Source organism: Polistes fuscatus, unplaced genomic scaffold, assembly GCF_010416935.1.
Source record: "Polistes fuscatus isolate 324 unplaced genomic scaffold, CU_Pfus_HIC Scaffold21, whole genome shotgun sequence".
NCBI classification, from domain to species: domain Eukaryota; kingdom Metazoa; phylum Arthropoda; class Insecta; order Hymenoptera; family Vespidae; genus Polistes; species Polistes fuscatus.
The window spans coordinates 3,236,774-3,356,644 of NW_025113098.1; the positions used below are offsets into that span (position 1 = coordinate 3,236,774).

General features: G+C 27.8%; 16 protein-coding genes and 1 pseudogene across 34 annotated transcripts in view; 11 read left to right on the forward strand and 6 right to left on the reverse strand.

The window, feature by feature from the left end:
- Positions 1-19,750, forward strand: part of LOC122517691 (octopamine receptor beta-1R-like) — a 28,305-nt gene extending 8,555 nt beyond the window's left edge. Inside the window, exons 2-3 of the mRNA XM_043636212.1 lie at positions 13,206-13,427; positions 19,413-19,750. Of these exons, the coding sequence (XP_043492147.1) occupies positions 13,206-13,427; positions 19,413-19,719 (529 nt within the window). The 3' untranslated portion in view covers positions 19,720-19,750. The remainder of the gene's footprint in view (positions 1-13,205; positions 13,428-19,412) is intronic.
- Positions 19,751-42,906: 23,156 nt separating this feature from the next.
- On the forward strand, positions 42,907-49,061 carry LOC122517700 (protein transport protein Sec31A). The gene is made up of 14 exons (XM_043636221.1): positions 42,907-43,039; positions 43,626-43,837; positions 43,919-44,241; positions 44,338-44,435; positions 44,518-44,763; positions 44,839-45,132; positions 45,224-45,592; positions 45,678-45,798; positions 45,925-46,224; positions 46,297-47,450; positions 48,062-48,136; positions 48,211-48,453; positions 48,559-48,630; positions 48,704-49,061. Exons 2-14 carry the CDS (start codon positions 43,635-43,637, stop codon positions 48,890-48,892), a joined length of 3,687 nt encoding a protein of 1,228 aa, XP_043492156.1. The 5' UTR covers positions 42,907-43,039; positions 43,626-43,634; the 3' UTR covers positions 48,893-49,061.
- A 427-nt stretch (positions 49,062-49,488) lies between these two features.
- Positions 49,489-52,855, reverse strand: LOC122517564 (integrator complex subunit 10). Of its 3 annotated transcripts, none has more exons than XM_043636017.1 (9): positions 52,665-52,855; positions 52,374-52,550; positions 52,161-52,228; positions 51,813-52,056; positions 51,068-51,575; positions 50,658-50,974; positions 50,372-50,536; positions 49,975-50,233; positions 49,489-49,919 (listed from the first exon to the last, which is right to left on the reverse strand). In XM_043636017.1, the coding sequence occupies exons 1-9, from the start codon at positions 52,749-52,751 to the stop codon at positions 49,753-49,755; spliced, it is 1,992 nt and encodes a 663-aa protein (XP_043491952.1). In that variant the 5' UTR covers positions 52,752-52,855; the 3' UTR covers positions 49,489-49,752. The 3 variants fall into 3 exon arrangements, with proteins under 3 accessions (XP_043491952.1, XP_043491953.1, XP_043491954.1); XM_043636018.1 differs by having other exon boundaries at positions 52,756-52,852; XM_043636019.1 differs by having other exon boundaries at positions 52,807-52,832.
- Positions 52,856-53,176: 321 nt separating this feature from the next.
- LOC122517568 (ubiquitin-like protein 5) lies at positions 53,177-54,814 on the reverse strand. 4 transcript variants are annotated; one of them, XM_043636027.1, is made up of 4 exons: positions 54,723-54,814; positions 54,531-54,554; positions 53,652-53,864; positions 53,177-53,318 (listed from the first exon to the last, which is right to left on the reverse strand). In XM_043636027.1, exons 3-4 carry the CDS (start codon positions 53,827-53,829, stop codon positions 53,275-53,277), a joined length of 222 nt encoding a protein of 73 aa, XP_043491962.1. In that variant the 5' UTR covers positions 53,830-53,864; positions 54,531-54,554; positions 54,723-54,814; the 3' UTR covers positions 53,177-53,274. The 4 variants fall into 4 exon arrangements, with proteins under 4 accessions (XP_043491962.1, XP_043491963.1, XP_043491961.1 ...); XM_043636028.1 differs by lacking the exon at positions 54,531-54,554 and having other exon boundaries at positions 54,723-54,810; XM_043636026.1 differs by lacking the exons at positions 54,531-54,554; positions 54,723-54,814 and adding an exon at positions 54,064-54,098.
- LOC122517567 (surfeit locus protein 4 homolog) lies at positions 54,813-57,402 on the forward strand. Its single transcript, XM_043636025.1, has 3 exons — positions 54,813-55,027; positions 55,900-56,574; positions 56,667-57,402. Exons 1-3 carry the CDS (start codon positions 54,977-54,979, stop codon positions 56,751-56,753), a joined length of 813 nt encoding a protein of 270 aa, XP_043491960.1. The 5' UTR covers positions 54,813-54,976; the 3' UTR covers positions 56,754-57,402.
- A 44-nt stretch (positions 57,403-57,446) lies between these two features.
- On the forward strand, positions 57,447-60,147 carry LOC122517565 (histone-lysine N-methyltransferase SMYD3). Of its 3 annotated transcripts, XM_043636023.1 has the most exons (7): positions 57,917-58,313; positions 58,475-58,716; positions 58,832-59,136; positions 59,248-59,527; positions 59,605-59,612; positions 59,686-59,767; positions 59,844-59,952. In XM_043636023.1, the coding sequence occupies exons 1-7, from the start codon at positions 58,186-58,188 to the stop codon at positions 59,870-59,872; spliced, it is 1,074 nt and encodes a 357-aa protein (XP_043491958.1). In that variant the 5' UTR covers positions 57,917-58,185; the 3' UTR covers positions 59,873-59,952. The 3 variants fall into 3 exon arrangements, with proteins under 3 accessions (XP_043491955.1, XP_043491958.1, XP_043491956.1); XM_043636020.1 differs by lacking the exon at positions 57,917-58,313 and adding an exon at positions 57,447-57,792 and having other exon boundaries at positions 59,605-59,767; positions 59,844-60,147; XM_043636021.1 differs by having other exon boundaries at positions 57,919-58,313; positions 59,605-59,767; positions 59,844-60,147.
- A 484-nt stretch (positions 60,148-60,631) lies between these two features.
- Positions 60,632-63,877, forward strand: LOC122517563 (rab-like protein 6). Of its 4 annotated transcripts, none has more exons than XM_043636014.1 (6): positions 60,632-60,818; positions 61,002-61,199; positions 61,290-61,774; positions 61,885-62,675; positions 62,757-63,261; positions 63,342-63,877. In XM_043636014.1, exons 2-6 carry the CDS (start codon positions 61,073-61,075, stop codon positions 63,540-63,542), a joined length of 2,109 nt encoding a protein of 702 aa, XP_043491949.1. In that variant the 5' UTR covers positions 60,632-60,818; positions 61,002-61,072; the 3' UTR covers positions 63,543-63,877. The 4 variants fall into 4 exon arrangements, with proteins under 4 accessions (XP_043491949.1, XP_043491948.1, XP_043491950.1 ...); XM_043636013.1 differs by having other exon boundaries at positions 60,632-60,810; XM_043636015.1 differs by having other exon boundaries at positions 60,632-60,785.
- A 625-nt stretch (positions 63,878-64,502) lies between these two features.
- LOC122517566 lies at positions 64,503-67,527 on the forward strand. 4 transcript variants are annotated; one of them, XR_006303891.1, is made up of 6 exons: positions 64,503-64,770; positions 65,342-65,833; positions 65,929-66,017; positions 66,079-66,300; positions 66,381-66,618; positions 66,892-67,527. XR_006303891.1 is itself a non-coding variant. In XM_043636024.1 (5 exons), exons 1-5 carry the CDS (start codon positions 64,648-64,650, stop codon positions 66,553-66,555), a joined length of 1,101 nt encoding a protein of 366 aa, XP_043491959.1. In that variant the 5' UTR covers positions 64,504-64,647; the 3' UTR covers positions 66,556-67,527. The 4 variants fall into 4 exon arrangements, 1 of the variants encoding a protein (XP_043491959.1); XR_006303890.1 differs by having other exon boundaries at positions 64,504-64,770; positions 66,381-67,121; positions 67,234-67,527; XR_006303892.1 differs by having other exon boundaries at positions 64,504-64,770; positions 66,381-67,121; positions 67,237-67,527.
- Positions 67,528-67,876: 349 nt separating this feature from the next.
- Positions 67,877-69,638, reverse strand: LOC122517569 (DNA-directed RNA polymerase II subunit RPB7). The gene is made up of 8 exons (XM_043636031.1): positions 69,516-69,638; positions 69,262-69,371; positions 69,047-69,206; positions 68,911-68,961; positions 68,768-68,833; positions 68,579-68,650; positions 68,458-68,491; positions 67,877-68,043 (listed from the first exon to the last, which is right to left on the reverse strand). Exons 1-8 carry the CDS (start codon positions 69,525-69,527, stop codon positions 68,027-68,029), a joined length of 522 nt encoding a protein of 173 aa, XP_043491966.1. The 5' UTR covers positions 69,528-69,638; the 3' UTR covers positions 67,877-68,026.
- Positions 69,639-69,959: 321 nt separating this feature from the next.
- Positions 69,960-74,105, forward strand: LOC122517655 (thioredoxin domain-containing protein 11). Its single transcript, XM_043636166.1, has 10 exons — positions 69,960-70,642; positions 70,864-71,074; positions 71,164-71,394; positions 71,484-71,690; positions 71,783-71,980; positions 72,098-72,537; positions 72,619-72,925; positions 73,003-73,233; positions 73,320-73,513; positions 73,597-74,105. The coding sequence occupies exons 1-10, from the start codon at positions 70,428-70,430 to the stop codon at positions 74,099-74,101; spliced, it is 2,739 nt and encodes a 912-aa protein (XP_043492101.1). The 5' UTR covers positions 69,960-70,427; the 3' UTR covers positions 74,102-74,105.
- Positions 74,106-74,657: 552 nt separating this feature from the next.
- On the reverse strand, positions 74,658-80,552 carry LOC122517656 (E3 ubiquitin-protein ligase TRIM37-like). Its single transcript, XM_043636167.1, has 16 exons — positions 80,222-80,552; positions 79,660-79,925; positions 79,363-79,573; positions 78,965-79,281; positions 78,673-78,882; positions 78,409-78,588; positions 78,153-78,267; positions 77,854-78,047; positions 77,383-77,725; positions 77,167-77,281; positions 76,426-76,528; positions 75,789-76,303; positions 75,472-75,643; positions 75,109-75,281; positions 74,947-75,019; positions 74,658-74,845 (listed from the first exon to the last, which is right to left on the reverse strand). Exons 1-16 carry the CDS (start codon positions 80,276-80,278, stop codon positions 74,830-74,832), a joined length of 3,060 nt encoding a protein of 1,019 aa, XP_043492102.1. The 5' UTR covers positions 80,279-80,552; the 3' UTR covers positions 74,658-74,829.
- Positions 80,553-80,925: 373 nt separating this feature from the next.
- Positions 80,926-83,368, forward strand: LOC122517872. Its single transcript, XM_043636469.1, has 4 exons — positions 80,926-81,289; positions 81,444-82,064; positions 82,142-82,984; positions 83,355-83,368. The coding sequence occupies exons 2-4, from the start codon at positions 81,479-81,481 to the stop codon at positions 83,366-83,368; spliced, it is 1,443 nt and encodes a 480-aa protein (XP_043492404.1). The 5' UTR covers positions 80,926-81,289; positions 81,444-81,478.
- Positions 83,190-95,140, forward strand: LOC122517880. Of its 2 annotated transcripts, XM_043636486.1 has the most exons (10): positions 83,190-89,680; positions 89,768-90,163; positions 90,256-90,468; positions 91,181-91,510; positions 91,689-92,199; positions 92,331-92,512; positions 92,585-92,732; positions 92,890-93,096; positions 93,907-94,022; positions 94,778-95,140. In XM_043636486.1, the coding sequence occupies exons 1-10, from the start codon at positions 83,440-83,442 to the stop codon at positions 94,891-94,893; spliced, it is 8,460 nt and encodes a 2,819-aa protein (XP_043492421.1). In that variant the 5' UTR covers positions 83,190-83,439; the 3' UTR covers positions 94,894-95,140. The 2 variants fall into 2 exon arrangements, with proteins under 2 accessions (XP_043492421.1, XP_043492422.1); XM_043636487.1 differs by lacking the exon at positions 93,907-94,022 and having other exon boundaries at positions 94,778-94,881.
- A 632-nt stretch (positions 95,141-95,772) lies between these two features.
- LOC122517881 (diphthine--ammonia ligase) lies at positions 95,773-101,684 on the reverse strand. 4 transcript variants are annotated; one of them, XM_043636489.1, is made up of 14 exons: positions 101,606-101,684; positions 101,123-101,284; positions 100,681-100,883; positions 100,331-100,515; positions 100,169-100,242; positions 99,765-99,945; positions 99,463-99,554; positions 99,011-99,101; positions 98,756-98,930; positions 98,488-98,655; positions 98,079-98,380; positions 97,669-97,996; positions 97,497-97,598; positions 95,773-97,389 (listed from the first exon to the last, which is right to left on the reverse strand). In XM_043636489.1, the coding sequence occupies exons 3-14, from the start codon at positions 100,793-100,795 to the stop codon at positions 97,085-97,087; spliced, it is 2,118 nt and encodes a 705-aa protein (XP_043492424.1). In that variant the 5' UTR covers positions 100,796-100,883; positions 101,123-101,284; positions 101,606-101,684; the 3' UTR covers positions 95,773-97,084. The 4 variants fall into 4 exon arrangements, with proteins under 4 accessions (XP_043492424.1, XP_043492423.1, XP_043492425.1 ...); XM_043636488.1 differs by having other exon boundaries at positions 101,123-101,682; XM_043636490.1 differs by lacking the exons at positions 100,681-100,883; positions 101,123-101,284 and having other exon boundaries at positions 100,331-100,485; positions 101,606-101,666.
- A 1,043-nt stretch (positions 101,685-102,727) lies between these two features.
- On the forward strand, positions 102,728-108,658 carry LOC122517699 (REST corepressor 3). Of its 2 annotated transcripts, XM_043636218.1 has the most exons (10): positions 102,728-102,984; positions 103,462-103,530; positions 103,684-103,758; positions 103,834-104,048; positions 104,166-104,348; positions 105,380-105,490; positions 106,132-106,220; positions 106,510-106,684; positions 106,847-107,161; positions 107,251-108,658. In XM_043636218.1, exons 1-10 carry the CDS (start codon positions 102,882-102,884, stop codon positions 107,332-107,334), a joined length of 1,419 nt encoding a protein of 472 aa, XP_043492153.1. In that variant the 5' UTR covers positions 102,728-102,881; the 3' UTR covers positions 107,335-108,658. The 2 variants fall into 2 exon arrangements, with proteins under 2 accessions (XP_043492153.1, XP_043492154.1); XM_043636219.1 differs by lacking the exon at positions 105,380-105,490.
- A 1,144-nt stretch (positions 108,659-109,802) lies between these two features.
- LOC122517603 (immediate early response 3-interacting protein 1) lies at positions 109,803-111,245 on the forward strand. Its single transcript, XM_043636091.1, has 3 exons — positions 109,803-110,046; positions 110,450-110,551; positions 110,649-111,245. Exons 1-3 carry the CDS (start codon positions 109,956-109,958, stop codon positions 110,702-110,704), a joined length of 249 nt encoding a protein of 82 aa, XP_043492026.1. The 5' UTR covers positions 109,803-109,955; the 3' UTR covers positions 110,705-111,245.
- Positions 111,246-116,538: 5,293 nt separating this feature from the next.
- Positions 116,539-118,354, reverse strand: LOC122517873 (annotated as a pseudogene).
- Positions 118,355-119,871: the final 1,517 nt, after the last annotated feature.

Consider the following 119,871-nt stretch of genomic DNA (forward strand, 5'->3'; position numbering starts at 1 on the left):
TATTTCATTATATTATATTATTTATTAATTCTATTATTATATTTTATTATTATTATTTGTATTATTTTGTTCATAAATTCATTTTAGTTATCCTAAATTTGAATAGAAATAATTGATTATTCTTTTCATAATAGGATTCAATCGTTCCTTTAATTTTTTCTTTTTATTTCACACACACATTAGTTTAATTATTATTATATATTAATTCTATAAATATTGTTATATTTTATTATTATTATTTGTATTATTTTTTTCATAAATTCATTTTAATTATCCCAAATTTGAATAGAAATAATTGATTATTCTTTTTATAATAAGATTCAATCGTCTTTTTCAATTTTTCCAAAATTTGTAAGCCCATTTTCTCGTTAAATTTGAACAAATATATTTCGAAACAAAGAACACAACTGTTCGTGTTTCTAACATTTTTTTTCTCTGTCCATTACATTTGCCTACGACAGGGGGAAGCTCTTTAAACTGGCATCGATTAAATTCGATTATGCGAAGGGTTAATGTTATGCGATTCTTTGATCTGTAAATAACGAGATGAGGTTTCCTTTCTCGTTGGGGGTGATTCAAAAATCCAAATATCCAACAAATAATTTTGATTTCAAAGATTTCGTTACATTTTCAAATTCGTAATTTATTTATTAACATAAATCAATGGATTTAAACTTTCGAAAAAAGTTTCATCCATTCATTTGTCAAAGGGAATTTGTATTATTGAATATTTTTTTACAAAAATATCATATTTCCCCTTTATTTTCGGTATTCAATTGAAACTTTTATAATTTATGTATTACTTTACTTTTTGCTGATACAAATCTTACCCTATCCGCGTGTTTTTCGGGATGTTATTTTTAGCATAATGCTCATTATTTGGATTTTCTGTTAAAACTTACTTAAAGGGTTTCCCTAGATACGTACAGATATAACACATATTATAAGAGTATATAACGTTCGATTTCCAATGTAAACGTACTGGACCATTAAATTCGTTCGAAACTTTGCCAGGATGTAATTCCAGTAACTGTAATCTCATAAAGTTTCCTTTTTTTTTAATAGCGTCGAATATATGACCATTTTTGGCTTCAACATAAAATTAACTTAACCAAATTATGTTTCCCTATCGATGAAATATATAGATGTGAACATGTTTATCAAAAAAAAGAAATGTAGTTTCCTTTTCAGATATGTTCATAGTCATATATTTCTGTGTTTTCGAAATATTTCAAGGATTACATTTGAACATTCAATGGAATTCTTATAATATTCAAAAAACAAACACTATCTAACGCTTCATTTTTCACAATATCGTCAAAATTACATTGAATTCATTTAATTTAAAATAATATTGTGTAAAATAAACTTATTTTTTTTTAATTTTAATTTAATAATTATGGACACATATATTTATTCTCGTTTAAATCATTTTCTTTGATTATTTTCCCTCTATTACGTTTCATCGTTACGTTTTATATTTTTTTAATATCGTCGAATATACTACCATTTTTGGCTTCCACATAAAATTAACTTAACCAAATTATTTTTTCCTATCGATGAAATATATAGATGTGAACATTTTATCAAAAAAAAAAACGTAGTTTCCTTTTTTCATATACTTCATAATCATATATTTCTTGTTTCGAAATATTTCAAGGATTACATTTGAATATTCAATGAATTCTATATAATATTGAAATAACAAACACTATCTAACGCTTCATTTTTCACAATATCGTCAAAATTACATTGAATTCATTTAATTTAAAATAATATCGTGTGAAATAATTAATAAACTTCTTTTTTTTTAGGTTATTTTTTTGAAGTTATTTTTGAAGTTATTGAGGTTATATTCATTTTCGTACGGCAAAGAAGTATAACTTCATACGTACGTACATAAGTACACACACTAGTTTTTTTTTTTATTCTTTCTTATATATATATATATATAATAATAATTATTTTTTTTTTAAATTATTTTTTTGAAGTTATTTTTGAGGTTATTGAGGTTATATTCGTTTTGGTAGAACAAAGAAGTATAACTTCTTCTTATTATTATTATTTATTATTGATAATATTTTATATATTATATATTTATATTAATAATAATTTTTATATTATTTTATTAATAATAATAATTATTTAATATTATTTTTTTGAAGTTATTTTTGAGGTTATTGAGGTTATATTCATTTTCGTACTGCAAAGAAGTATAACTTCTTACGTGCGTACATAAGTACACAGACCAGTTTTTTTTGTTTTGTAATTTTGACTTAGACCACTTTCATAATTATGGACACATATATTTATTCTCATTGAAATCATTTTCCCGTCTATTACGTTTAATTCGTTACGTTTTATATTCACTTTCGATTAAAACGTTAATTTAATGAAACAGATTAATTGCTATTGAAATTGTGATCATTTTATAATTGAAAAGGGTGGCAACGATGGTGGTGGTGGTGGTGGTGGCAACCAACCAAGGGAGGTCAAAATGGGTATATATGAAAAAGCATTTGTCGAATGCAATTAGTCGAGGATATCATCTCGTAGGTTTCACTCGACGAATCGTTTTCGTAAAATCCCTAACCTTCTGAGTTCGTTACTCAGAGAGAAGCTTCTTTTAGAGGGAAAAATTGAGCTTGGGTTATCCATCCCGAGCCTTAATCTAAAGGATTATTACTTACTTCGTTTTCCCCTTACCGCTTTCCTCTTTAACCTGCCGCTGACACTCATTACTCCTCTTTTCTACGACATCATACTTTCTAACTAAAATGAAACATGGAATAATATGCCCCAAAAGATTATTTCGTTGATACTAAAATCGATGAAAATCGTGTCAATACGTTATAAGTATTTAAAGAAAGATCATTATATTTTCCATCAAAAAAAAAAAAATTGTTTTTTTAAATGTTAAATTAAAAACAATTAATATTCACGAAATTATTTACAATTTTGTTCACATCATATATCATATTATATCATTTCTTATTAAATTCAAACGTTATTGATAAAATTGTCTATTTGTTTTTTCTTTAATTTCAATTATACAATTATTTTCTATGCCCCAAAAGATTATTTCGTTGATACTAAAATCGATGAAAATCGTGTCAATACGTTATAAGTATTTAAAGAAAGATCATTATATTTTCCATCCAAAAAAAATTAAAAAAATTGTCTTTTTAAATGTTAAATTAAAATCAATTAATATTCGCTGTTAAAAATTATTTACAATTTTGTTCACATCATATATCATATTATATCATTTCTTATTAAATTCAAACGTTATTGATAAAATTGTCTATTTGTTTTTTCTTTAATTTCAATTATACAATTATTTTCTATGCCCCAAAAGATTATTTCGTTGATACTAAAATCGATGAAAATCGTGTCAATACGTTATAAGTATTTAAAGAAAGATCATTATATTTTCCATCCAAAAAAAAAATTAAAAAAAATTGTCTTTTTAAATGTTAAATTAAAATCAATTAATATTCGCTGTTAAAAATTATTTACAATATTGTTCACATCATATATCATATTATATCATTTCTTATTAAATTCAAACGTTATTGAAAATTGTCTATTTGTTTTTTCTTTAATTTCAATTATACAATTATTTTCTATGCCCCAAAAGATTATTTCGTTGATACTAAAATCGATGAAAATCGTGTCAATACGTTATAAGTATTTAAAGAAAGATCATTATATTTTCCATACAAAAAAAAAAGAAATTGTCTTTTTAAATATTAAATTAAAATCAATTAATATTCGCTGTTAAAAATTATTTACAATATTGTTCACATCATATATCATATTAAATCATTTCTTATTAAATTCAAACGTTATTGATAAAATTGTCTATTTGTTTGTTCTTTAATTTTAATTATACAATTATTTTCATGAATAATTTATTTAATTTTACTTTGGATCGTATTCACTAAATAATCTTCAATTAAATATTTGATTGACAAGATAATTACTTTAACGTAATACAATGTTACATTACAATAGATTAATGTAAGTAATTTAATCAACATCGTGTTATTTCATTTGATCATTTTCTACTTCATTTCATTTCATTTCGTCGAATCCGATAGTTGCACGATGAACAAAAGCGATACTTAGAAAGTTAAAATATTTCTTAGAGAAGGGTATAACGAAACGACACTTTCTCTTACCTCGTAGCAACTTTGCTCTTAGGATAATGTTGCTCGCTTGACAAGCAAGCATTAGCCTCCTGGCGAGTCTGAAAGCACGGAAAACAAGTACACTTTGTAATACTAGAGATGAAAATATAACGATCTGTATATATTTTACCGTAAGGTATATTTCTTAAACACTTTAATAACACTTTTGATTTGATTTCCTTACAATTATTATCTTAAACTAATATTTAACTTTATAATCTTGTAATACGTTTATCGTATTTTTATTTAACACGATATAATTAATTAATATATATATATAAATATAATATTAAATTAAATATAAAATTTAAATAATAAATTTAATAAAAATTAAATAAATCATAAATTAAAATATAAATTTATTTTAATTAAATAATTAAATTTAATAAATATTTAATAAATTTAATAAAAATTAAATAAATAATAAATTAAAATATAAATTTATTTTAATTAAATAATTAAATTTAATAAATATTTAATACAAATTTAAATTAAAATTAAATATAAAATTAAATATAATATAATTATATATAAATATATATATATTTAAGATAAATATAAAGATCGATTTTATTTGTCATTTAATTATCTAACAATTATATATTACACATTATTCGTGAAAATAATTAAAGTATGATATTTTAATTATTATGTATTATAAAATATTAATATTCTCAATTTTTTATTTTTTGTTTTTTGAATTTAATCGTATTGGCTTCTGAAAGAACTTATATTACTATTGTTACGTATGTCGAAGTCACAGTCAAGGATAAGTTATAAGAAGGTAGTAAGTTATCTATTTATAGAATGTAATGGCAAATCCTTAAGTAAAAAAGTATCGTTAGTTTATAGACAGTATAATCGATATGCACCTACGAGCTACCTGTTAGACTCGATCGAAACTAGTGGATAGATGTATATAATATATGTGTCCATATAATTATAAAAGTGGTTTTATGTAAATCACGTATATTATATTTCAAAATATCTTCAATGATCACATTTGAACATTAAATAAATTCAATATAATATTGATTAAATAACGAGCACACTATTAAACGATTCATATTTCACTAAATTATTATTAAAATAACATTGAATGAATTCAATTTAAAATGAATTTATTTTTCGTTTGAATTTTGTCTTACAATTAAACCACTTTCATGATTATGGGGATATATGTGACTTTTTATGACTGAAGGGGGTCATGAGTAATAAAAATAAAATAGTAATCATATAACCAACCATCAATCGAATCATCATAATTCGTTTCATATTATTAATTATCAACTATAAATGTAACAAACAACTTTAGTATACTTGTTACGTTTTAACATCAAATTTCGATTAAATTCTGACTTTTGTTCGAGGAAAATAAATGCCGAAGCAAATGGTTTTCTTGTTTCTATAGCTTTCACGTCAAGTGAACTCTTCATATCGATCTTGTTAGTTTCAATGATAAAGAAACAGAGAGATAGAGAGAGAGAAAGAGAGGAATCGATGGTTTCTATTGTTAATCACTTGTATGTAGAGTGACGGTCATTTTGAGGAAAGAGGAGAAACGTCCTAGATAACTTGATCGTCAACAACTATTATAATATATATATTTGTGTAAATATATGTTATATAATATTTGATTGTCATACTCTTGAAGCAAAAGGAAACTGTAATAAATTCTTATCTTGAATTATACAGCTTGATATCATGATTGAACTGACTATATTATACTGTATAATTCAATATTGATCATCAATTACATACTTTCTTTTGCCAGGAAATTCAGAAACTATAAAAATGAAATAAGAATTCATTTATACATTTATATAATATGTATTATAAATCATTCAATAGTAATGGTCTTTAAGAAAAAGGAAATTGCAATAAGTTCTCATCTTGAATTATACAGTTTGATATGATTGAACTAACTATATTATTCAGAAACAATAATTCAGAAACTTTAAAAATGAAATAAGAATTCATCTACATCTATATAATATGTATTATAAATCATTTAATAGTAATACTCTTTAAGCAAAAAGAAATTGTAATAAATTCTCATCTTGAATTATACAGTTTGATATGATTGAACTGACTATATTATACTATATAATTCAATATTGATTATCAATTACATACTTTTTTGCCAGGAAATTCAGAAACTTTAAAAATGGAATAAGAATTCATTTATACATTTATATAATATGTATTATAAATCATTGAATAGTAATACATTTTAAGTAAAAAGAAATTGCAATAAATTCTTATCTTGAATTATACAGTTTGATATGATTGAACTGATTATTTTATACTATATAATTCAATATTGATCATCAATTACATACTTTTTTTTACCAGGAAATTCAGAATCTTTAAAAATGAAATAAGAATTCATTTATATAATATGTATTATAAATCATTCAATATTAATACTCTTTAAGAAAAAGGAAATTGAAATAAATTCTCATCTTGAATTATACAGTTTTACAAAATTCCCTATTATACCTATTTTAATAATAAAATTTTTGGATAAGATAAAAAAATTAATTGTATTATAAATCATACAATAGTAATACTCCTTAAACAAAAAGAAATTGCAATAAATTCTCATCTTTAATTATACAGTTTTACAAAATTCCCTATTATACCTATTTTAATATTAAAATTTCTGTATAAGATAAAAAAATTAATTGTATTATAAATCATTCAATAGTAATACTCTTAAAGCAAAAAGAAAATTGCAATAAATTCTCATCTTGAATTATACAGTTTGATATCAGGATAGAACCGATTATTAAATTATGCCGTTAAAATTCAATATTGAAGTTTAAGTGCCTACTCTACGGCCAGGAGAAACGTCAAAGACTTTTAATAAAATGAAATAAGAATCATCGAGAGAAACTCGTAAACGAATAGTAAATGCAAACGTAAAATCAGAATTGCTAAAGCTCTTTTTCACAAATCCTTTCTCTTCTTTTATTATTTATTTAATCTCTTTCCTCTACTTTCTTTTTTCCTCTCTTCCATTCATTTTGACTCTTTAGCCACTCAACCATCTCTCGCGAGACCAATTGCAAATGATCCCTGTTGAGATTCCCACAGGCATACTTCTCAATCCCATTTTCCATCATATCATTCACAATCCTGGATTATGCTTGCCAGCTTGCGTTTCTTTCCCCATGGAAGTGGTCACTTTTGATTACTCGAGATCTGTGATACATTTATTTCCTTTTTTTTTTATCAATAATTACACCCTGATACGAAATACTTTTTTCCTTTATTCCTTTGAAATCAATCTTTGAAAAAAAAAATGACAATAATCACAAAACACTCAAAAATATACCGAAGTTACAAAAAAAAGATCTTAAAAAATTCAACACAATAATTAAAAAGAAAATAATCAAATGATAACATGAAAATAAGTATCAAACGACAAAATAATCAGAAAATATCGAATAAACTTTCAATTGTTTCCGAATATAATCGTATTATTGCAATAATTTTCATTAATTCATAAACATTTCGATATAGTACGAAATTTTTCATTGAAAACTTCATAAACATTAGAGAACGTTTTGCTTTTAATCGATCGTCGTTTAATATCACGATTTCCATGCACGTAATCCCCCCCCCCCCATGGCTTTTGTATTACGTTTCTTTACAATCTTCCAACGATTTGCCGGAAAAGTGGCTGGAACACGAAACGTTGACACTTTTCACCACCAAATAATACTTTCTTGATAGTCATAATAATAATAAAAAACAAGTCCCCACCATCTCTCAGTTTTTCTTTTATTATATTTTTTTTCTCTTTTTTTTTTCTTTCTTTCTACGAAATCTATTATTCGTCCTCCTTTTTTCTTTATTATTCCTGCGACTTAATTCAAACTCTCACGCCATCATAATCGGACTTTTATAATTTCTTTTCTCGACTTTTTCTCTCTAATGTTTTCCCTTCTTTATGTTTTCAACTATAAATAACAAAACGAATCACTATAGCGAAGTAAGAATTTATGCGTCTTAAAATTTTTCCCTATCTAAACCCCCTCCCCCTCCACCCTCCTCCCTCCCTCACCCCTCCGTTTATTTTATTCTTTTTATTTGTTTTCCTCCCATTGCCCATCTCTAGTTAAATCCGGCGATTAATTTATTTGCCTAGAGCAATCAATTCCCCTCTTCACCCCCCCAACCCCCAACCCCCACCCCTGTGTGTGATAATGGATTAATTCGCCGAGTACGTTTTAAAGCCGAAAGATTTATGAACAAATATTGTACGTCAACGTATTTGATCTTTGTACGATTAAACAAAAACGTATCCAATCACGGATTATACCAAACTATTACGTTTTAAACAAAAACCATTTGGTTATTGCGCGAAAATTAAAAACAATTCTTTCGTGTGTATATATTGATTGTATTTGGAATAATATGTATATGTAATAATATGTAATATGTATATAATTTAATATAATAATAATTATATGTATAATATAATATATGAGCCGTTTATTTTGAAAGTGGCCTAACTCCATATAACCTTAAATTGAGATATTTAAAGGTTTGCGTTTCAATGCAATTAAAAATATACGTAAAGAATAACAATGAGTTATGTTGCTTAAGTGTATCTAAAGGTGTTAAATTTACAGTTCCTATTAAAATAATGGCAATTATTAAGTGAATAATATGCGTTTTCTTAGCAAGAATGGAGTTAGGCCACTTTCAAAATTAACAACCAGATTCGTTATAAAATTTGAAGGAACCGAAGTCCATTAAACATAATTTAAGATGCTTCAAATTGCGGAAAAAACAATACTTATTTTATTTTACATATCTTTATAATACTTTAAAAACATAAATTATGCGATTGAAAATATTTTTTACAAACATAAATTACAAAACAATTTTCTACTCATCTACATTTTGTGTATGTGAAAGGGATTTAAAGAAATCATGATGTTCCAGTGGTATATATCGTAATAAGTCAATTATGTCCTTAATTTTGCGGTTGTAATTTGTCTTATATTTTTATACAGTGGTGTCAATACAATATTTTCGAACTTTCTTGGTCTACCCCGACGTGGTATTAAATTCAGGACTTTCAAATTTTGTTCTCATTCATTGATGTCTTATAGAAAATCTTATTCATTTTTGACAAAACCCATCCAACATATATTTTTAACCAGTTTATTGGTTCTCCGTTAGAATTCTTGACCCTTTTAAAAATTGCGTCTTCTAATAATTTTGTTGATACAAAATCTTCTTGTCTCATTTCATGTACAATAAAGTTATTACCTTTCCGACACTTTTTGATAATATTGTAATACTCTCGGGGGACAAACAGTAAATTATTTTTTTTTAATGCCATTTTTACCACACCAAAATCTCTACTCCTAATGGAGTTAGGCCACTTTCAAAATAAACGGTTCAGTGATTCAACTAACTCTGAAAACTTATGTGTCCAGAATGACCGTATTTACTCGGAATATAAAAAATCTTAAATGCTTTATTGATAGATAATTTGAAGCTGTACATGTTACCGTGGGTAACCGGAAAAAAATGAAAAATGGAGTTAGGCCACTTTCGAAATAAACGGCTCATATATATAATATATATATAATAAATAAATATGTATTAATATAATAATAATAATATGTATAATATGTATATATATTATATATTGATTGTATTTGGAATAATATGTATGGGATATTTTTTAATATTTGTTTCAAATTTTGGCTACTATTATTATTATTATTTTATAATACATTTAGAATATAAATATAATAACCGAATAACACGTTGAACTTTCGAATGAATTATTTGAACGCGGTCCGTTATTCTTCTTTTTATCATCAATGGAACCGAGTATGCACTTGTACACGTGCATGCGATATAAAAAAGAAAAGTAAAAAAAAAAACAATACAAAAGAGAGAAAAAAAGTATTATATCGAAACTTGAACATTTTTATTTTCGACGGATTCGAGTTACGTGTTCACCTAACGAGAGCACGAGGTCTATTATTATTATTATTATTTTATAATACGTTAGAATATAAATATAATAACCGAATAAACACGTACAACTTTCGAATGAATTATTTGAACGCGGTCTGTTATTCTTCTTTCTATCATCATCAATGGAACCGAGTATGCACTTGTACACGTGCATGCGGTATAAAAAAGAAAAGTAAAAAAAAACAATACAAAAGAGAGAAAAAAGTATCTAAATTTTAACATTTTCATTTCCGACGGATTCGAGTTACGTGTTCACCTAACGAGCAAGCTTTTGATCCTACCATAGCATTCATATAATTACGAATTCTAAGATTATCTATGTGTTACCGTTAAATATTGAAAGTGGATGATGTCAAAAATCAAATGGTTAGTTGGTATATGTCAGAAATATTAATTTATAATAATAAATATATAAAATATATAAAAATATAATAAATATAAAAAAATATAATAAATATATAAAAATTATAATAATAAATATAAATAAATTTATAAAATAAATAAAATCAAATATTCGATCTTTCATCGAAGTATATTTGGTATATTTCGATATTCAACTATACGAATCTTGATATTATCCAATTTCGATCTTTCACGTTAACATATAGGTATATAATAATAATAAAAATAAAAAAAAAATCAAATGGTCACTTGGTATATTTCAGAAATATTAATTTATAATAAACCCTCAAATATTCGATCTTTCATCGAAATATATTTGGTATATTTTGATATTTAATTATACAAATCTTGACATTATCCAATTTCGATCTTTCACATGAACATATAAGTAATATATAATAAATAATAAATAAAAAAATAGGTATTAACTGGATAAAAGTATTTACTTTTTCTTTTTCCAATCCTTTGACATACGTTATGTTCTTATGTATCCACGAACTAGGTCGTAGACTGTTATAAACCTAGTGAAAAGGGAAGGAATAATAGATACTGTAAGCTGGGATTTTGAAGAAAGAGACAAGTCGTCGAGACATATGAAAAAGACTGGAGAATATGGATACTTACGGTTTGTAAAAGCGTTCAAGAAGAGATCTTTCATAGTTAACAGATGAAAACACGAAATAGCAGAGCGTATGAGCGTATGATTAATAGGGCCAATGTCAAGGTTTCCCTTACTGATAGGGATAAAGATAAACGATTTCATGAATAATTATCATACTCTGTCAAAAGCAACATTTGTATAGCGAGGAAATTCAACGATCTATACTTTTACCAGTTTAACAACTAACACATAATAACTGAGAGTATATCTCTAACGGGGGGAGGGGGGAGGGGGGAATCCATTATTAACGTTCAGCTCATTAATTTCACAAAACCGCGATATCTCAACTGAATGAAATAAATTAAACTAGGGAATAATTGTATTGAAATTTATTTTTCCTCGCGTTGGGTATTGTTAATTATAATTATGAATAAAGGTATCGCGTTTTTGATACGCTCAAAATTGAATTTATTTCTAAACAAATTATACTCGTTTAAAGAATGCGATTTCTTTTTTTCGTTTCCTTCCAAAAATTAATGTTTTTTTTTCTCTCTCTCTTTTTATCTTTTTCTTTGGAAAGGGTGGAATAAATTTTCGTTCGAATCGTTTCGCGAATAATATAATAATTGTAGGATTCGCGAAAAAATTGGGCCGTTGGACTGACTGGACTGGGGGGACTCGAACCCGGGGGTCTTCCGCTTTCTATTTCCGGGCGACTGCTCTTTAACCAATTGAGCTATCCAGGGCCCACCGTCCAATCTCCTCACGAATGCCTATTTAAGTTTGGCTTGGAGGTGCTCGCATCTCACATAATATTTATTGAAATATCGTTAATATAATAATATAATAATAATTAATTAATATAATAATTATAACATGGTATGTTAATATAATATAAATATAATAATTATTATAATAATAATATTTATAATATATTAATATAATAATATTTATTGAAATTTCGGATTTTCTTAATTTAATATTTCAATTAATATTTTATAAAATATTATATAAAAAAAATAATATAATATTATATAAAAAAAAAAATAATAATGATATAAAAATATAATATAAAAAATATTTTAAATTAATATTTCAAACTCGATCAAACGATATACGTAAACGCGATAGAATTTTACGACTAATAATTGAAAAAATGATAATATATAAATATATTGTAATTTTTCATTCGTATTACGCAAGAGAACACAATCGCATAGTATTATAGTACAAAGTAATACCGTTTTCTCAACACTCTTGAAGAAAAAATAAATCCATATCTTTAATTCGATTCTAGAGAAAGAGAGAGAGAGAGAGAGAGAGTGAACACCTGGCCTCGTTCTTTTCATTCTAGATGAAAGAAGAATGAGCAAAATTAGCCATATTTCAGGGAACTGCTGCTTTCCTTAGCGGAAATCACTTTACGGGGCAGTAATACCTTTTTCTTTATTACTGAAAACTTTATCTAACAATGAGAATTGAAAATATGAAATCTCAAGATTTATGAGATGAAAGTGCGCGTCATAAGAAAAGTATACGCGTTTATTTAAAAAAAAAGAAAAAAAAAACAAAGTATCATCGTTAACTTTGACATCTTGATTTTAACATAATTAATATTACAAAATGCATAAAATAATTCTGAAGATACATGAGATCAAAATATGCGTCATAAGAAAAGTATGCACGTTTATTTAAAAAAAGAAAAAAAAAAAAAGTATCATCGTTAACTTTGACATCTTGATTTTAACATAATTAATATTACAAAATGCATAAAATAATTCTGAAGATACATGAGATCAAAGTATGCGTCATAAAAAAAGTATGTACGTTTATTTAAAAAAAAAATATCATCGTTAACTTTGACATCTTAACTTTGACTTTAACATAATTAATATTACAAAATGCATAAAATATTTACTGCGTAAGAATGAAGAAAGTTTGTTCTGTTCTTTCGATGTTATTTTTGTATTACGTTGCTTTTTGTTTTTTATTTTCAGAAGCAAAGTGGCGGCTGCACTTTTAAATAAACACATGCGATTCAATGGTATTTCCGCGGGTATTACATCATTACCCACGGTAGATCAATCTTCGCATGATCTTCAACCGGAAGAACCACCCATCACCAGCAGCAGTAAAATGAAACGCGAGAGGAAGGCAGCCAGAACACTCGGGATCATCATGTCAGCATTTTTAGCATGCTGGCTTCCCTTTTTTCTCTGGTAAAGTAATGTTCATTTATTACGAATAATTATTTTTCAAATTATTCAACGTAAATGATTTTGATCACAGAAGAATGGTCGTTGTTGATCGCGTTAATCTGATTATATGATTTTATTTCCACGTTAATTAATGATTTTTTGGTCTTTTTTTTTTCTCTTTAATCCAAGAAAGACAAATAAGCCTGTTCGTGAAAAAATCTCATAAACTTTTTCATCGAAATTTCTTAGGAAAAAAAAAAAACTCTATTATCAAAGAACTCGAGAGCTAGTTATCGAGTTACAAAATAAATCTTATTAATGAAAAAGAAAAAAAAAAAGAAGAATTTCCATAACTTTCTAATAAACTTGTCAAGTTATTTCCTCGGTAGAAAATGATGATACGGTACGGATTAAAATTGTTAAAAGTAAAATGAGATATCTCGTAGGATGATACTTATCAAAGTATATCACTGTAAATTATTATTGCCGTCATTTTATCCTCTATCGGATACTACAAATATTATATACGAGATGTATCTTGATTCTTTGAATAAAATCTCGCGTTACGTGCAAAAATAATACGCGAGAAATAGGATCGTTAAATTGTATATAAAATTCTACGACAATTTCAAAGAACATTTCCTTCGAACTTCAACTTTTCAACGATTAAAAATATTCTATTTTCATCCCCCCGTTTAGCCTTTAGTTCCTTTCTCAGTTAACCGAAAACGAACGAAGTAAAATCATGAAATATTTGTGACCGAAGAGTTCTGACAACGATTTTCTTCCTAAACTTTCACGCGAATTAAACTTTATCGAGAATTAGAAATTTTCTTCCCCCCATTTTCCTTTTTCTGGAAACAAGCCAATATTTAATGATACACGAGAAAAACGTTATTATTTCGACCGTTGTTTAAGTGGACCGAACTTTGATGTCCAATTTCACGAATTTCATCTCGAACGTCTCAAATCCTCGAAACGTGGCCAATAAATGAAAATAAATGTAGTTCAATGTTATAAAAAATAAATATTTAAAGTAATATATTAGATAAATCTGATATTATTATTTTTACGTATGAAAATATAAACTTCCTACGTGAAGTTATTGTTTTAATTAACAATTTACAGGTGTGCATAAGCACTTATCTTCATAACGAGTCAATAAACGGTGATCCACTATGATTAAAAATCCCGTAATAAAAAACTTTGATGAGATATTGCTCAGGTTTTGGGGATTTGAGACAAGTGCACGTGCATCGTATCGTTTCCCAGTCCGTAAAATATATTAATAATACATTAACGATCCTGTTTTAATTTCTGTTTTTGGAAAAATATGTTCTTCCTATGGTTTCCATATGGAAAACAAAAATAAAAGTTGGAACGGTTATCGAAACGAAAATTCCTAAGGGTGCGGTAACACTGTAAAAAGGTGAGAGTGCCGTGTACAGAGACGATCGATAGTTTCAAGTGGAAAAAGTAGTGTGCTGGAACGATCTGAAGTGGTTTGCCCAGAACACGATATATAAGTCTATCCGTATAACCCAACCTTGATCTGTCACAAGTATATACGTGTCGGTTCATCGTATATATATGTGTGTGTGTGAGTGTTTAAAGTGCTACCTCAAAGCATTTCATGTAAGCACTACGAATAGTCAGCACAATGGTCCATACTACGGATGTACTTTCATACGCGAAATGTTCAAGACTCATCTTATCTCGCATACGAGAATCTCGAGAGGAAAAAATATGAATCATTGTCATTATTAAAACTCGTCAAAAGGGATGGAAAAAAACCTTAACTTGATCGAATCAAATCGCGTGCTACTTCCTAATTTTATTTATTACGAATTTATTTGATTTTATTTAACACTAGATTGTAAATCTAGTGTTTTAGTGATATTTTGTACATTATTTTTCTAATGACTTACAAACATTGTTAAATGGAGGATTGAGTAAAGGGGTGGAATTAATATTTACGTATATTTCGTTAAGTAATTAAAAACCAACATATGTTTTTAAAAAATAATATTTAAGTTATATATATATAACATAAATATAAACAAATTTTTGTAATGAGTCAAATTGGCTCAGTCCGTAAATCTAGTGTTAAACCTAACCTAAAACAAACAAACGAAGAAGATTGAGTAAAGGGGAGGAATTAATATTTACGTATATTTCATTAAATAACTAAAAACCAACATATATTTATAAAAAATAATATTTAAGTTATATATATATATGGTAAACAAATTTTTGTAATGAGTCAAATTGGCTCGGTCCGTAAATCTAGTGTTAACCGGAATTAAAATAATGGCAAGTCATTTAAAAAAAGATTCTTCTTTTAATTGTAAAATTACTCGATAACCGGTTTCCTTGTTCCAACTTTTAACATATTACTACTTTTATTGTATTCTTTCCACCGACAGAAATTCGGAATTTTTTGGGTATTTTTATCTATAAATGTATTACATTGACGTGTTCATTCGTGCATGTATCCCCTTGTAACCATACGTGTGAATTTAAGCTGATACAATTTCGGTGACAGGTTAAATTGATAACATGATCGTATTATTACACGCGTGCTTATAAAACTTGCTTATTTTTTATCTACGAGAATGTCCCTTTGAATAAATTTCTACCCGAAAATTCTTTACGAATGATTTTTTTGAAAGAATCTGATTCTTTTGGAAATCAAAATTCTAATTTGTTGTTTTCATTTTTGAATTATTTTCTTTTTTTTACCAAATCAAAAGATTAATTCTATTAATACCTGACCAACTTTTATAAATCTTACCATTTGTTGACTTCCGAAAATACACTTCACGTGAAGTTTTATACTTGCAATTGAACTATCATTCGAATTTATTAACTTTTATATTCTATGCGTTGCTTGAAAATTAAAATTTCGATAAACTGATATCTTTATCCCTCTCCCCGTCCCCCTCCGTGTCGTATCAATCATTTTAATCCATTCACGTAATTCCGTCATCTCGATTTCGACGTTATTACGTTTCGTTTTATTTTTTTAAATATATATACTATAATATAATCGATAACAATGAATAACGTTCGAGGTATTTACAAAATTAACGAGGATTATTATTTCGGAAAGATCATTAATTATTGAAACAATCAAAAGAGATCAATTTGAATATAATCCGGATGACGATGATGATAATAATAATAATAATAAAATACGAAATATCATATATAGAATGAAAATCTTGAATGAAATTGATTATTGATAGATTTCATTGGAAATATCAATATAAATATAATGAAAATTTCATGAAATCTTTGATAAAGTTTTATATACGTTTTACGTTTTCGTTATTTCGTCAAACAACGTAAACCGATATTCTCCTCACTTTGGCTGTTCGTATAACACTTGACCTAGCTACCTTCTCTCTTCATGATACTTCGATTCCCTCGAATGACCTATATATCACGAAGGTCACTACTTTGATAGGGGCTCTTTCAACTGCTACGATTGGTCAGTAACAGTTTACAAAATTCACGAGTTTGCTTACTAAATTTTTTTTTTCTATTTTTTTCATTGGCGACCTCGAGTAAATATAATAAATCAAAGATGAACTTTCGTGTGTACTTTTAACAAATTTTCCTTTTTTTTTTTCTTTGGAAAATTTGTCGCTAAGATACAGATATGATATTCGTTATCTACAAATCTCGACCCAGATTTTATTACAGTGCTTTCCAAACGAAACACTTCATTATCTTCATATTGCTCTACTTTACTAACAACAACTTGTTGTTAATGAATGAAGAACGAACGATTCACTGAACGTATTGTATCAGACCAAAAGAAAATAACGTATCGATTGATACCTCCTATGTGTTTTTTTTTTTTCTTTGCATATTAATATTTTAACGTATAAAATATCAAATGAGTTTGAGACGTTTTTTCGTCACAGGTAAAACGTTGAACGATGTAGAAATTCAATTAAGTGTAAAGTACGAAAACATACTTTTGCTTCTTGTCTCGAACCGATAACGATCAATATCAATCATACAACGTTTTATTTATGTAATATTGACCTTAACTTTAGTTTAGATATACCAAAAATAGATAGACAAAGGTTACGATTATCTTTCTTTTTAAACTGAATGACTAGACTTTTCTATAAAAATGTTTGCGGATATTAAAAGAATTTTATTAATACCCGAGTATTATTACTGTATAATATCTGATCACTAATCTTTCATACAACTGATACATTTTTTCTATTTTTCTTTTTTGTTACCATTAATTTCTTTGAATTCACATGAACATTCGTGGTTTTTTTCAACAGTATGACTAAACTTTTATTTATAAAATTGTTTGTGAATATTAAAAAACATAACTTTCATTAATATGGGAGTATTATTACTGTATAATATCTGATCACTAATCTTTCATACAACTGATACATTTTTTCTATTTTTCTTTTTTGTTACCATTAATTTCTTTGAATTCACATGAACATTCGTGGTTTTTTTTCAACTGTATGACTAAACTTTTTTTATAAAATTGTTTGTGAATATTAAAAAACATAACTTTCATTAATATGGTAGTATCATAAAGTATAATATCTGATCACTAATCTTTCATACAACTGATACATTTTTTCCATTTTTTTTTCTTACCATTAATTTCTTTGAACTCACATGAACATTCGTGATATATTTTTTTCAACTATATAACTAAACTTTTTTTATAAAATTGTTTGTGAATATTAAAAAACATAACTTTCATTAATATGGGAGTATTATTACTGTATAATATCTGATCACTAATCTTTCATACAACTGATACATTTTTTCTATTTTTTTTTCTTACCATTAATTTCTTTGAACTCACATGAACATTCGTGGTATATTTTTTTCAACTGTATAACTAAACTTTTTTTATAAAATTGTTTGTGAATATTAAAAAACATAACTTTCATTCATATGAAAGTATCACAAAGTATAATATTTGATCACTAATCCTTCGTACAATTGATAAATCCTTTCCATTTTTTTGTTTAACATTCATTTCTTTGAACTCACATAAAACCTATATTTGCTATACGTTCGTAACAAGATTTGTCACGATAGTAAAGTGAAAATATATATAAGCTAGAGAGAAAAAAGAATAAAATAGATGTCAATACATTTCCATCCATAGCTTTTTGACATCATCGTAGTTTCCTTGTCAGGAAATCGCAAGAGTACGAAGTCGAATTGAATTCCAATAATGCCGTTGGAATAAGAATCCTCTAGCAAAAGGTGTCAAGGAATTGAATGGGAAAGAAATCGAGGTCCGTTTGATGGTCTATATGTCCTACTGAAAAGCATCCAATAAACTTGTTTCTTCTTCTATCAATGGAAGCAATTTTAAAATCATACAACGTACTGTTATGACAGAATTACGAATGACGCGTTCTAATTTCGAGATAAACTCTAAACTATAATATAAATCTAATAAGAAACGTTATTCATTTTAATAATAATAATAATATGATCTATTAGGATGAATCAAAAGTTTGTGCATTTTTTAAATTAATAATTTCATTCGCAAAGCAAATAATTTTGACTTCAAAAAAAAAAATTGCAGTATCTGAAACAACGCAATAAATGGGCGAACTTTTGGTTCACTTTAATATATATATATTATATTTTGTTTTTATTATATATATTATATAATATATATACATAGAACAACACTCGCAAATCAAATAATTTTAATTGATTTCCAAAAAAAAAAATAACAAAATAAAATTGCAATATCTGAAACAACGCAATAAATGCACGAACTTTTGGTTCACCCTAATATATATATTATAAATTTTATTATATACAAAAATATATATATATATTATATTTTATTTTTATATTATATATATTATATAATTATATTAAATAATAATATTATTATCATATTATTTTATTATTATATTATTATATAATATATACATATAGAACACAATATTTTATAACATTTGTTCTTTTCTTTATGTTGAATAGGTACGTCATTACGTCTCTCTGCGATGCTTGTGAATGCGGTGACATTGTAGTTGCAGTAGTCTTTTGGGTAGGCTACTTCAACAGCGCATTGAATCCATTGATTTATGCATACTTCAATCGTGATTTCCGTGCGGCGTTCAGAAAAACGTTGGAGAGTTGTTGTGCAGCAATAGGACCGGTACGAGATCTCGGACAAATTCACAAGAAACAAGATTTGGTACACAGTAATGCGTCGTCTGAACTTCACGTTAACAATCAGTTGAGGACCAGCGAGATGACGAACGTGCATATCGAAGCATGCATTTAAACAAATCGATCCTTTTTCTGCGAAATAATACGAATAAGAAATTAAAAAAAAAAGAACACGCTGGATAGAGAAACGTAATAAAAATATGTGAACAAAAATACGCAAAAAACATATGGAATTCGAAGATACGTTTTCGTCAATCGAAATTTTGTGTCAGAATTTTTGCTCGACTTTTGAAAGTACGTATTTCAAAAATATAACATACGTATAATTAATTGCTTACATGGTAATTAATTTACCCTAAATTTAATTGCTTTACAATTGTAAATATGTGGTTTGTTTTTTTTATGTTCTTTCTTTTTCCACTTGCTATCTCCCTCTCTCTCTTTCTCTCTAAAGTTACACGTGAAGAATTTTCGAAAAGAGAAAATAATCGTCGGATCGTAATCGTTTAGATTCGATTATAGTGCCGAATGAAAAATGAACAGAGTGGCGGAATGTACGATGAAATATTTGTCGGGTAATATTAAAAACGGAAGATAAACGAACAAAAAAAAAGGAACAAAAAAAGGAACAAAAGAATGAAGAAAAAAATGTTAGGAAAAAACGATATCGCAATATTCTGTATGATATATATATATATATACTTATATCTAAATCGGATTATCCTGTTATCGAGCGAGAAATACAAGTTCCGTACGTCTACCCCTTGGGATTCTATTCCGGTCGTTTCCTATCAGGTTCGTAAATAAGGCTTCTTCTACCGAGGAATAGATTAATGGCACGATTGCGACAGTATTTCAACAATGAAAACGATTAAAACGAATTAGAATGATATCCCGAACGAGATTAACGATTTAAGGGGTTATACGCAGTTAGGATTTTCAAAAAATCGATTTTTTTTTTTTTTTTGCATTTTCGGAATGTACATATATTTAAGTATATTCTCTGAAAATTTCAAATTGATCCAGCAAATATTCTTCACTTCGTGTAAGCTGCAAACAAAAATTTTTAACTATGTGTAAACGTCTCTTTGAAACTTTAAACGCGTTTTTCTCAAAACGGTATTTTCAAAGTCGGTGATCTCAATTTTTCAAAAACGGCTTAACCGATCGGTTTCAAATTTTTACACAATCTTCTTAGATATATTCCTCGGGTATTAAGTATAAGGAATAATTTTTAAAAAAATTTATTACTATTTTTTTGTAACAATTTAGAGCGAAAATTTTAGTCAAAAACAACAACTTTTTTTCAAATAGACTCCATTTTGTCAAAAATCCAAATCTTTATTATTCCTTGGTTTTAATACCTGCATTAATCTATCCTTTAAAAGAATCCACCATATTTTTTAATTTCGGATAATCCAAACCGCCAAAATGGAGATCACCGTCAAACGTCTTTTTTTAGAGGACGTTCAGGAAATCATCTACAGGAGCAATGCAGATTAATATTTTACAGAATCGACGCGCTATTGTATTCTCAAAAGTTCACTCTATTTGAATTACCAACAATTTTTTTTGATAAATAAAAACTGTTTCTAGAAAAAATTCATGAAAATACGTCTTTTTCGAGCCTCGCAACTGCGTATAACCCCTTAAACTAAATCATTTCCTTTCCTTTCCTTTCTTTCCTTTTTTTTTTTTTTTTTCGTTACGAACAAATATAGATATCCTATGAATATTGGAGAAAAACTCTGACTATATAATCGGAACAGTGACTATACCATACATATCGAATCTATGTCGTATGCAATATGCACGCGATATGCAACGGTACGAAGAGGCCATTAACCCTTTAACTTACAAAGACGCCTCTGAGGCGTCATAAGGTTATCGGACCAAAAACGAATAAGACGCCTCAGAGGCGTCGCAAGGTTATTTGACCAAAAACGAATAAGACGCCTCAGAGGCGTCGCAAGGTTTTGGGACCAAAAACGAATAAGACGCCTCAGAGGCGTCGTAAGTCTACCGGGCGAAAAAAACAAAACATTTCAGAATATTGTTTGGGCGGCCGTTCCAAATATGAAATTAAGAATATTTTTCGTAACTCTAGTTTTACACTTTCTTACTCTGATATTCTTACTCTCTACCTTGATTCTTTTCCCTCTTCACCCTTATACTCTGTTACTGTGTAATAAAGGTAAAAAATTTTTATTTGAAGCTTACATAAAGTGAAGAATATTTGTCGGATCGATTTGAAATTTTCAGAGAATATACTTAAATATATGTACATTCCGAAAATGAAAAAAACAAAAATCGATTTTTTTAAAATTCTAACTGCGTATAATCCCTTAAAATAAAAATGTTATTAATAATGGATTATTCAATTTGCAACAATAAGTCTTTTTTTGTTTAATAACCAACTAACCGTAATTATTTATCAAACATCTTGCAAAGTTAATTGTACCGCGCACGTGTATATACAAATCATAGGAAGTTTGAGATTAGTACAGTTTCGAGCGCTGAGCCAAGCTTGTGTTTATGTCGCTGCGCGCGACCGACTGGTGTCGCTTTAGGCCCGCACAGTTGGAAATTCGATCGTAAGGGAAAGGGTTAAATCAAACGCAAAATGAATGTGTCAAAGGACCGGGTGTCTCTTTTCGAAAGAGAACATCTTCTCTCTCTCTCTCTCTCATCAACATCATCATCATCATCATCATCGATCGTAAGCTGCTACTATGTTAAAACTAAATAAAAAATAAAAATAAAGGCTTTTCAGTACACCCACACCTCACCCCACCCATCTGAAATCTTTTACATTAAACCTTTTTTCGCGAATGTGTGTGAGAAAGAAATAAAAAAAGAATAAAAAAAGGGTGAAGAAAAGTTGCAACGGCTTGGTGGTATACGTTTTTAGGCCGAATAATTGGAAACCAACCCCCCCGATCCCCACCCCACTCCCCTTACTCTACCTGAAAATTGTCTAAGGACAAAGGATTCCAATTTACCGAGAGAGAGAGAGAGAGAGAGAGAGAGATCGTAGCTTTAATACGTCAAGGGCCGTTAAAGAAGAAAGTTAGAGAGTAAAATTAGTCCTCTGGTATCAAGTCAGGTCCCAAAAAGTGACTGTTCAATTTGCAAGAAAAAGAAAAGAGCATTCTCCAAAGAGAATGAAAAAGGGATACGAATTAAACGAAAAAATATCGATTGGAGGATGCAAATCTGTGGTTTTTTTTGTTTGTTCGACTGACCAAATAAAAAAAAAGAAAATTGTTGATCGCGAATTGTCAAAGATTATTAATTAGTAGATGTAAGATGAAAATATTGACGAAAAAATGAACAAAAAGAGACAAATAATGTTCTTATTATCGATGCGTGATCATTCAGCGATAAACAAATTGTTTAGCGAAAAGATTGAGGAAAGAAATTTTAACCGATGTTAAAATAATAAAATAATAATAAAAGTAAAAAAAAAAAAGAAAGAAAGGGTGAAGTTATTTCTTATTTTGTACGCGATAGATCGTTCTTATTCTTACAATCAAAGATTAATATATCATTTTGTATATATATGTATATATATTTATTATTTCAAATATATATATATCGTTAAAGTGATAGAAATTTCATTTCATACAATCAACTTTTTGCATATACATTAGTGTATGTATATTTATTGAATGCAAATGTCATATCACTTTTTAATTCGCATCTTCGATTATAAAAGAAAGAAAAAGAAGAAAATATATATATATATATATAAGTATATGAAATAAAATGAAGAAGAGAGACACGAGATATGTTCGTTCATGTTCGTTCATCGTTATAGTCAATAAGATTTTGTCGATGTAAGCAACAAAAACAAGACATGCCAAAAATAAGAATACATAAATAAGAAAATTCTATGTAATATATTATAAATACATGCATACATACATACATAAATACATAAATACGTGCATAGCAATAAGATAGGGGTGCGATTTTTTGATTTGATTATTATCAATTATTATAGAGATTTATTGTTAAATCGTTAAATTATTACATCGCGTAATATCGTAATATTTCCTATGGAAAAAAAAAAAGTTCTCGTTCTACATTTTAACTGAATACTTTGAAATAAGTAATATTTATTGTACGTTTCAAATTGTTTGGTATATTTTGTTTAACTGCTACTACTATTACTACTAATATTACTACTATTACTACTACTATTTGCTGATCATTATAAATATAATGTGTAAAACGAATTACAGAAATTCGTAAAAACGCATATTAGATTATTCGCATAAGCACAGAGTACAGAACAATCATTAATAATAAGGGCTACCAGACGATAATTGTTAAACGATTTTTTGTTTGTTTTTGTTTTTGTTTTTCATACCAAATGATGAATGTTTTTTAAAAAACTATTAATTCATTTCTCGACCATGCTGTAATTCGTCAACTTTGTATACTGTATATCTGAAGTTATAGACGTATGAGAGATTAGCGATGTAATTTGATGTAAAACGTCATAAAATCGATGTTTACAAGAATGAAGTGTGCTACTTATAATAAAAAGACAATTATTACACGGTGAATCAATTGACAAACGTCATAGAAAAGTAACGAAATCAATTTATGAGATATTGCAGTCTCGGATACAAAGAAAAAAAGATAAAAAAAAAAAAAAGGAAACGATATCATTATTATCATTATAATATTAGGCATAGCAGTTAATTCGGTTATTTGGTATTAAAATGAAATTGCATTAAAATCATCATTTTTGTTTATTTTTTTGTTCTTTTCGTCAAGAAATTCGGCAGTTACTTGAGAAAGATGGACCAATTTATCGAAAAATAATGGAAATTAATGACGAATGAACGATTGATTTAGAAATAAATATTAAAAATTAGTTTAAACGGCACCGAATTAATTGCCACGCCTAATATACATATACATATATATAAATAAATATATTAAAATGACAATAGATAGATGAAAACGAATATTTTTATTTTCTATTTCGCACAATAAAAAAAAAAAAAAAAAAAAGAAAAAAAAAAGTAAGAAGAAATAAAAAACGTATCGACCTAAAGAAAAAAAATTATTCGCGAACACATCAGTGAAACAATATGTGCTTGCACGAACGAGATCTTCTAATTAGTGTGTGTCAATAACGTCGGATCCTAACGTTACACGTTTCATAAAAAAAAAGAAAGCAAATAAAAAAAAAAAAAAATAGTGCGATACCATCATCTCGAAATTTGTGAATTTTCCCATGATAGGAAAGTAATAAAAAATATTGAAAATAAAAAAAAAAAAGAAACAATGTTAACAATGTAATCCCTTTTTTTATTAACCTTTTCATTATTATTACATATATACACGTTTTCTCTGTTTCAGTTCATCATATAACATATGCGGAACTAATTAAACGATAGTTGGAAAAAGTTTGTAGAGAACCTTTCTAACAATAAACACGTTAATTTGTTCGATAACTAACATAACGTTCGCGTGATTTTGAATCAACGAGTTCAAACAAATTGCTATTCGAAAAGTTTCAACGAAATTCTCTCATGATTTTAATAAAATTGTTCTAATAATCCGAAGACTTTCTTCTCTACTACCGAAAATTCATGCCTTACTTTATCGTCCCTTTTTTTTTTCTTCTCATTATTAAAAATGTAAATTAAAGTGTTACGTTAGAAAATGTTAAAGCTTTCAAAGTAAATTCATTGGAAAAGTTATGCTGAATTTTCCTAATATTTTAAAAATATATAAACGCTCGAGTGTACACCTGTGTGTTTTCTCCGACACGCATAAAATCGTGTCGTACGTTATTAAATTCTAATTACTCGAGTATTGTTTGAATGTACGCATCGAGTAACATTTACATAATTCGACATCCCTGTATGTCATTCTATTAAACGTAAAACGTATGCATTTCCAACATAGAGAAGCCGTGACATATTACTTCTGGAAGTGGGTGTAATTTCACGTTTAAGCAATTTCTACGTTCTCCTATGCTTTCAAACAATGCTTTATACTAACACAAACATGTAAACCACCTATTGTCTTGTCGTGTTGTTACTATGTAACAACCACGCAACCAGGATTGAATTAGTATCAGTGATATCTTTAAATGTATCCACAATCGTAGAAAAATTCAGTTGTTATAGGTTTTAAATATTTTTTATCAAAATAATAATAATAATAATAATAATAATAATGAAGAGAAGAAAAAAAGAATTGTTCTTCCTTAAAATAATAATATGATCGTGAATTTTATCGAAATACAGATCTGTGGTAATTAAAATTAATTGCATCGGACGCGATTTTAATTGATAACGATATTTCCGGAGACCTTATCGAAAATTCGGGATATAGAACAACGATTTCTAAACAGAGATGTGTTGTGTCCTAGTTGATATTAAATTAGATCAATTGCTATTTTAGATTTTGAAATTAGGGCTATACGCAAACAACAGTCAATTATTTTACACTGATTTGCAATTGCAGGTTTGTATTCGCGTTAACCCATTTCATACTTTAACGTATCCCACTTGACATAAACCACTAGAGTATACCTCTTTTCCACAACCATCATCATCACCACCACCACCACCATCTCCTCCACCTGCCCCCCCCCCATTTCCTTTTCCATCTCTAGTCGAATTATACCCAACAACGCGTTTTCATGGCAGACCGAACAGGCACCTTCCATTCTTGCGCATTATCGTTCTACAATGTATGCGTCTCCTGAATTGCGTTTCCAGCCTGTACCACCAACGTTCCAACCCTCTTCCTCTCTTTTCCAGCCCTTTCTATACCCTACCAACCTCGCTTCTCCACTAACGAAATGTGGGACACGCACCCGGTGCCGTTCTACTAAAACTTCAGGTTTATTTTAAACATTTTTTTACGAATATCTCGGCGTATGCAACAACAAAAATTCGATAATCATTTTATAACACGCATCTACAATATTTCAATTTTTCACTTTTAATAAAATGTAAGATAGACAGAGACGGCAAAGGAAAAATAACGAGTATCATTTTAAATAAAGAAAGGAACGTTATTATTTTCATTATTAAATTGATTTTTGGATATACTAACAAAAAAAAAATACAAAAAAAAGGAAAGTTTGGCCTTAACGTTTCTTTAATCGTTAGTATGCTTGAACAATTATTCTTGATTTTGAATTATGCATAATTGGACAACACTGAACGCAACAATGCCAAGAAAATTGAATTTCTAAAGATAAAAAATCACTTTTCTAAAAGATTCTATTGTATATTGCATTATAATTTTTGAAAAGTATCTAATAATATTGTATTTGCGTATATATTTCTTATGTAACAAATGATAGATAATTGCAGAATAAATAATATCTAAAAATAATCATTGTATGATAGTTATAATGTCATGAAATGAAAGATTACTTTTAAAGATACATTGTTTAACAATTGCATCAACTATACTTCATATTGTCAGAATAGAATTTACAAATATGCTGACTCTTAGCAAACGAAGTGGAATATCGTGTCCAAACTCGAGAACTGTCTCGTTTAAATTGAATTAGGGGAGTTGGTTCTCGCTGATCCGATTGTTTCTTACGTGATTACGCATCCCTTGGACTATGCTCGTTCATCCCTAACTATTACTATTACTATTACAATTTTCAACCTATCTATTTTGTCCTGGATTTCAATCCGACCTTTCCAGGTCGATAAAAGAAGATCGAGTTTTGGAAAGGTTCAGTGGTGGAAAAACATTAAAAATTACTATAAAATCAATTCGATATTTTCTTACCCACGAATTATTTATAAATGACTGAAAATACTTTCGTTAAAAAGTCATATTATAAATAAATATATATATATGAATAAAATCTATTTTCAATCCCTATTTTTACAATGTTATCTATTATTAGTCTCCGACAAAAAATTATTTAATGCATATAACATATCATTTTTTAAGATTAAATAATTATGCATCTTCCTTAAAACAAAACGAATGATGAATAATTTGCTAAATTTTACATTAGTATATTTTAATTGATATTCAATTAAATCAGAATCAAACAATGAAGATAATAATAAATCTGTCGGTAACGTCAATCATAACTATAAAAACAAATAGATTAAATTCAATATATATACATATATATATATATATACTTATACGAGTTTTTAATAAAATATATATACTATTTACTCAAAATATTCTAAATTATGAATGTATAAATATACAATGATTACCATATGTTAATAAAAAAGATATTATCACAGAATGGTAATACATAAAATCAAAGAATACAGACGTAGATAAGAGCACACAAGTAGACTTTTCGAATAACCACATTTAACACAGTTACTAACCTGAAAACAAGTGGGCGATAGCAGATACTTAATACGATGACGGTACAAACTATCAAAGAATACAATATTCTTTGATAGTATATGATATGCTGTAAAAGAATTTTAAATAAAAATTATATTTAATTCTTAGTGTATAAAACATGTGTGTGCCTTCAGAAATGCATTTATATACACATTTTAAAAAGTAGCGATTATTAAAAATTCAAGTACAAGAAAATCAAGAGGAGAAGATGATAAATCCAACGATGATCACCTGTAACATAAAGAAAACTATATTAGTCATACAATCAAGTGACAACATAGCCTGACATATAAATCGTCCTATTCGCAGATGCACTTTTTTCAATTGAATTCTATATTTATTTTTATCAAATCTCTATTTACCGTTGCAATAAAATTTAATTTAAACGCGTGATTTTAAATTATGCAATGTAATAATAAAAAATAGAAAAAATCAAAATATTAGGTTACTAACAAAAATAAAATCTATCAAATATTATGAAATACTTTTAAACTACATTATATAGAAAAAGAAAAATTGCAAATGTAATAAAATACGATCAAAGTAAAAAATTTTAAAGACGAAAAAAGAAAAAAAAAATTACTGTAATATTTACCGAACGTTATTTAGGCTTCAAAATTTAATAATACAAAAATTTTACTATTTTTGACTCTGACTAAACACATATGCATCTTTTTGACGATTTTGAGGGACACAAATTTGGTGTCCCAAGGAGATGGAATGGTCCATCATCTCCAATTACAACTAGAAATTAATGACGAGCATATATATATAATAAAATATAAAATATGACTAGAGAGCTATTTCCGAAAAGTTCGAACTTGCTGTTGAACATTTGAAAATAACTCAATAGCCTCAATAGTAGTTGCCCTCTTCAGCCACATTTAAGTGGGGGCCTCTTCGGCATAATGCCTCTTCTTTCTTCATGCCCTAAACGCTGCTGTGAGGCTTTTTCTAAGCGCATTTTATAATACATTTCCTAAACAATCGCAGCCTAAAATCCACAAGTCGTACTGTTACATGTACTCGAATGCCTCAACAGATATTTGATCTAATCGATGAACCTATTATTAACACTTTGCATTTAAAAAATTAAATAATATCAAATAAATGCAGAAACTTTGTCATACATTATATGGTCTTACTTTTTTACTCGACCACTTTTATCTTTTATCTTTATTCTACTTTGTATTTACTATACATATATAACAAATGAAGTACTCAGTAAAAATGACTAAAGAGCAAAGCGTTAATATACTTAATATTAACTAAGTATCCAACGTATTCAGCTATCTTCGCTTTTCGAAAAAAATATTAATTTTTTAGAAAACGCAAAGACTTTTGAATCATTCGATACTGATTTATATCTCGCGGTACAGAGTATCAGCAATATATGGAAAAAATAAAAGAAATATTTAAATGATAAATGAATCTAAAGGTTGCTGAAACTTTGTATAATATCCGGAGAAGAAATTTTCCACTCCTGAGTGAAAATTACAATCGCGCGACTTCTCCGGTCTCTACCTACTTACAAATTAAATAAACATTCACACCTAAGTATGCTACCTGCCTGCATATTGGCAATATCTAAAAAGATCAAACATACGTACATACCCACCCACCCACTCCACGATTCTCTCACATACCACCAGGGTGCAAAAGCCTAAACTAGAGAGCATGCCCCGGGGCACCTCCGACACCCTAGTTCAAACGCGTGTTTTCTAAACTTATGGGAGTACGTACCAATGCTGTAATCGTCTGTCAAGGCTAGTGATTATTGCAAAAATGACTAATGAAAAATACAAGTATATACTAGTATATATTGCATACTAGTTATATACGAGTATATCATAGTTTCCACAAATAAATGCGGTAACTCTACTATTCAAAACGATTTTATTACAAAAAAAAAAGTAGAAAAATTTAATATAAATATAAAAATATAGAAATACTCGTATTTGTCATATCACACGTGATATGTAGAAGTAGTGTTCTCAGTATTAAATGATGTATTAATTAAAAAATATCGCGAAACGATGTACAAAACACTCTACCTAATACGCACACACAGGTGTAAAGTACATCGTGCAATCACTAGCACAAAACAGCCGCCAATAGGGGAAAAACTTAAAACTAAACCTATACTAACCGTTTCTCACCCATACGAGTAGCACCTGGGCACACGCATAGATGAGAACGCAGAAAGTACAGGGGGGAGAAACGGGAGATTAGTATATTAGAAGCTGAAAATCCTGATCTAAAAATTATGATTAAAGACATAAAATATAACACATGAATACATTTTAATAATATTCATCTAAGCGACTAAGGACTCTACAATTTATTTGATGAATAATAAATTTAAAAATCTGTTAATATCTTTTAAATATTTTAATATATTTAAAAACCTCGGACGACTCCTTTCATTAAGTTGGCTGTTCTAATAAAAGAACTGGGCTTTGAGCCACCACTTAACTGCTAGAATCTATCCGTCGCGAATGAGTTTGTCTTCTTGCTCATTTATTTATAATATCGAAGTATCGATATATCGAAATTAATCGCGATTAGATAAACTAAGTACGAAGCAATGCATGTAAGACATTTATTACATGCTTTTCTGGACGAAAACGAGTAAATAAATGCTCGATTTCATCACTACTAACCACGAACAAAACACGTAATAAAAAGAAAGTGCATTATCAATTGCATTATTAATTAAATGAATTTAACCGGTGAGACAAGAAAACCTATCCTGAACTAATATAAAATATACAATACAATATACAATTTTCATGAGTAACTCCTAGAAAGGAATTACTCATGTGCTCGTCACTAATTTATTGGAATAATTACAACCAGTAACTCGTGCCGATTAGGACCTTTCATCTCGACATGATTGAGCACCGGAGGGACTTTAAATTTTAACTCACGGCATAAGAAGTTCTACGATGGCTCCAAAACACTCCTACTTCGCAGCAAGTATTGTAGAATGCGAGTATCGAAGATCCATGAAGATCCATCGAAGATCCATCGAAGATCCATCGAAGATCCATCGAAGATCCATCGAAGATCCATCGAAGATCCATCGAAGATCCATCGAAGATCCATCGAAGATCCATCGAAGATCCATCGAAGATCCATCGAAGAATTCATTCCACATCTTTGATAAGGTAGAAAGTCCGTCGTCATATCTGTAAAATAAAATAGAACAAAACGATAAGTTATTTGCAATATAATCTAAAATCATATAAAATAAAATCGAATAAAATGTAAATAAAAATAGATACTTACAATGCATTCAATGGGATGAAATTCAATTGCACCATGGCGATGCACCTCGCGTGAATCTAAAAACGCGGTATAAACGAAAATAAGAAACTATAGATGAGTTTCTTATCGCGAAACCGAAATTTTATTATACGACGAACAACACTGATTCTAATTCGCGTTTGATTTTAATTTGTTTTACGCCCGATCACTGATTCTAAACAACTAATTCAAAGACTGCTTTGCACACAGTCAATGCAAGTAGAAAAATCTTCATTGATGCACTGATTCTAATACGCGAACAGTCTGTGCGACTGTTTAAAGATAAAAATAACTTTACTCGAACAAACTCTAATGCAATTACTGCCTTGGTCGCAGTTAATTTAATATATATTTCAAAAATAGTTCGCGAACGCGACGAATTGAAATGAAAACGAACGAACGTGCTTCTAATCCGTGATTTTAATTATATTTAACGATACAACACTCCCGTATATTGCTTCGCGCACGATAGCAATGCACGAACACTTGCAACACTTCACAAACACAATTCACAAACACTTCCAACACTGATATATTCCCATGATGATCTGAAACAGAAATAAAAACAAAATTATAAATATCATTGTTGTAATAAAAAAATTATTATAATTATTGAGAAAGTGTTTAAAATAAAAATTGACTTACGTTTATTCTTCAGTGATGAATGCACGATGGGTATCCTACCCTTAGGATGACGATGAGCACACGTTTAAACCGAATAGAAGAAACTTACGGAGTTTCTTACCGAAAACGAAACTTTACATACGGCGTACAACACTGACTTTACTTTCCGATTCTTTTGTATTTTATTTTTACGATGCAACACACGAGTACCTCATTGCCTACGCGCTCGATTGCAATGATGTTCTGAAACAGAAAAAGAAAAAGAACAATTAATATCATCGTTATAATAAAAAACCATTAAAGTTATCATAGAAACGTTTAATAGGAAAATATACTTACTTTTAGTCTTCATTGATGACTGCAGGATGGGTATCCTACCCTTAGGATGACGATGAATAAAATAAAATTAAATAAAACTCTGAAAAGCTGAAACATACTAAAAAGATTATAGAACAATATATCCTGTGAATCATTCCTGAAGGCATTGCACACTTTTAAAGATATTTTATCATAAAGAATCAATATAAATTCAAGCAATATTAATTGCCTTTATCTCACTACTTGTATAAAATTACATATAAAGTATTTAATATCAGTAAAAATTGTTAATAAAAATCGATAACGTTATATATATATATAATAGTTTAATACGTCATGTTCGTTAGATCTTAGCTCGTTGAAGGACTGATCAAGAATGAACACGTAACCGCGTCCTTCATGTCGAACGTTCGGCTGTCTTCGTTTTGTTTTCGGCTGCCTTCGTTTCTTCTGTTCTCACTTCGAGAAATTCCTGGAATATACGTACACATTCGTTATTGCCCGTAGATAGAATATTTTGTTTTCTTATCTCTCTCTCTCTCTCTCTCTCTCTCTCTCTCTCTCTCTCTCTCTCTCACTTTCGTTCTCACTCTTTGTATACATTTCTGTATGGTTTAAAAAAAAGAATAACGCTTACCTCGATGAATATGAAGATAAAAAAGAGTAAACACAATTGTTAGACAGAGTATATGTATTCCTGCTGGACTCTCCTAATGCTAGGTACCTAAAAAAGGAAAAAAAAAGATTACATTAGTATAACATAAAGAAAATCAAATATATGAGTGTATGTGTACGAGCTACCTATACTTATGAATATATGCTTGTATGTGTGTGTATGTTACAGGAATCGAATTTAATACGAAATACGATCTTTGAATACATAATTATGAAAAATAATTAATTAGAGCATCATTAGAGATGGTAGTAAGTATCGATACCATGAAAAAAGCTGGAAATTAGAAGAAATATTGTTAAGTAACATTGGTGAGATTTAGCGGGATATCGAGATATATCGATGTTATATTCTCACAAATTTCTTACGAACTTTTTAATATTTCGTTTTGAAAACATTCACGTATGAAAATCTTATGTGTAACTATCGTTTGATATGTAATAGAAAGGTGTAAAATACTTTTCAATTACCTGAATTAAACGAGATGACGCAGTACGCTGGAACATATACAGCTGACAGAAAATGGCGTTTCCTCTACCTTTCCCCTGCGTTCCCCCTTGAGTTGCCACTGCGTTGCCTCTGCTGCGCATCTGCTGCGTGCGGTAGTATGCGCGGTAGTCCACTTTCAAAAAAAGTAGCGAAATCCGTTGACCAATGGCTACTTGAGATTTTGCATTTTTTCCATCTATTATAGAAAAATATCAAATAGTTAAAAATAGTATATAGGAACATAACAATTATCGAAATATATACTTTATTAATCCAAACAATCAAAATTGAACATTATAAGTCGATATCCATAGAAATGATGCTGTAAAACAAGATATATATATGATTGCGTAGAAAAATGCATACCAATGTACATGGAATTTTTTTCTACGCAAATATTCTTTATCCTCTACATTATCGTAATCTTTCGATTATATCATTTGGAAGTCATTTGCTAGAAGAATCTATTAGTATATAGGAAGATTATTTACGTTAGAAAATATTTTTTAATTACCTGAGATTAACGGGACGACGTAGCATCCTTCCGATCTCCAGCACCGACGCCGCGAAAAGAAAGAGGAATGATCAGCAAAGAGCCCTGATTGGCTGATAATTATTGCAAAAGAAAAAGATGACCAATCAGAAATTCCCAATTACCATATAGAAATGTATTTCACGCACACGTACGTAACTCGCCTTTCTTCATGACCACTCTAGTCAAGCTTGATATGATAATTTATTTATTAAATAAATAAAAAATTTATTCTATTTACTATTTAAGGTACACGTATCTTATTAATATTTAAAAAATAACGAAAAGAATAAAGACAATATGCACTATAATCCTTATCACATAGAACAGAAAAGCATACATAATTTATTTATTACAATAATTAAATATCAATTTTATGAATTATTATAATTATCTAATTACTAATCCAATTAATAATTATTGTTATCTAATTTATTTTTCTATTAGGTATACACGTTCCTTTATAATATTCAAAAAATAAGGAATAAAATAAAGAGGTTATACACTAAAAACCGCTCAGAAAAACACAATCATATAGAAAAGTAACAACGTTGCTGATATTTTAAAAACAATTGACATAAAGCACTATATAGCCATCCTCTAAGAATTAAAATAACAAGAATTTTTCCTTACCAATACACAATATGGGAATTTATACATTCATAGTTGGCATGAGAGATGTCATTTGTTTTCTTTCAGTTTATTTTAATTCTTTAAGGATGGCTATATTGCTTTATGTCATTTGTTTTCAAGATTTCTATAACGTGGTTTCTTATCTATACGATTGTGTTTTTCTGTGCAATGTGACAAAGTTTTTAGTGTATATTGTCTTTATTCTACACGTTATTCTTTAAATATCAACAAGGAACGTATTACACGTATAAACAACACTCATATATTTAATTTTCTTTATATTATACCAATGCTAAGTTATTTTATACTTTTTTTTAGGTTTCCAAACATTGGTAGAATACAGCATGAATACACATACTCATTGTCAGTCTAATTGTGTTTACTTTTTTATATTGATGTCAGTTGTGATAAGTTTATGTCTTTTCTTTTATAACATAAAGAAGATTGTTATAAAAAGTATAAGAAGGAGAAAAAGAGAGTGAGTGACATCTTATACAAATATCATACAAATACATATAGAGACTCTTTTAGTTTGCTTGATACTTTACTAATACAATCTTATGATTTTCAGATTTGCAAGTATTTAAAGATTTGGAAAAGCACAGCATCTATTAGGCTTTCTTATTGTTTTGTGTATCAAGTACATACATAAAAGAAGAGTTTACAGGATTTTAAAATGAATCCAGGCAATTTTTTTATGGTATTCAAACGAACAAACACCTCAGCTTTCTTCTATCATAATGGTAAACTTTAATAATTCGTATTTTCCATTAGTATATTGTTTAATAATTGTTTTAATATATTGGTTGGATAATTGTTTAGAGAAACGTACTTTTTTTTTCATTTACATATACGTTAATAAAAGTGAGAAAAAGAAATTCAATTCTTACATGTTACTCTATTAGTTAGTATTCATTCAATATTTTTAATTGTATAACTATAATTTATATATAATAATAATATCTTTATAGTATAGTTTTATTTAAACAATTGCATAAAAATTGCATAAAAACTAACATAGATTAATTAACAATTATTATAATGCACTAATGCACTCTCTTTATGTTACAGCAGAATTTGACCCTCGAAGTCCTCAGTGCGCAGGAGCATTAAAATAATTACATGAAATAGATAAAAATACGAAAATCATAACGTTTTAATCTTAAATTTTATTGATTATATCGATTATTCACTTTATACACATGCGCAACGTTAGGAAAATCAGATAAACAACGTTTAATAAAAGTACTTTCATAGAGGACAAGAGCTCATTTCAACGGTGGATTTCGAAGGGGACGGTACATAGATCGTATATTCCTAGCTTTTAGACAACAATAGACATTCCTATCGATTATTTAACAATTTTTTAAATATTCTGATACACTCTACTTATATTTTAGATTGTTTAAACGCATATGTACTGGTTTAAACATTACATACTTATTAATATACTTTGAATATAAAATAATTTTAATGTGATATTTTTCTGGATAAAAATTTTATTATCCAAAGTCATCATTGCACAGGGATGTTAAAACAAATGTATATTAGTTTAAACAATTACATAAAAATTGAAAAATGTTTAAATCAGAACGTTGCCATGTGATAAAGTTTTTAGTGTATATTGTCTTTATTTTACTCGTTATTTTTTTAATATTACCAAGGAACGTGTACACCTAACAGAAAAATAAATTAGATAACAATAATTATTAATTGGATTAGTAATTAGATAATTATAATAATTCATAAATTGATATTTAATTATTGTAATAAATAAATTATGTATGTTTTTCTGTTCTGTGTGATAAGGATTATAGTGCATATTGTCTTTATTCTTTTCGTTATTTTTTAAATATTAACAAGATACGTGTACCTTAAATAGTAAAATAGAATAAATTTTTTATTTATTTAATAAATAAATTATCATATCAAGCTTGACTAGAGTGGTCATGAAGAAAGGCGAGTTACGTACGTGTGCGTAAAATACATTTCTATATGGTAATTGGGAATTTCTGATTGGTCATCTTTTTCTTTTGCAATAATTATCAGCCAATCAGGGCTCTTTGCTGATCATTCCTCTTTCTTTTCGCGGCGTCGGTGCTGGAGATCGGACGGATGCTACGTCGTCCCGTTAATCAGGTAATTAAAAAATATTTTCTAACGTAAATAATCTTCCTATATACTAATAGATTCTTCTAGCAAATGACTTCCAAATGATATAATCGAAAGATTACGATAATGTCGAGGATAAAAATATTTGCGTAGAAAAAATTCCATGTACATTGGTATGCATTTTTCTACACAGTCATATATATATCTTGTTTTACGGCATCATTGCTATCGACTCGAACACTATCGATATCGACTTATAATGTTAATTTTGATTGTTTGGATTAATAAAGTATATATTTCGACAATTGTTATGTTCCTATACTATTTTTAACTATTCGATATTTTTCTATAATAGATGGAAAAAATGCAAAATCTCAAGTAGCCATTGGTCAACGGATTTCGCTACTTTTTTTGAAAGTGGACTACCGCGCATACTACCGCGCGCAGCAGATGCGCAGCAGAGGCAACGCAGTGGCAACAAGGGGGCGCAGGGGAAAGGTAGAGGAAACGCCATTTTCTGTCAGCTGTATATGTTCCAGCGTACTGCGTCATCTCGTTTAATTCAGGTAATTGAAAAGTATTTTACACCTTTCTATTACATATCAAACGATAGTTACACATAAGATTTTCATACGTGAATGTTTTCAAAACGAAATATTAAAAGTTCGTAAGAAATTTGTGAGAATATAACATCGATATATCTCGATATCCCGCCAAATCTCACCAATGTTACTTAACAATATTTCTTCTAATTTCCAGCTTTTTTCATGGTATCGATACTTACTACCATCTCTAATGATGCTCTAATTAATTATTTTTCATAATTATGTATTCAAAGATCGTATTTCGTATTAAATTCGATTCCTGTAACATACACACACATACAAGCATATATCATAAGTATAGGTAGCTCGTACACATACACTCATATATTTGATTTTCTTTATGTTATACTAATGTAATCTTTTTTTTTCCTTTTTTAGGTACCGAGCATTAGGAGAGTCCAGCAGGAATACATATACTCAGTCTAACAATTGTGTTTACTCTTTTTTATCTTCATATTCATCGAGGTAAGCGTTATTCTTTTTTTTAAACCATACAGAAATGTATACAAAGAGTGAGAACGAAGTGAGAGAGAGAGAGAGAGAGAGAGAGAGAGAGAGAGAGAGAGAGAGAAAATAAGAAAACAAAATATTCTATCTACGGGCAATAACGAATGTGTACGTATATTCCAGGAATTTCTCGAAGTGAGAACAGAAGAAACGAAGACAGCCGAAAACAAAACGAAGACAGCCGAACGTTCGACATGAAGGACGCGTTACGTGTTCATTCCTGATCAGTCCTTCAACGAGCTAAGATCTAACGAACGTGACGTATTAAACTATTATATATATATATAACGTTATCAATTTTTATTAACAATTTTTACTGATATTAAATACTTTATATGTAATTTTATACAAGTAGTGAGATAAAGGCAATTAATATTGCTTGAATTTATATTGATTCTTTATGATAAAATATCTTTAAAAGTGTGCAATGCCTTCAGGAATGATTCACAGGATATATTGTTCTATAATCTTTTTAGTATGTTTCAGCTTTTCAGAGTTTTATTTAATTTTATTTTATTCATCGTCATCCTAAGGGTAGGATACCCATCCTGCAGTCATCAATGAAGACTAAAAGTAAGTATATTTTCCTATTAAACGTTTCTATGATAACTTTAATGGTTTTTTATTATAACGATGATATTAATTGTTCTTTTTCTTTTTCTGTTTCAGAACATCATTGCAATCGAGCGCGTAGGCAATGAGGTACTCGTGTGTTGCATCGTAAAAATAAAATACAAAAGAATCGGAAAGTAAAGTCAGTGTTGTACGCCGTATGTAAAGTTTCGTTTTCGGTTAAGAAACTCCGTAAGTTTCTTTATTCGGTTTAAACGTGTGCTCATCGTCATCCTAAGGGTAGGATACCCATCGTGCATTCATCATGAAGAATAAACGTAAGTCAATTTTTATTTTAAACACTTTCTCAATAATTATAATAATTTTTTTACTTACAACAATGATATTTATAATTTTGTTTTTATTTCTGTTTCAGATCATCATGGGAATATATCAGTGTTGGAAGTGTTTGTGAATTGTGTTTGTGAAGTGTTGCAAGTGTTCGTGCATTGCTATCGTGCGCGAAGCAATATACGGGAGTGTTGTATCGTTAAATATAATTAAAATCACGGATTAGAAGCACGTTCGTTCGTTTTCATTTCAATTCGTCGCGTTCGCGAACATTTTTGAAATTATATATTAAATTAACTGCGACCAAGGCAGTAATTGCATTAGAGTTTGTTCGAGTAAAGTTATATTTTTATCTTTAAACAGTCGCACAGACTGTTCGCGTATTAGAATCAGTGCATCAATGAAGATTTTTCTACTTGCATTGACTGTGTGCAAAGCAGTCTTTGAATTAGTTGTTTAGAATCAGTGATCGGGCGTAAAACAAATTAAAATCAAACGCGAATTAGAATCAGTGTTGTTCGTCGTATAATAAAATTTCGGTTTCGCGATAAGAAACTCATCTATAGTTTCTTATTTTCGTTTATACCGCGTTTTTAGATTCACGCGAGGTGCATCGCCATGGTGCAATTGAATTTCATCCCATTGGAATGCATTGTAAGTATCTATTTTTATTTACATTTTATTCGATTTTATTTTATATGATTTTAGATTATATTGCAAATAACTTATCGTTTTGTTCTATTTTATTTTACAGATATGACGACGGACTTTCTACCTTATCAAAGATGTGGAATGAATTCTTCGATGGATCTTCGATGGATCTTCGATGGATCTTCGATGGATCTTCGATGGATCTTCGATGGATCTTCGATGGATCTTCGATGGATCTTCGATGGATCTTCGATGGATCTTCGATGGATCTTCGATGGATCTTCGATGGATCTTCGATGGATCTTCGATACTCGCATTCTACAATACTTGCTGCGAAGTAGGAGTGTTTTGGAGCCATCGTAGAACTTCTTATGCCGTGAGTTAAAATTTAAAGTCCCTCCGGTGCTCAATCATGTCGAGGATGAAAGGTCCTAATCGGCACGAGTTACTGGTTGTAATTATTCCAATAAATTAGTGACGAGCACATGAGTAATTCCTTTCTAGGAGTTACTCATGAAAATTGTATATTGTATTGTATATTTTATATTAGTTCAGGATAGGTTTTCTTGTCTCACCGGTTAAATTCATTTAATTAATAATGCAATTGATTAATGCACTTTCTTTTTAATTACGTGTTTTATTCGTGGTTAGTAGTGATGAAATCGAGCATTTATTTACTCGTTTTCGTCCAGAAAAGCATGTAATAAATGTCTTACATGCATTGCTTCGTACTTAGTTTATCTAATCGCGATTAATTTCGATATATCGATACTTCGATATTATAAATAAATGAGCAAGAAGACAAACTCATTCGCGACGGATAGATTCTAGCAGTTAAGTGGTGGCTCAAAGCCCAGTTCTTTTATTAGAACAGCCAACTTAATGAAAGGAGTCGTCCGAGGTTTTTAAATATATTAAAATATTTTAAAAGATATTAACAGATTTTTAAATTTATTATTCATCAAATAAATTGTAGAGTCCTTAGTCGCTTAGATGAATATTTATTAAAATGTATTCATGTGTTATATATTTATGTGTCTTTAATCATAATTTTTAGATCAGGATTTTCAGCTTCTAATATACTAATCTCCCGTTTCTCCCCCCTGTACTTTCTGCGTTCTCATCTATGCGTGTGCCCAGGTGCTACTCGTATGGGTGAGAAACGGTTAGTATAGGTTTAGTTTTAAGTTTTTCCCCTATTGGCGGCTGTTATTGTGCTAGTGATTGCACGATGTACTTTACACCTGTGTGTGCGTATTAGGTAGAGTGTTTTGTACATCGTTTCGCGATATTTTTTAATTAATACATCATTTAATACTGAGAACACTACTTCTACATATCACGTGTGATATGACAAATACGAGTATTTCTATATTTTTATATTTATATTAAATTTTTCTACTTTTTTTTTGTAATAAAATCGTTTTGAATAGTAGAGTTACCGCATTTATTTGTGGAAACTATGATATACTCGTATATAACTAGTATGCAATATATACTAGTATATACTTGTATTTTTGCATTAGTCATTTTTGCAATAATCACTAGCCTTGACAGACGATTACAGCATTGGTACGTACTCCCATAAGTTTAGAAAACACGCGTTTGAACTAGGGTGTCGGAGGTGCCCCGGGGCATGCTCTCTAGTTTAGGCTTTTGCACCCTGGTGGTATGTGAGAGAATCGTGGAGTGGGTGGGTGGGTATGTACGTATGTTTGATCTTTTTGGATATTGCCAATATACAGGCAGGTAGCATACTTAGGTGTGAATGTTTATTTAATTTGTAAGTAGGTAGAGACCGGAGAAGTCGCGCGATTGTAATTTTCACTCAGGAGTGGAAAATTTCTTCTCCGGATATTATACAAAGTTTCAGCAACCTTTAGATTCATTTATCATTTAAATATTTCTTTTATTTTTTTCATATATTGCTGATACTCTGTACCGCGAGATATAAATCAGTATCGAATGATTCAAAAGTCTTTGCATTTTCTTAAAAATTAATATTTTTTTCGAAAAGCGAAGATAGCTGAATACGTTGGATACTTACTTAATATTAAGTATATTAACGCTTTGCTCTTTTTAGTAATTCCTAATGAAAATACTTCGTTTGTTATATATGTATAGTAAATACAAAGTAGAATAAAGATAAAAGATAAAAGTGGTCGAGTAAAAAAGTAAGACCATATAATGTATGACAAAGTTCATGCATTTGTTTGATATTATTTAATTTTTTAAATGCAAAGTGTTAATAATAGGTTCATCGATTAGATCAAATATCTGTTGAGGCATTCGAGTAAATGTAACAGTACGACTTGTGGATTTTTTTGGGATGCGATTGTTCAGGAAATGTATTAAAAAATGCTCTTAGAAAAAGCCTCACAGCAGCGTTTAGGGCATGAAGAAAGAAGAGGCATTATGCCGAAGAGGCCCCCACTTAATTGTGGCTGAAGAGGGCAACTACTATTGAGACTATTGAGTTATTTTCAAATGTTCAACAGCAAGTTCGAACTTTTCGGAAATAGCTCTCTAGTCATATTTTATATTTTATTATATTACTTTATTGCTCGTCATTAATTTGTAGTTGTAATTGGAGATGATGGACCATTCCATCTCCTTGGGGCACCAAATTTGTGTCCTTCAAAATCGTCAAAAAGATGCATATGTGTTTAGTCAGAGTCAAAAATAGTAAAATTTTTGTATTATTAAATTTTGAAGCCTAAATAACGTTCGGTAAATATTACAGTAATTTTTTTTTTCTTTTTTCGTCTTTAAAATTTTTTACTTTGATCGTATTTTATTACATTTGCAATTTTTCTTTTTCTATATAATGCAGTTTAAAAGTATTTCATAATAATTATTAGATATTATTTTTTTTAGTAACTTAATATTTGTACTTTTCCTTTTTCTTTATATATATATTTTATGTAAATGTAAAATCACGCGTTTAAATTTAATTTCATTGCAACGGTAAATAGAGATTTGATAAAAATAAATATAGATTTTAATTGAAAAGTGCATCTGCGAATAGGACGATTTATATGTCAGGCTATGTTGTCACTTGATTGTATGACTAATATAGTTTTCTTTTTGTTACAGGTGATCATCGTTGGATTTACCATCTTCTCGTCTTGATTTTCTTGTACTTGAATTTTTAATAATCGCTACTTTTTAAAATGTATATATAAATGCACTTCTGAAGGCACACACATGTTTTATACACCAAAAATTAAATATAATTTTTATTTAAAATTTTTCTACAGTATATTATATAGTATCATTTACTTTCAAAGAATATATCATATACTGTATATACTATCAAAAAATACTGTATTGTTTGTTAGTATTGTACTGTCATCGCGTTAAGTACTTGCTATCGCCCACTTATTTTCAGGTTAGTAACTACAATGAATGCGGTTATGCGAAAAGTGGACTTATGAGCTTCTATGTACTTCTGTATTTTTTAGTAACCTGGTCTCATATTATTTTCTCTTTGACTTGTTAAGTTCTTATTGAAATAAACAAATATTATTTCACTAACCATGATAATAATAAATAGTAGAAATAATAATAGATGTCAGCACTTGTCTATATATGCAGTTCGCCACGTTGGAAGATTAACGGCTGATAGCAATCTGCTTGACATAACTAAAACTGTTTTATATCAATCTTAGAATACTTTTCTTCACTCGATTATATTAAGGTAAGAAATAATAAATCATATTATTGTTAAATGAATATTATTATAATAAAGTATTGTACATTGAGAGGTATGACAGAACTGAATGTAATAGGTCGCTGAACTTTACTTAAAGAAAAACTTTAATAAAATTTAAATGAAATAATTTTAATGTTTACATAATGATATTACAATTAAAAAAAACAAATTATATCTAAAATCACATGCTTATATTTTTTCATAAGGATTGTTGACAGTTCCAGTTAACGAGAGAAAATAAAATGAAAAATTAAATGTATGACGTATTTTAATATGCTGAAATTTTTTAATAAGCTATTATATTTCTATTTATAGTAAATAATGAACAGTTTTTTAAAATTCATTATAAATATCATTATAAGTATTATATACTATAATAAATTAATTATACTATAAAAATACTAGTAAAAATACTAAAGAATTTAATATAAAACATTAGTTTATTATAATTAAATTTCAATAGGTTCACATTAATGATATGCTATCTATATAATCATTTATCTATTATATGTATTGTCTTATATACTTTTATATATTATGTTTATTATTTTTGTATCATTTATGTTACAAGATATCAAAGATGAAGGTTAAGGAGTTATTAAAAACTGTCAATGTGGCATGGTCTCCGCCTGCCCAATATCCAATCTTATTAGCTGCTGGAACCGCAGCTCAACAGCTGGATGCTAGTTTTAATACTTCTGCTAGTCTTGATTTGTATTCAATTAATTTACAACAGCCAGGATATGAAATGGAATTGAAGGCCAGCGTGGCCAGTGATCACAGGTTTTAATTATTTTTCTTCTTTGTAATCTTACTTTCGATATTAAAAATATATTATTTAATAAATTTATAAATTTTTAACAGATATCATAAAATAATTTGGGGAGCATATGGTAATAATCCGGCAGGTATAATTGTTGGTGGTTGCGATTATGGTGCGATACAAATCTATTCAGCTTCTAAAATGTTAAACAATGAAAACAATTGTTTAATAAGTAGTCCAGATAGACATACAGGTCCAGTAAGGGCAATGGATTTTAATCCATTTCAAGCAAATTTATTAGCAACCGGTGCAACTGAAAGCCAAATTTATATATGGGATGTAGTAAATATTAACACTCCAATGAAACCTGGATCTGAAAGTCAACCATTAGAAGATGTTCAATATATTGCGTGGAACAAACAAGGTTATTATTTTATAATATATAATTCAGAATAAATTTGCATATTATATATTGTATAATATGCAAATTGATAGCAAAAATATTTGTTATACTTTCTAGTACAACATATTCTTGCCTCCACATTTTTACAACGTTGTGTTATATGGGATTTAAGAAAAAATGAACCAATAATCAAACTAACAGATGCCAATTCAAAGGTAGCATATTTTTTATTTTTTATAGAAACAAATACTGATTAAAAACAATATTCACAGAATAATTATAATTTCATGCCTGAAGGTACGATGGAAAGTAGTTCAATGGCATCCAAATGTTGCGACACAATTATGCTTAGCATCGGAAGATGATCAAGCTCCTGTTATTGAATTATGGGATTTAAGATTTGCCACGTCACCATTAAAGACATTACAGAATCATCAACGAGGTGTTCTTTCAATAGCATGGAACCCTCATGATCCAGATCTTCTTTTAAGTTGTGCAAAAGATAATAGAATTTTATGTTGGAATCCAAATTCTAATGAACCGGTATATAAGATTTACTTTTTAGAAGATTATGTATTTTAATTATAATTAATAATGACAAATTATTTATAAATTTAGAATGGAGAAGTAATATGTGAATTAACACAAACAAATCAATGGAACTTTGATGTCTCATGGTGTCCACGACATCCAGGTTTAATTGTTGGAACTAGTTTCGATGGGCATGCAGCCATATATTCTTTACTCGGTGGAAGACAAGAAGTATCTAATGAAACATCGAACAAAATTGTTGATTCATTTCCTGGGATGGATCCTTTTACACAACCCCATCCTACAGTTCAAACAGAATCAATTGCAATTTTGACAAAAGCACCAAAATGGTTGAAGAAACCTTTTGGAGCTTCATTTGGTGTAAGAATATATTATTGATAGAAACGATAAGTTGTTTTTTCAATGAAATTATAATTATTAATACCATTATTAATTTTTTACTCCTTTTTAGTTCGGTGGTAAATTAATAATTTTTGAAAATGAAACAGCAGACCCAAATTTACCTATGAATTCAAATAGAAAAGTATTAATATCACAAGTAATTACACAACCAGATCTCCTTCGAAGATCAAATGAATTAGAAGAAACCCTTAAGAGTGAACAATATGCTGATTATTGTAAAGGAAAAATCGATAATACAACAGATGAACACACTAAAAAAATTTGGAGTTGTGTTAAAGCATATTTTAACAATAATGTCACAAAAGACATATTGGATTTATTAGGATATAATATAGAAGCAATGAATAACAAATTAAATCAATTTGTACCTCAGGATGAAATAAGTACACTTGCAGGAGGTATTGCTAATCTTAACAATGTAAGCTTTAATTACAATTACTCCTACAAAATATTACATAGAATAAATAATACAAATTAAATTTATTTTAATTGTAATGTAATAGGTAACAAATGGTAATATAGATGGAGGTGCAGTATTTGATGCTATTGTTCAAGAACAACATAAAAAATCTACAGCTTCTGCAATGTCTACAAATAATAATTTCAAAATAAATATTTCTGATGGTAATTTTAATAAATCTTGATATTTACATAGTATAAATACTTCACATAATAATTAAATTAATCTGTAATCTACTACCAAAGGTAAACAAGTTTTAGATATTTAAATTATCATTTTATTCATTATAGATGATGATGGACTTATTGCACAAGCAATTCTTTTGGGAAATATTGAAGCTGCTGTATCTTTATGTTTTAAAAGTAAAAAATATGCAGATGCAATTATTCTTTCAATGACTGGAGGACCCGAATTATTAGCAAAAACTCAATATAGGTATTTCTCGGAACATACTGGGGCACTTAATTCAATTATAAATTCATTAGTTAGTGAAAATTGGACTGATATTGTTAAAAATGTTGATATAAATTGCTGGAAAGAAGTATTAATAGGTATATTTACACATGGTCAAGAACGATCAACGTTGTGTGGTAAGTGATAAATTCTTTTTTTTTCTCAGATTATGATTAAGCGTCATTATAATATATTATTTAATATTTTAGACATGCTGGGAGATCGTTTAGCATCTAGCGAAAATCCTGATTTAAAAAAACAAGCTCAAATATGCTATATCTGTTCTGGTAATTTAAATAAATTAATAGAAGCATCTGGGGCTGAAGTCCAAGAAATTGTGGAATTGATTATAATAATGCAAAAAGCTTTAGAATTTCAAGGTATTAGAAAAACTGATATTGAAGGTAAAATTGCTAATGTTCTAACTCAATATGCTGAAATGCTAGCGTCTGAAGGAAATCTTGAATCAGCTCTGAGTTACCTTGAAAGTAGCAAGGAACAAAGGATCAAAAATTTACGATTTAGGCTTTCTAGAGCCTTAGGTTATATTGAAGAGTGCAACAGAATCATAGAGAAAGCGCCAATAAAACAAAATTATAATGAACAAACTCATAGACCTTTACAAAATCAGAATTTTCAAAATACATATAATTCATTATCACAAACTACATCGGCAATTGGTGGATCTCCTAATTACAATTGGAATACTACTCCTATTAAACAATCATTTGGAACAGCATCGACTCCGTATAATATTCAATCAACACAATCTTTTGTAACACCTTCTGCTCATACTCAAACACAATCGACGCATTACGATCAATATCCAACAGGACGCCCATATGGACAACAAAGCAGTTTACAGTCCCCTCCTCCGCCCCCTCCTACATCTGGATCAAATACTACTAGTAATTCAAGACCGTCTAGCGTTGGACCTCAATCAAGATCCAAATATCTTATAGATCCATCTGTAAAGTCTACGTCATCGTATGGTCAAAGTGCTTTTCAACAACCTTTTACTCAACAACCACAAGCATTTTCTTCTCAACAAACTGGATCTGTACCAGGATACAACGTACAGTATCCATATCAGCCACAAGCACCTGTTCCTGGCAACACATTTCCAGGTCAATCACATAATTTCATGAACTTACCGTCGAAAGAAACAGAATCTTTTAAACCACCGTTATCATCTAGTATGATGTCTATGTCTCAAAATTCTTCTCAAGTAGACGCATATAATCAATACAATCCGGAACCGATTTCCCAAATGTCAGCATACAACAGTGAAAGTAGTTATAATTCAATGTCACAATCATCTGGATGGAATGACCCACCAATGGCCAAAAGTTCTAGAGCACAGGTAATTTACTATATATTAATCTATTATTCTCTATGAAACAATTTAATCAGTATGATAAGGAGTAATTATATCATGTACTCGAAGTCAAATGAATGCATGGCTATTAAAATAAAGACTGATAACATGTATATATGTATGTATATATTTAAATGATATAGCCAATATTGGCACTACACAACAAAAGTGAAATGTTTGCGGAACATGCTGGTACACGGAAATGGAAAGCAAAACATTTGAAGAATATAAATGTAAAGGTAGTTTCGTTAATTTTCAACGTTTAGAGTGCCACTCCCCTCTTTGCCATTTTTATTTATTTCTTATATGCCTTCCATATTACGTATATATCTTTTCAAAACTATTATTATGGATATATAATGACATTACTTATCCTAGATTAACAATAGCATTTGTGTGAATATTAAGATAACTAATATGTAACATAAAAATTCATATTTAGCTGCTATAAACTGCTTTTTATACAAAGACTAGTATTATATACTTCATGGTTATTTGTATTATGACAATATTTGCTAAAATAATAAAATTATAGTATAGATAAATATTTATATATAACATATATTATATAATTATAACTTTAATAATTTTTTCAGCCAAAATATGAATTTCAACCTCAAAGTCCAATACTACATCCTTTGCGAAATACAATGCCACAACCTGAGCCTAATGTAAATATACAAAAATTAAATATATCATATTTATTATTCTTATAGTAATTACAATATCTTATAAATTATTACAGATATTACCACAAGATAATTATTACAATGACTCTCAGGCATCTTATAATCCACAGCAATATGTTCATAACATTCCAAGTGCTAGTACTCAATATAATAAACCTGTTGATATTGCACAACCTGTAACAGTAGCAAAAGCTATGGAACCTGAAAAAACAAAACCACCAATACCTGAGGAACATATGCATTTGAAAACTGTATTAGATGAACTGAAAATGCAATGCTTTGAAAGTGCTACAAATCCGGTATATACTAATTCATTTAAATTAAATATTATTGTATTATGTATTCTTTTATATTATATAATAACATATTACAAGTTAATTTGTTTTTTTTTATTTTTATTTCAGCAAATTAAGAGAAAAATAGAAGATGTATCTAAAAAATTGGAAATACTATATGATTGTCTCAGAGAAAATAGAGTACGTAAATTATCATACTATTTCATGCATATAAACTGCTTTTATATTTACAATTTTTTAAATTACTTTTTAGTTATCACAAAATACCATTCAAGGATTACATCAAATATCAGAGATGGTACAAAATGGAAATTACTCTAGTGGTCTAAGTTTACATACGCAATTAGTATCAGGTCCAGATTTTAGTCAGATATCTTCTTTTATGCCTGGTATCAAAGTATTACTTCAAAGTGCCCTTCAGTTAGGAGTTTACATTAGATAAAATATATGCTAAAAAATGTACTGTAGACATCCTCGTTATAAAGGTTTATTTTATCATCTTTTGTGAAAAGACATACTTTATTCTACATTGAAAAAAGTATATATCTTTTCAATTTCTTTATTACATCATTTACAGTTAATAGCATAAATAATATAATTTATGAAGTTTATATTTTTCACTCTTCTGTCACTGTATCAAAATTTCGATACAACCATGTAACACCTGTTTTTTTTTATTGTAATATATTGATGAATAGTTAAAAGACCATGAAAAAAGGTATGTTTATATTTTATAACTGTTTTTATATAAATTATTTCCTTGATTGGTTTTAACTTAAAAGAAATGTATATAAGCAATATTTAAGTTGATTTTGAATAATGAAGGTAAAAACTTATTTTTGTATACAAAAATATTCTTCTAGCATCTTTCTTATCTTTTAAATTGGAAGAAATAAGAAGAATAATTATTGTAATATTAATGTTTACACTTATGTTAATTATTTTAAATTTGTTCTAATAAATAAAATTATATAAGAAAATGATAATGTTTATATACAAGTGGAAGTATTTAAAATATAAATATGATTTACTCGTTAATACACATATATGGACTTTTATTTGAGCTGTATTTTGTAATTACTTTGTTATATAAATTGACAGAAAACGTGGGAAGCCAAGAAATTAAATAATACATTATATATATGAAAATATGTAAATCTGTACATGCTTTATAGTCCCGATAAAATAATTTATAAAAATCTAACATTCACTTATTTACAGATACTTATGATAAAAAAAAAAATAACTGTAGATGTGTGTATATGTTACTTATTTCAGAAATGAATTAAGTGAAATAATAGTTTACTGTATAATTAAACTATGTAAAATTGCGCTCTTTTCATTGACAATAAATTTTTGCAATAATTCATCTAATGGATCAACACCGTCTCGAGCTGCTTGGCGTCGCATAGCTTGTTTCACTTCTTCACGGACTCCTTTGTCAGCACCACGTGTTGTAATACGTCGACCTATAAAAAGAATATTGTACTATTGTACAATAATAATTTAATGAAATATACATACTTTGTAATACTCCTGAACCAGTAGCGATATCTAAAGATACACCACCACCATGTTCTGTCCATAAGTACGTTAATTCCTCTAAAATATCTACGCATATAATATATGATTGAAATAATGGATATACAAAAGATCCACGATTAATAATTCTTTCAGTAATTATAGATAATGTGCTAGCTTCTTGCGGCCAATCAATCTGCATTAAAACTAATGCATGTCCAATAGCCAAATCTCCTACAGTTCCGGGTATAGAAAAATTCTCCTGAAATATATAAATTATAAACATTTAAAAGCCAAATTAAATAATTACAATCTTTAAGTTTAAAATCGTTACGAAATAATCGTATTGTAGAATAATGTTTTCTACCAATTATAATAATATTAGCGGATTATACGGTACCTTTATAGCTAAAAGAAGTAACCTGCAACAATATTGTAAAACAGGGTAACGTGCGAGGGATAGGTAATGCAAATGTCTCGTAGATGGAACGGTTAAATTATGAGATACTTTCCCGCATACTGAAGGTAAAGAGCTTGCCACTAAAACAATATATTCTAACATACCCTATAAAAAATGTTTCAATTAAATTTTTATCCCATTTTTATATAACATTTTATATAATTCATTTATATTATAAATATATTGATAGATATATAACATTTGCATAATATAAAAGACGACATACCTTATAATCTTTTAAAAAAAAGCAAGTACTAGCAAATCGCAGATGAGTAGACAAAGAGGAACCTTCTTGAGATAATCTAGTTAACACTTCATGATGCAAGCCTTTATACATAGCTAAATCAGTTGCAAATGGATTTAACCATGCATCCAATCGTGCCTGTTGATTAAGTTTATCTATCTCTATTTGTAAATAGTCACTACTGTGCAATAAATCCCATAGTTTAACTGCAAAACCGAGACCATTGCCACTGTAGTCTCCATCACTAGTTACAACAATTCCTGAGTTATCTTCCCTTTTTCGTTTTTTTAATTTTGGCTCTAAATATAAAAAAGAATATTTGTTACTTTTCTATAATATTTGTCTATAATATTTGCTATAACTCTATTATTTATAAAGTTAAAATGTTATACCAGTAAGAGAAGAAATTAGCTCTCCAAAAGCTTCTACTAAGCAGTTCATAGTTTCTCCATTATTAATAAGCATTGCATGTTCATTTAGTATTCTTAATAATACTACAATTGCACACATTAATAATTGTCGTACAACAACTTCTTCACATAAATTAGCAGCATGTACAGCTGCATACTGTTGTAGTTTCTCGCTATATGTTTCCCGATTCCAAGGCATGGAAAATAAATTGCTTAATTCCCATCCTAATTTTTTTCCGATTAATTCAACTACATGGAAAAGTCTATCCCATGGATATTGAATTTGTATATCTTGCGGATGCTGTATGTATGCTAAATAAAATTCCACAGCTTTACAGAGCAATCTTAATCCAAGACGAGGGTTCAGTTCAACAGGAGCAGCTCCAAGTAATGGTAATGCATCACAAGCTAATAACCGTCTAAAACCATTTACAGCACGTCCCGGATGACTATGTTTTTCTGCAGTGAGTAGAGTCTCCACCAAACGCGGCTAAAAATTATAAATTATATCTTAAATAAATATATGTGTACATCTTTGTTATAATGTATACAGGGTGATAAAAAGAAAATAGTTTGATATTTAAAAGGCTTATAGTACTCATCGAAATTAGTAAAGAATGTCTAATTAATATGAGTCCTAAAACCAATTTTTTTCGCGTAAATTAAATAATATCGAACTCTTCTTTTTATCACCCTGTATAAAGAAACTCTATTTCAAATTACTGACTCCATGTGTTGGCGTAGTTTGAGGAAATTTACGTATTAAAAGAAGTAACAATTTACAATGTTCCATTGTATCTTCACTATGATCAGCTGTCATAACTAATAAACGATGCTGTAAATCTTGAGGGATATGTTGAAACATTTGACATAAAAATTCTGTCTCTGGATCACATTGTTCGGAACGTAAACATGTAGTAACCATTTCAATTTCTTTCCAAATATCTCGATCATCTGGAAAATTCTGAAATCTGCTTTTCCGCAAAAAAAAAAAAAAAAAAAAAAGAAAAAATGTAAGTTTAATTTTCGTCAAGTTCATAAATTAATTTTAAATAATTATTAGTATTACACGTACATTTCACTAAAACATTTTGCAGCTTCCTTGACGTTTTTTGATAGCTTTTCTATTCGGTACGCTTCAAACTGAACAATATAATGATTTTTATGTATTATATATTACCTTTATGATTTTTACAACTTTAATGATCTTTATATTAAAAGAAGTATTTAACAAAAAATAATAATAAATATTTATTTACAAAATAATAACTTTAAATACGTTAAATACCTGAACTTTCGCACTATGAGGAAATAATGATTTAGCGGTGATAAGCCAGGACTTTGCTGCATAAATGTCACTTGATAATGCTTCTTTAGCACGCATTATTAAATAATCCTCTTTCGATAATTGATTTTCTCCCCCGGAAGATTTTTCCAACATCGTGAAGCAAGGTATCTCCGTTTTCTTAAAAGTAAATGTGTATATTTGTTTATGATATTTAATCTCTAATAAGGGGAATCGTATGAAGTACGTCAAATCGTAAAGAAATTTAAAAATGAAAGGTTATGTTTTCATTACTCGCACGTGAATCAGTTTCAAAATTACTAAAATGTCTTTAGTAAGCCTAAGCTGTTCGTTAATATCAGAAACATTTTCTAATTGCATTTACATGATGCTAGATAAAAAAAAAACTTAAAAATTATATGCAGTTGTCTACTACGTGAACTTGTAGATCGACGTCGTTCTAATCTATTAAACGCTAGGTGGCACTATATTGGGCTTGGAGTGCTATATATATATATATATGTACATACATATATACAAGATCATAAATATAATTATATGAACTTTTTTTTCTTTTTTATGTATTTAATATACTAAAACCATCCCTGAAGTGTTATACGTACATATTTTTAAACACCCTATATATATATATAATTCTATACCTATCAAATTTGTTAATTTACTTTTTGTTATGTACTCATAACAAATACAACAAATATGTAATTAATTTCATTAATATTAAAGGATTTTTACATTCCTCTCTCTCTTATATTTGAAAAATTAATATTACTTACATCGTATATTAATAATGTTTTAAATAAAAAATTTATTTAAATACAAGTGGAAAATAATAATAATTAATACATTAAGATATTATAAGTACTTATAACGAATCTGTACACAACTATTGATAATATAACTCTAAATTCATGCCATCGTGTATTTCATCTAAAGCATTTGATTAAGGAAAGCATTGATAGAAGAGTTGTTGCTAATAACAAAACTATAATGACTCGCTCATTTGCCAAATCGATTAGTTTTATAAAACAAAAAGTAGAGAAAGTGGTGATGTAGTTATATACATCATTTCATTTATTATTCAATGGTCATTTAGTGACATTAAGTGTACTTACCAAAAGAATTTATTTTAAATATAAAAAATGAAACATCAATATCTCTCAAGTGTTTTGACAATAAATTAAAAAAATAATTCTACATGTAGAGTTAATCGTTTTGGCCTATGAACTGCTCATATAGATGACTTAAAATATTGAAGGATACAGTCCTGTAGTTTAATATGGTCTTTGAAGATAGTGTACCATTTCTTTAATACAATTTTTTCCCAATGTGTTCCAGTTTGAGCTGCTATAAGTTTCTTCAAATCACCAATAGTATCATCTGGATTACACTTCACTCTAACCTTTTTTCCTAATCGATCATTGCAAGTTATTTCTAACATTTTTTTATAATGTCGATTTTAATATTTCCTCAAGTCTACAAAATTCAATTATTAATTGGATAAAATTACTTAAAAATCTATTTCATATCTATTATTAGTCAGCTATTGTGTATACCTTATATATTTTTATTCCTATCTAAGCTTATTCTTGTTTTGTATAAATATGATAATAATTTAATAATATGAATATTATAGAAATTGCAATAGAATGCATATTACTATTATTATACTTACAAAATTAATTGTATGTATTTTGTTCGCGCTAATACATATATCTATATATATATATTTATATATATATATATAATTTGATATGTGATATGTGTTATATTATTCCAATTTTATTATAATTATTATTACGCATATATTTATATATACATATATTTTATCAAAATTGCATCATAATAAAATCCTGATAACATAATCAATTCAAATAAACAATTTTCATTAAAAAATATATTTCTTTTTGACAATTGCAATCAAATGACACTACTTAACCTCACAATTTTTACATCACTACGTTAATCAGAACATGAACATTAAACATACATTTGTATATAAATATATGATATTATAAGTACGTTAAAATATACCTATATATTTTTTTGTACTTCCATTGTATGATAGAGACTATTATATATCTATTTGTCCATTTTTCTTCATAAAAAAAATATTAAATCGACATTGAAAGCGTCACTTACCCTTTAACGCGGTATATTAGAAATCTATAATATGTAACGGGAGTTATTGGTTAAATGTATAACTATATTGTATTAATAGCTATCTCTTTGGTTACATTTATAGTAATTTAATATTTATAGTAATAATTTTCAGTATGTAAATAATGGCGAATGAAATCTTTTAAATCTGTTATGGATTCTGATCATACGTACATTTTTCGACCACGTATGCCGGAAATGACGTTAACTCAATCTCCACATCATTGAGAGGAGTCCGAGTATCGTGTACAGTGGTTTGTAGTCGTGTTAAAGTATAGAAATCGGCGTGCTCGTCTTACCCTATCTCAATCTTTCTCTCTTTCTATTCTATATTTCTATCCTTCTCTTTCTCATTTCTCTTGGTACTACTTGTGTGCGCACACGTGTGTATGTATGTGCACACTTTTTTACTTTTTGAATAAAACACGATGGTGATCTCGCAGGAGGTTCTTTCAAAAGCCGAAGAAATAGCAGATCAGGTAAAATAATCGATATTATTATTTTTCATATTTTGTTGTTATTTGTTTTTAATTAATTATATATAAAACATAATGTATATTAGATTTCAAAAAAGACGGTACGAGCACCCACAGATATATAAGTATCTCCTGTCAACGTCATCGTATCCAACATAACATGTTTGCTCACATATTTCCATATATATTTTGATATATACGTTTTATTCTTGACTAAAAAGATCATCAAACATTGTTTTCAAATGCAAAGTTTTAATTAATATCGTAGACAAGTTGTAATGTTTAAAGGTTATGAGTACATTCGATGTTGTATGTCTCTATGTATTTTAGTAAAATATTTTAATTTATGGTTTCTTATTTATATTTTATATTTATTTAACAATTCATCGGTATATAAATTTTAAATAATCAACATATTTTAAAATATCTATATATTGAGAATAATTTAAATTAAATTATATTTAACTTTGTAATATAATACTTTTGTACAATGCAATGTTAAGAGAACAAAATTCTGCATATCATCATATATTATATTGCTATTGTATATGTAATCTATACTTGTTTATTCAAAATTTATTTGATTTGCTTCAATTACTAGAATTTATCTTATTTTATTTTATCTTATACAGAAATTAAATATTTTATTTTTATGGATATAAATAATTATGCTTTATTAATAATAATTAATATTAATAATTTATTTTTATAATTATATTACTGTAATGTGAAAGAGATTAATGTTATATTAATTTATAATTTTTATAATGAAAATATATTGTGAATGTTATTGGGCTATTACAATTGATTTAAAGTATATTATATTTTTAAAAATGGAATGATAATTTTATTATTTTATTTTTTTGTTATGACAGGTTATACGTAGTGGGAAGCATATATTACCAACTCTTGCACGATTGTGTCTTATATCTACATTTTTGGAAGATGGACTTCGAATGTGGTTTCAATGGAACGAACAGAAAGAATATATGGATATGTCTTGGGGTTGTGGAAAATTTTTAGCTCATGTCTTCGTTTTTGTTAATTTAATTGGGCAGCTTGGAGGATGTGTTATGGTCATTGCAAGATGGAAAGTCAACATAGCTTGTGGAGTTCTATTTTTCATATTGGTTTTACAGACATTTGCATATAGTATTTTATTTGATATGCAATTCCTGTTCAGGAATTTAGCACTGATAGGTGCATTACTTCTGGTTTTGGCTGAATCCAGAGTTGAAGGAAGATCATTATTTGCTGGAGTTCCATCCCTTGGTGATAATAAACCTAAAAATTTATTACAACTTGCTGGAAGAATTCTCTTAGCATTCATGTTTATAACTTTAATTCGCTTTGAAGTATCATTCCTTCAAATTTTACAAGATATTTTGGGAAGTATTTTAATGTTGTTGGTGACTATTGGATATAAAACTAAACTTAGTGCTTTGCTTTTGGTACTTGTACTTTCTGCATTGAATGTTTATCACAATGCATGGTGGACTATTCCAGATCATAAACCATTACGAGACTTTCTCAAATATGACTTTTTCCAGGTAAAATGTTATTTCATTATATTTATATATATTTTCAAAATATCTCTACATTTCTCTAAATAATAATAATAAATATATATTCAATTTTACAGACATTATCAGTAATTGGTGGCCTTTTAATGCTAGTATCTTTGGGTCCTGGGGGTGTATCGATGGATGAGCACAAGAAAGAGTGGTAGACATTTAATAAACTACCATCAAATACACCATTACATTATCACACATGTAAAGCCAAACTTTCACCCATTCCTATTTCATCGTACGTTCGATCGATCTTTAGATGGGATTATCGCATGCTGAATGAACAGCTCCAAACAAATAAACAAACAAAAAGTGTAATATAAACTATTCAGTTAAAATAGACAAAAAAATAGTCAAAACAAATTTCAAAATCAACTACGCATAAAAGCATATGAATATAATACCATATATATATATATATATGAAGGCAGAGTGGACTTTGAATGATGATATTATGTCCATTAAGCAGAGTTTAAAAATTAAAAAAAAAAGAAAATACAAAGTGGCATGCAAAAGACTAATTTATATATATAAAAAAAAAAAAAATAATAGCATTGTATATATGACACTGCGTTTATTATGAAAAATATATTTTTTCTGTGTGTTTTTAATCTTTTTTTCTCTCAGTCTTAAAACTTATGGCACATACAAGTGTATATGATTATAATATCAATATATTCTTCCATGAAATTGCAAAGCAATATATTAATTTTAAGTCTGTAAAAGAATTAATTGAATTTATTGTTACCCTATTTTTTGAGAATTTATTGCAGTTTTATGTTATTGTAAATAAAATATTCAATTGTATATTTTTTCTTACTAACTTTTATTTTTTTATACAATTAGAAATGTGTACTTGTAAATGTAATTGAAGAATCGGGTTAACAGACATTATTATTGCTAATAATATATTAGCTTTAAAATAAACCAATCTTAAAATAACTCAAGTTTAAATTTATCTGTCTAAAGGGGTAAGAAAGTCTAGAGTTGCAGACATTAGAAGCTTTTGATCGTCGAAAGTAATCTGCCTAATTTAACGCTTTAAAACTATAATTTTTTATTTTTTAAAATGAGAATTAAAAAAGCATATATTCAAGATTCTATAAATGCGGGAACAACGATTTTAACGTCTAAACCGTTTGCACATATTTTAAAAAGTTTATTTCGGAGCGAAAGGTGTGATTATTGTTTAGAAAGGTAAGATTAAAGAGAGATAACAGTTTGTGATTTATTTATATCTTTCCTTTTAAGTACTACGTTTATCATTTTGTAAATATTTATAATGTATTATTATTAACTGATAAATTTGATTACATTATTATTATTATTATTATTATTACTATTTCGTAATTATATTAAAAATATGACATAACGTTCCTCTCCCATACGTGACAAATAACGGTAGAATAATTTGTTATTAAATAATAAACGTTTATAATTCAGTGATTTAAAAATATGAGGTTATGTATACGTAGTAAATTCCGGCATTCCTTGTGTATTTTTTTCCTCTTGTGTATTAGAAAACTTATTAAAGAAAACAAACGTTTATGATATAGAGATTATAATCATTTTCTAAATAAAACGTGCTAAATGTTTCATACAATGAAAGAAAATGAAGATATTTTAGAAAAAGGCACTGCAATTATAATTACCAAACCTTTTTCTTTTGTTCTAAGTTCGAATCAAAGAACAAATAGATGCGATAATTGTTTGAAAAGGTAAATAACTTTTACAAAGGAATTAGGTTTTAATGTTTTTTTTTTTCTAATATTGTCGCATAATATAAAATAAATAAAACATTATGTCAAGGTTATGACCCACACACACACACACTACATACATAATATTTACATAAATTTTAATTATTATTTTTTCTCAGTGGAAAACTTTTCAAGTGTTCTGTTTGTCAATACGTATATTATTGTAATCGTAATTGTCAAAAAGAAGCTTGGTCAATACATAAAATAGAATGTCCAAATTTAAAAAGAATATCACCCAAAACAATACCCGATGCTGCAAGACTCATGGCTCGTATAATTATAAAACTTCATCGAGGTGGAGGAGAAGAAATGGGATATTATTCTGAAAAAAATTATAGAAAATTTAAAGATCTTATGTCTCGTAAGTATATGTCTCTTTAATTATTAATCTTAATATGATAAAGTAATCTTTTTTTTTTAAGGAAAAAATATTGAATGCAATAATTAATAAATTTTGTGATTTTTCTCTCGTATAGATTACTCTGATATTAAAAAAGATGCCAAACGAATGGAACATTTTATTTCATTGTGCGCAGTTCTATTTGCATTTCTTGAAAACATACCATTACCAAATTCTGCAGAGTTAATGGGTATTTATGGTAGAATATGTATCAATTCCTTTAATATATTAGATTTAGATATGAATAGTATTGGTGTTGGCATTTATCTGGCACCGTCTATAATTGATCACAGCTGCAAACCTAATGCTGTAGCTGTATTTGAAGGAACTACAATTATTATAAGAACACTTGAAGATCTTCCATGTTTAAATTGGTCACAGGTATAATAATCATTTTTAATTTGATTAAAGAAATAAATATTACAACAATGATCCTTTCTTATTTACTAATAATTATATACTATATACTCTAATATAGATTTCTGTGTTCAGATAAAGATATCATATATCGACATTCTCAATTCAACTAAAGATAGACGCGAAGAATTAAAGAATTCATACTATTTTTTGTGTGATTGCCAAAGATGCATTCAACCAGAGCCAACGGCAAGAGCTGCTGCTTGTCCAAAAACGTCTTGTACATATCCAAATCCTTCCGATGCTACAGAATGTAAAAAATGTAATGAGAAATTTCCGCCGAATTTTAAAGAAACATTTGACGAAGTTACGGAATTCTCTGCCCATCATTTACAAGATATGAAAAATATGGCTTGTATCCTTCTTAATTATAATGTACAGAAATTTATTCTATATATTACATACAGGCTATAATTCCTTATCTAATAATAGACCTTGATGTGAGTAAAATATGCCTAAAAAAACAGGAAGGTGTTCTACATGCATTTAATATCCAATATGTACGTACTTTAGAAGCAGCATTCGAGGCATCTGTACGTTTATCTTCATGGGAAGAAGCAGAGGATTATGGACAAAGACTTATACCAGGATATTTGTTAGTATTTTATCTTTATATGAATATTTAACATTTATATTTTGATATAAGTATAAAATTATTTTTTACATTACAGATTATATTATGGAGAAAGATATCCTTTAACGGGATTATTATACCTTATGATAGGAAGAATTCAATTACATCTGAATAAAGCAAAGCAAGCTTATGATGCATTAAGAAAAGCGCATTCTTTATTGACAATAACACACGGGGAAAGAAGTACTTTAATGTCAGAAAATTTGAAACCTCTCTTATACAAAGCCATGAATACTATTAGAGACTTATAGGTTTAATTATTAAATATTTAGTAAAGTATTTAGTAATAATAATCTGTTAATTTTTTTAAATAATAAAGTACTTTATATATGAACAAATAACAAACTGTCCCAAGCCCAGGCAAAGAAGGAGGGTTCGAGGGTGAGGCCAGCAACCTACCCTCGGTAAAAACAATAAAGCGTTCCAGGAAATAGCAATAAAAACTATAACAGGACGAAGTCCTTTAAAAAAAAAGAAGAAGAAGAAATAACAAACTAGTATATAATCTAGGTAGGTAGTGATCAATTTTTATAATTTATTAGAGAATTAGATTATATAATTATATCCTCTTTAGTCGAATGAAATTAGGATCTGCAAATAATTTTTGTATCAACTGTAGATTTATTTTGTATTTTACCGCCTCGCATAGCTCTCATAAACTGTGCTTTTATTGGTCGATTAACCACTACGTGATTGGTCAGCACAAATCGAAATGATGGTGCTGAACATATTATGATTGGTCAATTACGCCAGTGCGCTCTCTATCGGTAGCACATCTATTTCTAGCGTATAAGCGTTTCACCATTACAGAAAGAATATAATTGTAGCATGAATTAACAATCTTTAGTCTTTGATTTTTGTTGTTTATGGTAGGAAAGAGAAACAGTTTATGATAGCTTGACAGCTGCTTGAGTTTTGTTCTGTGGAAAGAAATTACATATATATTTTATTGTTTATTTTGTTCTATTTATAATATGTGGTAAAGTTTATAAATGAGATTCATGGTAATAAGGTTTATAAAAAAATATCATGTATAACTTGTGAAAATAATAATTAAAAACAATTATTAAATGTTTCTTTATATGTAATTTAATATTTCTTTGGATTAAGCGATATTAAATGTAATTTAATATTAAATTGGAGAACATGTTTCATGTCATTATTATATTTAAATAATATTTTTGTGTGTGTACAGATATTCATTATAGAGTTGGTCAATTTACAAGACCATAATATTTGACGAATAGATAATCAAAATAGAAGAAAATGTTTTCTGCCTTCAAGAGATTAGCTGGGAAGTCTGATGGAGTTGGCAATGCATCAGCTAGACCAGCCCATCAATCTATGCCAACAACGTTACAAAGAAAATTTGCTAAAGGAGTACAATATAATAGTAAAATTATAAATTTCTCTCTCTCTTTTTTCTTTTTTTTTCTAAGTTTTTATATATGGTTTGATATAATAATATATTTATTATTTTTAGTGAAGATCATCATAAAAGGTGATAGAAATGTAGGAAAAACATGTTTATTTCATAGACTACAAGGCCAAAAATTTGTTGAAGAATATATACCTACTGAAGAAATACAAGTCGCTAGTATTCAGTGGAATTATAAGGCTACGGATGACGTAGTCAAAGTTGAAGTATGGGATGTTGTGGACCGTGGAAGACGAAGAAGAAAATTGGAAGGTTTAAAAATGGATAATTCTACTACCGAAACCATTATTGAAGAGCCTGCTTTAGATGCAGAATTCCTTGACGTTTATAAAGGGACCAATGGTGTTATTATTATGATGGATATAACCAAAACTTGGACATTTGATTATGTTCAACGTGAACTTCCAAAAATTCCTAGCCATATACCTATTATAGTTTTAGGCAATCATTGCGATATGTCTCATCATAGAACAGTTACAACAGATCATATAACATACTTTATTGATTCATTGCACAGACCGTCTGCACAAGTAAATAATTTATTTTTACATATGTTTTATTTGTGTATATATTTATTAACATTTTATTAAATGATATATTAATGCTTGATATTTTTTTTTTTTTTTTTTTTTTTTAATAGATAAGATATGCAGAATCATCGATGAGAAATGGTTTTGGATTAAAACTTTTGCATAAATTTTTTAATCTTCCTTTTCTTCAATTACAAAGGGAAACTTTATTGAAGCAGCTTGAGACTAATGAAGAAGAAACTCATTTGACGGTACAAGAACTTGATCTTTTCCAAGACAGCGATGATGCAGATTATAATAAATTTTTAGACAATCTTGTGAACAGAAGAAGAGCTCTTGCTGATTCAGTGTCTGCAAGTATTCTAGTCCCCAATGTCACTTCATCTTTGAGTAATCATCGTATCGTACCTTCTAATGGTATTGTAACTTCAAGTACCGAAGTACGACGGTCAATATCAATGCCTGGCCCAATTGGTGGTGGGATTCCTATACCTGTAAAAAATATAGATTTAAAATCTCCACCAAAAAAGGAAAATTTAATAAAAGATACCTCAGATAGTTCTACTGTATCAGTTAAAAACACACAATCCATATCAAATTTATCTAGTGCACAAAGTACTTCTAAACTAGATAATTATAAAGTAAATGAATCTGTACACGATAATTTAGAACGTAAAGATTGTACAGGAAAATCACAATCATTAATGTCTAAAATTTTTGGAAATAAAAAAGAAGGAGAAACAGAGAGGATGTCCAGTACTAATCCTCTTAATTTGAACAAACCATTAACCAGTGTTGAAGACTTTATACCAGACGATGGACCTTTAGACGGATCTTTTTTAGAAGACAATAATCAGGTATCTCCTCAAAAAATACAACATGAAGAATTAAATTCAGAAAGGTAATAAATTTGTTCTTTCATCGTATGCATATTCCTTTGTTTTGATATATACATTTATAATATATTTTTCATTTTCAATAGCGACGTAGAAACTGCAAATCCTCTGGTAGCAGAATATGAAGATGATTTGTCATCTGTTGACGAGGTGGCATCTCCAATACAACCAAAATTAGCAGAAAATCCATTAAATAAGCAAAAATTAAAACGCGAATCAATAATAAATAATACAGAACTGAATTCTGAAGCACAAAGACAAATTAATAAACGTGATTCTATTTCATCTATAGAGCAAGAAATTCACATTTCCAATAACATTAGAATTAATGAACAGCCTGATATATATCCTGATGCATTTGATAGTTGGTTGCAATGTGATTCTAAATGGCGACAAAGTCCGGAAGGTGGTGAAGATGTAACTTGTAATAGTACAAGAAAAGATAAATTGGAATTAAGTGATAAAAGTTTAGATGTTAGTGTTACAAGTTCTAATGTTCACTTAGAGTTACTTGACAATATTAGTATGCAACATATAAGTTCTAATGGTAGCAGTCCTATAATGAAAGAAAAGAAAAAACATAAGGAAAAGGTAAATTATTATACAAGTTATTTGGTTTATATAATTTCATTGATTTTCTTTAATTATCTTCATTATTGATATTATTGTAGGTAGATGAGAAAGAAAAAAGAAGGAAAAAGAAATCTAAAGATAAAGAAAAAGATAAAGAGAAGAATGATAAAAGTGAAAAAAAGAAAAAACGTTCTCTTCATAGATCAAGAGATGAAAATAGACGACGCGATGAATTGGAAGAATTTTTAAATGGTCCCCCTATGAGAATTGGAGTTGATATTGCATATGAAGCGATATAGTACTAACAATGCACATATATATATATATATATATATATATATATATATATATATATGTATATGTATATATATGTATTTTTTATTTGTATCATAATAATCTAACATGTTTTTATGCATGAATACAAATTACCTTGATGTAAAATATGATACATCAATTGGCAAAAAAAGGAGAAATCTTTAAACGTCAAGAAATGTTTAAATAATAATTAAATTCATGTATATTAAATTAAAAAAGCAGATAAAAAAATCATCGTTAAGATTGTAAATAGTACAGACTCAGTCATTAATAACTAGTTATTTTTAAAGTTCAATAATAATTCACGTAACAAATTTTATTTTTAATCATTTTTATTTTAATAATATAATGCATTGATTATTAAATAAGTAAACACAAGAAATTAATTATATCAATATTCTATTTCATTATCAAGCAAAAATGTTACAATTTTATTATTAACTTATATATTTTAAATTATGTTGTTATTTACTACTTTTTATATTTAAAAATTTGTATAATTATCGTTCAATTAATACTGCAAAAGAAAAGTGTCTGTGATTTTTCCGTGTCAAAATTATGTTTTATTTAAAAGTTGGAAATATATACAATAAAATATTTTAATATTTAGTAAAGAATTTTTGTTGATGAACAATTTTACTTACATTATGTTTATAAATAATTAAACATATGTAATATATCTAATAATATATTTAGAAAAACAAAATAATTCTAAACGTTACAACTTATTAATAAATGTAATATAATTGAATGCGAATGAAGATTTTTAATGTTCATCTATTCATTTGATTTTCTTTAAATATTTATTTAAATATTTATTATAATTGCATTTACATTAACCAGATGGTGTTTTAACGTTTTTTAGGTTTTTTACCCCAAATTAGTTTGATTTTTTGAAATCTAAACTTTCCTAGGTAATTCAGAAAGATTGTTAGCCCTGCATATCCTTATTGTTACTAGTTGTTTCCGGAATAACATGTCGAGGTCAGAACGTCACTTATGTTTCAATGTTCGTTGAAGAAACGTTTTCGTATACGATTTACGATTGAATTGTATGATTAGGAAAAATATTGATATAAATAATTAAAAATGTCGCTTTGCTTTCGTACCATTTCAAATAAATTTACATCGTTTGTAAATACGAGAAAACAAGTTACGACCATCGATTGTCGGTTGCCAAAAAACATAAAATCTTCTTCATTTTTGAATGAGGTAAGTTGAATAATAACAAAACAATTATGTTTTTCATTCTTCTTAATGGAATTACATTGTAAAATTATCTTTATAAGTTGTGATAATTTTACATTGGGTTATAAATATGTAATAACAATAAAAATAAATGCCGACATTTCCTAACCTCAAAAAAACCTTACATAACTGGCATGAGTAGTAGCACGAGCCAACGTTAATGTTGTCTAGTATTGTTAGAATATCTTAATTTTTCTTTTTGAAGTTTTTATTTTTATTAATTATCATTAATTAAAGTTTCGAATAATAATAATAATAATAATAATAATAATAATAATAATAATAATAATATTTGAAGTTGCATCATTGTTCGTAATTATATACATTAAATTATAATCAATTTTATTATCACTTTTATGCATGTATGAATTATTTTTATTTATTTTCATTGAAAGTTTACTTTTGTATACAAATTTATACAAAGTTATATAAATTTTACAATCTCTTTATATATATATATATTTTCATTATTCTAAAATTTAAATACTGTATATATTACATGTCTCTTTTATGTAAGTAATATTATGTATTACAGTTTTTTGGACCTCAGACTGCGGTGGATGCAAAAACAAAATTAACAGATAGTGATTTCGATATTTACGCAGGTGTCTATTCATTCCATCAAAAATTGGAAAAAGAATTGATTAACAGTTATAAAAAAAATAAAAATGAAATTGTACATATAGCACAGCAGAGCTGTACTAATCACAGTAGGTTCTTTAATACGGAACCAGTTTTAAATAATTTGTTGCTATATAACGTTAGTATAGATTGTAATAAAAAGACGGAAAATGAATCTTCAACAAGAGATATCTTCCATATCGTAAATAATAATAATAGATTGCGTTCTAATAAACAAATGTTGAGTACTATTGTCGATAATCATTTGGAGCAAAATAATGTTTTACTCACAAATGGTGGAATCATTAAAGCACAAGAAGTTAATGATAAACAATCGATTCAAAACAGAGAGGGTAGACCATCCAAAGAACAATTAGAACTTGTATTTACTAGTCTTAGAAATGACGTACGTGTTTTTCTGCTATTTATTACAATTTTGGTTGAATTACTTTTGAAAAATGTTAAACAAATAATTGTAAATAGATATTTCTGTGATTTCAGTTACCAAATTTCTTCGTTAAAACATTAGATTACACAATATATTCGGAAAATTTAATATTTATTAATAATATTAAAGGATTAGAAACGAAGTAAGTATATTATACGTTTTAATTTTAATATTTTTAACTTATGTTAGATTAAAATTTTTAGGGGTATTTTTAATTACATGAAACAAATAACTTTTATAAGAACAATTGGTCATTTAAAATTTGCATATATAAAATTAGATGTATTAAAAATAACTATTGATCCGGATGATGATACGATAAAAGTACGTTGGCGAATAAGCGGTATTACAGGGCTAAGAGCGCTTTTTACGATATGGAAATTTAAATTTTGGAGAATAAAGGAAGCTTTAAGCGATGCAGAAGTGTATGTATTTATTTATGGTATTTAATCATCGGAAATAAAACTTTAAGATAATATTGAAATTATTTATTTATAATTTCTAGATGGTACGATGGATTTTCGACGTATTATGTAGGTGCCGATGGTAAAATATATAAGCATGTAATGGACAAATTGATGCCCGATCAAAGTAAACTTTACGATAAAGAAAAAACAGAAGTTGCTACAAAACTTGCACTATTCATAGGATTAAAAAATCTGCAAACGCAAAATAGTTGAAATGAATTTATTACAATGTTGAAAAATCATATGCTCATTGTAAAATGACGAGAAAACTAAAAGGTTACACAAGTAGCGAAATAAACACAATTTATGTACATTAATACAATCTTATCGACGCTTGTTAAGCGCTGTCATTTTTCACAGCGCATCCTTGTAATAATGAAATAGATTACATAGATTTTTGAAATTTCGTTTAATTTTAAATAATGTGTAAATAATTTTGACTTAACAAAATAATATTAAATCAATTTACTATTTGCGAATCAATATATCTGTCACTAAAATATCTTTACTTTTATTTATAAACATTTATTAACGCATTGAATGCCACAGGGATCATCAGTGAGCAGTGAAACCAAGATTATTAGAAATATAATTCAAATAAATTTCAATGGTTTTGGATTTTTCAATATTATCATCGTTATTACAATGATGTGAAGAAATTCATTCAATATAAAATATATCAAAATAGTTTCATTTATAATATGTGACATGTGTATGCTTAAATATTATGCATGCGTATAGTGGATGTTTTGTATTAAACCACTTCAAACAGAGGAAAGGTAAATCAATAGATTCCACAATATGTCACAACTATTTTGATAGAGTTTTTTGTCCTTGGTCTTATCTAGGTTCTTGGAATTTTTTTTTTATTTTATGACGTTGTTTTTTCAGTAGGCTCGTATGTGAAGAAAGGAAATCTCTTCCATTGTACTATCTCGGCATTTTGTTAATCGAGCCAATACAAAAAAATGCATTTCAACACCGCACAAGTTACGTGTGACCCCCCCAGTAAGATAAATGCATTGCCAATAATTATAAACTTTAACTTATCTGTTCTAAATAACATTTCAATATAATGTGTAACACATAACAGTAAGTTCGTGTCTGCATTATGGGCAAGCCATGTAAAATTAACGTGGCATTCAATGTATTAAATAAAAAGATAAATAAAATCTTATAATAGTATATTTAAATTTTTAAATGTTTATTCATAAAAAAGAAGAATTTATGAATTTTTATAAATTATGTAATAAATTAAAGGATAAATTAATTTATAATATAGATTTTGTAACAAAAATGTTAATTTATGATTATTATATTTAATATTTATTCTGCATACCATGGTGTAATGATTAACATTTTCCATGCTATTGTTATATATATTTTGCTAGAATACTCGAATAAAAATTAAGGATAATGTTATTTATATCTTTCGTAGTACCTTTGAGATAAGGAGTGAATAAGTTTTTGTTTTAACACGTAAAAACAGGAAAATAAGAATAGATAACAAAATGATATTCATTTATTGTAATAATTAAATCTGATTCTTACATTTATTAAATTTCAATGTATAAATATAGTTCATCGTTGCTTTTCATGTAATTGCAATAGACATTGTTATAACATATTCCTTTCTATTTACAAACTTGTAGGAAGGTAGTCTATAATAGAATGTATGAACAATTCAGTTACATACAAGACCTGAAAAAAAAAAAAAACAAGTTTATTTATAGCTAAATATATATATTAACCCTTAGCGTTCCGTAGGCTCCGCTACGGAACCATCCGTCATTTGTTTCGTAACTCCGTAGGCTCCGCTGCGGCGCCCAATGTTTTTAGCATGGCTAGGAAAAAAAAAAAAAAAAAAAGAAAAAAAAAGAAAAAAAAATTTTTAATTTATTTTTCATTTACAAAAAGAAGGTGCATATGTGTATAAAAGAAATAAAATAAAAAATATTCACAAGCACGTGTAATTCTTCTCACTTAAAATAAAACTCCTTCTTCATACTCGTTCCGCTGCGAAAATGTGCCCGAGTTGCTGGTAGGCAGTGGTACAAAAACGTGCGGAGCGCTAAGGGTTAATATAAATTGTTATAATTAATTAACTAGTTATACCTAAATAATCGTCCATCAATGTTCCTATAGCAAACTAGAACAAAATAAATGTTTATCTATGGTTATTACATTGTGAATATTTTTATTATTAATAAGAATATTTGAAAAATTGAATACTAACAATACCAGTAGCATCTACTCTTGTTCCAACTATTTTTAATCTTATTTCATCGTCGGCTTGAATGATCACATCCTGAAAATTTTCAATTTAAGGATTAATAATCAGTATACACAGTAATTGTTACAGTAATAATAATCGTATTAATTATAGCAAATAAATTTTCCAAGTTATCAAGCAATAAATAATTACCTCTTCTTTTGATTTATAACAAGGTGGATTAACATTGGGACAAAATTGCATTTCTTCTGGGATTGACTGAAATAATATTTTACATATATATAGATGAAATAAAATACATTTAGTATTATAAAAAAATAATTACTGATATTTACATGATGAGATATAAAACAAGATAATGGTCCGATTTCTGCAAACATTCCAACCTGTATAAAAAAAAATGTAATGTGTTATCATTAATTATATATGCTAAACTAGCCTATATATATTCTGTAATATTGTAATGTTTACCTTATTTACTTGTGTTACAATTGCATCCAAAACTTCACCTTTAAATGGTCTAAATACAATTGCTTTATATTTAACAGGATACACTACAAATCCTTTTCCTGGTTGTATTATACCAGCACCGATATTATCTATAAGCGTTACTGCTATAACAAAGCCATACCTAAAACATTATTTAGTAAATACCTGTTGCATTACATTCAAATATATGAACTTACTTTCCAGTGCATGTTCCTTCTACTTCTGTATAAAGTTTCTGTTTCACTATTTCAAGCAGTTGAGGTCCAAAATATCTTGGATGTAATAAGACTTCTTGTTCCAATGATATCTATGTTAATTAATAAACATACAAAAAGATTAATTCTTTCCAATTGATTCAATAAAGGATTTATTGATTGATCTCTAATGAATAAATTGTAATTTAAGTTTAAAAAAAAAAAACAGAACTATAAAACAATAAATTGTTACATACGTGATAGAACATTTTCTTTATATTTAAATTAAACTTTTATAAAATTCAAAATAAACAAATGGATTCTAATTGTTTACTTTGATAAGCACTTATACCACGTTCATCCATTAAATTTCAATTAAATAGTTGGCAACACTGGGTGCAGACATCTTGGAATAAATTAACAATTTATTAAATTTATTTTATTATTACATTTATATTATTATTAAATTTAAAACAATTAATTTATTTATTAAATTAAATAGGCATTGCTCTATTAAAAAATTTTTTCAAAAAGTCGGGCAAAAAATCCCTAGAAATTGTAATAGCATGACAACGCCATCTGTAAAATAGAAAAAATAGAAAACGTGAATTAGGATCCTATGCATTTTGGCATGTATATAAGATTAAACTAAACATATATATATATATAATTTTTCTTCCTCTAGAGGGCATTGAAAATTGTAGAGAAAAATAAACCAACCTTTAGGTTAATATCTTTTTAGGTCGATTAGTAGTAGTTACTGTTTATGTTAAAAAACTTGATTGTAATGTAGTAAGTGAAACGTAATAATAGTTAGATAATGAATGAATGTAATTTTAATTTGTAAAGAAAAAAATATGTATCTATTAGAATTAATGATAAGAATTTGACTCAAGCATGGCATTGTCCATTCTTGATTGTATGGTTATATTTATTGTAGATTTAGACATTTTTTAATATGTTGTCAAGTGGTCAGCTGTTTCCGCTTTGTTAATATACCTATACATATAGAAAGCCAGAATAAGTCTAAAGAAAGCCCGCCTAATCTTTCTTAATTAAATCAGTTGTCATTTTCTGTGATAGATTCACAGAGGAAAATAATGATAAGTGTGTTATGAGCGTGAATAAACGCTATTTCGTTGTTTAATTTCCTTTTGGTTTAACGGATAATGTCAAGTGAAGCGCGCGAAATAAGCCCGTTGAGAAATGCTGATAACTTGCGCTCAACTATACCGGATTCAGGAAGTAACGACGTGGCCAAAGAATCAAGTCAAAGTACAACGATAGAACAAAAATTGGCTAACAAAATGTTCTCTTATGCTACCGAAATAATATGTTTTATTCTTGCTGTCATGTTCACCGCGTTAGCCGCACTTCACAGCTCGTAAGTTTTAGGTTGTGTTTTGAATGTTTATGATTTTTTTTTATAACACTCTTATAACCTTCGATGGGTATTATTTTTTAAATATTAATTTTCAAAATTACCCCTTCTTTTTTTTAAACTTGTAATATACTTTATTTGACAAATGTTATATAAAATATTTTTATTTAATAATTATATCTTAATTAAATGAATATTTATATTGTTATTTATTTTATTTACAGACCACCAAGAATATCTAAACCACCATCGGCAAGACCATTTTTTAATCAAAGTTCCATCGTTTTAGATTTTTACAAAGGTCACTTAAGTGCTATGATAGACAGAGTCACAGATATAGAATTTAGTTTTGTTATGTATTATGCCCCGTGGGATGCAGAAAGCCAATTAGTACGAAATGAATTTGAAAAAGTAGCCGAATATTATTATCCGCAGGTATATATTAAAAGTTAATAAATTAATCTTATATACAGCATGCGTGCATTTGATATCGTTCTTCTTGTTTTATTATATTATCTTTTTAGATATTTTTTACTGCCATTAATTGTTGGCATCCAAATTCTGAATGCAGAACGCAGTACAATAAAATTCAAAGTTATCCAGTTCTCATACTTTATCCGGCAAGAGATTCAGGTATACAGTACAGAGGCATACGTACTGCACCATACATGATTCGATTTCTTCATGCATTTATAAATCCAATTATTAGGATAACAAATAAAAAATCTATAAAGCAATTGCTTGTTACTTATGATGTAAGTGCATAAGATGGTTAGAAATTGTTGTAATTATAAAACAAAATTAGATACTTTTTTTTTTATTGTACTCTGTTTATTCATTGCAGGCTGTAATTGTAGGTTATTTTAATTTTACCGGATTGGCTAACAGTCCAGGATATAAAGAATTTTACAAAGCTGCAATAAGATCGTTAGAAAAGGATCCTAATAGAGAACTTGCATTTGCTGTCGTAACAAATGCATTATCCAGTCAATCCAATTACGATATTACTAAAACTCCTACTGCATCTTTATTTATGTGGAATGAAACTTTGGTAAATAATTGAAACTTGTAATTCATGTATTTGACCTTGTTATAATTCTTGTTGTTTTATAAACAATTCCAAAAAATAATTTTAACATTTAGAACTATCCAGATGATAAAGAATGGACGTCAGAAAATATATTAAATTGGATTACTAGTTCAATTCATCAACCAACATTATGGCTTCAACCACCTGGAATGAAATCTCTTACTCTTGCACCTTATCTTAGAGAGGGACCTGTATTTTTTTTATTTACACCACGTAATCCTTTGCATTATGAAAATTATAATTATGATCTGGTATGTTGTTAATTGTACATTATAAGATATATTATTACAGAATAATATATTCTTTTGTAAAATAGAAAGAGATATATTTATATTATACATTTATTTATTTTATATACAATTTTTTAGATTAGAGAACTTGGATTACAATACTATAATTGTGCGAATAATCTTTCAGTGAAAGATATTATTTTGGGTCTCCAATACAAACGTTATACAGCAATGTCTCGTTACATTAAACAAAATGAAAAGTGTACTAATCTTTTAAGTGAAAATGGAATGAAAAAAAATGAGCCTACAATAAGTGTTTCTGTTCAGCAGTGGATTAATAATAGCTGTTGTGCAAATGTTTTCATGAATAAATGTTCTTTATGCAAAAAGAAAGCATTCAATTCGGTTGATAAAGATTTAGCTGTCTGTACTTCTATTCATGAAGAAAATGCTCATGTATGTAAAGAAATAGATATTTTTAAAATACCCATATCGGAAAATACTCAAACTGAACAGGAATTTTGTTGCAATCAAGATCATATTTCAATAAATTTAGATGAAAGTGTGGATGTGAAAAGGTATAGTAAATTATACAGAATATATATAAGTAAATAATAATACAATATAATATTAATATATTATATATTTTTATATTTTAGTTCAAAGTACAAATCATCATCACAGTCTGATGAAAATGATCCACAATCTCCTACTGCGATAAAACATAATTTTTTAAAAGAAAATTGTAAAAGATGGTTTACAGGACATAGATATCACAAGCCAGTATTTCCTCAAGTTTCTTTTAACCAATCTAACATAAGTTTAATCAAATCTTTATGCAACATAAATAGGACATTATCTTTGATAGCAATTGATAGTTTACATTATTTTCATTTTGCGGAAGGTTTAGGAATTGATGTTTTAAAAAAAAAAGATAAAACTGCTGCTATCATTTTAGATGTTGCTGTAAGTTATAATATTTATATTTCTTTTTGTTCTTACATTTATTTATTACATTTAAATTGTAATATTATATATTTCAGCAAGAAAGTGAATATGTTATGCAAACAGATTTTAATAGGCATGCTGTTATAGAATTTATAAATAATTATACTCAAGGCTTTTTACAACGCACATTACGATCTGATAACTCACGTTGCTTTGTACATAAATTTAAGACCAAGATTAAATGTGATCCGAAAAATACATTGAAAATGTGTATACCAGATTTGACAAGTGAAACGTTTTTGGATACTATCTTGGATGAAACTAAGGTAAATATCTAAGAAAAAAATCTAAGAATTAGAGATAATGTATATGTAATAAATATTACATATTATTTTGAATGTTTTATTAATAGGATGTGGTTGTAATGTATTATTCCCCATATTGTGCATTTTGTAATGCAATATCTTATGTTTACTTGATGGTAGCACATTACTTATCTGCAATGGATCATCTTGCATTTGTACGCATAGATGGAGATAATAATGATTTACCATGGGAATATAGTATGAATCATTTTCCATCTATTTTGTTTTTTCCAGCAAAAAGGTAATGAGAATTTAATTAAATAATAAAATTATACAATAAAATTACACACGATTAGTATAATATAAATATATTTATATTTTTAGGAAAGAGGACAGTACAGTATTTCCATTTTCTTTACCGATTAACATTCCAAATTTACTTAATTACGTATTAGCAAATTTAGATGGAGACTCACGCGTGGAAGCTTTAACAAATATTTGTTTGTTAAGTGCTACCGATCCACCAGACAAATGTATTGTTCGCATTCGTTGGCTGTGTTTAGAAATTATTGAACGGCTTCTATGTGATTATAGAAAGTTAAGGCGACACTTAAATTTCATTGATCGAAGAACTGCTAGGAATAAGAAAAAAATTATTTTATTGAAATTAGAACATATTAGGTACATTCATTTAATATTGGGATCAACTATTGATCTTGCTGAAGATCAGCATATAGTTCATATGATCCGTAAAAGATTTAGAAAATATTATAGGATTCTTAGGATATTAGAACTAGATAGTAAAATTATTTCTAATAAAACAAGAATTATGCGAATTGTACAAAAAACTAGTACTCCTAAAGGAAAAATACTAAAAAATGAATTGTGATATCTACTTGATAGTAGTTTTACTATACCGGTATTTACGTGCCATACCTTTCCCCGAGCTTTTTTCCTAATAATTTACATTTTATTTACGATAAATCATTATTAGTATATTTTATTTTTAATCTATTTAAATTTTTTATAAAAGAATATATGTTTGTAAATGTGAAATCGTTTTTTTTTTTTTTATTTATTATATATTATATAAATCTCATTTGTAGTTTTTTTTATAAATTAAAATGAATACAGGAAAAATAATATACAATTTTCCTTAAATATAATGGTTCCTAATTTTCTTTTATAACGCATTTAAACTTGATACTTTTAAGTTTGTATCTTTGATCTAATGCTATAAAAAAAAAAAGAACAATTTTAAAAATATCAATGTCTCGATAGAGTTATTTTTACCTACTTTTTATTACGGACAAATAATATAATATTAATTAATATTACATTATACAGGCTTTTATTAAAGATAAATAATATTTGTTTTATATTTCATCTGAATAATTAAATAAATTAATAGGAAACAAAAAGGGTATTAAAAATTCGTCGTGAGCTGTATTTGAACAGCTATGATTATATTATAAACAATAGATAAAATGTGTACAAAGAATGTAATAATTACTGATTAATCACAATTACAACATATGACATCACAATCTTATTTAACAATTTGGCCAACAGAATAAAAGATGTCTGATATTAAGATAAAAGAATTTCTTGCCAGGATTACTGCATAGTGGTGCTAAAAAAAAGTTATTTAAATGCATCATATATATATATATATATATAATAAATTAAAAGTATCAAACACACAATATTAATATTTAACAAAATTTCAATTACTTATCACGATTACTTTTCTCCAATTTTTCAGTTGATGTACCTTGTACAATAGTGTCTGTAACATTTTGTTGAACTACAATAATAAAAAAAAGATATTAGTTATGTTATTTATAAATATTCACATCGATATAAAAATAAAAATTATTATAATATCAAATATACCATGTTTATGAGGATATAATGCAGGAGCCCAACTATAATTATTATGGTTTGATATAGTATCTGTTCCTACTGCATTATTAATAGGTAACAAGAGATTTTCATGGACTGATGATAGTGCAGGAATTTTCATACTTGTACAATTGTTATCTTTTCCTTCTTGCGAATTACTTTTCCTATTTCAATGATAATAAGAGCAAATAATATAATTTACGTTTAAAATTATAGAAGTGAAGTAGAATAATAGAGAAGCGTTAAGAAAAAAATCACAATATTTATGGGAATAGTTGTGCCCATAGGAATGCCAACGGAATATAAAGGGTTGATCAAAAAATATTATTAAATATTATTCTTAAAAATGTTTACCTTAATTTAGTAGAATTTGATATTGGTGATAATGGAATAGATTCAATCAGTCGTTCGAAATTGAACGTTTTATTACTTTCATTATTCGGTGAACTATTTGTAGGTGAAGCTGGCGAAGATTGTCGACGAGACAGCAAATGTTTTGATACAACTTTGTTGCTATCCAAGATTACTAAAATATGATATTAATTATTCATACAACAACAATTGATATATGTATTACTAATATTTTAAGATATCGTTGTCTTTTTGAATATAAAATTATCATTTTTCTATTTTATGTTATAATAACTTGTTTGAAATATTTGATTATTTACCATTTGGCGCTATCAAATCTGTCGGTCTAACCGTTTCCATTTCATAATTAAATTTATTAAAAATAGACATTTTAGAAAGATCCTTTTCACAATCTAAAGAATTTGAACGTGTAGCAGGTTCCGATCGAGTTACATAATTTCCACAAACTGGCATACCAAAAATTCTCTGTTGATAATTATTTGAAACTTGATCAAGTTTAATCTTACTATTGCAAACTTTTTGAGGTGAATGCATTACGTAATTCGAATGTTTATCAGGGAATGTTTGTTCACTACATGATTCGAGTTCACGATGTTTGTGTGAGTATCCTGATGGATGTGTGGGTAATACAGCACTATGGTGCAAAGGACTTGAATTTTGTAATTTAATACTGCTTATAGAGCTTCTAGAGTCTGACGTATCAGATGTACGTTTATTAAAAGATAAAGAAGTCCAGCCAGTTATTCGATCTTGATAATCGAATAGATGAAGTAGCATTATTTCATCTTCTAAACTTTCATTGCTTCTTAGTTCACTTTAATTTGTTTTGTTTCCATAAAAAAAAATTAAATTTAATGTTATTATTAGATCAAGATAAGAATTGATATAATAAGAAATTTATAGTCATCAACTATAAAAGTAATTCTCTCTTTATACCTGTATGTTTCTGCAATTGCATCTCTACTACTTTGTTCTCGTATTCTTTGTTTATTTTGCATCCACGGTGCTAATGATTCTGCAGCTTCTATATCATTTTCACCTTAAAAATAAAAATAATATATTTATCAAAATGAATTTATATATTTTTGTAATTCTTTTATAACATAATGCTTTTTTAACTTAACAGAAGTTTGAAGTTTAAAAGAAAAAATATATATATATATATATATAAATCATTTTATTTCGTGCATATATATATATATCAATTTAAAATATTAATCGAGTAATCTTTATTGTCACATACAATATTAATTTAATCGACAATTTTTATATACGCATATATTAGAATTAATTCTTATTTAATTTGTACTACTTTGAAAAAATTTAGAAAAAATGTTGTTTGAAGTATTTTAAGCGTAAAGATTTTCTTTCTTATAGATTCTTCGTTTTGCTACTAATTCTTGTTGGTTTTTTATTTGAGATATCTTTGTCAAGTATATTTTCTTGCCAAATAAGTTTTAAATCCTCTTCTAAAGGTGGACCCCTATTTGAACTTGTACCTAATTTATTAATTATATTTTTAAATAGCAAATTAATTTGGCATATAGTATTTAGATGATGAAAAGTTGATTTTAAATTCGAAGTACATAATATAAATATATCTACAGGAAAAAATATCTGTTACTAATATATATATATATATATATAAATACTATGAAATAAGTTGTAGTTTAATACCTGACATAGTTTCATCGTCTACATCATTTTCATCATTAGAATTATCGTCCAATAATGTTAGCGTGCGTTCAGTATTCTCACATTCAGCTATATATATATCATGCTCACTTAATTCCTATAACAAGTAAACTCAACTATAAATAAATATAAAAAATAATACATATAAATTATATATATATAATATATATAAGATAATCTTAGTGTAAAAAAACTCACTCCACTATCGCTACTACTACTGCTTGATGAAATATTTAATGGTTGTTGATTTAGAGTTGTCGGAGAAGAATAAGATGGCAATGAGGAATTTGTTTCTGTAGGTTGAATATCACCTACTGATACATCGTTGGCAGTATGTGGTATGCGTGATTCATTTTCAATAATATTAATATTACTTGAGCAATTTTGTTTTGCGTTTGGTTTTGAATATACCGAAGACAACGTGGAAGATGATACAGGAGGATGAATATTTTTTAAATCCCCTAATTCAGTCAAAGATATTAATTGATCTTCTGGCATTGTTTCATTAATAACGGCATTGGGAGAAGTATTAGGAATAGACCTAATCGATAAATAAAATTTTTACATCAAAATCTACAACATATTTTCATGTTTCTCTCTCTCTCTCTCTCTCTTTATATTTTTATGAATTTTCCTATATATCATGTATATTTTATTTTAAAAACTTACTGCGATATAGTATTTCCGGTTGAATAAGTATCAATGGTTAAACCAGAATTACAATTCAAATTAGAATCTCCTGAACCTTGCGGCTGTTTTTGTTGAATTGAAGGTAACGTATTAGCAGTTGATGTAGGTGTTGTAATTCCATTATTTGCTCTAGTTGCTGTTACTGTATTACGTGAAATCTCAATTGCTAGTCTCTAGAATAGTTATTTATAGTAGCAATGATCATTTTAAAATATGAATCTTCTATGGAATGCATTATAAACAAATTTATAATCTATATTTTTTTTTGTATCTATTACCTCTTTCAATTCATTGATTTGAGTCTTGTATTGATTTTGAACAGTTACTAATTGACTGATGTACCATTGCTGATCTCTACATCGTTGATAAAAAGTCGGTGGTCTAACCTGAAATCTATTTTCTGCTTTGGAATTATACATTACGGATGTATAAGAAATAGCGATATTTTATATATATTTTTTTGTAATTATTAAAATTATATATTTTACAAAATCTATATGTATATATATATATATATATAAGGGAAAAAGATACCGTAATATAAGTGTATCCAATTCTGTGTTTAAATAACCTTCCGTTGCCAGTAAATCTAATCTGAAAAATCTGTTATAGCCCCAGCATTCGCCAATTTCAAAATCCGAAGCAAATTCTCTAACAATATTTTTACTTGTATCATGCAAGCCTTGATGTATCATTTCAACTCTATATTCATATCTAAAAAAAATAAAAAGAACAAACAATAAATCATCTCTCATATAAAGTATTATTTATATATTATTATAAATTATGAACACTTACTTTGATGTTTCGGGTAGCCCCGCAGTAAGTTCTAAAAATACAGATAAATAGTTTCCACGTACAACTCCATTGCCATCAGGATATACTTTCAGCCTCCAACATAAACCATTAACATGCAACGGTGCGGAATACACTGGGTCTGCTTTCAATTGCAATTGTGTAAAATTTTGCATCGCAAATGTGGCACTATCATATCCTGGTACTATTTCACTATAATAATAATAATGATAATAAAAGAAATGATTTCTTTTATACTTAATATATATTCTTTATATTAATATATTCCATGTACCTGTGAAAATCAGCAGGAACAGGAGTAGTAACAAAATTTGTTATCGGTTTTTTCCAAACTTGATAAATCATTCTAGACAAGTCAACACTTTTGGCTATAAGTTCTGATCGAGTATAAGTGTGCAACTGATGTTCTACTTCTTGTAATAGTATTTCCAATTGTTCTGTTTCCAAAGTTAAAGAATTCTTTTGACCCATTAGAGTTAACAATTTTGCTTTTAATTGGGAATCCAAACGGACAGTCATTAGTTCTACTGCATTTCTAATTTCTCTCACTCTTTCATCCTTCGCAGCTCTCACTGATTCAACATTTCTTTCCTAATGTATATATAAGAATAAAATATATATTTTCATTATTTATTAATTTATATATTTGATTATTTTCAATTAGATACATACTACTTCTTGAACAAGGCTGATTAATTGGACGAGTCTTCGTTTCAATTGCCTTATTTCTAGTTTTATTTGATTTACATGTTGTTCGTAAACTTCTTCTAAGGGTTTGAATGTATGTCCCGAGTGCGTTCCACCCCATAATGCACATTGGTGACAAATACAACGACGACACGTCCAACAGAAAACAGATAATTTTTCTTGATGTATCGTACATCTAAAAATGGATAAAATTATCTTTAAAATAGTAGTAACTGAATTTATTTAAACATTTTAAGAGTTATCAACAAATAAATGTGTCACCTATCCCGATTAGAATCATCATAACGTGAATTAGATATAGCGACAGCTTGTAATGTATCGAGTTGTTGGGTAACTTCTTCAACCCATCGACAATTCACAAGTTCATGTAAATGAAGAGAGGCTCGACAATGAGGACACTGCGAGCGTTGTTCAGTTAGCCATCGTCTTATACATGTATAACAGCATAATTTACTACAATGAGGACAAAGATGTGCATCTCGTAATTTTTCCATACAAATAAAACATCGGAACACCTCTGCCAGCGTCTGTGGAATACAAAAGTAAACTATTATTTACATTCATAAAAAATATTAAATACAATTAAAACATATAAAAGTATATGAAAAAGCTATACTTGTATAATTCTTTAAATTATATCTATATAGATAAAAAAAGAAATAAATTTATTTTATTTTTTAATTTATGAATAGATGAAGTTAAAAATGTTTACATATTAATGTATTTACATTTACAAAATTTGTATTATTATATAGAGACAATAACAAAAATTTGTAAGATACAACTTACTTGAAAGAAGATTGACAAACTATAAATAACTTACCTCAACGCTATGATCATCTGTATTTTTTGAATTAGTCGAAGATTTTCTATTTGCCATTTTTGATATTTTATGACAAGTTATAATAATGAACAAAATTATAATTGATCGTTATCGATTTCGGCGTGACTGTTCAAATGCCATTGCTGAATTATACAATATTTCATCATTTGTACACATTAAGTTATAATGAATACAAATTATAAGATATAAAAATATATAATTTAATTATAATTTAGTGGAATGATTAATAGACAAAAATTACATTCGTGGCAGTATATGCAGCAAAAGTACCCTCGACTCGATATACAAGTAGCACAATCGTTTTATAAAAGGGGGGGTGCACGTTATATGTGCGAGTATTCATGTTAGTCTTCTACGCAAGGGCTTCTGCGCATTTTCAAATTTGGCGCGAAAATTTATAAAATTTAAATTTTGCATGATATTTCGCTACGTTACTTCTATATATTATATTCCATAAATATGTAAAAATTCGACATTACTGTATAATTTTGTTAGTAAAACGTAATATGATTACCTAAATGAAATATTTAATTCTGCTCTCTTTTATATTGAAACAGGTCAATATAGTTATTTTCGAGTTTATTTCATGAATTAACGGATTTTACAAACTAACGCCAGTATGTATATATATCACACCAGTTTTGTATTTGTTTGGTACTTATACTATTTTGCGGAGGCGCCATAAGTCTTTGCTTTTATAGTGAGCTTGGCGGCCCTGAATTACCTGGTTTGTTGGATTATGCATTAGAGCGTCGGTTGATCGAGTGTTGATTAAGCAAAATATATACAAAAAAGTAAAGATACTAAAGGAATTGGTATTAATACCATAAGTTTAGATATATAAGTATTATTTCATAATATTCTATGGTGTAGTGTTTTATGTATTTGTCTAATTGAAAAATTGTAGTTTATCCAGTTGAAAATCAATAGTTATGTGGCAAAAAAGATTGGTTATGCTTACTAATATCAATGATAATAATAATTAAATGGATAGTATTGTCATATGTTCCAAAAAATGACAAAGACGTTGCCAACATAGATTCATAAGTAAGCTAATAAATTATACACAAATAATATACATGTTTTATTGGTATTGTGTATTGAATGTATATGTATAATAAGTGTATGCATTTGAGTGAATATATAAATATAATATATATATATATATGGACAAATACAATAACGCATTGATGTTTCATAGCAAGCATACTGTGCTTTGTGTTAGGCCCTCAAACAATGTCTGAGAGTTCTAAGATGGGCCTATTTGGCTCAAAAGATAAAAATAAAGAACAAAAAAAAGAACAATCTAGGAAAGAGGATTCTCCAGATCGTTATGCACCATACTGCATAGATAGTGATTCAGAAACTTATGATACAGAAGCATTAAGCATAATGGATATAAATGACATTATTGGTGTACAATCAGATCCTGTCAGCGATTCTACATTAGAAAGTGAAATTGCTGCTCTTTCGCAAATAATCACCGATTCAAAAGTAGAGAATAACCAAACAAATGTAAAATCTAATATCTACGGTAAAGACATGGTAGATAATCAGAGTATTATTTGTAGCGAAAATAAAGAACTTGACGACGAAAGAATTATTATGAAAAATGAACAACGGGTGATAGAAGATTCTACAAATGTTTCTAATATAGATGTTTTTGATAGTGATAATATTACATCGCAATCACAAATTATTAAACAAAAGGATATATCTGAACATCTTGAATCAGATAGTCGCATAGATACTAATACTAATGTGAAAACTTCTGATTCTGATACTGCACTTTTGAGCAACGTATATACAGTATCTTCTAATGGTAAATACTTTTTTTATAATTAGATTATATTTTAATGATAATAACTATATATTTACAATCAATATATTCTTTTGTAGAAGCACATTTGGAAGATGAACCAAAATCTCAAGAGGAATCTTGTGCCAAGCACAGTGCAGATGTTTCACCGGAGTCTACTATAGATGAAGTTTTATCTCAAACTAAGGTAACAGAAAAATCAAGTACAGTTTCTAAAGTAAATACCGATCAAAGCAAGAACTATAATATAAAACATGACGTCGATACATTGGTTAGCGTGGAAGGTATAAGTGGAAGTTTACAACTTATCGGTGAAGCATATATATCAGAGGATTCGCAAGAAACAAATTTGATTGAAACTGATTTAAAGAAGGAAGAATTACCACAGACTTTTACTGATATTTCTTTGACATTTTGCGAAGAAGATAAAGATAATTCAAATATACGAAATAATGAAAAACAGAGTACAGATAACATTAAAATTATATGTACAAGTGTTATGGAGAAATTAGAAGATTCTTTAGAACATAATAGACAATTACAAAACTTCGATATTATACCAGAAAAATTAAATATTAGCAACAATAGAAATATGGAAGTTATCTCTAAGAATAATGTGGAAGAAGAAAATCAAGAGAAGAAAGAAGATATAGATCTTATAGTCCAAAAATGCAGTGCACAGGAATTATGCGGTATAAATGTTACAAATTTTGAATCAAATGCAATGAAAGAAATGGCACAGAAAATTAAACTTGTCTTCGATAATAAAGATAATAGTCATGTGTGTGAGGAAGTAGAAACAATAAGTGAAGAAAAATTGGAAACAATATGCATAAAAGATACTATAGTTTCAAATGAAAATATTGAAACGAAAGAAAATATTGAAACGAAAGAAAATATTAAAATGGAAGAAAATATTGAAATGAAAGAAAATATTGAAATGGAAGAAGATATTGAAATGGAAGAAAATATTGAAATGGGAGCAAATAATGAAATGAAAGAAAATATTGAAATGAAAGAAAATATGGAAATGGAAGAAAATAGTGAAATGAAAGAAAATATTGAAATGAAAGAAAATATGGAAATGGAAGAAAATAGTGAAATGAAAGAAAATATTGAAATGGAAGAAAAAAATGAAATATCTGAAAATATACAAAAAGAAAAAGACTCGAATGTATTACTTATAAATAATCAATTAGAAGAAACATATTCGAAATCTAATAATGAATTTGAAGATACACAAACGTTAGAAAATAAATCGAATACAGAAAATAAGAATTTAGAAAAATGCAGTGCTGAACAAATAAGCTCTATTGAGACAGATGATCATGATGTTAAAGAACAAAACAAAATTTGGAATATATCTGAAATTGAAAATATGAATTGTACAGAAGTAATAAATGTAACTGTTCCAGATAATAATAGTATGAACAAAACAGAAGATATTCAATCAGATTTAATATTACAAACAGATAAATTAGAACCAATAAAAGAAGCAAATGAAGAAGAAAATTCAACAGAATTTTCTACTACTCTTAATTTGATTGATCCAAAAACAATATCTATTGATACTGAAACTCTTGATTCAACATGCACAGAGTCAAATATTACAAACACAATAACGTCGTCGGTTATTTCAGAAGAAGACATTTCTAATAATGATATTGATTCTAATTATGTAGAAAATTTAATTGAATCTAGTTTTAATTCTAAAGATAATATCACAAAAAATTCATTGGTCAAAAGTAGTCATTCTTCAGATAACAATAAATCTTCAACATTTACAGACACCACGGAATCTGCCATGGAAACATTGGATGTTTCTGAATTTAAATCAAAGCCTGATTGCATACTTCCTAATGATTCTGAAGTATTAGATACTTGTGTATTTCAAATAGAAAAGGATCATTCTCCTAAGAATATTACCATTTTAAACGAATCTATAGAATCAGTGCAAAATGTGATCGATAAATCTGATAATAAAATTGATACAATTTCTGATTCTGACAAAAACGCAATCAATGAATTACAAGACACAAATAAAATGGAAGAAAATGATAAAAATGATGTGGATACAGAGCAAAACTCATTTCAAGTACCTATACAACAAATTGATGAAGTTTCATTAATAGAAACTGATAATAAAAATAGTCATTCTGAAGAATTAGTTAAAATAGAAACTGAAATTCATGAAATAAGAGAAGAAAAACAACAAATTCAGGAAATATGTACATTTGTAGAAGATATGGATAAAGATGAAATTTCGCCAAAATTATTGAATGATAATAAGACATCCTTTTCTTTGGATGAAGATAAAATAATGGATGATGATAATAAAACATCCTTTGCTTTGGATGAAGATAAAATAATGGATGATAATAAGACATCCTTTGCTTTGGAAGAAGATAAAATAATGGATGATGATGATAATAAGACATCATTTGCTTTGGATGAAGATAAAATAATGGATGATAATAAAACATCCTTTTCTTTGGATGAATATAAAATAATGGATGATGATAATAAAACATCCTTTGCTTTGGATGAAGATAAAATAATGGATGATAATAAGACATCCTTTGCTTTGGAAGAAGATAAAATAATGGATGATGATGATAATAAGACATCATTTGCTTTGGATGAAGATAAAATAATGGATGATAATAAAACATCCTTTTCTTTGGATGAAGATAAAATAATGGACGATAGTAAAACATCCTTTGCTTTGGATGAAGATAAAATAATGGATGATGATGATAATAAGACATCCTTTGCTTTGGATGAAGATAAAATAATGGATGATGATAATAAGACATCCTTTGCTTTGGAAGAAGATAAAATAATGGATGATAATAAAACATCCTTTTCTTTGGATGAAGATAAAATAATAGATGACAAAATAATGGATGATAAAATAATAGATGATAAAATAATATGTGAGACAAATGAAGAAAAAGATATAGCATCCCCAAAATTATTAGATGACAGTAAGAAATTATCATTTTCTCTCGAAGAAAATAAAATAATAGAAGATAAAATAATAAGCGAGACAAGTGAAGAGAAGTGTGATATAGAAAATACATCCAACATAGATGACATAAAATATAATGAAATTTTAAAGAATAATGAGCCTATAGTTGATAGAAAGGAAAACATGGAAGAAGTTAATAATGAAGATCAAATAGATCAAAGTAAAAAGATATTGGAAAAGGAAATAGATTTGATTACAGATGTTGAAAAAATAGATTTGTCTATTACAGAATGTACATCTAATATCGACGAAAATATTACAAAAGAAGATATAAAAGAAGTCAGTCAAGAAACGAATGACATATTAGAATTGAATGTATCTACTTCTTTCAAAAGTACGAATACTGATTTTCAAAATATATTACAAAAAGAAGAGAAGGATGAAACTGTAGGAATGCTATTATGTAAAACTAATGATCCTATTTCTATGTTATCAGAAAGCTCTGTTTTATTAATGAAAAAAGATAATGTAGAAGATAGTATAGAAAATTCTATTTCAGAAAATAATCTGATAAATATTCTTGATGATACACCGAAAGTGACAGATATGTTTTCAGAGGAACAATGTCCAAATACTCAAGATATTGTGGAAAGTATTTTAGATAATGTAACGGATGTAGCTGATCTTAAACATCTTTTAAGTCCGGAAAATAATACAAGAAATGGAAGCGACGATGATCTTCAGCAATCCGTGGAATTAGCAACAGTGGAAAATGAAGATAAAGAATTAGTTGAAAAATTACCTGAAGTATCATCTGATATATTGAATAAAGAAATAGAAGATCCGATAGAAGCATCTAATTTAGACTCATTGGAAGAATTATTAGATCTTGATTTAATACCTGAAAGTGAAGAAGTAGCAATGAAAGATGAAAAAGTAGACAAAATACAAGAGCAAGTAGAAACAATAGATAAAAATGTAAATATTGCACTTTTTCTTCAGCAGCCCGAAGAAGTATCGTCTATACCAGAAAATTCAGATTATATAGACCACGTTATTAATAATTGTTTAACGGATGAAAATGATGTATCATTGGAAGAAACAACTGATAAAGTAAATATTAAAGATTGTGATGAAGGTAAAGACAATGTAGAATGTAAACCAAAAGAATTATTGAACATCAATGATAATACAATAACTGATTCTTTAAATAAACATTCAGATGATATAAATTTACAAAAACAACTGGATGTAGATAATTCTTTACAAGATAATAATCTTAATATGGATTATGTTGGAAATTCAGTGGAATCTGTTGAACATTTAGGTGAAGGAACTTCTAAATTAGAAATTTCGCAAGATATCCTTTTAGAAAATATTAATGAAGATGAAGAACATCTGAATGGGATTTCTCTTGATATAGACAGCAATCAGGCCGCTCCAGATATTTCAGAATTAGAATCTGCTGTAAAATTTTTACAAGAGTCAGAAGAACAAACAGTAGATTCTCCTTTACCATTTTCTCCAAAAATGGTAGAAAATGTTGTTAATGATATATCAAAACAAACAAACTCAAATATTTTTGTACAGGATGAAGACATTTGTAATGATACTTCTGAATTGGTAGTTGAATTGCAAGAAATTACTTCTGATTCTATTTCTATATCCGAAGCTGAGATTATATCAGAAGCCGCAAAATTAGAAAATGAACGGAAACTTGCTGAACAAATTAAAGTAAATACTTGTATATCTAATATTGAAGAAAATGAATTGAAAAAAGATGAATTGAAAGAAAATGAATTGAAAGAAAATGAATTGAAAGAAAATCAAGAAAAAATAGAGAATGTTCCTTCAACAATTGGTACTTATTTTAACACAACTACAGATAAAGTATCTAATAAGCAAATATTGTCCAGTGTAACTGCGCCTAGTACAAGCTCTGTAAATTCAAAAATAACAGATAGAATGGCTATAGTAGCAGAATCTATTCCTAAAATTTCAATTTTAGAAGAACGTTTAAGAGAACCACCAAAAATAGAAATTCCTACAACAGACATAACAAAAATATGTGAAACATTAACAGGTACAAAAGACAGTCTTCTAATACCAAAAGATGCAAAATTGTCGGCCTATCAAAAAATGTTAGAATCACCAAAATCAATTGATAACAGAGAATCAAAAATTGTAGAAACACCTAAGAAAGAAGTAGAAAGACATGATTTTGAAAATGTTGGATCTCCAAGAATAATACTAAAGATTGCTAAATCTGCAATTGCAGAATGTGCTGAACCGAGATCACCAAAAAGTCCAAAAATTCGATCCGCAACTAATTCACCAAATCCGGAAGATAGTCCAGGTCAAAAATTAGGGAAAATTAAATTAAAGCTTTCAAAAGGTGGACATCCTTCTATAATATCAAATGAGAATGTTGAAGATGTCAGTCAATGGCATACTGAGAGTGCATCATCATTATCTCCTATTGGTATGAAAATTAAATTATCAAAGACAGGAGATGCTTCAATTTTACCAACTGAAAAATACGAATCTATGGATGATATAAAGGAAATAAAGCATAAATTTGAAGAAATTAAAAGGACAGAATCTCCGTTAGGAATGAAAATCAAATTATCCAAAACTGGTGATGCTTCCATTGTGCAACAAGATTCAAAAGATATTACAACGAAATATAAAGAAAAATTAGATGTCATGCAGGGAAGCCCAAAAAGAACAGATTCACCCATAGGAATGAAAATTAAACTTTTAAAAACTGGAGATGCATCCATTGTACAACCGGAAAAACAAGAAATATTTGAAGATCATAAAGATGGAAAATTAAAAGAAAAAGCAGATATTATTTCTGATCCACCAAAAAGAACTGAATCTCCAATTGGAATGAAATTGAAATTATCAAAGAGTGGAGATGTATCTATTGTATCCCCTGATGTAATAGATGAAGGAAAAGATATAATAGGAAAATCGAAAGACAGGCATGAAGCTTCTCCAGAAATTCCTAAACGTACAGATTCTCCAATTGGAATGAAAATTAAATTATCGAAAATAAAAGGTGGGGCATCTATAATTTCCATAGATAATAATAATCCGGAAGAAATAAAAGAAAAAGTAGATATTTCTGATATACCAAAACGAACAGAATCTCCTTTTGGAATGAAAATAAAATTATCAAAAAGTGGAGATGCATCTATCATACATTCAGAAGTTTCAGATGACATACAAGAAATTAAACAAAAAGAAAAAATAGATGTGTCCCAAGATACAACAAAATGTCCAGAAATTCCATGTGGAATGAAGATTAAAATGATGAAATATGTAGAAACATCTGTGGGTATACCAGAATTGATAGATCAACATGAAAGTAGTCATGATGCATCTCAAAAAACAGAATCTATCGGTATGAAAATCAAATTTTCAAAATCTGGAGATGCATCAATAGTTCCTCCTGATAAGCAAGAACAAGTAGATGATCATAAGAGCAAAGAAACATTACAAGACTTACCTAAGCAAACAGAATCTCCAATTGGAATGAAGATTAAACTTTCAAAAACAGGAGATGCTTCTATAATACAAAAAGAAGTAATAGATAATAATACGAACAAAATTATCAACAAATCTGATATAGAATATCAAAAAAATTCTGATATTTCTGCATGTGGGAAAATGAAAACATCAAAAACTATTGATGCTCCTTTAATAACAGATTCTGAGAAAAGAGAGAAACAACCAAAACGGAAAGAAACTGAATCTCCGTTAGAAATGAAAATAAAATTATCGAAAACTGGACATCCAACAATTGTATCTTGCGAAACTCATGCTGATTCTGCTCATAAATCTAAAGATACTTCAGAAACTGCGCATAGTTGTGCTCATAGATATAAAGAGTCTGTATTGCACAAAGACTCACCACTGAAAATCCTTAAAACTGGACATTCAACGCTTATGCAAAGTACTCGTTCTGAATTAACTATTGAACCGGTACAAATACAAGGAAAAAAAATGGAAAATTCTATTGAATTGTCTTCTAAACGAAAAGATATAACGATATCACCGATTGAGGTAAAAAAATCAAAATTAGAAACGCAGTTGTCACAAATTCTACCAGAAGTTACTATTCAACCGGTTATATCTAGAGATCAAAAGCAATTATTATTTGATCCAAAAACAAGTTTAATTAGTCGTCAACAAATGAATGTTATAAGCCAAGAAATCAGTATTACACAAGTAAGACCGTCTAAACAAGTGGATGTTTCTATGAGCGACAAGCTAAAGGATATGTTAAGTAAAAATGTTGCTAGTTCTCCAATTGGTTCAGATTGTGAAATAATTGAACACAGGCCTGAATTAATAATTGTTAATGAAAATTCTAACTCTAGTCAAGATGTTATGATAATAGAAGAAGTACCAGCAATTCGAATGCCTGAAGTTAAAATGCCCAAAAAACGAGGTAGACCACGTAGAAATCCACTGCCACCACTCGCGCACACTCCAACGCAGATATTAATACCACGAGATCCATTAGCTTTGGACGATGTACCACAAGTTGTTCAATTGGAACACAGAGAAAATGAAAGACCTAGGAGAACATGTAGAAATCAAAAAAGTTATGCGCCACCTAAAAGAGGACGTGGTAGAGGTAAGTATTTGTGCATCATTAATATTAATTAGCATTATGCATTTCTTTAGAAATATGATAGTATATTATGCAAATAACTTTATTTAGGTCGTGGAAAGAGAAAGTTAGACAATCCAGATCTTCCACTTAGTAAGAAGCCCAGAGTTGAACAAGATTTGAGTGCAATAGAAGCTTCTACAATGGCTATAATTACTTTAGATGAAACTCCAAAACAAGAACAGGCTTTAAGAAAATCATCTGAATTATATAAAGCTCTTAAACAACCCCCTATAGATATTAAAAGTATAAGCCCTATATGTAAAATTGAAAAACAATCTTTGTTAACAGTTCGAAAAGATGGTGTAAAACAAATGGATATTCCCAAAATTACGATTTTAGATTCCAATGTTAATACTCAATTAGAATCTGTTATGGGATCAAGTATGGAAGAAGAAAAAATATTAGTAAAATCCACAATGGGATCAACATTATTAGACTGCAAAGGTAATAAAAAAGAATTAGCAAATATAATGCCTGAAAAATAACAGACAAAACTACAGAAAAGACTCTTAATGATAAAATTATTGAAAAAACAGTGGAAAATGCAAGATCTACTGGACATGAAAGTAAGGAAATGCTTATACCTCCAGGACATCCTAATTGGTTAACACCAACATCAAAAAGACAAACAGAAGCTACATCCAAGAATGAACCAGTGCCTTCTTTACAAGTTATCGATGAAGAAACAAGAATGAGTGCAGAATCTAATTCAAGATCTCAAACACCGGCAAGAAATATATCAACACAAGGTATCAATACATTTTACTTTTATTATTGAATAATGCATGAAGAATAATTATAATTAACATATATGAATTATTATGATTAACATATATGAAAAAATAATAAATTAATCAATTTATTAATTTTTTTACACAAAAATGTTGGAATTTCTAATACATTAAATTTAAAATCATTGATGTTACTTTTATTTAACTTTATAAAATAATTATTATTTCATTTTAATCAAATACGTATTGTAAAAGTATTAGATAAAATCATTAAACTGTCATGCTAAATCATAGCATAAATGTATTGGTAAACCTCCAACCAAGGTATCTAAAAATAGGTCTTTTCTTGTGTCCTAAGATCTCTCAAGTATCTGAATGTAAAATAGTGACAATAGTGAATTTACAAATAACATATATTATATAAATATTTATGTTATTATTACTAACGTATTATAATAGTAAGCTCATATATAAAGTATTTTATTACTTGTCAGACTAAATATAGTTGCATTGAGTGATTTTATTAGAAATATCTAGCCTTTATTAAAATATTGTTATAATTTTTTTGATTTTCTGATAATATGTGTATGTAGAACAATTTTTTAAATATTAATTAAAGTATTTTAATTATTCTTAACTGAAATTTTATGCGAAAAGTGATATAAATTTATAATAAATTTAATAATATTTATATAATATAGTATACATTTAACAAGAAATAATATTTTAGCATCTGAAACAATAATTAATGAAGAGTCTCAGGGAAGTGTACTTAGTACAGCAACTACTGAATCTGAGAAAGTCAAAGTAAAGAATCGAAGAATGGAAATTAATTTTGACCCTGATGAAGGTCCCTTTACTGTTGATAAAATAGCAGAATATGAATGGCCTTTAGATCGTAAAGGAGAAACATTTATGATACAAGAACAAATATCACAATATCTAGGCGTGAAGTCATTTAAAAGAAAATATCCAGATTTAAAGCGTAGAATGGTTGATATGGAGGAGAGAAATTATTTAAGAGAAAATGGGTTAGTTAGCGAAGCAATGTGTGATATGGGTGCGTGAATAAATTTATTTTTACTTATTATTATTTTGAATATCTAGATCTTATTATATAGAGATATAGTTATTTCTTGTTTATATAATATTTTATAATAATTAATATATATACTATAATATCACATAAAATTTGTATACATATAAATATATATGTGTATATTTTTCTTTTTGTATAGGTTTAACGGCAGTTTGCAGTTCAGAAGTATTAGATATAATGTGTAGCGATTTTCCTGATCAATATGAGGAGTATAGAAAACATATGCGAGAAAAACAAGTTAAAGAACATTCTAAAAAGCAGAAAGAATTAACAGCAGCAGCAAATGCTGAAAGAAACAGAATAGATTTAGCAGAAATGGCAATACAGTCTGCTTTGTCGTGGAATATTAGTTTAAATAAATCTCGTAAAGAAAACAGAAAATGTAGTTTAGATTTGCAGACTTTCACTATTCATGTGCCAAAGAAACACCATAAGCTTGATACAGATCGAAAGATAAGTCATTATCCTGTAGCTTTGATACCAGGTCAATATACTGATTATTATCGAGAATATACACCTGCTGAATTGAGATATTATCCACTTAACACCGTTTTGTATGGTCCTATGCGACCAAACGAACGTAAGTTTGATAGTCAATCAGAAGGATCACAAAGTGATAGTGATAGTGATTCTTCAACTGATGATTCAAGGTATTCATTATAAATAATATATTCTTTTTAAATATTATTAATATCTCTTGTGATCTTTTTGATTAATATTAAGATTTAAACTATAATAACTTTGTTATTGATATTCAGTACTATAATTATTAAATTTTTAGTTCTAGCTCCAGTGAAGGAACACAAGATACAGAAGGGTCTCAATCAACAATGGACGATGTGGATATGGAAATAAGTAACCAAAAGGAAGAAACTAAATTGAAATGTAAAATGTGCTTAAAAATGTTAAATAAAAATGGCAAAAATGAAGTATTAATACAATGCGGGACTTGTAATGGAAATGGTAAATTATAATTGTCATTTTGATTATATTATCAGAATGATTTGTTTTATAATTAGTTCAATCTTTTTCTAGTTCATCCATCGTGTATAGAATTAACATTAGATATGGTTCCGCATATTCAATCTTACGCATGGCAGTGTACCGATTGTAAAACATGCGCTCAATGTCATGATCCAGCAGATGAAGATAAAATGTTATTTTGTGATATGTGTGATCGTGGGTAAGTTTATTATTATAATATATATATACTAGTAAAGAGCATATAACTCACACAGTTAATTAATGAAATGAATTATTGAATTTCATGAAATAACGTAACATATATATTTTGTAGCCAAGTAAATAAAATCTAAAAAATATATTATTATTCTATATAGATATCACATATATTGTGTTGGTCTTCGACGAGTACCGGTTGGAAGATGGCACTGTCAAGAATGTGCTGTATGTGCAAATTGTGGTTCAAAGGAACCTGGAGGTGCTAATTCTGATAGAAACAGTGTAGCACAATGGCAACATGAATATAAGAAGGGTGATAAAAATACTCGTGTTTATGTTTCCACATTGTGTGTTCCATGCTCAAAGTTAGTATAATTATATTAAACATATCATAAATATGACAAGTAAATAGCATAAACTACCTCTTTATGCAAATTAAAAATAATTTATAAATTTTTTCAAGAGTGTGCTTCATTTTTGATGATAACTTTTTTTATAACTGAGTAAATTTTCATAAAAATTATTATAATTAATGCTTAATATTCGTGATGTTACGTATTTAAATGAGAATGTTCTATTTATATGCGTTGAAACACTATGAGATATATTTGATTATTTAATATTATATTTTATAATGAAATTAAGATTTTTTGGTTTTCACTTTTTGATATAGTCTTATTTACTGTTGAATTATATAAATGGAATATCAGTGGACAATTACAACTGCTATATTCTTATTATTTTAATTATTTGTTAAATATATGAATATGTTAATATTGATATGTACAAACGCGAGCGCGCTCATAAGAATCGTTATTTACATATTCGCATTTTCATTTTCATCTTTATACACGATATCATCGGATAATAATATTTTGTAATATTATTTATTTTACATCACGCATAAATAACTAACTAAAACTGCATGTACATATCAAATACGCATACTCTCATTTAATTATAAATATACAAGAAATATGACACACCGTAGTAATTTTTCATAAATCATTTTTAACTAATTTATCATTGTGTGAAGGTATTTTTATTTTGATATTTTATTTCGCAAAGAATAATTTGAAATTAAAACATTTAATTGTTTAATTTATCATAATAGACATCGTAACATTAAAATTTAATCAATTTTACTAACACCATGATCTTTATACATTAACAAGGCTATGGCGAAAGGGTCGCTATTGCCCACACTGCAGTCGCTGTCATACTGCCTCAAGACTCGACCTGGAGGCGAATCTAGTACATTGCAGCGCATGTGATAAATATCTGCACTTAGGTATTGAAACAAATTTTCATACGATTCCATAATGTAATTAATGCATTGCCATATGATGTCATACGTATGTTATTTATGTCTTATTAATATTTGTACAGGGTGATCCAAAATAATTGCCAACAATAACAACAAGTAGAAAATTATATTTTACAATACATGTTCAAACAAATTTATATTTAAATTTATATTTATTATAAGGGTCAAGGCACTTTTGCGATACTGCTCGTACTTTTTTATTTATTTAACAGCAAACTTTTCCGAAAGTTTTTTTAAATTATTCTACTCTAACGAACATTAATACTTATTAATCAATTAAAAAATAATTAAAATTCATTGATAATTAATGATATTACAAGCTCTAAAGTTATTTCTAGTTATTTTGAACCACCCTGTTTATGTATATATTAATCATCACATGTAAAAACTATACATATGTTTTGTACTATATTCAAAAACTTGCAATATTTTTATAAAATTTTTAAGTTGTATTATGCATGAGGAAAATCTATTTCACAATACTAATATATTTCAAACTCTCTACTCATTAATTATTTATATCTAATCTATTTTACAAATATTGGAAAAGGGTAGTATAAATTATTAAGTGAAGTTAATTAATAATGTTATCCATATGATGTTCTAGAAAAATTTCGTAATATGATATATACTTTAAGTAATTTGTATTGATGTATACTAAAGTGTTAAATTATTTGTTTAAATATTAATTTACTAACTAATTACATTTACGTTTGTAGGTTGCGTGGAGACCAAAGGACTGGGATTTGATAAAAAAAATTATTTATGCGATTTCTGTGCTCCAAATCGACAACCATTAATAAAGCCTTTAGTATCAAAAGTATTCAAGACATGAAAATATCATTTCTTTATGTAAGTTATCTTTTTTTCATATATGAAGGACAAACCTTGCATTTCAAGACATCAAACTATATTTGTTGGCAATATGTAATAATGAAAAGTTCTCATTTTTATTCTCTATTCAATTTCTTATATTTGACGACAAAGCTAAATGTATATATTTATGCGTTTGTAAGTTATATACTCTATTTGTAAAAATTTTTTATTTTATTGTAGAATAACATGTACTTTTACTTATCAAACTTGTATATTCATTAAAAGTGATCCATGATAATATCGAATAACAAACTATGTTCTCTATAAAATGATTAAGGAGCACCATTAATGTGTCCGTTTGAAAAAAGGTGATGTTTGGGAATTGTTTTAAAACGTTTTCTTTTATATATAATTAACAAATAAACACATTATAAAATAATATAATTTTCTGTGCAAAATAGCTATTAAATTGAAAGAATTACTCTCGTTTAGTTAAGAATTTTAGATTTTATAAATAAGTTATATGTAGTTTGGAAATATTCTTTATGGTTAATAGAATTATAAATTATATTATTAAAACATTTTCATAGACTGCATGTAGTCATTAAACCTAGTTTTACAATAATGCAATATTAGCATTTTTATTCCGAAATTATAAGGTGCTATTGTGAGATATATCATTATTATAATTTTGTTATTTTATGTTAATAATTAATAAGTACATATTTTTATTAAAAAGAATCAAATTAATGTAATCATTAATACCAACCCGCAGTACTACCTCACATCCCACCTTCATATTATATTTTATACTATAAACTCACTGGAAGTAGATTGATCTGCTAAATATCTATAGATAAAAAAATAAAAGATTATATAATAGTAGAAAAAGACCACATTTCTTTAAAAATATATATCACTTTCTTTATTTTCCTTTTGCAGTAACCTTGAGTCAGTATTCTGTTGCAGGTATTGAATGCATGTAAACATTCTTTTTACATATTTATAATATAGTATTCATGCCGTAAATAATTTGCCAAGTTATTTTTTCTATGAAAAAATTTATATGCTTTATATTCACGCATAATCAATAACTGTTTTCAATTGAAACTAATTGTATATTACAATAGATTACAAGGATATCTTATACTATTTTGCAATATGTACAAACCAAAGATGATGGTAAAAACCGTTCGAGGAGTGTTAGAGTCATAAAATATACATTTTGATATATCGTTGCATTAACAATACATACAATTGTAAGTGATTTTTACTTCAATGTTTTGTATCTCTGTACACAATATTATGCCTTTGAAACACAATAATTATTTAATCATACATTGCAAATCTTTCTCCGTTCAATACTTTTTTCATGTGAGTAATATATTTTACATAATATTTATAAGATAAAAGAGTTCCATCTTTATAGTATAAACACTTGTTGATAATATGCTGGAAGCAGTTCAGGCAGCATATTCAGAATAAGAGTACATTTCTGACATGATATTTGTAATTACATGCTGCTTCGTGCATTTCTATTTCAATTAAAAACATAACTAGATATTTACTTAAATTAATAAGATAAGCGAAATAGAGCTTTCTTAAATATTTCTAATATATATTTTGTTCTTGTAATTGTTTAATTTCGAGTTTACTGCAAAATGAATATGCGCATTTCAATAATTTTTGTTTGCAAAATTCACACATGTAACACTCCGCATATAGCGAAAATAAAAAAATACCTTCAACAAAAATCGAGACATGGCACATGAACAAACTTACGAATTTACGTAATATGCATTGCATTATATAGAACACTTATACTAACGGGACATATTCAGTTTAAAATTGCACTTTATCCCGTTGACTAGCCAAAATATGAGATAATAATATTAATTGTCGCGAAATATTAATTGATAAAATCGATTGAGGTAAAGAAATTTGTTATAAAACCAACATATTTTCCCCGGTAAAGAATCAATAATATATATGTATAAGATATTAGCGAAAACCTATACAATTGCCAATGACCCCATTAGTTTTTTTTTTGTTTCAGTTTGATCGAATAAGTTTATTTTCTTGATAAATGAAAACTTAAATGATTAAAGAAATTCCTGTAAAAATTCCAGATTCAGGTCTTTGGTAGCATTTATTCTAAACATGTATCTTAATTTTCACGAATAATTGACAATATAGAGTGACGAGAAGATTTACTCATGCCTAATACCACATATAGATAAGAAAGTGCTAAAGTTATGAAGATGAGTTGCTGGTATAATAGTGGTAACCAAATTTCGCGTTGAGAATTGTGACAAAACATTATGAACAAAATTTGGACCGGGTGAGGAGCCAACTTTGTAGAAAATTCGCAAGTTACACGTGGGATTAATAGTTTGAGTCCCTTTTGTTAATTTACATAAAAGATATTCGAATGCTTCTGTCAATTCAGCCGCAGTCAATTCCGTAGAAGTCAAATTTGTCTCTGCTGCTAAATTGCCTATAGAATTGGATGAACCTTTCCAAAAATTAAAATTTTGTTATTTAATTGTTTTTAAATTGTAAAAGTGGAGTTAATCACTTTGGTCTGTAAATAGCTTAGATGATTATAATCTTACACAGTACCTGTTGATAAGTAGCACACAATTGCAGAAACATTATTTTCATAATTCCATCTTCGCCTTATTGCAACTTTAAAATTACCGACGCATTTTCCAGTCTCTTCATCTGCAATTTAAATAAAAAAAATATAATTGAAATATTTATTTATCTCCTTACAAATATTTTTCTTACTTACACTCAAATCTATTATTATCTCTATGTGCCCAAACACACCATTCAACTTGAGCATCTCGTGGGAGATGTGGAACAACGATATAATCTACAATTGCATTATTAGTTCGTTTTTCCCATTCTTTACGTGCATCTGGTATATAACTCGGATGAGTTAAAAAACAAATTCCCTGTACAATATCTCTAAGTTGTGTATTCGTATCCATAGCTTTAACAATGCGATCTATGTGCCTTAATGTCAAGCGACATTGACGTTTTATGTTCAAATCGAGAAGAGTCATACTACCAGGTACCAAAGGTATTTGTCCAGCAACCGATATGATATCACCTACCTGATGGTCATTATTTTTATGAAAAATTATTATTTTAATGTAATAAACAAATGAATATTTTTGTGTTAAAAGATTTACTTACGCGAACAGCTTGAGAATAAGGGCCAATATTGGCAGGAGCCCAATGACTAATACTTTGAACATGCATCGTATGTCGCTTATGAACCTTCTTATCACTACAGTCTTGTATCTCTTTATAAGCTATAGCATCAAGTATAATGTGTATATTTAATGGACATTCTACGCATATACGAACTGGTGGATTTGTTTTGTTCAACCATGATGTATATACTTCATTTATAGAAGCATAATTTGACATATCCTTTATATATAATGTTACAGCAACAATATCAGATATTTGAAGATTTTCTTTTTTGACTAAACCTAAATACATTTAGCATATATTTAATATATTAGAAAATGATTAAAATATTATTTAATACTAAACATAGCAAAAGAAAATATTCAAAAAAATCGTAAATTTTACCTACTGCTTAATTTTTCCAGTGCTTCTTTCGTTGCAGATTTTACGTCTGAGTGTTTCCCTGCTATACCACCAAACCAAAACCAACCTGTTTGATTTTTGTTAATAACTGGTACATCTGGATAATCCTCTTCTTCATATAAAACTTGTACTGGACTTGGGGGATTAAAATGACCTACAATGTGTGTGTATATATATACATATTCTTATCATATTAAATATAATACTTAAATTATGGAATCAGAGTTATATTTTCATCGTGAATATAATATTACCAGAATTAGAAGCCTTCATATTACGATCGTCACATGTTTGTTCGTCAGTTTCGTCTTCAGATAAATTACATCCATCTTGTAACTCTGGTCCAACAACTTCAGAAATATAATCATATGGAGTTTTAACCGATACAGTTTTAAGCCGCTCTCTTAGTGATAATGTTTCTAAACCGTTCTACAAATTTTCTTATTTGTTAAAATCACCAAATCATTACAATCCTAATATACAACAAATATTGACCAAATTCAACTTACATTCTTATCTCGTAGATGTATTTTTTTAAAATTAAGGTATCCGACAGGTGCTATATCATCATTTGAATGTACTACACTTTCATATTTATCTCTATCACGAAGAAATTTTAATTTACATGGTAGATTGTTAAAATCTATATAATATGATTAGAAACTATGTACAAAAATATATGTAATTTTATAATCTTCATTACCTTTGTTTTTTTTCTTTTTTTTAATGCAATTATTGGAAGATATTTTATCTTACAATTTCAATTATTACAAATTGAAAGTATTTGAAATACTTTACATTTGTATACAATATTGAAGATTATTAATTTTTTGTACCAATAATTTGTACCATTAGAAAAAATATATGCAAATTTCTATATCTTTGAAATAAGTATAATAAAGATAATTGAGATTATAATATTACAGCGTAGAAAATATTTATGTATTTATATAATACTTACATTATGATACTTTTACTAAATAATGGACAGTCTAAAGTAAAAGTTTCATATTCTCCACCTTCCCCACATACATTGACACCGTACTTTTCTTTCTGCAATTAAAAAAAAATATATAATTTAATTTTTAATTTATATATATATATATATATTATATATATTTTATATTACATATATACAATTATAATAAATAGTATATGTCAGATGTTGGACACAATCCAGCATTAATTTAATTCATTTAAAATTAATGAATAAATGAATTACAAATTGTTAGGATTAATTAATTACTTGATTACTATACTCACTATTTTGGCAAAGTGAGATTGCAATTCCAAGATAGATTTACCCAAATGTCTTGGCTCTAGACCTAAAGCTGCTACTTTTATTATAACAGCATTTATTGAATTTTCTATCATCTCTTTTAACAAATCCTCTTGATCTCTTCGCCATAAATATGATAAAGAAACAAGTCCTAGACGGCTACACCTATTTTATATTATTATTATTAATTTTTTTTTATATGACGATATTATAATATTATAAACTTATATATAAAATATATATAATATTAAATATATTTTAATTATATATTAATTATATATTTATATAATTATATATTAATACTATATATAATTACTATATATATATATACTTATATATAAAAATTAAAGTTATTAAAAATTGAATCAAATTGATCTTCAATAATTACACATTTTCCACGCGGAGACGCTGGTAATCACTAAGAACAGCTCCACTAGACACCCCTTCTATATTTTCTTGTTTCTGCAAGAACAATATATATATATATATATACATACAGAAATACAATCAATATATTTATGAATAAACATATTGCGAAAGACCTACTAACTTTTACTTTACTCAATAGTCGAAAGAGATCTTCGACTTCATCATCTTCAGTAGGATAATAAAGTTTTTCTTGCATTTTTGATCTACCAAATGTTGGTTCGCGATATATTGGTAAACCCATAGCTTCAGCGATATAATCAACACCTTGATGTCCAACTGTTTGAAACATAAAAGAATCTAATTCATCTGAAAAACAAAATTGCATATTTTTATTAATATCAAATGAAACATTTTAATTATATAATTTTTTACAATAATTATCACATAGACATAATAATATTATATGTTAACTCTAGGTTTCCATCTTCTCTCATTGATATCTTTTATTTTTTTATAATTTTTTATAATTACCTTTTCCAACAGGATATAAATTTGCTACAGCTACGACATCATGACCAGCAGCAATACATTGCATCATATTAAAACAAGAGTCTTTACCGCCACTTAATAATGCTACTACCTTCATATTTTTTATATATAGGATATATATAAGTCTTTGAAATATTATTAAAATTGTTTATCAAATTAAATATCAATGTATTTTACTCGATCATCTGTAATACAAAAAAATTCGATACGTTGATTAAAAAACTGAAATTTACAAAATTTCATCTACATTTTTTAAACACACAAGTTTGGTATTTTTTATTTGTTACAAGTATATTATATTTCTTGAATGTATCAATATTTTTAAGTTATAATAGAATTTATATTTTTTAATTCTAAATGAAGTTATTATAAGAACATAAATTGTAGACTAAGATGTACAATTCAAATGCATACTTATACTCACATTATTATCAACTTATCAGAACAAATTATAATCCATTAGCAATAAATGAGAAATTAATCCACGTTAATAAAATAATTGTTGATAATCCAAATAAAATGGACACAATAACGATAAGATATATGCAAATAATATTTAATTTAACGTTAATAATATATGCAGCAACTGTTACAGAAGAAAATATGTCACTTTCCTTTTTGTTAATATGGAATATAGAAAAATTCATAAAGTGTTTCGTAATAGGGGATATTATGATGGCACGTGAAAAGCAAATAGCTTATAATTCTGATAACATATCACAGTAAATCTTTGATAAACATTAAAAACAGTATTTTTTGATACATTTTTGGTTAATGCCGATCTCAAGTACGTAATAATTATTATAGAATGTCGTCGTATGATAAACGATCACAAGAGTTAATACATTATTTAGGATCTTATTTACGCTAAAATAAATACATAATTCTGAATGAATGTAATATTTACGTTAAAATTGACGACGAAAGACCCTTGCACGGCAAAGTCTATTCGAGACTGCAACGACTGGATAGTGGCGCCACTAACCGATGGGGCTTAAATCACGATAATTGAGGTTATATGAAATTTTATAATAAAAATGAGTATATATTTTGATTGCGTGTAACATATTAAAATTTAATAACATATAAATTATATTTAAATATATAATGTATTGTTTTTAATAAAATTTCTATGATTAATTTAATGGAAAATATATTGCTGTTGAGAGATTCACAAGTGTACTTCGTGCAACCGTAGCTAGTGACATCATCAACATACTAGATAGATATGAGAATCGAAGTAATACCCCTTTTAGTTCAATTTCTATCTATTTTTATGCGGCCTATCTTTAATTATATTTATTAAATAAATTTTATTTATTGATCAAATTATTTTCAATATCTATAAATTTGTATATATACATATTTTTAATATTTTGATAATAAACATAGAAAGAATATAACAAGATTTATATTATATTGGTACTATATAATATAAAATTAAATTACTAAAATCTCTTATATATAGGAATATCTATACATATATATATATATATTTATACATACATATACATTAGCTTATATATATATATAATGTAATAATAATAATAAATAAATATATATATATAATATATATGATTAAAATGAAATTGTAAACAAATTATATACAAATGAAAATATATAAAAATACAAACAATATTTTAATAAATGTTAAAATTATTAACATATATAAATTTACAATATATAGAATATATGTGTAATGTTAAATACATATTTTAAAAAAAATTAATTTTCAATATATTATATATTTTCACTAAATAAAAATAAAATAGTTATCAATATTCTATGTTTATATAAATGATATGTTCAGATGTGATACTTTACCAAGATCTCGTATTTCTATGAATAAAACTTATTTAAATTATATAATTTTTATAATTGCATTACATCATTTTGAAAAAAATGTATTAATGTTAAAATTGAAATAATAATATTCTATAAATTTAAAAATTTGTTTATCGAATGATTGTCATCATTATTGGATAAATCGTGAACCAATCAAATCGTTTGACAATAACGGCCATTTTACTTTCGCTACGGTAGCACGGAGCGTATAGCAAATTTGGCGAATACCGTGTATCTGCAAGCTGTGATTTGCAGTGCAACTTTAGACGGAATTGAGTTTTAATAGATCAATTATAGTCAAATTATTTGCTATAGCGTTGAACATTTTTAAAGTGAAAATGGTTTTAGCCGAACGTAACTCAGAAAATGTTAGAAATGGTCGAAGATCAAGAGGTCCCAGCCCAAATGGACAGACGGAATCTTCAAGTGAAGAAGACGGAGGTATTCATTTTACATATTACAAAGTATACATTGAAATCATTGATTTGAAATGTTTATAAAAATGTGATATTTGAAAAATATATCATTTTAAAATGCTATATCTATATATTTATACACCGAGAATTATATCTGTTCATTTATTATAAAATCTGAAAATCGTAGAAGATCTTTAAACAGCGCGCTTTATTTAATTCACTCTAAATAGTTTTGTGTTTGTGTTTCAAAAGAATAAATAAATAATTCAAATTGAAGACAATTTTTCAAGATATTTTGATATACTTCTGGTACAAGAATTTAAAATGTAATACAGTGTAAATGTGTTTACATTAAGACTTACAATTAGTTTAAAATTATATTATTTGTTTGTATATTCTTATATACATATATCATTAAGCAATTCTTCTTAATACTGTATATCATTTATATATATATATACTATACATTATCAAAAATTAAGATTGAAAATATATTTTCAAGTTCCAGCTGAAAAGATACGTGTTGGTCGAGATTTCCAAGTTATAGTACCAGAACTTATTCCACTTAATGGTAAGTTTTTCATTACTAAATTTATTATATATAGTTTAACATTTAAATGAAATAATAATAATAATAATAATTACAATTAATGATAATTGAATGTTATTAGGTGCAATATTTCTTGATTAAGTAAAAAAATAATATATTAAAAATCTATTTTAGAGCGCAGATTGGATCAATGCCCCGACAGGGCATTGTTGGTTTGGTCTCCTACTACTGATATACCAGACCAAAAATGTAAGTATTATTGTTAGCACGTTTTAAAGAAGTACAATTTTTATTCTATATAAATTTATCTTGTTTCGTTTTAAGTGGATGAATACATAATATTAGCAAAAGAGAAGTATGGATATAACGGCGAGCAGGCTTTAGGAATGTTATTTTGGCATAAACATAATTTGGAACGTGCGGTACTAGATTTGGCAAATTTTACACCATTTCCTGATGAATGGACGGTAGAAGATAAGGTGTTATTTGAACAAGCATTTCAGTTTCATGGGAAAAGTTTTCATCGTATTCGACAAATGGTAAGTTGTACGATATAATTTCATAGTTAAATGTTAAAATGATTTGTTTAATATTGAAGAAATACAATAATTTTTACTTATTTTATATAAAATTAAGATGTATTCAATAATTTTCAGTTACCTGATAAGTCAATCGCCAGTCTTGTAAAATATTACTATAGTTGGAAGAAGACAAGAACTAGGACGTCATTGATGGATAGGCAAGCAAGAAAATTAACAAGCGGTGGAAAAGAAGGAGAAAATGGCAGCGAGAATGGAAGTGAGTTAGGCTCAAATACAGACAGCGAATCTGAAGAAAAAGTAAGATATATCTTTTTTCTAATGAATGAATGCATGAATTATACAGACAAAAATTTAGAGTTTTGTATAATAGATAAGCTGTATTAATTTTCAACTGAAAAATAATTGTTATTTTTATGTGACGCAGCAATTGAAATTTTGCTAATTCACATAGACACATAATTGATTTTTTGAATGCGATATATATGATTTACACTAATTACATTAATGAAAATCTATGAGACAGAAGATATTTACTATTTTAATAAAACAATATATTTAATGATAATATTAATTGTTAATTATATTTTCTTTACAAATTGTTAGAAGCTTATATTACATATTATAAAATGCAAGCTATTGTTGCAAGTAATTTTACGCATTCAAAAATATCAACTTAACACCTTATCGATAGAATCAAAACATTCACCTATAACAAAAAAATAATGATCAATCTGATGCCAAACGTAGTCATCTGTGATAAAAGAACAATATTCAATTTAACGTTCTCTGTAGATAAGGTGTTAATAATTAGTGATATAATTGCACTATTATGCATGCAGCACACTGCTATAGAGATGCAATTTAAAGAATTTTTAGTTCTTGTAGTTTATAATATATTACGTAATGCAGGTAATTCAAGTAGCACACTTTCTGTTTGTTGTTAGCTGAAATGTGCAATGCTAAAAATAGATACTCTAAAAATGTATCCACACGTTACTTGGTCCACATGGACAAAACAAAAAAAAAGAAAAAAAAAGAAGAATAATTAATTTGTGTCCTGGAAGGATCATAAAAATAAATATTTCAATATGTTATTGAGGTGAATTAGATATATGATCATATAGGACAATTATAACTAAAGAGAATATAAATATTTAAGAAATTTAACTATATATTTATTTTCAATAAAGTGTCATTATACAATAATAAGTATAACTACACTTATATGTATTAAAGAAAAACTTATCCATTATTTGACGTGTAAACGTTAAGTTATGGTTTAAAATAACGTTCAGTCGTTTATGAACGTAAAATGTGGAACGTTCCAGAAATGGACGATCCACCGCGGAATACGTCGTGGAAAGAACCAAGCTGTGCCAGGAAGCCAAAGCACTGACGCTAAGGCCCCATCCGACTCGGAAAACGCCCCTCAGGTTCAGGTACTCAGCCTAAACCTTACCCTGCTTTCATAGCATAAGCAGCTTATTATCTTTGCTATGTTATGTCTCATATTGTAGTATATATTATATCGTATTGCACACAAAGAATTTATTGAGACATGATCAAAATTAAATATCAGAATGTTGTATACAATGCATCTATCCCTTTAGAATCGATAGGCTGAAACCTTACTGAGGATGTAAATATAGAAATTTCAAAAGTTCAGCAATATCTATAGACATGTATTTTGTGCATAAATTATTATATTCATTTGATTCAAATTATCAGAAGATATATATATTTGTCATAGTATTTATGTTTTGTGCCTCCATTCCATGGACACAAAAAATATATATAAATTATGAATTATGAGTGTACCATTTTACACACAATGATTTGTGACTGTTAACAACGACAAAATTTAGCTTATTCAAGTTTAGAAGAATATATTTTTGTTAAATATTAGAGAAATTGTCCCAAACTAACTGTGTAAAACTATAATAACTTCATTTATATACATTCATTTTGATTTAACTCTCAGTCACAAGCTAATGTATGTATTCAAGAATAGATAGAGGGGAAGGGTTTTATAGGAGATTATAAAAATTTGTTTTTTAAAAGGGCATTATATATGTTGTAGGGGTCGTGTAGCAACTGTGGCGTTGCTTGCAATAGCGTACGTGCAACTCCCAAGGGACACGCGTGTCATAGCTGCTATCTGCACTGGAGGTCAGTGAATGCAAGTAAAAATAAATATATCACTGCATAATAGCAAGCAAATCTTCAATTTTTGATCCAATATCACATATATGACACTTTATAATATTTGTATATATAACTTTAGTATAGAGAAATAATTTATATATACGTACTATTATAAACATATTTGTTTATACTGCGTGCAGATTTTACCGAACCATTATTAGAACAAATTTATCATAATATAATTATTATGTTCTACATATATATATATACAACATTAAAATATATTCTCTTCAATATTATCTTCATGATGTAGGCGTACTGGTGTAGCAAGACCTCTAAGTTCTATGCCAGGTCGTACAAACAAAAGAAAACCACCTCGTGGATTGGTAGTAAATCATGATGACTTGGCAGCATTGGCTGGTCAACCAAATCAAGCTAACAACAGTTTACAAGCTATCGACACAGAGATTGTTAGCTTAAAACGTCAAGTATGTCCCCTTATAGAGATGTAATCCAATTACAATATATACATATCGTGTGGATACATTTTTTTTCTACATGTATTTTTGTTGTCGACAAATTAATGCTTAAATTGAATGCTCTAAAATTTGGTCTTTCTCTTTCTTTTTCTTTATATATATATATTATAGATACAGTCAAACAAGCAACAAGTAAGTGCTTTAAAACGTAAGACTACTGATGGAGTAGACGACTTAAGACCGCCAGAAGTATCCAGTCGTATAAATGCACGATGGACGAATGATGAACTACTGTTAGCCGTTCAAGGAGTTAGAAAATATGGCAAAGATTTTTCTGCAATTGCTGATGTAATTGGTACTAAAACAGAAGCTCATTTGCGATCATTTTTTGTAAATTATCGACGAAGGTACAATTTGGATGCCGTTCTAAAAGAATATGAAGCTGAGAACGGACCGATATTAATTGATGATGATAAAGATGAAAAGGTAATATATATTTCTTTTATTATTAGTTATTGGCTGATTTCTATACGTGATTAAATCAAAAACTTAAATTTATATATTTGTTGTTTCAGATGGATGTTGACCAACCAAATGAAGTGGCAGAGTCATCACAAAAAGCAAAAGCGTCAAGTGGTTTAGGACAAACTACAAAATAACGAATGATTCTATTAAACACCAAATGTGACAAAGTTAATTTCAGGGTTACTGAAAGTCGACGTTAATACGTAAAAAAAGATACTTGTTTGGATTAATTTTTTAATTTTACACGTACTTTTTGTTAATAGTTGTAGGTACGTATAAGAATACAAAAGAATATTCGTATGCAAATATTAGAAATAAATTTGCGGGTCAGTTACTAAATCAAAAGTATTTTAAATATTACGACTTTGCAAACTTAGATAAAATATATACATTTCTTAAATAGATAGATTCATCATTTCAAACTGTAAACATGTTTATTGGTATTAATTATCATAAATTGAATTATGTTTCAAATTAATATGATGAATACAAAAAAAGTTATGATCTCTACTGATATAATATGAGAATAATTTTAATAGGTACACATGTGTCATGCAATAAGAAAAGTAATATAAATTATAATTATTATAAAATGTATTTCTGTATGTGTGTTTGATTTTTCTATAGAGATACGAAAGTCTTATGATGTAACATACAATTTCCTATATTATAAGTAAATTTTTATTATATTGAATAAAACAAAAGAATAATATAAATTATTAATATTTAACAACAAAAATATTAATGACAATATTTCATGTTTTTAATTGTAACATCATGCTGTAAGTAATAATTTATTGTGAGATGATTATGTTGATGTAATTAGGAAATCATTTCACAAGACATTGACCTATCATGACATAGTAATTAAAAAATAGAACAGTCGTATTTTAATTACTTAAAATGATTATAAAAATTCATCAATTATGTACTTTTTTAAGACAATCTAAAAGATCTGCTAAAAAGTATACACTTTGCGTTATACAATAACAGATTTATTATTAATTGTTTATAATAATGGAAAATATATTTATTAAATATAATGAAAATTGGAATTTCTCACACATGATTTATAATTTTCATTTTCTTAACAGAATTAATTGTAGATATAATTTAGTGATAATTTTATGTATTGTAATCATATTTACTTATTTGTAATGATATCTGTAATTATATTATTTAACAACCTATCCAACAAGTATCAATATTTTTAATATTAATGCACTTTTTAATGATAATACATAAAGAATATGCATATGTACAAGACACATTTGCAAAGAAAAGAATCATTCTTAAATAATTAATTAAATATGCTTCATTAGTGGTATTGAATGTTATTAATTAAAAGCCTCATCAAGGAATATAATTGGACATATCAATAAAAGAGGCATTTCAAGTGTACAGTGAATATATGCTTTTATTTGAATAAAATATTGAATAATGATTGTAATCTCTAAATGCTATGTATAAAGACTATCATCTTTATCTATTATAGTACATTAGCAATTTGAATATATTTTGACGCTATAATCGTAGACAATTTAATTAATACAAATCTTATTTGTATACACAGCTTTATTACGTGAAAACGTATTTTGAAAATAATACTTTGTAATCATGTATAATCTCATATATATAAAAAAAGGATTTATAAGGTATATATTTAAAACAAATTCCATTCATTTATAATTACTTATTTATTATAAGAAATAATCGTGTAATTTAAAAGTGTAATACATTCTGAAAAATAGTAGTATATTTGCATGTACTCTGATTTCTATAATAAGATTTTGTGTTATTAAGTGTATAATAGTTTGCTATATTTTTGAGTAAGCATCTGTGTGCTATTCATTTCTCCCTTTTTTCTATTTTTTCTTTTTTTTTATATAGTGTGTATCACGAAGTTTAACAGCAAAAATATGATATGCCTTGATAAGAATTTGGTAGAAATATTTATGTAGATATATTGTAATAATATAGAAATGTTCTTCATAAAAGTAAATTTATTAGATTATGCATGAATGTGCAATTCTTTACAATCATGTATACATTATATGTATATTAACATGACAAATTAAATTTAGAAAAAAAAAAAAGAAAAAAAAATAGATGTATTTTATGTATTAACCATTATTAAATATTTTTTAAATAACATTTTATGTGGGTAATGTAGTATATTGTGTATATACATATAAATTTATGATATTGTAAACTTATAAATGTGTATACATGTTATATATCTGTAAGTGTGTGTTGTACAGATATATATTTATTCAACTTATTAAATATGAACTATGTATTTTACTCGACTAAAAAGATTCGCTTTATATATTAGTTTAAAACAACGAATATTTTCACATTATCCCTATTAATTACTAGTTTTATTATATTTTATATCAGTGTATGAATCTATCAATTATTCCAATTCCAATATTTGTAATGTCTTTGTTTTTTAATAATTATATTTTTCATCATTTTTTAAAATTAATTTATGCGATAAAACTAAATTATTGATTTAGTTTGATTAATTTTTATATTATAATTAATAGTTTAAGTAGTTAATTATAAATAATATACAAATTGGATTGTTTATTGATTTTTTTAAATTAACGAAAAAAAATGATAAAAACTCATAAAATCAAGATACATATGTGTGTGCATATGTGCATATATTACATTGCATTACACGTTTACCTGTGTAAAGTATAGCAGCTAAATATTGTAAAAAAACTATCATTCCTACAAATCAATAAAAATGGCTTTTACTTTGTGGTCACTCTACGAAGCTACCTTATTATGTTTAAATGCTATTTGTGTATTAAACGAAGAAAGATTTCTCGTTAAAAGTGAGTAAACTTTGTCATATTCTATTTTATAGGTTAGGTTAGGTTAGTTTTGTTATGACATTATAATGGTATCATAGCTTCATTTTAAGTATAATGTAGTAAGAATTGTAGTAAGAATAATAAAATAATAGTTATTAATTATGTACAAGTAAATATATAAGATTAATAGATTATATGTATTCTAACCTCTTTCATTATTACATACATGTTATATTGATATTTTGATTATAGTTGGTAGATTATATATGGTATCATAGCTTAATTTTAAGTTTATATCTTGTAATAAGAATAATAAAATAATAATTATTAATTATGTACAAGTAAATATATAAGATTAATAAATTATATGTATTCTAACCTTTTTCATTATTACATACATGTTATATTGATATTTTGATTATAGTTGGATGGGCTTCATGGCAAAATATACAAGGATTTGGTGAACCACCTACAGCTAAATCACAGATGTTAAATCTTATTAAATCTGTAAGAACAGTCGCAAAAGGTACACTTTAATATTTTATACACAGAGAATACTTAATATTTATTTCAATAATTAATAATATATATATATGTGTACATTTATTTATTTTTGTTTTTAGTTCCATTAATAGGTCTAAATATTTTAACAATAATTGTGAAAATGGTTCTGGGTTGAGGAAAGGAATCATATACTTCAACGTTGTCAAATTAAATATTAATTAGCATAATTGTCGGTATAACTGAATCATACATTTAAATATTATTTTTTTTTTTACATTAATAATCAAATAATCATAATGGACATAGAAACATTGTAATATATTCAAATAATTTAGAACTAAGACGAAAAGAAAGTAAATATCCACTATAATGAAAGATCAGATTATATAATGATTCTGATTTTCAAAATTTTTCTCAGTATATTATATTAAATCAAGCTAAAAATATGTTCCAAAATTTGACAACATATTCTACTTTCAAATAAATAACAAATGTCCATTCACACTTCATATCATTAAATTGTACTTCTGTATTCTCTATAAGAGATATACCACCAACCTACAAGATAAATTAGATCAGTCAGATATCTCTTAGTGTACCGTGGGAGAATCTTTGAAACTGGACGATAGCCGGATACGTGAGACCTCCTTTCACTTTTTTAAGTATGTCGATTATTGTATATATATGTAAAGAAAAGTATATCAATATTTCGTAAATCGCTCATATTGTATCTTTCAAATATTCCTATTATATATATAAATGATATTTATTAGATTTTTATTAGATATATCACTATAGCTATTAGATTTAAATCAATTAATCATGTTACTTTTGATTAAGTCATATAATATTATTAATATAGTTAGAAAAATGTCGTTTTTATATAAATATCTCTTTATATTTTTATAGAATTAAATTAAAATATAAAATAAACACTTAATACCGAGATGAATTATAGAAATATTGTAATTAAGATAATCAATTTGATTGCAACAGTTAAAGAATTCACTGATTCAACTACAAGATTCATTTCTATTACTAGAAATTCCTTAAAAAATCGTACAAAGTTATATAATAATAAATACATTATTATATATTTAATGAGTATAATTTGAAAGTATTATTTATAACAAGTGAATTAAACAAATACTAAAATAATTTACAGAAATCATTTAATTAATTTCTATTAATGTAAGAATAATACAAAGATACATTTATTTAAATATTATACATTTATTAATATACTTGGAATATTAAACAGATTTCAATCTGATATTTTATTAAATAAAAATTTTCGATTGAAAATTATCACTGAACGTTAAAACAAATGTATTTTGGTCTTAAACAATCCTAAATATTAGTAGAGCATACGAAAATATTCGATTTACCTTAATTAATTGTTAATTAATCCAAATAAATGTATATTGCAATCTCGAAGCACGGATTATGAGTTCTAAGCACCATTCTCTTCGAAATCAAACAATAAACTGACTGGTTTGTCCTCTATGAAAGTACTTTTATTAAATGTTGTTAATATTACATTCCGAATATTATTTTTATTATACATACACGTGTGGCCTTGGGTAAGTAATATAAACAATAATCAATAAAAGAAATTTTAAGTGCCTTTCGTAGAAGATAACGTGCCAGTTTAACGGGAGATTTCGAGGAGGACGGTACGCAGATTTTATATTCAGTGCTTTTAAACAATACACACACATTTCCTTTAATTAATTATTCATTATTTGAATACTTTAATGAACTCAACGTATATATAGGATTATTTAAACACAATATACATTGAATTAAATATTACATACTTATTAATGTACTTTGAATAAAAAATAATTTCAAAAACTCGAAATATAATAATTAAGTTAGAATATTTAAATAATTATAAATATTATTATAAAGAACAATATTGTGTACGATATCTCTTAAATAATTGTTAATTAATCGAAGAAAATGTACGTGTATATGTTCGGTGCACTGTCCCCCTCGAAATACTTCGTTAAACTGGCACGTTGTCTTCTATGAAAGTTATTTTTATTCAAAATTGTTTATATGACTTTTCATATCTAAGGAAATTCTTATTACGAATATTATTCCCGTTATACACATGCGTAATTTTTGAAAAGTCATATAAACAACATTTAACAAAAGAACTTTTACAGAAGACAATGACCCAGTTCAACGATGAATTTCGAAGAGGATGGTACATAAATCATATATTTCGAGCTTTTAGACAACAATAGACATTTATTTTGATTAATTAATAATTATTTTAATGCACTAATGCACTCTCTACTTATATTACAGGAAAATTTTAGCCTCGAAGTCATCACTGCGCAGGAACGTTAAAATAATTACATAAAAATAATAAAAATAGTAAAATCTGCTCGTTATAATCTTCAATTATATTTATTAGAAATATTATTTTAGTTATACACACATGCGCAACCTTCTAAAAATCATATAAGCAACAATCAACAAAAGAAATTAAATCGATTTTCATAAGGGACAATGAAACAGTTTAACAGTGAATTTCAAAGAGGAAAGTACTTCTTACTTATACTTCTTGTTTTTAAACTACAATATACATTTTTTTCGATTAATTAACAATCATTTCAATTACATCGAACATTCTAATGTACTTTATTAATATTTTCGATTGTTTAAACTAAAATACATTTGTTTTAACGTTCCTAACCCTAATGATGAGTAATTTACATTACATATATGTATATAATTTTTAAACAAATATATTTTATATTTGCATTATTCTTACTTTAATGATATATTGAATTAATTCTAACATTAAAAAACATTGAAATAACAGTAACTAAACCAATGATGATCAATTGTTATCAAGCCCTACGATTTTTAGGATCATTTTCAGTAAATGATTTTCTTATTCGTTTAATTAACTTCTTATAATTGATACTTATAATTAATACTTTAAATAATATTAAATATAAATTAATCTCGGCACGAATATTCCGAGTAAACTAATCTGGTATAGTTGCATTTATATGCGTGATATATGAATACTTAGCGAACAACAGGGACAAACAACAGGGACAACAGGAACAACAAAGGATTTGATTTATCGATTAATGCGATTTTATTATCATTATTATTATTATTATTACTTTTTTGTTTCCATTAAAACAATAATATTCCGCATAAAGCAAAACATATATCATACCAATTGCTTTGGAATTATTAGCAACCCATTGAACCAGCAATTCAGGGTAATTGAACGCTCGGAGAATGACGATCGTATGAACCAACCGACAGCGACTATCGATAAAGCTTCAAAGTCAAAAAATATTATTTAAAGTATTAATTATAAGAAAGTACAAAATATTATTTAAATATTACTAAATATTATTTATTATTATTTATTATTATTACTTTCATTAAATATGTAATAATGCATTTTTATTTCAATATGATTTATCTTGATTTCTCAAACACACATTATATCAATAGTTTCCAAATAAAAAATTAAGTAAGCGTAATGGGTATACAATTTTTAACAGACACTCTCACTGTATGTACGTAACAGATATATAAGTATATACGTATTTCTTGTTTAGTGCAGATATTTAAAAAAGATTTCTTAGCCAGCTAGCTAGAGTTGGCTTGTGAAAAGGCAGGAAGAGCTTTCACTCTTTAGTAAGAATGTTAAAAATAGAGATAAAGAGAGAGAGAGAGAAGAGAAGGAGAGAAGAGGGGGGGGAGAGAAAGATGCGCATTAGAAATAGGGGAAATACACGAGAAGATATCGTTTTCTCTTGATCGTTGTCCTTTCAATAAGCATTTAATTGACCCACAATAAATTTCCAATTAAAGGAATCTCGTTTTACCGTTAACTACGTTTAGATTTAATTTGTATCAGTTGTATCTCCTGTCTGTCTCCAGGACAGACACTCTCCAGAGTGTAACGAAAAGAAAAAAAAAAGAAGAAACCTATGACGTAATTTGATCTAAGGAGTGATGAAATGAGTATGGTCATTACGTTAGATAGCATCGTCGTAGCTGGTTCTACCTGGTGGGACGACTACCTCATCAAAAAGTGTTTGCTACTTCTCGATGGGATCCTTTTTGCTCGTGGCAAAAGTTGTCGGCAAAGTAGCACATTACAAATAAGGAAGAAAGCGAATATAACACGGACGTCCTTCTTCCCAGTACGTTTTATTCCCCCTCCTCCTCCTCCTCCTTCTCCTCCTCCTGTTTCACCTTCCCTTGGTTCTTTATAATTCTGCATTATTAGCCGCAGGATGTATTATTCGAGAACTCATCCACTTTCGAATCCCAACGAGCTTCATCGCGCAAGAATTTACGTCACGAAGTGAGAGAGAAAGAGAGAAAGAGAGAAAAAAGAGAGAGATGAGACTCTTATACGAACATTTCTGAAGTGAAAGGAGAAAGGCCGGGTTATATCGTGTAAAAAAAAAAAAAAAGAAGCCAATAAGAGGAGGAGAGGCTTCTTAAATCGAAGAAAGAAACACGCGTAAAAACGCATCAGACGAACGCATCTGATCGAAGATTGCGAATTAGGAATAAAAGCGTTCCCAAGATGTTGTCGATTCGAAATAACGGGGAGAGGAGAAACCTGTTTGTTGATTTTCGAATGAGAATGCGGTGAACGGATGATTGGGGGTTTTTGTTTCGTTAGTTTTACGTAACACAACAGAAAGAGAAAGATAGAAAGAAAGAAAGAGAAAGAGAGAGAGAGAGAGATAAATAATTCTTTTTTTAACGGTGGCGACGTTTTTTTATTTTTTTCTATAAAAAAGCCTTTATACAAGTACAAAAATGCGTGGTTAAAGAATAGCATTTAAAAACGTAGAAAAATAGTGTGTATTCGTGGCTTCGTGTGATACGAGTTGCTCGATAAGAAGGACCGTGGCGCAGGTCAAATGATCTTCCTACATTTCGGTATTTCGTTCCTATTATTTTTTCTTCTTTTTTTTTTTTTTTTGAATCAGATCAGCCAGATTTTCTTTTCTGTTTCTTTTTGATTTTCAAGATAATACAATAATGATCAGGGAGATCCTATTCGAGATCTCATAACCTCGATCCCTTTCACATTTTGTTTTTATCTTCTTCTTATTATTATTATGATGATTTTTTGATGATTATTATTGTTGTTATTGTTGTTGAGTAACGAAATATCCGAAAGAGGATCATTGAGTTGCGTCACGGACACTACGACTTTTTAAGGAGTAAATATAAAAAAAATTGTATTTACAAGGCGCAATTTGTGCGCCAATCACGTCTTCGGTTTCGGCTAATTTCTGGCCCTTTCCTCTTACTTCTCCCGTTCACTTATGATTATGCCAAGGACTGATTTTTTTCAAAAAAAAAAAACACGTCCTTTATTTAATATCAACGCACACACGACGACGATGTGCGTTTATAATTCATTTTGTTCTTAATTATTTTGTTTACCCGTCTCCCCTTTCCTCATCCTTGATTTTGTTTTTCGTTTGATACGAACAAAGAAAACAAAAAAAAAAGGTTATGTTTCGGTGTTGGCGAATCGCGTAAAAACACCTTCCTCGTCTCTAGCGTTGAGTCTCGTTAATTGATTTTTTTCTTTTTTTTTTCGTCTCCCTAAATTATTATAGTTCGATTAAAAAAAAAAAGAATTCTTCTTCCTCGTTGACTTCATTTTTAAAGCTGCGACTATCCTACGATCTTCGACGAGGTTAAAATCGTAGAGACGAGATTCTTTTGATTTTATCGATTTTCTTCTATATAACTCTGTCTAACTATTTATTATCTATCGTATTCTCGTAGTTCTATTTCGTATTAACGACGTATACATATACATATATACATATACATGTATATATATATACGTATGATATTTTCATTTGATTTTTACTTAAATGAAAAATAATGCGCGCGCGTTATTTAACGTAATTATTCGCGTAAATAGAGTTGTTCGATGACGATGACGGCGACGACGACGACGACGACGATAAGATCCCTGATCTTCTTCTTCTTATGACGATTACTTCTTCTATATAATTAATGACGACCAGTCAGAGTGCTTTTTCCATCGTACGACAATCTTCCGAGCGTTCATAGAAATGAAGAATCTTCTCCTTCTTGTCAACGATGTTTGCGATAATTCATTCCTCGAATTCCTTCCGTTTGAACCTTTCAACAATTAGTCTCGAACCTTCTCGAATGTCATTAACATTGATTGGTGTATAAGATGTTGATGGACGACGTTACGTTGTTTCTTAAATTGTTGGGGGGCTCGAAAGATAGTCGCCTTTTGTTATCCTGTTCTCTCTTTCTCTCTCTTTCTCTCTCTCTCTCTCCCTTCCTTTTATAAATTGGCGACGACCGCTTTAGAAGGGTGCACCATAGCTACCGCTTGGCCTGCTGGGTGCTCCATAACTTACACTAGGACCACTTGGGTATCCACCAACGCCATGGGTAACTTGATTGAATTGGGCTACCTGGATGGCTTGCCTGATACCCTCGAGATCAATGCCTACCACGCGGGTTTGGTAAGAAGGTACACCATAGACTGGACTGGGTGCTCCATATTGCGGTGATGGGGCACCGTAACTCGAGCTAGGTGCGTATCCTCCACCACCAAATCCTCCAGACTGTTGGGCTTGCAATTCCTCCTTCAGAAGAATCTGACGGATTTGTTCGAGAAGGGCTCCGTCGACAGATGCACCCTCGCTTGTTTGATAACCAGTCGACACCTGAGTGTATCCACCTCCTCCACCTATGGAATAGCCTCCACCACCTCCACCACCCCCACCTGGTCTACTGTAACTGTAGCCGGAAGAGACCGGTGGTTCGGCCAGGGCTAACCCTGCCAAACCGATAACCATACACTGAAACAAATCAATACAATAATAATAATAATAGCAAATCTTTGATCTTTTAAATTGTTATCAAGCTTTAAACGAGCCTTTCTCGCGACAATTTCTCTTTAAAAGAGAATTGACATTCTAATTTATGCCGTGCAACTAAACTTTCTGCTCAAGTTTGCTACTGGAGTCACGTAATATTGCAAACTATTGCGTTGAAGTGATCGATAACGGCCATCTTGTTTGGATTCGTGTGTCGAAACAACGACTTTCAAGAAACGTTGGAATTCTCGATGCAATTCTAACGAGAACGTAATCTCATCCCCCCCCCCCTAGAACGATCTTTTTTTTTGTTTAATCAATTTGACGACAGACAAATGGTATCAGCGTTTTTGACTTGAACAGAAATTCAAATTAATTGTATTTATCTTTCAATATATATAAATATAAATACAAATATCACTTTTTAAAAATCATTTACACAGAATCACGAATATCTTTGACTCGTTTTTATATATTTCTTGGTATCTTTATCTTAGACACGTTCTATCCCATCTGAATTTCACCCCCTTTCCCCATAAAACCCTAGCCCACCCACCCTTAATATTTATTCCTTATGTCAAAAATGAATCTGCTTACCGCGATCAAGGGATTCATGCCGGCTTCTACGATGCCGCTTGGTTCTGTGACTCCGTGGATGGTAGAACAGGGTCCTTTATACTCCCAGGAGAAGCAGGGGGATATGTAAGGCCCCCACGAAGAAGAGACGGGGCCTCTCGGGTGAGAGTAATTCAACGGTGAGACGATTCTCTGGTCATCCTCTTTCCCTCCTCCTCATACCGATACTCTGTCTCACTTTTATACACACACGCACACACACACATACACACATATATACACAGACACGTAAACTTTGCTCGACTACTACTATCCCAGTACTCTGCGAATAGAAGATTTGATCCTAGAATCTCCATCTAGAGGTATACTTAAACGAGATTTGGTGGATGTAGGATTATTGTGAAATTTAGCCTGTCTTCTTCTTCTTCATCGTGTACAGTTAAGTACTAGTTACTAGTTGCGTCCTAGACCTAGACTTCATAGACCCAATAAACTCTCTCTATATTCAAATATTTGTGAAACAAAAATTTACTGTTCGTGTATCGATTATTTATCAGTTTTTTAATCATTTTTATTCAATAAAATGATTGAAATTGCGTTTAGGAAAAAACGAAAATGAAAGAAAATTGATTAAAAAATATGAAAAAAAACAATATATATCAAAGAAATTTATTTTTCGGTAAACCATCGTCCATCCATCCGTCCGTCCATCCGTCCGTCCATCTGATGGTTGTTTACGCAACTAATCTCAACGTTATTTGCCGAGAGTCTTCAATGATTTCGAAAGAATTTGTGATACTGCAATGCCTTATGTAAAAACGTTTTGTGAATACCTATTACAAGTGGACAAGTGGACATGGTAAAACGTATTATTCCTTTTTCTTTTTCTTTCTTCTTTTTTTTTTTTATTTTATTTTAGAATCCTTGCACATACGAAACACGTTTAACATGCCTAGAATTCGAGTATGATTTTTGAGATATCGGATGGAATGCAAACAACGTGATTGGGGAACAAACAAAAAATAATTGAATAATTATTATGGTTTTTTTCAATAACGAAATTATTTTATAATGGTGGCCCCGATTGGAGGGTGGGTGGGGGGGGTCTGTGGGGAATAATCGTAAACAATTTGTTAATTTGAAAACAAATTCGTCATTTTTGTACGTGTTTTGTGATGATTTAATCTTAAACGTATTACCTTTTTTTTTTTGATCTGTGGTGTGTTTTCTCTATATAAAAATAAAAAAAAGATAATTTTTTCCCGTGTTCGATACGACGTTAAATAAAAAATGCGATTAGATCGATGAAAGATGATACAATTAAACTTGGAATAAGATCGTTCTATGTTAAACGAGAAATCAATTATTCAAGTAATGAACCTTTGACCCAATTCTCGTAACACCTTTGACTTCGCTTTTTAGTTCCCCGTTGTTTTTTTATTTTATTTTTTTGCTTGTTTTCTCTCCTATCTACCTCCCTCCCTCCCACTCTTTCTTCTTTCCTTCCTTCCTCCCTCGTCACTCTCTAGAATTTCGTATTCTTTCCCTCATTTGGATTTTTATCCGTCTCTTTTTATTCCTCATAATCCACCGTGGCCCAATTTTATACTCAAATCTCACATTTTTATCCTGAGTTTATAAGTACTACATACGTATGTACGTATGCACGTATGTATGTGTGTGTGTATGTGTGTATTTACGTGGTTTAAATGTGTGTGACCTCGAAAGGACTCACGAAATTTTATACGATCGCTTTCACGTTTCGACGACGTCGTATAAAAAAGATAAAAAAAATAAAATAAAATAAAAAAAGTAGCGGTTGCAAACGAACGTTTAATAAATTTTTTTCAAATTCTTTCTTTTATTTTTTTTT

Coding starts and splice junctions, on each gene's coding strand:
- LOC122517566 (XM_043636024.1), top strand. CDS start 64,648: ATGTCGCTTTGCTTTCGTACCATTTCAAATAAATTTACATCGTTTGTA. Junction 65,834..65,928: donor TTACTAGTCTTAGAAATGAC/GTACGTGTTTTT, acceptor CTGTGATTTCAG/TTACCAAATTTCTTCGTTAA. Junction 66,018..66,078: donor ATTAAAGGATTAGAAACGAA/GTAAGTATATTA, acceptor TAAAATTTTTAG/GGGTATTTTTAATTACATGA.
- LOC122517603 (XM_043636091.1), top strand. CDS start 109,956: ATGGCTTTTACTTTGTGGTCACTCTACGAAGCTACCTTATTATGTTTA. Junction 110,047..110,449: donor AGAAAGATTTCTCGTTAAAA/GTGAGTAAACTT, acceptor TTTTGATTATAG/TTGGATGGGCTTCATGGCAA. Junction 110,552..110,648: donor TGTAAGAACAGTCGCAAAAG/GTACACTTTAAT, acceptor TTTTGTTTTTAG/TTCCATTAATAGGTCTAAAT.
- LOC122517880 (XM_043636486.1), top strand. CDS start 83,440: ATGAATTGTACAGAAGTAATAAATGTAACTGTTCCAGATAATAATAGT. Junction 89,681..89,767: donor TAAAAGAGGACGTGGTAGAG/GTAAGTATTTGT, acceptor AACTTTATTTAG/GTCGTGGAAAGAGAAAGTTA. Junction 92,513..92,584: donor CGGGACTTGTAATGGAAATG/GTAAATTATAAT, acceptor ATCTTTTTCTAG/TTCATCCATCGTGTATAGAA.
- LOC122517872 (XM_043636469.1), top strand. CDS start 81,479: ATGTCTGAGAGTTCTAAGATGGGCCTATTTGGCTCAAAAGATAAAAAT. Junction 82,065..82,141: donor ATATACAGTATCTTCTAATG/GTAAATACTTTT, acceptor ATTCTTTTGTAG/AAGCACATTTGGAAGATGAA.
- LOC122517565 (XM_043636020.1), top strand. CDS start 57,665: ATGAGAATTAAAAAAGCATATATTCAAGATTCTATAAATGCGGGAACA. Junction 57,793..58,474: donor TGTGATTATTGTTTAGAAAG/GTAAGATTAAAG, acceptor ATTTTTTCTCAG/TGGAAAACTTTTCAAGTGTT. Junction 59,137..59,247: donor CATGTTTAAATTGGTCACAG/GTATAATAATCA, acceptor TTCTGTGTTCAG/ATAAAGATATCATATATCGA.
- LOC122517564 (XM_043636017.1), bottom strand. CDS start 52,751: ATGCAATTAGAAAATGTTTCTGATATTAACGAACAGCTTAGGCTTACT. Junction 51,576..51,812: donor AAACTACGCCAACACATGGA/GTCAGTAATTTG, acceptor TATAATTTTTAG/CCGCGTTTGGTGGAGACTCT. Junction 49,920..49,974: donor TGGTTCAGGAGTATTACAAA/GTATGTATATTT, acceptor TTCTTTTTATAG/GTCGACGTATTACAACACGT.
- LOC122517699 (XM_043636218.1), top strand. CDS start 102,882: ATGGTTTTAGCCGAACGTAACTCAGAAAATGTTAGAAATGGTCGAAGA. Junction 103,531..103,683: donor AGAACTTATTCCACTTAATG/GTAAGTTTTTCA, acceptor AATCTATTTTAG/AGCGCAGATTGGATCAATGC. Junction 106,685..106,846: donor TTGTTAGCTTAAAACGTCAA/GTATGTCCCCTT, acceptor TATATATTATAG/ATACAGTCAAACAAGCAACA.
- LOC122517700 (XM_043636221.1), top strand. CDS start 43,635: ATGAAGGTTAAGGAGTTATTAAAAACTGTCAATGTGGCATGGTCTCCG. Junction 44,764..44,838: donor ATCCAAATTCTAATGAACCG/GTATATAAGATT, acceptor TTATAAATTTAG/AATGGAGAAGTAATATGTGA. Junction 45,593..45,677: donor GTATTGCTAATCTTAACAAT/GTAAGCTTTAAT, acceptor GTAATGTAATAG/GTAACAAATGGTAATATAGA.
- LOC122517569 (XM_043636031.1), bottom strand. Junction 69,207..69,261: donor GAAGGAACATGCACTGGAAA/GTAAGTTCATAT, acceptor ATAATGTTTTAG/GTATGGCTTTGTTATAGCAG. Junction 68,492..68,578: donor GAGTAGATGCTACTGGTATT/GTTAGTATTCAA, acceptor ATTTTGTTCTAG/TTTGCTATAGGAACATTGAT.
- LOC122517568 (XM_043636027.1), bottom strand. CDS start 53,829: ATGTTAGAAATAACTTGCAATGATCGATTAGGAAAAAAGGTTAGAGTG. Junction 53,319..53,651: donor CCATATTAAACTACAGGACT/GTATCCTTCAAT, acceptor CAAATGCTTTAG/ATGAAATACACGATGGCATG.
- LOC122517567 (XM_043636025.1), top strand. CDS start 54,977: ATGGTGATCTCGCAGGAGGTTCTTTCAAAAGCCGAAGAAATAGCAGAT. Junction 55,028..55,899: donor CCGAAGAAATAGCAGATCAG/GTAAAATAATCG, acceptor TTGTTATGACAG/GTTATACGTAGTGGGAAGCA. Junction 56,575..56,666: donor TCAAATATGACTTTTTCCAG/GTAAAATGTTAT, acceptor TCAATTTTACAG/ACATTATCAGTAATTGGTGG.
- LOC122517656 (XM_043636167.1), bottom strand. CDS start 80,278: ATGGCAAATAGAAAATCTTCGACTAATTCAAAAAATACAGATGATCAT. Junction 79,574..79,659: donor GATGATTCTAATCGGGATAG/GTGACACATTTA, acceptor ATCCATTTTTAG/ATGTACGATACATCAAGAAA. Junction 75,644..75,788: donor AGATTTGATAGCGCCAAATG/GTAAATAATCAA, acceptor ATCATATTTTAG/TAATCTTGGATAGCAACAAA.
- LOC122517563 (XM_043636014.1), top strand. CDS start 61,073: ATGTTTTCTGCCTTCAAGAGATTAGCTGGGAAGTCTGATGGAGTTGGC. Junction 61,200..61,289: donor TAAAGGAGTACAATATAATA/GTAAAATTATAA, acceptor TATTATTTTTAG/TGAAGATCATCATAAAAGGT. Junction 61,775..61,884: donor TGCACAGACCGTCTGCACAA/GTAAATAATTTA, acceptor TTTTTTTAATAG/ATAAGATATGCAGAATCATC.
- LOC122517881 (XM_043636489.1), bottom strand. CDS start 100,795: ATGAAGGTAGTAGCATTATTAAGTGGCGGTAAAGACTCTTGTTTTAAT. Junction 100,516..100,680: donor TTTATATCCTGTTGGAAAAG/GTAATTATAAAA, acceptor TTTGTTTTTCAG/ATGAATTAGATTCTTTTATG. Junction 99,555..99,764: donor AATCTCACTTTGCCAAAATA/GTGAGTATAGTA, acceptor TTTTAATTGCAG/AAAGAAAAGTACGGTGTCAA.
- LOC122517655 (XM_043636166.1), top strand. CDS start 70,428: ATGTCAAGTGAAGCGCGCGAAATAAGCCCGTTGAGAAATGCTGATAAC. Junction 72,538..72,618: donor GAAAGTGTGGATGTGAAAAG/GTATAGTAAATT, acceptor TTTATATTTTAG/TTCAAAGTACAAATCATCAT. Junction 73,514..73,596: donor TTGTTTTTTCCAGCAAAAAG/GTAATGAGAATT, acceptor TTATATTTTTAG/GAAAGAGGACAGTACAGTAT.